A 124,318-nucleotide genomic window follows, 5' to 3' on the forward strand; every position below is an offset into this window, starting at 1 on the left:
CGTTCGCCGGCCGTTTATTATTAATTTTCTAATCACAATAAGAGTGAACGGGGGACGGCCCGAGTTCAATTTGACATGTAAAGGATTTGTTAAAGATTGTTGATTGAGGAAAATAGACAACAAAGATCGCGATTTATGTCCTGTGTATATGGCTTGTTTTATCATGATCTGTCTCTACGAAAAGATGTATCCATTAGCTTGGTATGATAAATGTCTGTCACAACATTGGAATTTGTGCTTTCATAGTCTTATTAATTGAATCTTGAGATGGAGAACACAAAAATAACAATGAAGTCCAAAATCGGTGCGTTAGGCATATTGACTTTTATTTTATTTGGTTTTTGGTTTCTTTAATTCGAGCCTCTATAACTCAAATGTCTCCTTAACTCGAACAAGTTTTCTCTTTCCTTCAATTTAACAATGCCTTAGAAACCTTACTCTATAACTCGAAATTTCCTAAACTCGAACAAAGTTTTGTTCTTGGTGCGTGTTCAAGTTATGGAAACTCAACTTTACAATAAAATTTTTTGCCACCGCATCAGTTATATCACACCACTTGGACACAAAATTAATCCAAAATACATGTCATATGGACGTTATCCTGACGTCACTTTGACCTTTAATGTAAGCTGGAATCAAATAATAGCATTAGCTTGCTAGCTTTTCAATGTTTTAGGTAAAGACATGAAGGTGTAGTATTTTTTATGGTTTTGTTTAATCTAAACTAGAAATAGGATATGTTCTTATCCTGACTAGGGCGTAAACAAATACGATTAGTTTTGTGTCTTAGAATAAACCCCTGTCTCATTGCAGGAACCAAAAGCCAATGAAAATTTCCTGCTTATAATTGCTAGGGCATTTTGAATCATAATTATTAACAGCCCTGAAATCTACTGGTTAGTGGCTCGATGGCCTGAATATTAAGAACAAGTTACGAACATTTTCAGGCTGTGCAGACTCTAAACATCCAATCTCTTAGAAAGATGAGCAAAATTACTCATAAAATGCTGAAAATAAGAACACAATTAGAACATTTTTAGGCTCAATGGTTCAAAAGTTAAGGACTTCCAAAGGCTTTAAAAATTTTGGATAGTGAAAAAAACATCTACGCTTGTATCACGGGATTTACGTTTGGTTACGTTTTGAGATATTCTCCTCCCATAATCAGGCAAGGTAGAGGATGTTTTCTCCACTCTTTGTACTAAGACTTATACTGATTTTGAAATTCCAAAACTTCAGATTTGGATAAAAACTTGTATCGAGAAAGTTAGATGGTGGTTTTAGTACCATTAGAAAGGTATTTTCGTACTCTTTCAAAAAGCTCTATTTATGCCTTTTTTGATTATGTGGTCAGGAGCTGTGACTAAAAGTCTTTGACCTATGTTGGGTATTTTGGCCGCCTTTCGAGTTTTAATAGTCACTTTTTTCTCACAAGATATTTTTTTTTCAAAAAATTTTAAAAGACAACAATTTTGGCCAGTTTGGAGTCATTCGAAAAAAGTTTAAATTTTTTATTTGATCTTTGATTGGATGACATAAAAGCTTGTAGCTTGAGAGTTAGACAATGCAATATAGTTTTAGTACCATTAGAAAGATAAAAAAGTATTTTCATATTTTTTTAAAAAAGCATTTTTGTTCAATGCCCCTTGAGATGAAGTGATCAGGAGCTATGACCAACATCTTTGGTTTTTTGAGCTACTTTGGACGCATCTACGCGTATCTGGCGTTCGAAGGGTCGATTCATTTATCAAAATAAAGTGCTTCCCTTCTTGATTTACTTTGATGGTTTGACCAGTAATTGTTTTGACAAGAACAATTTTGTAAGAAAATTGCAATTTTTGATTTCAAATCCTGAAAACAAGAATTTCAAAAATAAAGAATATGCTCTATTATTATGCTCCCCAAATATTATTTTTTCAATTTTTGAAAATCAAACAGCATAGAAAGTAACAGCTAAGAAACGGTCAAAAACGACAATCTTTCCAAAACAAACTTCATAAGAACTAACAGTTAGAAGTAATTTTACAATACACCCCTGTCTCATAGCCCTATTTCTTTGTCATCAAGCTGACTCAAAGGCTCGACCCGAGGGGGGGGGGGGGTACTCCAGGTAAGTGACCTACCGGACGTGCGGCCCTTAAGGGTAGGTTTTTTGGACTTTGGAAAGTGCACTGTAAAGGTTGGTTTGCGAGCAAGTGGGAAAAAAGTGTAAAATTGGGTGTAAAATTTGTGAAATTTCAAAAAAATTTGCCCTGAAAAGGGCAAAAAAATTCGAAAAACTGCACTGTAAGGGTTGATTTTCAGCCAAATTTTTCCTGTACTGTAAGGGTCTGATTTTAGAGACCTGATTTTTGGCCGAACCTACGGTCGAGTGCCCCCCCCCCGGGGGTCGATCACTAAAGGACATAATTTAACGTTATCTCCAACAATTTGCTTACACATCATTCCTAAACAAAAGAAGGAACCAACTTTTCTCACTTCCACTAATGCACAAGCACAAAGTTAGGGAAACAATTATTTTGTTAATACATGTTTTCTTTTTATAAGAACAAACTATACAAGAACGTAAGGCTTCGTGGGCCAAAATGTTCAGAACAAGTTAAGAACATTTCAAGACTTTGTGGGCTCTAAAACACCCAATCTCTTAGAAAAATTGACATAAAAAATACTCAAAAAAAGGCAAAAATAAGAACATCTTAAGAACATTTTTAGGCTTAAGAAAATCGAAATTCGAGAACATCCCAAGTCTTTTGGATGTTCTTATGAAAAACATGTTTGCTTTGTCAGAATAATGCGCGGCTCCTTTCTGTATCAAAGAAATGAATATCTTTTTAACATTAGGGATGTTGGGCGATGACTCGACGGTTTTCGGAAGCTGGTGGCTGTGAGTTTAGCGAGCTGAAAGGAATGAAAAGTTTACTTTTCAAACTAAATATATTTTTGATACCTAAATTCATATAAAGTCATCATAGTTTTCTAAAACTAATTTACAGTCTTGCATCTTTAGAAAATGTTAAAGAATAAATGTCATCGCAATCATTAATTTTGCTCTCAACTCTATAGAAACTACAGGGTAATATTAATGGCCCATCAGTATTTTCCCATTAGAAGGTTGATATAAATCAAGGATTTTAAATGGATTTTGGAATGGTATTTTAAATCGATTTCTGATCTAGGTTTGAATGTTTTGCCTGAGACAACCTGGGAAGTTTTATAAAGTCTTTGAATATCGTACATTTAGAACACTCCTTGCAATTCCATTGTGATGTTTATCTTTTTTCTTTTGATTCTAAATAATGAAAACAATAGAACAATAATGGCAAATAGCGTCCAATGGGAATGCGATGTACGTGTTTGATTGACAGTTTTTAAGTCTGTGGTCGCACTTGATTTTTCTCATAGATGAAAACTAATTAGAGGAGGAACTGTAATGCGCATGTCATAATTATGTAAATGATTTCTTAGAATTCTTTTCATCACTTCGAAAGGGGACAAAGGGATTGAATAAGGATTATATAAAATAAGGACAATTTTTTCCGATAATGCTGACAGCTTTATAATGAAGTAAAATTAAATTTATAAGCTATTCAAAGCATGTCTTTAATCTTTTATTCAATCCAATATTACCTGAAATTGATTTCTATTTGTCCCATAAAAAAACGGATTGGAAGCCTTTTGCTGGATTCTCAAAAAATTAATAGCTGTCAATTTTTAAAAAAATGTCCGTCTTCTAAAAAGTTCTAGCAATTATGACTCATACTAAAGACACTCAGAGAAAAAGGTAGATTAAAGTGGCATGTCTATGTATGATCATTGCAGGGCATAAGTAAAAGTTAGAAATTTTATTGTTCATGTTGAATCTCTAACGATCTCTAACTAAGGGGTTTAAATTTCAACGAATAAGCATTATCTGTAAAATTAACCTCAGTTGTGTGATCTCATTGTTCAAACATTCATATTTTGCGTGGATGTAATCAGGAGTAAAGTTACTTATAGTTAATTATACTTAATGAAATTTTTTGGCTTGCTTGAAATTATACAAATCATATGGTGAAAAGGCATAAATGAATTTTGCGAGTTTTCGGAAGTGTATATATTAATATCAGCAAAGTTAGAGGAAGTCAAAAGGGAACTAAACTTCATAATAGGAGTGACGTTTCTTAAATTACTTCTGAGAAAATTTGACTGAAGAAAATTTCGTTAATCTAGTTTCGCTTACCAAGCATGGCCTAGATACAAATCAATTTCGAAGCATATACGAAGGAATGTTGAAGTAAGAATTGGTTTCCTTATAAAGAAAAAGAAGGCACTCCTTCGTTATGATTTTAGCGTACTAGGTGTCACTAATTTACGACTAAGCATTTTTAGAGAGTTATAAATTCTTTTGGGGGCGTAGGATCCTCACCATACATTGGCAGGGTTGATGATCGTGAAACATGAATGAAAATTTTTGTTACTTTATGTTTGAAACGCTTACATTGAGGATCACTTTATGAAGTGACTAGGAAACTCTGAGGGATATAAGAATATTTACAAACTTAAACTAGAAGGTACTAGGAACATTCATTAATGGATAATCTAAGAATCTGCAATTTCTTGATGTATGTATATTGTTTCTACTGCTACTGTATATATATTTTTTTCTTCCCGTAGAAATTACTGTAAAAGAAGAAGAAATAGAAGAAGAAGAAGAACAAAAGCCTCAAACAGACGCCATAATAACCTCTACATACCAAATGGCCATCTCTTACACCAACACATTCCCGTACGTACCTCCAACGTTAAAAAGACGTCGTGAATATGACGATCCTATATCGTATAGTGAAAGATACGTTGATAGGATCCACCAAAAGAGACGAGAGAGTGATTCATTGTTACGTGATGACGGGGAGTATTACGGAAAAGAGTTACGGCATAAATTCAAACTTGAGCCGGTCGATAATGAATTCTTTAGAACTGAGAACGAATCTTCGGTAAAGAGAATTGGAAAGTCAAGAATCCATTTCCCGGTAGTACCATATCCGAAACAAGACCATTGCAACTGTTCTGAATGTACTTATTCTTATCGACGAGATTATTATCATACCAAGACAGCACATCCTCCAACAACGACAACACCACATCAAAGACAATCAATAAATATGAATAGTTATGATGACATACCAACAATGAAAGATCAACGCAGAGAATCATTTGGGAATTTGTCTCCAAACGCAACAATACCATCATTGCCACTGAGATGTGACAGTATCAGGGCTCCCAACAATACCAATAAAGTGATTCAACATCTAGAAGAAAACGATGTACAAACACCACCATTTTCACCAGCCAGCACTAATATTAGTCTAGGATCACCATCAACTGGTAGTCCAGGGAAATATTCTCTAACTGGAGATGATAGAGAAGACTTAGATGGTGAAAGCACACTTTCTGAGGAAAGCAGTATACTTGGTTTGAGTCTTCAGGACCAAAAGCAAGGCAAAGGGAAATACATTTGTAAAATATGTGATCGAGATTTTACATGGTTTGGGAACTTTCAAAAACATGTCCTGCAGCATGGGAATATCAAAGAAAACGATTATTTCTTTCCTGTCGATAATCTAGCTGAGGAGCACATGATCTCTAAAGAATCGAATAATAATTTCAGGTGTAAACTCTGTAATAAGACTTTTACAAGAGTTTCTAGTCTAAAAACACATATAAGAATGCATAATGGATTGAGACCATTTAAATGTAAGGAATGTGAGCTAGCTTTTACCACAAACCGTGCTTTAAAGATGCATTCAAGAATACATTCTGGTGAACGACCATATAAATGTGGATTATGTGACAAGACATTCACCAGGAAAGATGAATTACAAGCACATACATACTTACATAAAGGTAAGAACCATTGTTTCTTCATTGACTAGCCTCTACACAGTTTTTCATAAGAATATACTATATAAGAATATTCATGATGAAATTGGCTAAAAGATTAAGAATATTTTAAAATGCCAACCTAAGGATGCCGATTTTTAGTGCATTTTACCTGTAGATTACCGATTACCACCCAGCAATGATAAAAGCTTTCACAAAAATGCCAAATTTTTGCCTAAGATATATTTAGGCTATGTTTGGATTCTAACATAAGAATAAATCAAGAATATTTTAGGATGATTTCCCGAACAAGTTAAGAATATCCATAATGAAATGAAAAAAATTCCATTCTTTTAAAAAGGGCGGATTCGAAATCTCTGGTGACCCTTATAAGGAATTTCAAGGATAAAGGAAACACTTCCGATCCTTGGAGTCTTACTCTTTTGAAGAACGGCTGTTTTAGCGAATATAGGGAAAGGTAACTTCGATTCAAAATAATCTTAACCCTTTGAGTGCCAGGGTCCTTTTTTTCTAAGTTTTTTTAAAAAAATCGCTAGTTCAAACTTTAAGGGCTTATATCTCTTGATCTAGAAAGAATTAGAAGCTCGTATGTAGCTCGTTGGATAGCTTAGAGTCTCCTCTTTCTTTTGGGCGCCTTCGGCGCCGCCCGATTGAGGAAGGGCTTGGTGGGCGGCGGCCAAGGGGGGGGGTACGTTAGGGGAATTAAAGCAGTCAGGTCCGCTGCGCGGACCTGACTGAACTGATGGAAAGGTGCCCAGTGGTAAAACTTCAAATCAATTCACTAGAAGACAGAATAAAGTAAAACAGGGCCAAATTTGGAGGTTCTTGGATCACTCGTTGACCAAAAATAGTCAAAAAACGGTCAGAATCTCAAAAAAGTGAATTTTTGTCAATTTTTTGCATTTTTTTGACTTTTTTGCTTAAAATCTCGCTGGAAAGACTCATTTTTGAAATTTTTTTTGCTTGACCATAAAGGACAATCTAATTCCTACGAGTTCGACCAAAAATAACGATTTCTAACTCAAACTGGGCATTACAGGAGGGCTTCGCCCTCCTATATAGCCCATGTCGTATATATACGACATCGGCACTTAAAGGGTTAAAGGTCCCTTAGTTTTTATTTAGATGATTACTTGTCTTTATACAGTTAGACAGTTACAATCATGGTTGAAATGGGGTTGAAATATATTGAGAATTCCGGTTATTTTAACGTTTTTCAAGATTTAAAGTTCCGGCGAGAAAGTTGATTTTGTAATTTAATAGATTATTTTAATTTGGAAGGGGTTGGCAGACTTCCAGGGTATATTCTGAGCCTTTTTGGACTATTTTTGAACTTTTGGATCCCCAGATCCTAAGGTCATAAGTGTTAAGTCTAGCGTTAAAACTCAGATTTAAACCTCTACCCTTCCAACCTACTTTAGAGCACTTACAAATCGATTGTGGTTTCAAAACTTCCCTGTGAATTTCCCTTTTTTCTCAAATATTATTACCTTGATTGTAGATAGACAGAAGTTAGATTTGATAATTATAAATCTTTTGTTTTAAAAATACAAGGGACATTATCCCCACACAAACGATGTATAATTACGCCTTCAGAAATAGAGTTTTGAATTAAACAGATTAAGGTACCATGAGGTGAAAGAGAAAAAAAAACCCTAAGCATTCGAAAGTGACGAAATCTGTTATCGGTTTTTGAAACCATTGACTAGAGAAACTTTTCACGATGTACACGTTTTTTTTTTATAAGAACGTCAAAAAATTTCGAAGCCTTCGGATGTTCTTAGTTTTTTGGATTTGAAGCCAAAAGATGTTCTTAAAATGTAAATCTTATTTTCAGCATTTTTTGAGCATTTTGATGTAATTTCTTAAGAAAATGCATGTTTTTAAGTCTCCAAAGCCTTAGAATGTTCTTATATTTTTGGGCCTCGAAGCCTTATGTTCTTATATAGTTTGTTCTTATAAAAAAAACGTGTAGTCATATTATGAATTTTTTTTTCTTTCGTCAAAATGATCCCCCTGTTCATGCCAATCAGCACTCCTAGTGTATAATTATTTTGTGGTCATTTGCCTTTATTACAGGAAGAAAATGATGTACTGTCCTCGTTAAATTTCTAGCAAGGTCTCTATCAAAAATTAAATTGAATTCATCAATACACGGGTTGTAAAAGAGTCTGCTAAATTACGTGGGTTACGTGCGTGTCGTGGGTTCGTGGGTTCGTGCCATCTTGGGTGTTCGTGGGTTAAAATGTCTCGTGGGTCCGTGGGTTCGTGGGTCCAAAAAAAATCACGTGGGTTGAAATTGCTCGTGGGTTCGTGGGTTCGTGGGTCCAAAGTTTCTCGTGGGTTCAAAAATTCCAATAATTTTCCAAAAATAAAAATAAAAAATATTCTCATGTCATTTGCTTTACAACTTACAGCTGATAACTTTATTAGTGTCAATAAATTCGAACCAGTCAGAAATAAATGTGATGTAACAAGCACATAAAAATTTCGAGTAAAATCGTGATTTGTCTTCAGACTTAAATTTTTCAACCTGTGTATTAATCAACTTGCACCACAGACACTTCCGTAAAGCCCAAAGAACTAGATATCAAAAAGCAAAGTTCAGCCAGAAGCAGACTTTCGTTTAATAAAATTGTAATCCATAAAATTCAATTTCTTCTATCTCAAGGTGAAAAACCATACAAATGTGAAGTTTGCTCGTCAGCTTTCGTTCGTCAAGGACATTTACAACGCCACATGCTTACACACGCGTCCGAAAAACCATACAAATGTAAATTATGTCCGAAATCTTTCACACAATACCGAAATTTACAAACACACATTTATAAACACACTGGTAGGTTATTTTCAACACCCCTTTGTTCCGCTTTTATAATCTTATCTTATATCAGACCACGTGTCAAAAGCACCCCTTTTTTTGGACTAAACTTACTTAAAAATTGAGAATACCAATTTTTAAAGCTCCTCGTAAGCATAAAATGGTGTATTTCAATTGGCTACTTTCCAATATTTTTGTAAGCAATTGACAAGCTACATAACTATTGAAAGTCACCGTCAACAAGAATCTCTCATAAACTACGCTCTACCATTTTGACACTCTCCCTTATTCGATGAAAATCCAGTTACCCCTAAAAATTGACTTGGAGAGCCAATGTATTTACACCAAGCAAAAAGAGGGTGAAAATTTTCAATAGTTTTTTCTTTAAAACTGCTATTCTCTGTGGCGATAGATGAAAAACTGAACCGGGCATTTAGATAAAACTATTGATCCCTTTCTATTGGTACCCACCCACAGAAGCTTACCTGTTAGTAGCAGTTGTCCTCTTTCCCGTTCCGAGTCGCGCTGATGATGAGCTTTTTGCATATCTAAAAATCACTGTGTAATCTTTATGTAACGGTTTTTAATTCCTTGCTCATTTATTTCAGGTGAGCGTCCTTACAAATGTCAATACTGTGGGAAAGGCTTCACGCAACACGGTACCGTGCAGGCTCACGAACGCACACACACTGGCATGAAACCTTACGCTTGCGATCACTGTGACAAAAGATTCATTACGTCATCACATCTAAGATGGCACGTCAAGAAACATCATGCTAATCCGACGGTATCCGATACAGGAGAGAATTCTCCTCTAAGTGTTTGCTAAGATTTTCATTATTTTTTATTCATTTTTTATATTTTAGGAGTCAGAACAATAATAGTAAACAATGCTTTAGTCCATTAAAGGGTCAGTAAAACGCTGGAAAATACATATGCGCAGAATTTACAGCCGTCAGGGCAGTTTACGGGAAAATGGTAAAAGTTAGCCCTTTATGTAGCTCGTAAAATGGGATCTCCCAAATTGATTTCGTCACTCTATTTATGATTTTTTTCATGCACTATCATCGTTAAAACTTAATGATTTTTATTAGTTATTAGTTATTTAGTTTGTAAATAGTACCTACTGTAAATATATTTCACAAAGGTTAAGAAAATTAACTTTATTTTCCATCTGGGCGGGAGGCACAAGGTAAATGACCTACCATACCAGACGTGCGACGTTAAGGGTATATTTTCAAAGCTTCCCAAAGTGCTCAAATTTGCTCTAAATTTGCAAAAGATTCTCAGCACTGTAAAGGTCCGATTTCAAAGAACTAATTTTCGGCCGCTCGTATAGTCGTTTTTTAATCGAGACACACCCCCCCCCCACCATCCGGGTTCCCATCACACTTCTGCTGTGATTTTTTAAATTGTAACCTTATAATAGGAAATGAAAAAGTGCCGAATACTGCTTAAAATTTCAGATTAAAACTAGCCATAACTTTCATTAAAGTGCCACCGCAGCAAAACGAACACATAGAGTTGAATTTGCTTTCAAAAGGAATAGTATTTTCCCTACAGTAATTTTTTGACTTCTCATCTGATCTGAGACAAAATTCAGTTTTCAAATGCTAACAAAAGTGTCAAGGGAGTGATTTACAGTTATAGTTTGAAAAGTAAAGCCCATTTTGTTTTGGCGTCTACTTACTTGCTATACACGCTTTTTTATAAGAACAATTTTATAAAAATGCAATGCTGAAATTTGGCCAAAACGTAAGAACAAATTAAGACGAACAGTCTTTACTGAGAAGTACATTTTCCATTTTAATTGATTTGACGAACATTTAACTCTAAAAAACTTAAAAATTCAGAGAAGCCCAGCTAGAGCCATAACTTATTAGTTTTCTATGTTCTCATACTGTATGTTACTTAGACGATCCTATCGTCTACACAAGATCACTAAAAAAGGGAATAGTTTAGGAGAGGCGTGATAAATTCGGGTGGAGTAAGCAGTGGCGGAGATGTTTACAGTGTGAGCTATTTGTCCAACTATCTTTAGACGAGAAGCTATGAATGCCATACTCGGTCACTTTAGGCTCCCTGCGGTGGCAATGATTTTCTTTTTGATATAACATTAAAAACCACGGGGCATTGAGAAGCAATTTTGCTTTTTATTTTGTCTTTTCAAAACTTGAAATGTAAAAAGTAAAACCTTGCCATAGTCATCTTTTGAGACCGATCTCCACTTTCGCACGAAAATTAGCGAAAACTTTTTGTCAATCGTTTTTGCCTGCAGAAAAGATTACGTCAATAAAAAAGTTTTGAGCGAAATAAAAAAAGTTTGAAAGAAGTTCAACTTTTTTAAACCGTTACGTCAATTTCGACCAATGGAATTGCATCATTTTTCAACTGACCGATGACCTTACAAAAACGTTTAAAAGTTTTCGCTCATGTCGCGCAAAAGTGCAGACCGAACTTTAAGTGTTCAATAATGTTCTGCTTGCAATTTTCCAACCAATGCTCCACATCTTACAAATCATAAACCGTTGAAAAGATAATTCAGAGCACTATAATTTTCGAGAAAGATTTATTCCAAAAATTTTAGAAAATGAAGATCAAAAATGAAGAAAAATGAACTTTTTTATTCTTTGGTGCTAAAAACTCCATTTTTTTGTACAGATATTACTGTCTGTTGAAGCCTCCTGATTTCTACCGTGAATAGCACAGGTCCAAAATCATATATTCTATTCAGCGCGCGATTAACGAAGACAAAAGTAACCATGACGACCATCCAAGATCTTGGATGAAGTTCAAAGTTGATATTTTTGTTCCCGTCGTTGAAAACACAACTTAAAAAAGTCATCAATGCTCTGTAAAAAGAGTCAGTGATAGAGAATCATAACATAAAGTCTGCCTATTATTTCGATTCAATTAAAGTGACATTTCCATAATTAATAATTATTTAGTAATTACTGTAATACATTTGGGGATCATGTAAAAGATTTCTTTCGAAATAAACTCATTTCAATTACACTTGGAGGTGGTTTCTGGGGAATTCGTAAATAGTAAACTGCATACTGATACAGTCTGCTAGACATTAATAAGGTAATATTTGCTCTTCATCTTTGATTCTTTCTACAGTGATTAGATTGACACATGCGCGATAAAATTTCTATTATTGGTCTTCAGAGGTTAATATATTCTTTGAAAACTTAACCTCTGATACTCCGGGTACCTGATTTCAGATATACAATTTTTTAAAGATAGGATTAATTTGGTCTTAAAAGGTTGCTCGTATGAGTGAACGAGTTAACGAGTCACTTTCTAAAGGCTGTAACCTTCGACGCAAGAACATAAAGAGAAAAATAACTATATAACTGAAATTGGAAGGCTTCAAAATACCTTTGTATCAAAAATTTCCAACTCAGGGGCAGGGGATGTGAGATTCTCACATACCCTGTTTGGACTGGTCTTTGTTTTTACTGATAAAAATGCTAAAAAATCAAATGATTGTGTAATCTGTGATGGATACTGGTAATCTGGCAGGCTTGAGCAAAAATTGTAACAATTAGCCTCAACGTCGATCAATTTTCCGTGAGAAGAAACCTGTTTAAATCTTTAGGAAACCAAATTTTAATTAATAAAGATACGGATTGCTAAACTTCCTCATTCCCCGCAGCGAAACTTTCAGATTGCTAGCGTCCTGTTTTATTTTATCTATTCTTTACAGTTTGGAGTGTCCCTCAACTTCCCACTAAAAACTAGTCTCATCTTTACTTTGGCATTGCTTGGCTTACTTGAAAGATTCATTAATTCTAAGACCATATTCGATGTTCTTGTGATTTTTAGCTTAAATGTTTGTCATTCTTCCGAAGAAACGGAATGGAGAGGCAATCAATAAAATATTCTATTTCTAAATTCAAGATTGTAGTGTTTTTAAATCTCTTTCTAGAAATATTTTTAATGGAATTAACTGCGCTAGCTGTCTTGTGTTGTTTCTTCTGCATAGATCGTTTTAAGAAGTTAGATACAGCTTGGATACAGACAAATGTATGAATATTGAATATACACAATATACTATGTACAAAAATAAAAAATTTATTCGGCAAGCGGTCCGTGTACTTATGCCGCAAACTGTACCATGTAAAAGTGGTCTCGTTTTCTGTTACACGACCGCCCAAACTAAGGTCTTTTCATCGATGTCAGATATTGGCTAATGTTTACAAAGATTTATTGGGTTCTCCTCTTTTATCCTCTATTGGTAAACTACTTCTGTTTTACCAAAGACTTATAACCAAAGGTTATTTTGGCTATAAGTCTTTGGTTTTACACGCAAACCCGGAGGAGGGGTACTTAGGCTTACAGCCCTAGTACCCCCTGGGATTGTAACAAAAATCCTTTAAACATGTATACACGAAAACTTGCGATGAAAGTCGTTATTCTCAAACTGATTCATAATTTCTGAAATTAGATTCTGTCACGAGTATTTCACAACTCTGTCGGTTACCTGAAGATGAGCACGATCTATCCGTTTTGGTAACACGCGGCGTTTTCCCAGGAGAGGAGGGTATCATTGCTGTTGAAACAGTCCTTCTTTGTCTTTGTTTTTCATGTAAAAGCTTGATAATAACTAGCACCAGTATACATAATAAACAAGCCGTAGTCAACGCTAACGGAATGATCAAAATTAAAGGTTCGTTTTCAGGGTCTGTAGGCTCGTCTTCATTTTTCTGTTCTGAAGTATTAATAGTGAGTCTGGATAATGTTTGTGGATTGAAGTTTATTTTACAGTTTATAGGTGATATTGACCGAATTATGATGATCCTTCTGAATTCTTTAGACGTCTTTTGAGCCAAACAAGTCGCTTTGGCTAAGGAGATTCGATCCACTAAAGCTAAAGAAACGGAGAAAGAGAAAACGATGATTATTAGAAATCAGTAACGATTGAAAGACGAATTGAATCTTTAATCAGGGCCCACACCATGAAGTTGAAAGTGGGGGGATATGTGCAACCAAAAATTTTAACTTTGCAAAAAAGTGGGGGAGGGGTCCTGTAAATACGCAAATGAGTCAAAAAATATTTCATAGTGAGTATATGGGTATAAGATATCATAAAAAAGAAACACAGGGTTGAAAACTCGGCATTCTTACGATGAACATCCATGGGCAGGGTCTTCTAATTTCCAAAAAGAATAGATATTCACATGAACAATTGGGTTTAAATCGGGAATTATGAATCATTTTTTTATTTGATTGTAGTGATGAACTTACAGGGTGGTCTTGCACAGCCGATATTTCCAATCAATTCTATACCTAAAAAAAGTTACCACAAAAAAAGTAATGAAGGTTAGACAAACTGGCGACTCTATGAAAACTTACTTCGATTTTATTTTCAATATTATAAAAGAGTAAGTTTGAGATCTAGGCATTTGAATTTTGATCTGCTTTTCCCAGTGGTTCCTTCGAATCCTCCTAATTTTAGTAGTTAAAGTGAAAAGATTTGTTAACAGTTTTTTTGCAAGTCTCACGTGGACCAAGACGTAAAAAGAACAGTCAAAACTCAATAACTCTTCAACTTATATTGTTTGTTTAGAAATCGTATATAAGCCCGGGGGTACTAGGGTTGCGAGCTGACAGGGGGTGCCGCCAGACTTTCGACCTTTGGACCCTTACCGGGACTAAAAAGGAGAATTCAAAGGGGAAATTTGGGGAATTTTACGACCCTTAGTGGGACAAATTTGACCAATTTTGACCAAATTTTGATCTTTCAGGGGGTAAAAAGTTTAAATTTTCCTATTTTACCGACCCTTAGTGGGACTGAAATTTGAGTTTCTGATTTTTCTAACCCTTAGCGGGACTTTGGTAATCCAAAAAAGGTACCCTTAAGGGCGGCACATACCGTACCCTCCATTTGCCTAAGTGGGGGTACTTATCCCCCCCGGATATAAGCCTATGAACGAAAAAGTTAAAAGAACTTTTAAGTGAACTTACGATTTGTGATTAATCCAAGAACATCATTTTCGCATGGACCTTATAAAAGTTTAAATGCTACAAATTTTAAACTCGACAGTAAAGAGAAGAACTTCCACACCGTATAAGTAACATAACCGATTCAAGACCGTACTTAACTATTCTACTACAAATTTTAATACAATTAATATTTGGATAAAAATTGGGCCCTTAATATCGAGCCTTTAAAGTAAGGATCAATCCACCCTTCCATCTTGATAAAAATCAAGAAATTGGCTTCACTTTTTATTGCTAAGGAAAGGTTGACGATTCTTCTCTAGCCCTTCGAGCTACATTTTAAATGTCGTGAAAGTATAACTTTTAGATGAAATTATAATTTTCCATTAAGAACCCGGGGTATATTCCAAATGTGACAACGAATATCAATTCTATTCAGCGAGCAATCAACGCAGAGAAAATAAAGTAACCATTACGACAATCCAAGGTCTTGGATTAAGAAGAATTCGTCAATAGTAAACATGTATACTGACACAGTCTGCTAGACATTAATATGGTAATATTTGCTCTTCAACTTTGATTCTTTCTATAGTGATTAGATTGACACATGCACGATGGAATTTCTACACTTGGTCGTCAGAGGTTGATACTTTCTTGGAAAACTCAGCCTCTGATACTCAGGTTAATTTTTGCTCCACTGTAAGAGTGCGATTCTAAGGGTCGATATTTTCGCCGCACATACCGTCAGTAAGTAAACACACTCCCCCCCCCGGAATAAGTATGACATACCTGGAACTTTGAGTGTTAGAGAATAAGAAGTCACTATTGGATATGTTCGTAATGTCACTGTATACTTTTTGTTTTCTTCCACTGGAATGTAATGCTGGAAATACTTTCGCTATACAAAGAATAAAAAGGTTGATAAAATTATTCTCCTTGAAGATTTCGATTGCTTATTTTTAAACACCCTTTTCACAAACCCGGTAGGATTTTTCACCCAGTGGGGATAAAAATAACGGACTTAAACTCAATGGGAATTAATATTTCCATATTTTTTATGACTAGGGATTTCATTTCTTTTGTTTTTAAATCAGAAAATTTAGTGGGGGTGGGAAAAATAGTAAATATTTAACAGTGAGGATTGGTTTATTTGATCATATTCAGTGGGAACGAAAATTGGTGGATAATTTTGCACCTGGAACGATAATTTGGCTAATTTTTCCAGTAGGAAGGGGTCCTAGTCGGTCTGTGAGAAGGAGTATATGAAATAATTATTAATTAAGACTAAGCAACTGAGATATCACTGAGTCAAAATAGATAGCGTTGTTGTCCTCGTCTAAAAGAAAAAATAGCCAACGAGATGTCTTAAGTACAAACATTAATGAGGAAATAGGAAATAATATATCTTAAGCCGACCAAATCTCATTTATTGAGTAATGGGTCTGTGAGAAGGGAGTGCTTTTTAGAGACAATGAGGGAAAATGATTATAACAGAAGGAAATTTCTCCAGATTTACAATCTCAATCTCTGTGTATCATAAGTTTTTTTTATCCTTAGTGATAGCTCTCACTTGGCCAACACCAGGATATATTCCCTAACAATCCCGGGATGCTACTTTAAGGTATAAACTAACTTTTTAAACTTATAAACTTTGAAAATATTTGATGAATTAAGTTTTTTAAAGGGACTCTTAGAAATGAGGACGGGAAATTCACTAATAATATATATCATATTTGAAAAAAATATTTTCATTTGTGAGCTGCTGGGAAAATCATTGGTATTCTTTTAATCAACAATCAGTATGAATTATAAACAGGAAAAAATTATCAAATATTTTCAAAGAAGAAATATTTATTAACTCACTATGGAGCTTAATTTCGAAAATAAGTTTTTTTAGCAATATATTGAGATACTTTCAACCAAAATCCACTTTCTTTAGGGTTTTTTTTGGGACAAGTATCAGTAATAGAAATGGTACTAAGAGATATCGTAAAATACATCTTCATTTTCATAATAACTTGTGTTCCGTTTGTGCAAGCAGCTCTTTATCATTTGATATCAACCAATGGAAAACCCACGGGGCTTCCTTCGAGGACGATTCAAACGAAATTTCAACAGCAATGTATCAGTATTTGCGCAACATGGAATATATGTCGTTCTTATAGCGTGATTTTCAACGGAGATACTGTCGAATGTGATTTTTATGATCGAATATGTCTCAAAGAAAGCCTAATTGAAGTCATAGGATCAAGTTATTATGTGAGTGATGAGGAACAAAACTTTCCAGAAAGCTGTCAAGATTGGTATAACCGGGGTGCAAGGGTGTCAGGCGTTTATACAATCAATTGGATGGGGCGTGAACAGAAAGAAGTGAGATGTAATCAGGAAATCGAGGGCGGTGGTTGGCTTGTTTTTGTGCGTCGAACAAATAAATTCATTGAAGATTTCGATCGAGAATGGGAGTGGTATAAAAATGGCTTTGGAGATTTGAAAAATGAATTTTGGTTTGGAAATGATTTTCTTTATGAGATAACTTCGTGTAAAAAGCATTTGGTTCTTGTTTGGGCAAAGAAAAAGAAGAACAATGGAATGAGTGTTATTGACGATAAGAACAACATCAGCAACAACAGCAACAGCAACAGCAACAACAACAACAACAACAACAACAACAACAACAACAACAACAACAACAACAACAACAACAACAACAACAACAACAACAACAAAAATGAAGGAATCTCAATGCATGGCTCTTTTTCAGTGGCAAATGAAGCTAACCTTTACCGTTTAACATACAACCGCACTTTGTTAAAAGGTATAAAATCATTCGAATACTTTGATCAAGGCCAAGATAAGAACATCAACGGGTCTTATTTTTCGACAAAAAATAACTCCAGAAGTGATTCTAATTGCGCGAAGAAATTTGATGGAGGGTTTTGGTATTCTAACTGCGGGAATTTGAGATTATTTCAGAGAGACAAAATTCGATGGAGAACCTTTGCTGATAACACCAACGATATCGAAGAAATAGAAATTATGCTTAAACAACAAAATTGATATCCAGTCCTTCTCTAATGTGCTTTACAAAAAGCGAGTCCTAAAGATTTTTTTCAAATAGATATGTTGTTCTTTATATAGACTACACTATACTATAGTCTAAAACAAATCACTATCTAAAAAATAAGAGCCCAAAGCCGAAGAAAATGCACACAGGCACGGAAAATTGTTCAGGATGTATAGGATGACCTTTTAAAGTTCATTTTGTAAATAGCTTGAGTCCTAATCTTTTTCAATTTAAACTGCATGTTTTTTTAAAAGAGCATCCAAAACCTTTGAAGTCTTTGGAAGTTCTTAACTTTTTGAGTCTAAAGAGTAAAAATATTCTTATATAATATTTAATAATATAATATTTTGGCCGTCGAAGCCTTATGTTCTTACATAGTTTGTTCTTATAAAAGACGTGTTGTATGTTTGCATATTTGTGAGTTGATTTTGACTGAAGAATCTAATGTCATTTCTTTTAATCATTCTAATCATTTCGACCTTTATAAGTTATAGTACACTCCAGGAAACCTGAAAAGCGTACCCTTGAGGGTCGCACCTACGGAAGGTCTCTTACCTTGAGTGCCCAAACCCCCACCGGGTGGTACAGCTAGTTACCTAAGCTTTATAATAAACAAAGAAGTCAAGTAAAGCGTTTTTGATAAAGTTTGTGAAATAAATTGCTTTCTAAGGAGTGAACATTCAACAGGTTTGGTTTATTAAACGACGTTGTTGTAAATCTAATTGTTTAGTTAAATAATCTCAGCTGTTTAAACAAAGAACAACATACCTTGTCTTCTTCATTAAAATTGATGAAAACATTTTGAATTAGTCTTTTTTCATTCGAAATCTCAAGCTCGTATCCCCAACATCCTAAAGCAAAAGGCATGACTCATCAAAATTCAAGAATTCATTAGATTTCTATAGCCCTTAAACTCAATCTTTCAGTTAAAAACTTAAAGCCTAAAAAGCCTAATTACTTCTTCAGTGCTCTCTTTTTTGATAATTTCTGATTCAAAATTCTTAGATTCCTTGTCCGTCAAAAATTATTGAACAAAGTTTCAATGGGCTTTTTCAGAAAAAAATGCATATCCCCTGTTGAGGAAGTCCATCCCTATGTGGCTGGAAATTTCAGGTTTAAACTCCTCTCTGAATTTTGGTAGAATTTAAAAAGCTACCCCCATAGAATTCCAGCTATTTTTGACAGATTTTTGCATCTTCCTATGGAATTCCGCCATATGATCAAACCTGACCCCCTTGGAACGGATATTTGTCCTCCTCAACAGGTGGTAAACGGTTTTTTTCTGGAAAAGCTCAATGGCAAAAGCATTCAGAGAAAGGTTTTTAAGGGGTTCTAAAGTTTTACTCTTAAGAAAGATATACAAAAAGGGGATAGGATAGTATAGATAAAACTATTCGTCTTACCTTTATATTTGAAATCATCTAGCTTGTCCAAGGAAACGAGAAAGAAATATTGCTCTTGTCCACTATCACGTCGAAGATACATTAGATCGAAAGTTGCTTCTGCGCATTGTACATGACGTGAGCATGTTTGCTTCAAGAATTGCTTGGTTTCTTGGTCAGGTGACTTAGCTGTCAAAGTAATCGAAAAGTTAGATTGTCTGGAGTAAAATTCAAAAAATATTCTTATTACTACATTGGCACAAAAGGGGAACTCCCTCAAAAATATGAAAACTGCAAGTGATTATTAATCATCTCCTACTAATTTCACAGATTGGAAAGTACTCGAAGGACTCAAAGTTTGACTTGGCAGAGGAATAACAAAAACAAGCGAAACATTTTGTTTATTTGAACAAGGAGTAGTGACCGCATTTTTGCCGAGATTCTGTTTTTGCTTCTAAAAAATACTTGTTGATAGTCATCCTGACTACACAGATATCTGTAAAGCCCGAAGGGCTAGATTTGCGGCTTTTATCGAAAAGTGAAGCCTAGGTTTGGAAGGATTTCCTACCAAAGTCACGTGACTAAAATATGCAATTTCACCGGTTTGAGAGATGTGAAATAGCGTTTGCCGCCTTCGTTTTTTGATCTCGCGCTCCGAAAACAATTAAAATGCTAGATCCTATCCATCGGCACTAAATTTAAAAAGTCAAATTTTTGCTTAACTTTCTTTTGCTGGAGAAAGCTTAAAGTTACCTATCTAGCCCTTCGGGCTTAGATATCTGTGCCTGACTACCCTGAGTATCAGAGGTTAAGTTTTCAAAGAATATATTAACCTCTGAAGACCAATAATAGAAATTTTATCGCGCATGTGTCAATCTAATCACTGTAGAAAAAATCAAAGATGAACAGCAGATATTAACATATTAATGTCTAGCAGACTGTATCAGTATGCAGTTTACTATTTACGAATTCCCCAGAAACCTCCAAGTGTAGTTGAAATGAGTTTATTTCGAAAGAAATCTTTTACATGATCCCCAAATGTATAACAGTAATTACTAAACTTTTGATTAGGGAAATGTCACTTTAATTGAATCGAAATAATAGACAGACTTTATGTTATGAATCTCTATCACTGACTATTTTTACAAAGCATTGATGATTTTTTTAAGTTGAGTTTTTAACGACGGGAATAAAAATATCAACTTTGAACTTCATCCAAGATCTTGGATGGTCGTCATGGTTATTTTTGTTTTCGTTGATTGCGCGCTGAATAGAATCTCGATTCGTCGGCACAGCGTCAATATAAGATTTTGACATGTGCTATTCACGGTACATCCTGACGTCAATGGTGACGTTTTTTTTATAAGAACATCCAAAAATTTTGAAGTCTTCAGATGTTCTTAACTTTTTTAGTTTCAAGCCTAAAAATGTTCTTATCATGTTCTTATTTTCACCATTTTTTGAGCATTTTTGTCCATTTTCCTAAAGAAATTGGGTATTGGGTCCACGAAGTCTTGATATGTTCTGAACATTTTGGCCATCGAAACCTTATGTTCTTATATAGTTTGTTCTTATAAAAAGAAAGTGTAAAGCCAAACCACAAGCAAGTACACGTAGATTTGTATTTCATTCTAAACAGAAATTTTGGTGTAGGTAGTCTAAATACAGATTTCCTTTAAATTTCTTGCTCACTTATCCGTGAGCCTTCTCAAAATTATTGGATGTTCTTATAAAAAACGTGTTTCTTATTGTTGACAGTCAGTACGAAAAATATGAATCACTTTTACGATCACAGCTTGGATATCAAAAAGAATCACAAGGTGTGATACACACAGTATGTGATCCTAATCTCATAACTGGTCATCCGCCATTTTGCGCATAGCACGCTCTATTCTAAAGGGATGGGTATGGCAAATGTGATGATCTGAACTGGTTATTCAGCAAAACCATTCAAAAAAACTGTGTTGCCTTTTGCTTGAAGACGAAAGCGAAAGCGACTGGGTTGGTTATGTTAATAATTGTTTTAATAACCGTGCTCAAAAGCTCATTCAAATAATCGGGATGAAAAAGGTCAAAGCGGTGCACCAACCTGGCAACCTTGTATTTAGAGTGAATGCGCGTCATGCGCAGAGTATCAGAATCTGCTTTGAGATTTATAGGAGCTCCTGATTCATCACTTTTACGTCATTTTCATATTGGAGAGCAAAAATTATCGTGAGATTACCTTTTTCGATAAATTTTTCCATAAATGATGCTTTGTCACAAAATTCTAAAATGTAGAATATGAAATGTGTTTAGTTTATATTATAAAGTTGCTTAATATTATATTCCTTTGAATATTTTAAGTAACGTATTTATGTGTGTTTTCCTGTGAGCCCACAAAGTCTTAAAATGTTCTTACTTGTTCTCAATATTTTGGCCTTTGAAGTTTTTTATGTTCCTAAATAGTTTGTTCTTATAAAAAAAGTGTGTAATTATCCTCAAGATTATTTGGCGAATGAGAAATATAGCGTCAATAGAGGGTCAAAAGAGCAATATACTTACTCAGCGGGCTGATTTGTCCGTAACATAGGATATTGAAATCCAAAAACATCAGCTTAAATGGGAATAAGTTATTATGAGGGCAGTTTAATATCTTAAACACAGGTTAACCTCTGACCGAGAGCAACCACCACCACCGAAGGGTAATTCACTTAAGATTTTATGTCCGAGATATTGATTTGTATATGCTTTACTTTTGATTCATTTTTAATAACAACCCCTTCTCATAGACCCGGTAGCCGTAGGGGATAAAAATAACGGACTGAAACTCGATGGGATCAATATTCCCATATTTTTTATTGACTGGGGATTTAATTTTTTTGTTGTCAGAAAAGTCAAAAATTAGTGAGGATGGGAAAAATGGCATAATATTTTGCAGTGAAGTTTGATTTATTTGATAATTTTCAGTGGGGGGAAAAATTGGAGTATAATTTTCCACTGGAGATGATATTTTAACCACTGGGCCTCGGCGTCTTATTTTCAATTTATTTGTGATTTATTTTTTTATCTATTTATTCGACCTCTTGTTTTTAAATAATTTTCTGATTTATGAAAAAAAGGTTTACGATATATCATTTTTGTGTTATACACTTCAACACCCTCTCTACCCCCGTTTTATGATCCCGTTGAAGGTCTCTGATCGCTTGTGAATGATTATATTAAAAAAAAAAATGAAATAAAGGACTAAAAGTATGAGCTTGGAATAAAAGCAAAAAGAAAAACTCAAAAAAACAAAACTCACCGACATACCAACCAACACAAAAGGTGACCTCATATTTATTTGAAATGTTTGTTTATACTGGTTCAAAAAATATTGCAGCTTTAGTTTAACCACCATAAACATATACCTCTTGTATGAATTCGTATCAAGTTTGGTCCATTGTAAATATACTCCGTATATAAATAATGTTTTTTTTTCAACCTCAAAACCACATGCTATATTTTAACAGTTTGATCAGGAACAAATAAATTATTTTTGTTGTCTATAATCATTTGAATGATTACGCACAACCCCGGGGGGGGGGGTACTAGGTTTGCGAGGTGACGGGTATGTCCGAGCCGAAAATCGAAAATCGACCCTTTGAGAGACAAAATTTTGGTGATTTTGGGACCCTTTGAGAGACTTTTTCCTAAATTTTGGTTCATTTTTTCCAAATTTTGGTTTGATTGTCACCAAATTTTGGTCAAAATTTTTGGAAATCGTGACCCTTTGAGAGAGAAATTTTTGATTTTCGTGATTTTGGGACCCTTTCAGAGACTTACTTTTGAATTTGTACCCCTTTGAGAGGCTTTTGAGGAATGAGAAAAGGTACCCTTATGGCTCGCACATACCCGGCACCCATTTTGCCTAGGTACCCCCCCGGGCGCACAACCTAATTTATGTCAATCATACTTTGGATAAAGACGGCCCCTTTATTTTCTTAAAAATAGTATATATAGTAAGCCCTTATTTTTGTCGCTTTTCATAAGAACTCAGTCCATTTAAGCCAGAAAACTTTTGGTGATTTGCTGAAATTATTTGAACTTCTAAGAAATCTCGTAATTGCAGTAATTTTTTTACTTCCCAATTTTGAATTAGAGCAGATTTAGTCAACTTGAGGGCAAATTTTATGATAAACCAATTTAACCATGTATATCGCCAGGAAGAATTTCAAATTCAAGCTTAAAATTGTAAAATTAGCACATTCAGGCTCAGCCCAAAATAAAACGTTCTAATAAAAAAAAGTGGACATGTTTTTCATATGAAACTTGGATTACACGTTTTTATCGGAGCGTTTAATTTAGGTTGAGCTGGATGGAAAAAATCTTAAAATCCAAACCAAACACCTAGCCTAGAAATATGAATTAGTTTGATTTAATCACTACAATCATTCACTAAATATTTGAGACAAAGGGGAGTTCCCGGTGTAATTTTGAACACCATAATTAATTTTTAAGCGCCTTAAACTACAGTTGGAAAGTAGAGCTTTAACTCTGAGTTTTAACATGAGACTTAAGACTTGGGACCTTAGGATCTCAGGATTTAAAAGCTCAAATTTGCTCGAATGAGGCTTGGAATATAGCCTAGAAGCCACCAAACCCCTCTAAAATCGAAATATTCAATAGAAGAAAGTGGAAGTGCTAAAGTAGCAATTCTCGACCGAACTTTGAATTCTGAAAAATGTTAAAATACACTAAAATCTCAATATATTTCGAGGGTGATTGTAGCATAAATCTAATCATGATCGGATGGCAAACTTAAAAATTCATAAAGATAAAAATCTTTAAAGCGCCAAAAAAGCTATATTGACATAAGCACACGGTCTAGCCACAGATTTAGCATTTAGCCCAAAGGGCTAGATGTCGTGCTTTAAGCCATTGCGCCGGCAAAAAGAAATTGAATATCGGAAAAAATATTGTTGCCATTGTTTTCGAAAACCCGCCAAGCTTCTAATTGGTCAAGCGCTGAAATTCTATTGTAATATCAAGCGACTTAGTAGGATTTCCTACCTAACCGCGGCACACTTACAGCTGAAGTACGACATCTAGCCCTTCGGGCTTTATAAATCAATGGTCCTAGCCTTGTGGATAAGAGCTTAGTTTACACGTTTAGAAGATCCTTTCTTTGCCATCATGAACATATAAACGACTGGACATCTATCTTTTATTGTCTCTTTGAAGCGAGCTTCGTTGCCGCCTGTATTTCAAAATTGGTATGAAAAATCCGACAATATTCCGTCATAATTTTATTTCTTTGAATTATTTAGGTAAAAGGATTGATAAAGGTTGAACATTACTCCTAATGTACAAAATAATTATTTTCGAATTTTTTCACAAGTTTGTAATATATTTTATCAACATTTTCAACTCTAAAATGCAGAATTTCAACTGCGTGTATACTTTTGAATCCCTTTTGTCACTCCAATAATTTTTTTTACGACTTGAAAAAAATAGCTTGCCAAAGTTTAGAGCCTCTGTCATAAGAATATCGAAATTAGAATGCGACACTCTCTAAAATTATTAGACACTTTTAAGTCAAAATTTAGAAATATTAGTCGGAGTTTTGACAAGCTGACGATGATTTTGCCTCTGTTATCTTTGTTATGATATAGATAAAAGACTTGAGAAGAGTAGAACAACAGAGACTTTTGTCGAAGTTTTGACGTTGTTAGCAAGGTACTCCCAAGTGGTATATCATCAAAATCTATTGTTTCATTTTATGCTTTTAACGAGGCGGCAACGAAGCTAGCAGCCTTTTCTACAAAAAGACAAAGGAGATGGATGTCCAGTCGTTTATATGTTCATGTTGCCATTGAACCGAGAAAACAACTTAATTTCCTCACGCACACCATATTCTGTTCTACTATTTTGACAAATCGAATAAAACTATGAAAGAAAAAAATATTAAACAAAACTAGAAAGCCTTTCCAATACAAATACACAGAGAAGAAAGAAGAGCCATGATTATCAATAGTAAAGCAATGTTTTGGCACATGTGTGGACATGTTTGTTTTTCTATCTCAATGGAACATTAAAGTTTCTAACAACGTGCACGTAGTTCTTGCGCGCACGATATAATCGTGGTTTTTCATATAACCTGGGTCAAGTAATATTTGAGATTTGAAACGAAAAGGGGCCCGTACAAAAAACGAAAAAACCCGATTTTTTCCCTTAAAAAGTTAAATTTAGAGAAACGTCCTGGTAAACTTAGTAGTGTAGTGGTGTAGTGGTTATCATGCTCGACTTCTGTCCAGGAGGCTCGAGTTCGATACCCACCGTGGCACTACGATTCACTTGGCAAGTGAATGTTCCTTCGCCCGGGTCAACCCATGCCATGTGAGGGGAATTGGGTACCATAACTCTGATACAAGAGTATGGGTAGATATTTCAGACATTGTGGTGTGCCGTGACACACGTGAGGTTCTACACTTGCGAGGACATCCGTTCTCCCGTGTAGTTCGAGTGTCGTGGTATACACCATGGCTCGGCAGCTCGCATCTGCAGGGTTGCAATGTCTGCTTGCGCTGTGATTCCTACTCCACCGTGGGTAGGACCCATTCCGATACATCGGAGGGCATATCTATCTATCTATCTATCCTGGTAAACTTTTGAAAACGTTTTCAAAAGCTGGTCAGTACCCACACGTCATGCCTAGCACCCCCCCCCCGGAACTTAGTGCGACAGGAGTCAAAATTACAATGCAAGTTTTCCCAGAACTGCAAACATTACAAGGCCCCTTTTTACACATCAGTAATGCGCGGTAGACATGTGAGACCTATATTGTATATAACTCTGACCCATGTTAACATTTTATGACGACCACCAACTGTGAAAGCATGAAAGCTTTAAGGGTTATTTATTTGAACTTTCAGTATTTGAAATCTCACTTAAAACAAATATTTGAGGAGTTGTCCAAGTGACCCAGAACAAGAAAGAAAGTAAAGACATGATGAAAATAATTTAAGTTTTATAGCCATTTTCTCCCTCTTTGCAGTTTACAATGGTCACTAATCAGTGATTCAATAGGAGCCTCGTAGGGGGTTGTTTGAAAGTTACTTTAGGCGTACAAACTTTCGCGAGCAGAAACTTTCGCGAGGACGAAAAATCGCGAAATTCACGACATTTTTCGCGAAAAAATGGCTTAGAGTGACAAATACTTCTTGGATTGGCTTGAAACATTTGCCCTTTGACTTATTAGTCTTTTAGCAGGCTAAAAAGTGCCATAAAAGTTACATTTTATTCAAAGTTTGAAGTTTTACAGATTTTCTATTTTGTCAAGAATTTTTCGTGAATTGCCCTTCCTAGAATTTTTAAAGACATTTACTTTCGCGAAAAGGGCCAAAATTCGCGAAAATCGCTAAAGTTTCTGCTCGCGAAAGTTTGTACGCCTAAAGTAATACCCCCCCCCCGGGTTAAGATTTTGTGGATTGGCTTTTGATCGCAAAGACAGCTATGTTTGAGTGGAACATTTTTTTTCAAATCTAACAACTGACAAGCGACGTTGAACAACACTCACAACTTGATATGTCCTCATAATGACACTTAACTAGCAATGGAGTTTGACTCTCAGAGGAGAAGTTTAAATCTCATTTGGGAATTGCAATTAAAGTCTGTCCCAAAAGTATGTGGACACTTTAACTTTTCTTCGTATCTTTCGTGGATAAATCGTTTTGTTTGAAAAAGTTTCCCTTTGAAATGGGCAAAAACATGACCAACTGCACAATCTTTTGAGACAGACCAAGACAGACGTTTTAATGAGGAAAGCATAATGGATGATATAGTGATAGTGCCATTATTGCGGATAGTAATGTACAGTAATATCAATTTCATTGTTCTAGGAAAGTGTGAAATATTTTGGTGAAGAATATAGACGTGAAAATTGAATTGAAAAATGTCCCACTTTATTTCAATCGACAACGAGCTAAAAAACACTCGATAGAAAAAGCAACAAACATTAATTTACCAAAAACTATCTAAAAAGTGAAAGAAGATGGATCGATACAAGAAGCGGAAAAATTATCCATCATGTACCGAAAAAATACTCGTTTTTGCAAAACTGAATTCGATGCATAATTGCTATTAAATTATAAAAAAAAGAAAAAACAAAATTTTTAAAGAGTTCCTAAGAGAGCGTCAATGTCATCGGATAGTTTTCCTCGTTTACCCATAGCATTTGATTCGTTCTCTAAATATTGTGGACGACCCATTTTACCGGCGACGACTTTTTCAGCTAACGTGATCAATTGATCCAAAATGACTTTACGTTCCGTTTCTTTCTTCTTTAAATCGTTCAGCTAAAAGAGTGAGGGGAAAATACATCAATTAAGGTTTCCACAAGACGGGAATTGAAGTGGATTAAATTCGAATGCAGGGTAATACGAGCTCAGCTTAACAAAAGTAGTAGAAAACCTTATCGAATATATATCAGCTACTGTAGCTTTGACAGACACCAGGACAGGACTGTAAATAGAGTTATAAGTCAAAACTAAAGCTTTTCCTCCTCTCTAAAAAAATCCCAACATCGAGACTGAAATTCTTACCTTTTCTCCCGCCTCGGCATCTTCCTTAACAAGTCCAGCGCAGATGTCGGCGATGGTTTGTGTCAAGTTGGTGTAGTCTTGTCGTAGTTTTTTGGTGGCGTTGGCAAAGGCACCAGTATCACGTCCTTGTTTGAATTTGTCTAAAGCAGTATCGAATGAAGCGTAGATGGCCGATCGTCGGTCACAGGCACCCAAAAGATCATCGATGAGACTGGCTACTTTCATGCGAGATTCTTTAGCAGCATCCTGAAAAGTAAAGATCGTAAATTTTAACACCAAAAATACTGGTAAGGTCATTGATTTCAAAGTTCCGAAGGGGCTAGATCAGGGCTTCGGTATATACTCATAAGATACATTTTTCAAAAATTATGTCTCAGTTAGTTTTGGAAAATGGGCGAGCTTTTCAACTACACAAGTGCGTCTTTAGTCATTGAGCTGAAATTTTCTTGGTGCCTGTCCATATATGGTAAGGAAAGAGCAAAGATAGCTTACCTTGGTGATGGAGAAATCGAGTCTGACGAGAATGATGACAGAAACGAAAAGAATGTAGTATGCGACAACACATAATAACGGTTCGTGAAGAAGTTGCATCTTTGAGAAATTGTAACGTAACTGCAACAGAAAAAACTCAATTTGAAAAAAGAAAATCCAACAATTTCGAATCAATTAAAACAGGCAAAATGAATTTTTAAGATATTTCTAGTAAAAATACAGCAGCAAAACAACAAAATAAATGTTTACGAGGTAGCAACGCACTTAAAATCTATAGCTAAACAAGTCATTTAAGTTTACCTCAAAATCTTGGATATGGTTTTCAACCAAGTTCTTCTTTTTAATAACAACAACAGGTCGACCAGACGTATCCAAGTATGTTTTGTGATTCTCTTGTTCTCCTTCAACAACTTCGTATGGGGCAACAAATTTGATGTTTCGGGCACCTTCGGGAAGAACAATTTTCAGAACCAAATCGTCGACAACAAAATCGTCAAAAACGTGATCAACAACTCTCATCTTCAAAGCGAAGTTTTCACCCTTGTTGAATAAATATTGGTAAGCTGGAAGGTTGTATCCCAAGTAGTATCTTGTTTGCCATCCACCGAACAATGGGAAACGTGGTCGAAGTTCAACTTCAACAGAATCATCTTGGCTGAGGAGGTTGCTTGTTGAGATGTTACCGATTTCATCTCTGTAATAGACATCACTGGCTGAAGCTGGGAGAACAGTTTTGAATGATTTAACAGCAGCGTGTGTTGGTTGACGTTGATAATCATAACGGGAGAAATGGTTCTAAAAGGAACAAGTGATACTTTTATGGACCTACCTGGTTATGCATTTAACACATATATAATTGGCCCAGCGTTAGCGAGTGGGCCTTTAATGAGAGTCTCACTATTTTTTTGTCCGTGTTTCCTTCTGTCTGTCCGTTTTGGTAGAAACGGCGCTTAATACCAGTACCACACTTTTTGCCGTCTGGACAGGGAAAAGCTTGCTAAAGTCGGGTACTGGCTAAAAAAGATATATTTTCTGATTTCGCGCTCCTTAAACAACAAATGTTTTCAAAACAAAACAAGATGGCGGTCGAAGCGAGGAAATTGATTCGTGTTGATTCATACTTTCTTGAACATTTTCTTTGCTTTAGAGACTTTCAAACCAAAGAAACCTTTTAGTGATTTTTCTTTGTAAACCTTTTTCAACACTCTGTCATATCTTATAGTTTTTGCTCAAGTTTTCATAAAGCTTTAGGTCTGACAATTCTACCTTAAATCACTGTCATTTTAAGTTTCTTGTTTTCAAAAAGACTTTATTTTTAGGAAATAATGGCTTCTAATATAGAAATAAATAAACTGAAATGTGTAAATTTAAATAAGACACAATGTTGCTTCTGGATCTGTCGCTGTTAAACAACGGTCAGTACAGTGACAGTGGGACGTGGCATGATTTTCAAACTCGACAATGTACTCGACACAGAATTATTTCAAGTAAACTGATTCTGGAATTTGTTAATGGACGCTAAAATGAAGTTAATGTGTAAATTGGAACAAGATTGGAACTTTTTCCATGATGCTACGTGTGAAAATGGTTGTTTCTAGATCTGTCTCGTTTAACGAATTGGTGGTTTGATTTTTCAAACTCTCAACACAGAATTATTTCAAATACCGATTATTAATGAATTATGGCAATGGAGACTAAAATGTAGCTCATGTGTAAGTTTGAACAAGATTGGAACTTTTTCCATGATGCTACGTGTGAAAATGGTTGTTTCTAGATCTGTCTCGTTTAACGAATTGGTGGTTTGATTTGTCAAACTCTCAACACAGAATTATTTCAAATACCGATTATTAATGGATTATGGCAATGGAGACTAAAATGCAGCTCATGTGTAAATTTGAACAAGATTGGAACTTTGTCCATGATGCTACGTTTCCCTGTTCCCGGGAGGGGGAGGGGTACTAAGGTTGGTGAATGAGGGGTATGTGCGGACGGGACCTCCGAAAGCCGACCCTTAGAGAGACCAAATTTTAGTGAAAAGGTGACCCTTAGAGAGATTTTTCGAAAAGTTTTCTCTGATTTTCAAAAATTTCCTACCCTTAGTGAGACTTTTTTGTAATTTTTTCTCTCAAAATCAATTTTTTTTTCTAAAAATCGTGATTTTTCCCACCCTTAGAGAGACTAGTTTGAAATTTCCTGATTTTTGTAACCCTTAGAGAGACTTTGAAAGGTGAAAAACCAGACCCTTACCGTCCGCACATACCCAGCACCTATTTTTGCCTAAGTACCCCCCCCGGGCCCTGTTTTAAGAAATGAAGAAAGGGAGAATTATCCTTGTTGACTTATTTTTCATTGTGTTTTGTTCGACGCAGTAAAATTTTAAATCCTTTGGCCATCCCTTTCCTGGAAATTTGAAATCTTGTTAAACATTTTTGGGAATTTTAGAAGAATTCAAAATTCGCGAAAATCGCGCGCGCAGAAAGTTCACTTTTGGGCCTTCTGCCCAACGGGCTTCTTGTTGATATTTACAAAAGCGTGACCAAGCATTCAGAACACAAATAGTGAAGATCTATTAAAATTAGTCGTTTGTTTCCTATAAAAAAACACGTTTAGAAACCAAAATTTCATGCTCTTGAAATATTCTTTCATTTTCAAGACTTCGAGAGCAAAAAAACATTCATAAAAAAAATTAAGTAATTTTAAGAACATGATGTTAGGGTAGGGTGTAAAAGTCGGTATCTTCAGATCTTCCGCTGGTTTTTTTTGTCCCATTAATAGAAGACATTTAAAAATTTTTTTTTTTAATTATGCATTGACGAATTCCAGCCCAAAAAATGCCCGGGGGGGGGGGGGGGACTTTTTACCAAAAAATCAGCTTTTTCGGTTTATTCTTCATATCTCTTCCACAACTTGCTCAAATTCCAAATGTAGTGTTTTTTATGAAAATTTAACCTATTGTGATGCCTTCGCGCATTTACGTCATAAGTCCAAAAATGGCCGAACCCCCCAGGGGGACTGATTCGCACTACATGGAAAAATTGGACTAATGGCTTTCTGGCTTTTCAGGTCTGTAAATTTGTTCAAAATATGCAAATTTATTTTTCATGCTTGACTAATTTAGACTAGAGTCTACTTACTGACTTTGCTTTTGCGATTTTATGACGCTGGTCAGTGAAGAGACTAGGAGCGTTTGGCGGGTCGCCATTTTGAAAAAAAAAATTAAAAATCAAAATAACAATAAAACTACTTGGAGTTGAAGAATATAATCAAAAATGAGAAACAAACACGATTAACAGTTGCAACCCTTATTCTCAAATAAAAATATTGCTTCATTGTTTTACCTTCCAAAAACAACTAAAATCTGGCGGACTGTTTTACAGTCCGCCTAGGCAAAAGCATATTACCATATACTACCGGGCCACTTATCAGCGCCAAAAAGTCCATAAAAAAGCTCTAAGTGGACCCCGGGCTATACTAAATTTTATGAAGAAACAACAAAATAATCATATTGGATTGAAAATTGTACCCATTGGAGCCCTAAACGAGCTGTTTTAAGCCGATTTTGGGTAGCAAAATGCTTTTGAAGGCCAATTTTGCAAGTTCATAAACTTTAAACTAATTGATTCACACGTCTGAAATTTTCAGAGATGGAAGTCTTCAGTAAAGTCTTTAAGCAAAATGAATTTCAAGATTTTTGCTTTTTCAAAAAATCATAATGGCGTCTTCAAAAATCGCTTTTTAGCAACAACAAAATCAGATTTATCAAAATATAGCATTTGTTTGAGTAATTTGACTAAAACATTGATGTATGCTTATTAATAGTGATTCTTATAGATAAACATGCGTTTTTTGAGCCAACAAAATTTTTTTGCAAAAATTCGCTTAAGCCATCTTTTACCTACGATGGTACCCTACTTTCATGCAAAAAAACCAGAAAAAACTAACGACCTAATTTTTCACAAAGTCCAAAAAACCCGTTTTTTAGCTGTTTTTTGGCCCAAATTTGCCCAAATTTATATAGTTATGCATCTTTGTGCAAAACATTAGAAAAAACTAACGAGCCAATTATGAGGAAAGCTAATAACGAACGAACGGACAAAGGCTAATTTATAGGACCTCCACCGGGGTAGGTCCAAAAAAATAATTCGAAAGCCAATGAGATTGAAACTGAAAAAAAATTAGATTGGAATTCTTATGTAAAGTGCTTCAACATTACGTCATCAATTCTAATCTTAAAAACAATTTCATTACTTAGTCATAAGGGGTTCAGCTAAAGTTCAGTTAAAATTTCCCAAATTCTATAATTATGTACCTTTAATTTAGCTCCTTCGTGGGTCATATGGTAAGTTTCCTCAACAGCAATATTTCCCCAGTGCGAAACCTCAATCCACCTCTTCATTTCATTGACAATAACAAAAGGAGAGTTGTTTTCAAAATGAATCTTCATTTCGTGTTTCTTGAAAGCTTTAGCTTCTTTGTATGGACCATAAGTTATGACGTTATCACTGGAGCTTGATGGTTTCAATCTTGAGTAACTTTCGATAGTAGACGATGCAAGTTTTACAGTAGTTTTCTGTTCCTTGACAAGGTACGGGGAGAAGACATAGGTGTTTCCTTTGTATACCACTTGTTGTTTCTCAGATTGAGTTATTTTTGCTGGGAATGGCTCTAGACTGTGTGAAAAGACCATTTCAACGAGCAAAGTGACTGAAGCATCTTTGGCTAATGATGATCCCAGTTTGAAGGTGAAGAGGTATCTATAACATAAAAGAGTTATTATTATTAAAATCCTCACAAAATTTAATTTTAGTACCATAATTTGTTCCATTACCATTAGGCAATTTTGAAAATATCACAATACATCTATCTGCAGACGTGTTTTTTTCCATCCCAGGACTCATCAGTAACTGGGTAACCGAGCAAAGACTATTGACCTTCCGTTCCTAGATTTTGAGAAATTTATTTTTATTGTACAGATTCTTTTGAAGGTCTTCCACTGTCACGCTTAACCTAATTAGATAATGACAGTGTAAATGTTTGACTGTCCCATATGAAAAAGTTGTCTTTAATGCGATTCAATTTGAGTTTGATCTTGATTTTCGAAAGTTTATGCTCGCAAAAAAAGATTTTTTCATCAAATGAAAACCAGACCCGATCAATCGAACTTGTTGAACCAATCGAACAATCAAACTAACCGTACACTCACAATTTTTGAAGCAATACACAAGAAAAAATCTTTAAATCCCAAACTAGTGAAAATTGAAAAACAGGTTGGGAATTTCAACCCATTTCTTTTAGGATTAGGGAATGTTAACTTGGGATTCTTTGGAGCATTGGGTATTTGTTTTTACCATTCTGGAAATAATTTCCCAAATCTGTTTGGCATATTCGGGATCAATTAAATCCTCTATGGCAAAACCTAAATCATAAACTTAAAATTTTTGAAATAGGTAAAAGTTGTGACCAAGGTAGGGAAACAAAATAACACCAACCGCTAAAATCTTACTATACTAAATGAGTTTATGAAAAATGTCTGTAACGCTAGCCCAGTAACATATGTTAAGGTTTCTAAAATTTGAACGCTGCGGCTGGAAAACCTATCCACCTTCGATACAAAAAGGTGTAGAAAACTCAGATTAGAGAAGACTCTACTCTGCTATTTGTAAACGAAAAAAGTTCTGACGTCAATTTCATGAAAAAGTACTGTGACGTCACAAAGTTTCAAATAAAAAGGTGTGACATTTTTGTTGCACGATTTCGAATTATTTTATATCAACACACGCAACAAAATCCAACATTGTTGTTTGATGATTAAACTTCGTCTAACATTATTTAAAAAGGTTTCAATGTTGGTTGCATTGCATATGCGCCGGTCTTAAGCTGTCCTCATGTGAAGCCAACAAACAGGAAAACCTTCAGTGCTCAACCGCAAAGCGCGAGCCTCTCCTTCACAACTAAGGCTTTTTCTTTCCTAGAAGCAACCCTCTCACCACCTCAGACACCTTTGTCTGCAACGACGGGTACCCTCCATAATTTTGACAGGGTCACTATGGCATTTCATTGAACACAAACTTCCGTTATCTTAAAAAGACATATAATCGAGGCTTACAGACACAAAATGTTGACTAATGTAAAAAGTTTAGAAGTATAATTTTTTTTATTGTATTCTGCATTTTAAGCCAAAATGATGTCAGGAATTAACCCACATTATCGTATTTTAAAGGCTTTTGATGTGCAAGCAAAACCGTTAACCGGCATTTGCGACGACGGGAACAGTCTAGTTCTTTCTAAATGAAAAAAGAAACCTATCCGAAAATACAAATTCACAAGTTTGGTAATCTAATTCATAAAGAAACTAGGAAAAATTAGAAATCACATCGTGAAAAATAGATTACATCGGAAATGTCAGTTCTCAGTTCTAAAGTTGCGAATTCCCATGTATATTTGCCCTAATTTGTCAGGTCCAAGCTGGTCGGAGACCTTCAAGGCTGGTTAAGCTATACACATTGGTACACTGATTTTCTCCCATGTTTCCTGTTTACTTGATTGGATTTGTTTCAGAGTCGCAGCGTGCGCAAGTGGAGACCGGCCACAAGTCCAATCTTGTTTACGTTTTCTATCAGGCCCTATCTACATTATGGCAACAAAAGAATTTGAATGTGTAAACGCTCGAATCGAAGCTTTCAAGTTTTATAAAAACAAATCTGCTTCATTGTTTTCTGTTTTTTTTGGTAACCTTGTTGGACATACGCTTGGAAAAAAGCTGCATATAAGTGAAAGCACCTTTTTATATATTTGGTGTAATATTAAATTTGATAAAAGATTTTCCATTTCAGTTTGTTTACAATGCTAAGTCTCTTATTTTTCTTTTTCAAAAAAGAAAAACAGCTACAGCTTGCCAGACAACCAGAAATCAAGTCATAAGAAGGAAAATAACTTGAGTGTTTTGACGTACTAATGTCAGCTAATTTCTCTAATTTCACTGTATTCGAATGACTTTCATTGTTTGTTTCATTGTTTCAGTGTTTGTACTACAAGGATTCAAATTTTTTAATATTCAAATCTTTATAAAACTTTAGCAAAATACTTCAAAATCTTTGTATATGGTGGCAATTAAACTTATCTGACCAAGAAGAAATAGACGATATCGGCTTTCCGAATTCTCCCCGAATGATTACCCATGATGCATTGCATTGAAAGTCAATATCGTCCGTGAATTCATCATGGGTAATCAGTCGGGAGAATTCGGAAGTCGATATCGTCTATTAGAACAGCGCACTATAAAGGGTGGTTTCTTAACTTATCTGATCGAAAAAACAGCTAGTAGTGTACTGTAAGGGTGGTATTAAAAATTCGGCTGTAGAGAAACGTCAGCACAGTGTACTAAAAGGGTGGCGTCAAAGCCCCGGTCGTGGAAGAAGGTCAGTACTGGTCAGTACAGTGTACTAAAAGGGTGGTATCAAAAATCCGGTCGTGGAGAAACGTCATCCATCACAGAGTACTAAAAGGGTTGTGTCAAAGCCTGGTACAGTGTGCTAAAAGGGTGGTATCAAAAATCCGGTCATGGAGAAAAGTCAGTACAGTGTACTAAAAGGGTGGTGTCAAAGCCCCAGCCGTGGAAGAAAGTTAGTAGTGTACTAAAAAGGGTGGTGGTCCAGGGGGGGTCAGGATCCAGATACCAAACCCAGGGCCGGGGGTGGTGTCAATTTTTTTTTCAAATTTCAAAAAGTCAAGTTGATACCAAAATGAGGGGGTGGGTCCCCTTTTTTTAATTTTTGCTGAATTTGAAATTGGTATCTGACTTAAAAAATGTTGTATAATGTAAGTATAAAAACTTATTTGAATCGTTTACACTATACCCTGATTCCATATAAAGGCATTCTTAATTCTATTATTGAAATTAAATTTTTATCTAACTTTTGCTGCTCTCAATCCTTTCAATCAACCAAAATTCATTCAAAACTAGAGTTGAACAAACTGAATCAAGTCTTAGCAGATATTAGAACTTTTTTAGTCGTGATAAAAATTTTCTGTACATACAGGTCCATAACGTTCATCATAATATAGGCTATGTTACAATGCTAATACAATGACTTTTTTATCTAGTCTAGTTTATCAACTAGTTTTATGAATTTGATACATTTTGCTAATTTAGTCCAAGAAACTTAATTTACGCTGTGTTAGAATGAGAAAAACTTGTTTTCATTTTCAGTAGTCTAAAGTGTGGTACATAATATAAGTGATTAATAAGAGGAATGTTCTTTGAATAAAAACATCCACAGATTTTGTTTAGTGTCCTTTGTATGCAGTATCCTCTATGCATTGCATTTTTACTGATTGCCAATTTAGGGGGGGTGTTTCCCCCTTTTTCAGAAAAATCGGGATTTTCAAGTTTGTATTGATGCCAATTTAGGGGGGGGGGTGGGTCCCCCTTTTTCAGAAAATCAGGATTTTCATGTTTGTATCGATACCAATTTAGGGGGGTGGGTCCCCCCTTTTTTAGAAAATTAAGGTTTTCAAGTTGGTATCAATACCAATTTAGGGGCTGGTGGTGTCTACTACTTTCAAATCTCGAAAAGTCAGGTTTTGGGCCCTGGGTTGGTATCCTGGACCCTGACAGGGATTTTTCCAAGCACCAAGCAATGCCTCTGTTTGTACTGTCAAATTGAGTTTTTAACAAAGGCGTAAACCGCGATATCAGAGGCTGGGGGCGCCTTGAGCCCCCCTGTGGGTCCAGGGCTAGCCCTGGTGGGGGGTTCAGAAAGCTGAGCATATTTTTGTCTTCAGGCAATTACTTTTTTATTTTCTGGTTTACGGACATTTGGAGATGATCTTTTGGACCGGAGGATGGAAAAAAAATTAAAATAAAATTGCTCTTTTCAAACTTTGATGTTGGAAAAAATTAAAAAAATATGTTTTGAGAAAACTTACATACATTAAAGAACGTTTTTAGTAGGGAAATTGTGTTTAAGTTATTAAAGGCCTGGACACTGACCCTTTTACTTGCCCTTCCTGCTTTTACAAAATGTAATTATCTATAAAGTTTTCTTTTTATGGCTGTTCAGTACAAGGTCGGAAGAGCATAAATAAATAAAATATTTGTAAAATCCAATTTTATTTTTATTTTATTTTTGCAAAAAAAACGTCGGCGATTCCGTAAACCAGAAAATAAAAAAGTAATTGCCTAACTAGCACTTTAAAACGGTTAAAATTGATGCCACCATCTAACAGGGGCATTTGGGAGCTTGGGAAAAACACTGCCTGAAAAAATCAAGTTACCCTATGGGCCAGTACACTGACTTGGTACCCCTGCCCTTAAGGTGTTTGAGTGTTTTTGTTGGAATTTTTTTCATTCAGAATGTGGCGTTTATTTCCAGTTTTTTTGGTGACTTAAAATAAAAACTTTTACTTACGCATCCTTAACTTTGGATGAGCTGACTTCCAGCTTAGTTTCTTCATCTTTCTTGTTCTAAAGAGAATAAACAGAGAATAATTTATGGTTAAATTCTAACATCATTTTTACTAACGCATATTTGACTCAAGAAAGAAAACAAGATGTTGTGGTAAACAGAATATTTTGATGTTTCAATCACATCATTATCAACTGAATGTTATAAAATATTCACAAAGCTACCTATCTTATAATGTTGAGAAATTCTGATGTCATTACAAAGTCATTAAAGTCATAAAGAAATACTATCAACTGTGAATTGAAAGATTTTATTGAATTTTTACGAAAAGATCAGAAAGATGCTTATATTCGGACTTTGCTGCATATTATATTTGACTCATCCTAGACTTTCTTGTAAATTTTAACAAAACCTGTCTGAGAGCAAATTGACCGAGTCAAACAGTCAGTTTTAACCATAAAAAATAGTCTTAAAATACCCTCAAAAGGTGTCAACCTGTGTCAACTGGGGAAACATCCCCTAAACGGAAGCTGTCTATATCTATTTATTTCGTTCTAATTTTGTCACACCATGACCAAACGGGCAAACTAGTGCCCCCCTCTTTAAGAGGAGAAAATTCAAATTAACAAAGTTTGAGGTGCCAACTTGAAGCTCATGAATCTAAAAAATGTTCGTCTGTGGCGCAATATTTTTATAAAAAGTGTGCAAAATATTTTATCTTAAACTTAGAACTGAACGCAATTTACATTGGAAAACCCTTTTTTACTGGATCAATTTTTTGAAAGTGTCTAGGGTCAAAAATCCTGGGGGCTAACAAAAAATTCATAAATCTTTGGGGGGACTTTAAAACTCAGGGGGGGGGGGGGCTAATTTTTGCCTGGGACCTAAACCCAGACTGACGCTATGACGGAATTAGACAAGGTATGTCGACATTACACGAAGCTACAGCAATCACTTCCAAATAAAAAATGTCTTGAAAATTACTGGGTGAGTTCTCTTTTCCTCTTTTTATAATGAGGAGAAATCTAATAGTTGTTTTGGAGAACGCAACAGCCTATTGAATAACTAATTACTCAAAAACAGTTCGTCTTTTGTTTGTCTTTTTTGCCCATATCTTTCAGAAAAATGTTTTCACCTTTAGCCCTCCTATAGCAGACTTTCAATACCTTTTGTCTATAGGAAAAACCAAAAGCATTGACCTAAATTATTAGCCGGAAATCCCATGAAAAACCAGCAGTATAGACCTTTTGCTAGTTAGGATGTTATGTTGAATAATTGAAAACTCAGCCTCATGACATGTAATTATTATAAGTGAGGACAGTATTTAATTTTTTCTTATCATTGTTTTGTTGCTAAAGTTAACATGACATCCAAACAAGTAAAATGTCTAGGAACCCTTCTTTTTAATTCAACTGTGTTTTGCAAGGACCCTCTCGGCGCTCTGGAAACTTCCTGAGTTTTCCAGAGCAGCCAGGAGGAGCTAAAAAAGCACTATTTCTCTCCGGAAAGTTCCGGACCTCTTTCGGAGCAAGTGATTTTTAAGGGGAGCCTTCCAAACTCAGACTTTCCACGGATAAGTCAAATGGACATTTAGGGGATAGGGGTATAATTTGTTGATGTTCTTTCATGGCAAAGAAATTTTCACCAGAAAACTCAATTTTAGAGAACTTCATTTCATTCCTGTGTTCTAGAGCACGAAAAAATTGGCACTTTTTGCTCCAAACGTTTCAGAGGCGCCAGGAGGGTCCTATTTTGCACATTATTTTCAATAGTGATGTCATGTGACTTCAAATGTCTTTTTATATGTTGGAGAAAGCAAAAATTAAATCATGCCATCTCATTTGGTGAAAAAATATATACCGTGAGTGGTCCTAAATCCGACAGCCCTGCCTAAATCCGATGGGGTCTTTCAAAGATACAAACTAGAATAAAAACAAACCTTTCGCTGTGACGCAATGAAGATAAAGTGTCAACTAAACTGAGAGATTTGATACACTGAACCAATTGAACCAAAACATTAATTGCTTCTTATACAAAACATAATTTTTTATTACAAAATTGTTAACGTTTTAAACACGAGCAATGGATTCAGAATAATATAGGTAATTATTTTTACAACTCACACTTTTTATTACATTAATTAATTGACATCTTGACATTTTAGTCATCTTGTTAGATGTTTTGTTTCGAGAGTTCTTGCAATATAGTTTATTGTTCAACTCGGAGAGGGAATGTTTCTAAACATAGAATTTTTTTTCATAGCAGTTATTTGGGGGGTCGGATTTAGGCAGGGCTGTCGGATTTAGGACCACTCACGGTACTGTAATTTCCACATCCCTTGTCTAATACTGACACCCTTCTTTAAACTTGGGAATAATAGAAAGGTCAGAATCACTATAATTAGCGGTGGGAATTACAAAAGCCAAGGTGAAAGTTTCTTCCTATTTCTGGAAAGTCAGTTCCAGACTTTTACCAAATTTCCCAGACATTTCTGACAGACCTAGCAAGCCTACACACATTACTTTCCCTCAGTCAGACAGCTAATTAGTTATTCCAAAGACCATTGCGTTCCCCCAAATGACTATTTATTGAGACTGTCTGGATGTCTGGATGTCTGGCTAGAAGTAACATTTGCATTAATTAAAAAGTGCTTACCACAGCTTCAATAAAGGCCAAATATTTATATTGTTCTTCTTCCACAGCTACACTAACTTCATTTACAGAGCTACCTCCATTAAATACAGAAAGTTGGGTCGAGACTTTGACAAGTTGCGAACCTAAGTCAATCGACCGCTCAGCTTTGGTAACTATTAACTCTGAACTGACATAATATTGTAACAAAATTAATCCAAATATTAGGAGTTTCATCCTTTATATGTAGAGCTTGAGTGTATGCAATGAATTAGTCGGTAGATCTTGATGATTTTAAGGGATATTTGGAGCCAGGTTTAGAATGATCTTGTCTACGCAAACATTTCCACCATAATCGAAAGTGACTTCCATCAGCGACGTGTACCGCTCTGTCTCGTTTATCCCAAATAGAACATCTTTTTGTCTCGATTGAACAGTCGTAGTAACATCTGTGGTCGTACGCTACACCCATTAACTTCCTTCTTTTTTTTCTGCGAGAGTGCGACCAAGTAACAACAAAACATCAAGTCAAGATGGCGGCGGGGAAGCCAAGAAAGATCATGTTTTTTCTTTTTTTGGTACATATTTTTGGGTTTTTCAAATGAAATGCCAGAGGCTTTTATAAACTTCCACAAGCATAAGCTGTAGATTTTGAGTATATATTGACTCAGATTCAGCATTCTTTAAAAGTTCATCATAGACAGACGATCTCAATCGAACCCAGACCCCCGCGCTCGATAGGATCGATCATCGGAACGGCTCGATGACGGATCGATATGTGATCGATGGATTACTTATCGATCCGGATAGGAGATCGATAGAGGATCGATACTCAAGATTTTTTTAAGCTTATGATTAGTTATCGATCTATCATCGATCTATCATCGATCTTTTATCGATCTTATCGACCCTATCGACTCTTTCTAAAAATCGAGCTCTAATATTAATCGATCTTTCTCGCTATCGATTACCTATCGACACCTATCGATTACCTATCGACACATATCGAAACCTATCGATTACCTATCGACACCTCTATCGATCCAATCAAAATATCGACCGTTTTTTTATATTGATTAATCGATCCATATCGATTTAATGGCGTCAAACCGGATTTACTTATCGGTACTTATCTGGCACCCGATGTAGAAATTTTCTTTCGACACGCTAAGAAAGCTCTGGGAAAAGGTGGGGGAAACTTTCAACATTAGAGCCTGAAAAATTAAATAAGCTTATTCGAGGAGTTACGGGCTCGATGTATGATCGATACATGATCGATACATGATAGATGCATAATCGATTTATAATCGATTTATAATCGATTAACGATCGATGACGAATCGATAGACGATCGATGACGAATCGATTAACGATCGATGACGAATCGATTAACGATCGATGACGAATCGATTAACGATCAATGACGAATCGATAGACGATCGATGACGAATCGATAGACGATCGATGACGAATCGATTGACGATCGATGACGAATCGATTGACGATCGATGACGAATCGATATACTCGATTGAAATACTAGCTCGATAATGGATCAACAAAGGATCGATACTCAAGACTTTTTAATGGCTGAATCTTCCATCGATCTCCTATCCGGATCGATAAGTAATCCATCGATCACATATCGATCCGTCATCGAGCCGTTCCGATGATCGATCCTATCGAGCGCGGGGGTCTGGATCGAACGGAATCGACGATCCAACCAGTCAAACCAAATCGAAGAACGCAGTCGACCGATTGAAATTCAATTGTCGAACGCAATCGAATCTCAATCGAATATTACCCCAATTTTCAGATTCAATTGATATTCGATTGCGTTCGATTGATGTTCGATTGCGTTTGATTGATGTTCGATCGTCGATTCATTGACCCCCGGCCGGATTGTTCATCGCACAATTTCTACGGGAGAAATCAAAAGTAATTTCATTCGGCTTGTGATGTTTGAGAGCTTGGATGTTGGGGGAAGCTGCAAGAATAACCAAGAATAAAGCCAGACGATCTCAATCAAACGGAAACTGGTTCAATCGTCGATTCCGTTCGATTGAGATCGTCTGGTCATAGTTAAGATTGATGGAATTCTGCTTTGCTTTGTTTTTGAGCCAGACGCCCGCGCTCGATAGGATCGATATCATCGGAACGGCTCGATGATGGATCGATATGTGATCGATGGATTACTTAACGATCCGAATAGGAGATCGAGCCATTAAAAAGTCTTGAATATCGATCCTTCGTTTATAGCTATAGGATGAACCATATTCATGTCGCTTTCCGCCTTGCACTCCATCGCAGAGGCTAATCAATTTTAATGACTTTTTTGACTAATGACCAAGTTAAAAAATTTCAATTTTTTTATATTTGAGTATTAAAAAGGCATGCATTCAAATAATAAAGGTTTAAAATTTTTCTCTGGGCTAGTTAGTAAAATATCTCAAATAGGCTCTGTGATGGAGTGCAAGGCTGAAAGCCACATGAATATGGTTCATCCTATAAAAGGAAGTTCATTCTATGGTTGCCTATCTTGAAGTGAAGGTGGTTGAACAAAAAGTTTTTTGGCATATTGATGGAACTGACCTGTAAAACTTGCATCAGTAGTGGAATCGGCATAGCCCTCAAATGATTGACCTGGCTGGTCAAAGTTAAATCAAAACAAAATTAGTAGGGTAGAGCCGGTAGATTTGAAATTTTGCTGCTTTGATTGGAAAAGTTGAAGGCAGCAGATCCCAAACCTCAAATCTACGCCGGAGATATCCAGCGCACAAGCCGCAATTTCCAGACTGAGATAGAATAACAACATACCTGATCAACACATACAACCAAACCTTCTGTCTTGTATTTACTCTTTCCTTCCCAACAACTTTCGGTTTTGGTTATGTAGGTTTTAAAATCCACAAGTAATGAACCTCTTATAGCTTTATCCGGCTAGTGTAAAACACAGGTCACGGGTCACAGGTCAGTGTTGACAGGTCAGCTTCAATTACTGTAAAACACAAAGAAAATCAGTGAGGCTGGAACTTCGATTTTTGAGGATTACGATTTTACCAGCTTTTTAGCAATTTTTGCCTCGCTAACCCAAATCTCGCAACCTCTTTACCTTAAAAGGAAGATCGAAATTAGAGTTTTTCAGCATTCCGAAAAAAACACAAAGCAAAAATTTTTCCATCTTCACAGGATCGATTCTCAACAACAAAATACATCTTTTGGTCTTTGGATTTGTTTCTGACGTTTTTCCTTCAAAGAATATCGATCACTTTCCTTTTTCCCTCGAGCGCGCGAGAAAAAAAGGATTAGCTCGCTTTCTCGCGCGGGCGAAAAAAGATGAGGCGGCAATCTTGCACTGAGGGTGTTACAGTGCTGCAAATAGGGAAATTTCAGTTGGCCGGTAATATTTCAAGTGTAACGAGCTAGATTGGCTAAACACCTATTTTGATTTAAAAACTGCTCCTTTTTTAATTAGAAGCGCTATTAAGAAGCCTCTAATCTAAAATTTTAACCGGACAAAATGAAAAACTGAGCTTCAGAATGACCGGTAGAAACTACAAAATGACCGGTATTTACCGGTCACCGGCCGTTATTTGCAGCACTGGTGTTACTTAGTTTCCGCCCTATTTTGCGCCCACAATAGAATGGTCCAAATACGGGGGTATTCCAAATGATAAACAATGTCGTTCTGTAAGTGTTTATTTTCTAAGAGATACAAATAGTATATTGAATAATATTAACTTATTTATTTAAGTATTTATGAGCCCAAAAATTTTAATATCTGGTTAAATAAAAAACAAATGATAATGATATCAGTTCTGTTTTTCCTTAAAACCCCCGAGAAAAGTTTTTTGGCCGACTTAGCTATTTTACAAATTTCGGAAAAGAACTCCCATAGGAATTCCGATACATAACCCGATTGGTTCATTTCGGAACGGCTTCAAGAAAGTCATAATGGCAGATAATTTTAAAAGTTTCTGAGGAAATGTGTGGAATTTATCGATGTTGATGGCTTGTTGATTCTTTAAAGAAAAAAGATAACAGGTATAGCTTTTTCTAATCCTGGAATATCGAGGTTCCAGCTACACTGAAAATGTTTGAAAAGCAGTTGTTAATGTCAAAAATATAATTCCAAAGGTATTTTATTGATCTAGAACTATTTTAAAGCTAAAAATCTACCTAAGTGCTTACCACATGATTTCGCGTTTTACGCTGTGTATAACACGGCCCTGTAATACTTGTATTATATATTACATCTATATCACACATGTAAACAAAATATCTTTTCAATGTTATACGCATGTTATGTATGTTATATACAAAGAATAAAGAAATATTCGAATATCGATCTCACCTTTGCTTTAAACAGCCCCCTATCAGGAAAATAGCTATTTCACAATCACTATGTCATATCTCATTTTATCTCCTGCATCACCTTGGTTATGATAACAAGAATTGATGAAAATAGTGTCAATGAGATTATATTTTATAAATGTTTCAACATTTTTATCCCCTGCTTTGTATTTTTGATAAAATGACGTCACTATTTTCATCTCTCTAAAACAGCTCTCTTGGAGTATTTCTTGTTTTCAAAACCTGTCAATCTATATCCACTTGCAGTGTCAGCATCCTATTATGCATGAAGAATATTTTATTGTTAATTGGTGTAAAAAACCTCATACTTTTGAGATAATATCATTATTTACATAATTTAAGTGTCATTTGTTGTCAATATTTGGGGTTGATGATTTGTCATTTAAGTCTCCTAAATAACATATTTTGATATTACATTTACATTACATATAATATTTTCAGGAGCTTATGTTATGAGTTGTATGTTACAAGTGTGTTACAGTTTTCCGGTCTGTAATTTATATGACCTGTGACCCGTTACCTGTGACCTGTGACCTGCGTTTTACACTAACCGTAGCTTTATCTGAATAAATCTGGTTGAAAACCTTCTGTCAGGTTTCATTTCGTACGTTTTTTATCCACGTGGTGAACCGGTTTCCCCGATTTCCCGATAATTAAAAATTGGAACTTTCCCATGGCCGCAATTCACAAGTGTTTCAACCGGTATTCCAACGAAGCCATATTTTGGTTTGTACAGAAATTTTGCCCGCTCAAATCAAAACAACAAAATGGTCAATCTCACTAAAGCAAAACATTGCCGCCACGGAATTTCCCTGGATAAAAATTCTGGTCACATGACCATCCGTGATTTTAGACCAATGAAAACGCTTCATTTCCCCGGATTAAAGTTGTGTCTACACTAACACGCGGGAAATAGCGAGAAAAAGAGAGAAAAAAACGGGGGTCAAATTAAATTTTTCTCCCTTATCTTGCTGCAAACATAAAAGACTTTAAGAGGCCATATATTTAAGAAAGGGTGTTATATCATAAATAAGTTATGTAAGTAAGTGATATTTTAAGTAACAAGTTCATTAACAATTTTATTTTGAAATTTGTTTTTAAAAACAAAATCCCCATGCTAGATGATAATTTCATTTTCTTAACTTATGGACCCATTTGGAAGTATTTGTAATACAGATCATTTGGCAGTGTAGTTGCAGCCTACACAAGAATTGGAATCTAAAGTCTGGAGTCGTAACGCCTTGTCAGTGACCCCGCAGAGAAATTTTTAGTTGGCAGACAGTGACTTTAGGTTGGTTTGGAAATCGTTTTATTTTAAAATGCAATCTTCACTTTAAAGATGAATACTTTTATTTCTTTGGATTCATGAAAGGTTCAAGGTTTGTTTACTTTTTATTTCAAATTATTTCATTGATTTATTGAGCTGCAATAGCTGATTGAAAAACGAAGATTTTTGATAGTTATCAGCGTGGGCTTGACCGCCATTTTGAATTTTGATTTTTTTTCTCCTGTACTCGGCAATTTAGAGGTTGTTCGTAATACGCGATTTGGCTTACGCGTAACACTTGTGGATTGGGCGTACCGCCCGGAAAATTTACCGTATTCTAACGCTAATATAATCTAGATAGGAAACAAATATTAAATTTGATTCGTTTTTTGTTCGTATTTCTAAATTTCACGATAAAAAGAACTATTTACAAATTATTTTCTTTACAGGCGTTGAATCAACATTGACATATTTAATGATGTCATTATCAATTATCAATGCCGTGCATATTTTGTCAGTGCCGTGCATATTTTGTCAACATCCTTTTTATTGGATAAATACCACTAAAATATACAAGAGAAGTAAACATAAATATATTGCCCGCAAGCACGGCTTAGCTAAGTGCACCTCTCTTATTCATTATCTAAGAATTGGAACGGGCAAAGATTACCGTGCGGGCTGATAGCGAACAAAGGTTATTTGAAGATATTTTCAGTTATAATCCAAGGTAGAACAAACTAAACATAGAAAGGGGGTATTTTTTAATGCTCTATACGATGATCGGTATTTTTTTTGAATTCTATGTTTAGATTTTCTACCCAGCCCTGTTGCTATGTACGTGCGCCCTGTTGCTAATACCTTTACTTGAAATAGAAAGTGAAACCAAAATAATTTAGCGCACACTGCCGTTCGTGTAATGTCGATAAAGTGAAAGGAGGTCCTGACTGCATTTGATGGCTATGCATGTTTGCCTCCATTGATGCAAATTACTCAACTTCACGGTATGATGGCTATTCAAGTTTTCCCTCCACTGATGCAAGTTACCCGACTTCACGGTACATGGATTTATGCTAGTTAGAGGCTTTGGAACTACTTCCTCACTCGCTTATAAGGTCGTGTTTTTACATTTTTTGCTTAAAAACACGTTAAAATCGCTTAAATAGAGCTCTTCGATTGTTTTTACTCACTCCTAGCTTCCCCGACAGCCACCAGATTAATATACTATTAATTTACTTACTTAATTACTTAATAGCCCCCTCCTTAATAGGTTAATGACTCTTTGACTCTTTTTGTTCTCTGAAGGTGAAATAAAATAAATACATAACAAAATCATTTTGGATCCATAATGTTGATAAAACAAAATGAGTTCAAGAAAAACTGAAAACTATGAACATCAACCTGAAGATGGTGGACAAAAGCAAAATTCAGGGGAAGATTATGATATTGGAGGGATCATCTTCCCTATAGCACCAAAACCAAGTTATGAAAATGCAGAGCAAAGTGGAATCAACTCAACACCAGCATTCCAATGTATTGATGATGTAAGTCAGTCAATTTTTCTTTATTTTGACATCTAACACTATAATAACGAATTTAAAATTTGGTGCCTGAAAATAAAAGGCATGCAAAAAATGCTGCCTGAAAATTAAAAGTTGCACAAATTAGTAATCATGATAAGTGTGTAGAAATATCATCTTAGAGCTCTTTTTTAAAGGGACATAAAAGTAGTAAAATGTAAACATTGAGCAAACCACGTGTCATTAAAGAGAACAATTAAAATCACGTGTCCAAAACAAATTTGTAAGACAATTGAAACAATCAAAATCAGGCGTTTCTGTTTTGATTTTGTATCCCGCTGCATACGGTTGGTTTACAAATTTCGTCAGTACTTCTGAGTACTTTTAGAGCGCCCCAAGGCAAAAACACTCAACTTTGGATTGAGATCCATAAAATATCAATCACTTTTAATTTGGAACCAACTATTATTACATACAAAGACTGATCTTAGACCATTATCTGAATATACGATCAAAAAGAAGGTTAGAGACTTCCTTCACATCTAATCCTCTCGCATACCTTGAAAATGAAAGTTCATCTCTACAAAACCTTGAAATTCACATACAATGACAATTAATATTTTTCAGGTTTTTCAATAGTTGATGTCATATTTTTTTGTATGCATTGTTATTATTTTTTCCTTTTTTTATTGTTTATTTATGGTTAGGTATGTAAACATTGTTTTTATTCTGATTGTTAAAGTTTAAATAGTTTTAATAACCCTTAAGATACCTCCCATAATGATATTCGACATGACCAGCTCACGCGACCAGGTGTTCATTCCATTTGATTAGACGGTACGTCTATTGGATGGACTCCTGGCCTGCATTCCTCCCCTAATTTATACAAACTTAAAATATGTAAATTTTTAATGATATGCAGGCGAATAAATTACTTTGAATTGAATTTGAATTGAATTGAATGGAATTGAACTTCTATGTCCCTTAAGGAAGAGTTATATAGCTAGGATTTTTAAATAAACCTCTAGGATGTAAGATCTAGTATGCTAATAAAACTTCTGTTTCCATGCCTTTTTTGCCCACTCAAATTATGATCACCTTGTTCTTCTCTTTGTATGTGATTTTATTGATTAACTCACTTTACATTTTATGGTTTTTCATTTTTGTTTAACTTAAGCTCTTAACGGAGGGAAAGATTACCGGAGCAAAAGCAGCATGGTACAAATCGAAATACCAAGATTTATTACAACAACTTAAACTTACCAGAGAAACTGAATCAAAGTATTTACATGAAGGAAAAGAGTTGATGCAGCTGGTACAAAAACAACAATCTGATATTGAACAAGGAGAGCTTTTTCCAGCTGGTGTTGATAATGAAACTAATAGATTACGCGCAGATTTACTGAAATCTAGCAATGAGCTGGCTGCTTGCAATGAAAGAATATACCAACTAGATTTTAATATGAACGGCCTCAAGGAGGAGAAACGACTTTTGGCAAGTGAATTCGAACGATTACCTAAGAAAGAAGAAATTGATAAGAAAATAAAAGATTACACTCAGGAAATTGAGGAACTGAGGCTTGATATTGCACAAAGACTTCATGAATGTAAAAGTTTGAAAGATGAACAAGGGACAAGGAATGGACAAGCAGAATTAATTCATGGTGATTTGGAGAAGTTAGAAAGCGATGAACAAAAACTAAAAGTATTTTTTGTCTTTTTTCCTGTTTCTAATTATCAATAGTTTCTTTTACTGCTCAGCTTCTTTTGGTCATTATTGTTTTATGGTTGTCATGTCTTTTTACTAAATTTCCTATTCATTTAAGCATAAACACCTTTCAAAAATGATACTTGCTAGTATCCTAAGGTTCACAAGACTAAAGGTTAAATCTCAAAATGAGTACCTTACAAAATTTAAAAGTTTTACTGTGGTGGTCATCTTTGAGATTGAGATTGCACATTTTCATATAGAGGAATAGTCAATGTTTTCATATGACAAAATGGCCAATCTCAAAGGCAGAACAGAATTTCAAGATTTCCAATTTTCCAAGACACATATTTTGAGATTGAACCTTTAGTCGTGTGGACGACGCTATGTGGATTTCCAAGCTTTTGCGAGACACGTAAATAATAATTGAAATCAATTTAAAGACTATATCAATGATCTTAATTTTGGAGATTTTGCTTAAAAAGAATAACATGTATAATGTGATCCAACTATCATAAACCTTTTGCTTATCCTTGTATTTAAATAAAATAAAGGTTGTATTTGATTTTAATTTTTCTCAGGACAAATTAGTGAAAATCTATGGTGAGCCAGCACACATCTCCAAACAATGTGAGCTTGTTAATCGTCAAATAAGGTACGTTTTATAAATAGGCCTCTTCTTCTATCTGGAAAGTTTTAAGCATAATTTAACATACCTTTTATATTAGATTTTTAAAACGTGGTTCGACATTTTGGATTTAAAGTCTATCCGTCTCAATATAATCTGTAGCGGAAAATTTTTTTTTTGAAAATTTGAATTTTAATAAAATTCGAATTAGAAAGTGATTTTGTACTCGTTTAAAAAATAATCAGGAGCAAAATATATCATCGAATAGAATAAATTCAAATATATAAGTAAATGATAATTAGTTGTAGCACAGTGTTGGGTTTTATATTCGAGCATGAGTCTGGTAATGTCACCCAAATAGGTGAAAAAATTTGGAAAAAATAAAGTTTTGAATTTCACTTTTATTTCTGGATAATTTTTTATTAATGACTTCAATTTTCAGAAAACATAAGTATCAGGGCTTAATCAAACTGGCTTGGTCCATAAATTTAACCTAGAGTAGTTATAATCAGACAAATTAGGCAAAAAACTCTTTGTAGTTTACACTTTATTTGAGATAAAATATGCATTATCTAATACTTGTCTTAGATTTCAGTTCATGGCTAATATATTAAGCTGCATTGAAAAGCAAGTTTTACCCTCCAGTATGGCATATTTTTCAAATTCTGACACTTTTTTCAAAATAAAATCTAAAATACTAAAAAATATTCCCATAAAGTTTGACTTCATGAAAAGAAAACTGGCTATGGTCAGGTAATTTCATTCTAGATTTGAAGGACTCATCACAAGGCTTCCAAAAATCCAAAAGTTTGCTATATTTCAGTTAGCCAATAAAAATTAGAAAATGAAACCTTGTTGGTTGCGGACATAACTTTTTGTTGAATTTGATTTAAAATCAGCAATAAACATTAAATTGAGTTATTATTTGGCTTTTAATACTTTGCTGTACTTGAACCAAAACTTAATTATTGAAATTTGTTGTCTTGAAAGGTCTTTGTAACTATGATTTCCTGAAAATTGAAGATTTATTTGTAAAAGAGAATCCAATCATATATAATTTTTTGTTTAAATCTAATCTTAAAAGTTAAGATTTGAGCTTGACATCAACTGTTGTACATTTTCATAATCATTAAATATGATTTTTCCTTGAGAGTCGCTAAACTTTTTCAATAGAAAGGGTTAAATGTATAATAATGCTGTGTTGCGGACATAACTTTTTCTTCTTAGGGTAGAACCATAGAACATTATACATCATTAATTAAAGATTTTGGAGTGTCTTTTTCTATTGCCAAAATTTGAGGAATATTATAGAGACTAAATCAATATAAAACCAAAAGATTTGGTTTGGTTTGATTTCAGTTATTACATGTTTTTCTTTGAAAAGAACAAAAGAAGACTTATCAATAATATTAGAACTTTCTCATATTTCTAATAGAAGAACGACCCTCTAGAGGACACAAAAAATAAAAAAAAAACAAGGAAATGCATGGTTTTTACAAATGTAACTCTTTTGTATTGTCAAAGTGTTAGCATAACTGCTTAAGGGGGTCAAAAATCTGATAAAATACTTTAAATAGTTATGTCCGCAACATACAATTTGCTACAGAATATGACTCTGTTTTGAACTATTGGAGCAATTCTAACCAGTCTGTAAGTGAATGTGTAGTAGATTATGTTGTGTGAACACTACACAATGAATTTAATATGCAAATTAATGCATGATTTATCCTTTATTCAAGCTCGCAGGCTCAGAACCATCATTTTCAAAGAAACAAAAAGGTTATTTTTCTGTTAAAATTTTAATTTTGGACCTCAACTTGGCATCAGAGTATTTGTTTTCTATTTCTAATAGCCTAAGCACTACTTCCATATAATAAAACATCATGCCAGCTTGCAAATACACTTTATCAGCAACATTTTAGATGAAATAGTTATGTCCGCAACATGAAATACATATGATATGAGGTAAAAAAACTGAAATCTTGCCAATGGAAAATTATCAGACTTTTTTCTGGTTTTAACCAACTTATAATGACCTCAAATGCAATAATTTGTCAAAGAAACCTAAAAATGGTGTTTGGGGGCTGAGAAAACTTCATGATTTGTTGCGGACATAACTTTTTGTTGCGGACATAACTAATTTTTGGAGAAACTATTTTGTTTCACCGTCTCCCAACAAATAGCCTTTGGGACTTCAAATTTGTAAAAAATGACCCCAAATATGACCCTTGATATAGAAAAATGATTCAGCTGAGTAAGAATAACTGCTTTGAAAATTTAAAGGATAAAACAATGTGCGGACATAACTCAAAATTGTGAACGGAAATCATACCCTGTTCACTTCAAAATGGAATATTTTTCAATGAAGGACAACTGGTATTTTAGTGTTACTTGGTTTGGTTCTCTAATGGATGGGAAGGGTTAAAAATCAAATAACTATAGATATTAACACTTTCACTTCTCTAGCAAATCAATTGTGTGCGGACATAACTTTGTGAACGGAAAAAGTTATGTCCGCAACTTTTTGCATTTATTCTGGGAAAAACTTCATTTTGAAAAATCTTTTTGTAGATTTTGTTTTTCATATCCCTTGGCTGTAATAAAAAGAAAAATTAAGTATGATCAGACATGATTGGCCTAGATTATTAAATAATGAACTTAGACAATTTGCTTAAAACCTCATTTTCCGTTCACATTTTGATGTAAAAAGCTGTCCTGAAAAAATTGTGTACTTTGTAAAGTGAAAAAAATGACTGTTTAAGCTTGCCAGTATCAAGACTGATAAAAAACATCAGCTGGTATCATTATTGCATGCACCTAGATTTTTCACTGGGGCCTTAAAGTTGAAAAGTTGACAAAACCGAAAATGGGTGACATTAGCAGACTCATGCTCATTCTTTATTTTCCGATCTTTTTAATTGTTTTTTCTATTTTATAATATTCTACTGCTGATTATGTCTTCAATACACGTTTTTTTATAAGAATACCCAAAAATTTTAAAGCCTTCAGATGTTCTTAGCTTTTTAAGTTTAAAGGCTAATCTTATCTTAACTTGTTCTTAGCATTTTGGTCATCGAAGCCTTATATTCTTATATAAAATTACATCGAATTACATTAGTTACAGTCTTTCCTGTCTTCGCTGCAGATTATTTTGAGACAGACTTTAGACAGTAAACAACTAAAGGAAAAAGACTCTTAACCATAAAATTCAAAGCTTTTGAACCTTTTAGTTTTCATCCATCTCCTATACGTAGGGTTAGATTTCTTTGATTCGTTTCAGTTCTCTTCAATTTTTATTTTAGAGATCTTTTGGAAAAGAATAAATTAAATGAAGCAAATGTTACCGAAGTTGATGCCGAGGTAAATATAACGTTCGGACCCCCCATTCTTAAGGGGGGATGACACCTTCCGAAAAAATGAAGAAGGGGGGTCAGAAATTTTCATGAAAAATGGGGAAGGAAGGTTTAAGAAGGGGGTTTACATATTTATACTGTAGAGTATTATGGAATTTGGTCTTCATGAAAAGAAGTTTTCTGTTAGAGTAGTCTGAATTAAAAAGAAGAGTTGTTTCTCTTTCTCTCTCTAAAGATATTTCACATATATTTGTTAGCTATCTTTGTCCAAAATCCTTGGGGGATAGGCATTTTTAAAGGTTGGGGAGGGAGATGCCAAGAAGGGGAGGTCAGACCTCTTTCCGCACTATGTAATAAAGTTCATATTTTCCCTAGAAAGCCTCTACTATTGGTAGTTTTGTTGAGGTTTCGCGATTTTTAATCTGGAAAACCTCTCATATTAAAAACTAAAAAAGAAAAGAAAAAATTTAAAAATAAAAAATTGACCTGGTAAAAATTGACCTTTTGTTTTTCTCTTTCAGTTCATGAAATTCTGTGCTAAGAAGGATGTGCTTTTGATTGAAAAAGAGCAACTCGCCAAAGCTCTTGAGAATCAACGAATTCTTTACGAAGAAAAGGTATGGTAAATAAATAATGATTCCATTTTTAAATTTTACCCAGGGAAAAGAAATCATGAATCATGATTCGGAGGATGATACACCTACAATCATGGTCAAAATACATTGAGAATTTAGCTTATTTCCTCGTTTTTCGAAATTTGGAGTTCGAGCGAGAAAGTCGCTTTTGGGCTAATTGATAAATTTATTCGAGTATTTCAATTCGGGAGGGGTTTATAGACTTCCAGGTTATATTCTGGGAATTTCCCTTTTTTCTCAAATATTACGACCATGATTGTACCAACGCTTTGGCTAAAAAAGTCATGAAAAATGAGTTTGGTTCTATTTTACCAGTACCAAATGACGGCAAATGTTTGAAGTTTTTTCATTAATATGTACGCATTGCCGACGATTGATATCATATAAAACTCAAACTCAAATTCCTTCTGTGGTGCTTAAGAGTTAGTAGGTTTAAGGAAATTTTTTGATGACATACAATAATGTGTATAATATTTGATAAAAATAGGAATTTTCTGTAAAATTTTAATACAACAAATGATTTTCAAGCGCTCTGATTTACTTCTGGAACCTAAAGTTTTAACATGAGACTTAGGTTAGGACCTTAGGACCTGAGGTAGGATTCAAAGGGTCAAAATTGTTCCAATAAAAGCTGGGAATATAGCCTAGAAATCACCAATTTTGATGTCTTAAAATTTACAGTCGAAATGAATCATGGGTAATAACGTCTTTCTTTTGGTTCTAAAATTTTGGATGTTTTTGCGTCTAGCCGATGGTAAACCGTTATGGAGGCGCAATCAGTCCTAATTACCCACGACTCATTTCGACTGTGAAATGGCCTATTAAAGTGGAAGTGCTTATTGCAATTCTCGCCCGAAATTAAAATTCTGAAAAACGGTAAAATGTTCAAAATGATCAATAAATTTTGAATGTCGTATAAATGACACGATTTGAAGAAAATTGTCTGGTCTTTCATTTTTAGGAGAAAGAAGTTGATTTACTGATGAAAGAATGTGACTTGGCCAAGGAAAGACAAGCAGAATTGTTAGGGGATAGGTATGTATTCAACTATCTGTCAGTGTCTAGAAATGCACTTTTTCAGATCAAAAATTTAACTCATGATATTAAGGAGCCGGCCGTTAATTCCGGTCTTCGGCCGTTAATTCAGGTCTTCGGCCGTTAATTCAGGTCTTTAACCGTTAATTCAGGTCTTTAACCGTTAATTCAGGTCTTCAACCGTTAATTCAGTTCTTCGACCGCTAATTCAGGTCTTCGGCCGCTAAATCAGGTCTGTATCCGCTGACGGAAAAAAAATTGTATATCCTGCATTCTATTGAAATTTGGTCTTTAAAATTATGATCTGCATTCAACTACAGTAATTGTATTATTTTCTACAGGACAAGTCTTGATTTGAAGATTAAACATGTCAAAGTAGATAAGAAAACTGAACACGATGCTCACGCAAGAAAGCTCCGTGAAAAAGATCGTGACTTAAAGTAAGATTAAAGTTCTAATACACCTTTTCGTTCTAACACACCTTTTCGTTCTAATACACCTTGGCGTAGCCGCCAATTGCCGCGCGGGCATTTTTTGTCCACTTTATCTCACTAAAACCGTCCCAGTCCTTTTTTTGCACCTATAGACAATAGAAAAAGGTGTCGAAGAAGGATTGAATCGAGTTTAGGGGGATAATTAGATAATAAAGTGGCACGCGCCTGGCTGCGCGACTATGATCGAAAAGGTATATTTTCTTCATTTTCTTTGTACTCTGTTCCAGAGTGTATCTCAGGTTTATCCTTTCGTTGGACGGCAATGAATTCTGAAATTAGCCGTAGATATCGGGTCCGTGTACAGGCTACTTTCTTTGTTGAAATGGCAAAAGTGAGTATGATGGGAAAAAACTATCAGGGAATAAAATATGCTCGGTAATTTTCTAATGAGATAGACCGCAGGGGCGTATGTAGGATTTTTAGGATACCCTGCAATAAAGATTCAGCTATATATAGTGATTCAGCTATATATAGTGTCTAAGGAGGGCCCACCATGGTTGGGCCCGACGGGCCAGAAAATTTTTGAATTTCGACCCTCTAGATTGGCTAAAACAGCCACCTTTTTATGCCCAATGTACCATGAACCAGAGATAAAGAATTAAAATTCATTTCATTTAAACACAAAATGAAGCTGGTAAAACTAAGATAGTTTTTTGGGTTAAATTGTTTTAAGAACCAAAAAAAGAGTGGCCTCTAAAATATGGAATAAATGAAGGAAAGAGAAAGGAGGTGTAAAAAAAATAAATAACTATCATGAATTTTTTAAAGAACTTTTTGAACTTTATATACAGAAAAAAGTGAAAAATGATAGCAAAATAATACAATAGCACACAAAAGATTATAAATTATACAAAAATCTTTATCTGATCGTGATGATAGCAATAATAATAATATTACCAAACTGTCTAACATTTTTTATTATGATTTTGATTCTTATTGTGTCAAATTTATTTATCTTATTGCTGCCAAAAGGTGACTTAAATAATTTCAAGCAGATTAATAATAAAAGCCTTTTGCCATTTCAAATGAAAATTTAGAGAAAAAGAGCAAAACTATTTTATTCAGACTGGTCAAGAAAAGAGTATTTCATTAGAAAATTGATTAATGTGATGCATTAAAGTATCCAAAACTAGAATTTGTACTGAAGCTGAAATCTCTATAGTTGGTTCATCTTGAAATTGTAGTCTAGCCCCATTCTTGTGTCTCGTTTGGAACTGTTTGCCAAATCAAGCAGGGAATCCTGTACCAGGGGTAAAAAGCCCCCAATCCGAATTGAAAACAAACCATGTCATCAGAAACTCATTTATTCATTATGTATATAATGCAGCATGTTTTATGTTTGGTATCAAAATTCAGTTGTTGTGTTATAAATTTTATACATTATGCATCCAAATTCATTTGCATTGGCAATTACATATCAAAATCAAATCAAGATGTACTTTCCATTACATGACAAATATTGATATCCAGTTTACAGGGAAAATTTTGAATCCAAAAACTTTCAAGAAACTAAATGTTAGGTACACATCATCATTTTGATTGAATTATTCCATTCTGTTGTTTCCTTTAAGTTAAATATGGTTTCACTCATCTTATTAGCACTAGCAGACTTTGTCAGTGTTTACAAAGATTTTGTACCAACCACGTGAAGGTGCAAAATAATCCATTGATCTAGGGGCTACTGGAGAGTATGATGGCAACGGCAACTAACCTGAAAGTATATAATGAAGAGGGAATTAGGATCTTTGCAAGCTACACCTACATATTTAACAAACACAAAACAACAAAATTTAAGTCAAACGACAACTGGATAACCAATGAAATTAATCTTATATAATAACCGGCTGACTGTGGGTAACCGCCAACCGCAATGCTTCATGACTGAGCCAATCTACTAAACTTATTGGATGGGTTTTTTTGGTTCTGAGAATAATACTTACAATTCAGGAAAAGTTCTGCACACGTGCAAGGCATCGAAGTGTATCCATCAAAGAATTGTTGCCCACAAGATGGAGAGAAATGGAACTGTACAGGCAATTTCCATTTGGAAGAGAACTAAAACAAAATAGAGAAATCATTTTTAAGATTGTCGTGCAGTTTTTATGACCAGTACTTGACTGGCAGGTGCTGGCCTGCAAACTAAACATAGTCAAATACAATATGTTTGTGTACCTCAAAATAGTGTGCGAAAGACCCACACAGATCTTTTTCTCTCCCCAGAAAAATTTTTTAACCGGCCAAAACATATTAAAAACATTAGGGTGTCAAGGTCAGAATCACAAAATTTTCAATGTTATTTTTTTTCTCTTATTTCAAAATAAAACCACAATAGGTTGGTTGTCCCTTTGCCTCTTAAATTGCCACATATTCATCTCCTGTCGTCAACTTTTTCTTAGCCAGAGTGATTGGCCAAACAAACAGTAAGTACGTACCCTGATTGATCAAATATCTTATAAATATTTCATGATTGGCCACTCACTCACCACTCACTCACCACACACAACAAGTGGTTTTGTTGATTACCAAAAATTATGACAAGTCATAGGCCATAGGCAGATAAGTAGAGAAAGAGGGGGAAGGGAAGCAGTTTTTCCTGCACTTATGCTTATCAGATTATAATTGATAATTGATTATGATTGATTTACATACATGCAGGCATGAAAAATAATAGAAAAAAATACCACATACCTTACAGACTTGACTTTCCTTGTTGCAATTGATTTCAGAAGATAACCATAAGAAGAAAAACAAACATTGAGATGACCTTGATGGCAGCCCTCAGATGACGAATTTGGAGAAGATCGAAAATGTGCAGGCTTCAAATTCTTCAGAATTTGCGACAAAATAGATAAAATCAGGACTGTCTATTCTGGTTTTTCTTCTCCAAGCATCTAAAGCCATTTGACGAGTCTTGACTTTTAACGTTTTGACACTAACAGCCATCAAATCCCGGGCAAACCCTGCATTTTGACCTCATCCAGGTCTTTCTGCAAAATTTTGCAGGGTGCAGGCCTGCAAAACGCTTTTGTACACAAAATCTAAAATACAGACTCGAATTCACGCTTCCTGTAACGCGACTTGATAAACAGTTTTCTTATATTTACCGCGGACTTTAAGTCAGTAAAATAAATCTAATGACACTAACGAATGATCCGGAAAAACAACTCCGGGTAGGCTAAAAACAAGCTGCGACAAAAAAGACTCCGGAGCATACCCTGCGAGTGCATGTTTTGCAGGGGTGTCGCACCGCCCCTGGACCGTCATTCGAATTCACAAGGTAAAGACAGTGCTTTTTAAGGAAAATTGTACCTTATTCTGCTTAAAAAAACTCAGAGAAACTGAGCGTAATGAATTTAGGTTTATGCGGAACGGTATGTAGTTTAAAATATTCAGAAATTGTAGAATAATTTATAAAAAGTATCAATTAAGAGATTTTTTAAGAGAGGTTTTTTATAAGAAAGAAGGCGCACTTCTATGCTGACAGAGTAGAATTTAAAAATAATTTCCCATGATTCACGACAGTGTTCAACGCAACGCTGCAAGTGGGGGGAGGGGGTTTCTATTTCTTTTGTTTAAAAATGCTTCATAAGTAAAGGGAAGGTGATGCATTAAATGCGCCGTTGACAAAACCAAAAGCTCCAATCTCAGAATTATTGCCTGATAAAACTAAAAATATTTTTGTTTGTCTGGGCATAAATTTTTGAGATTGACCCTGTTTCATGTAGACGGGACACTCCTCACTATGTAAGAAGAGCCAATCAAATTTAAGGCTACTAATTTTGTGATTGGACCTTTTGATTTGCCAACGGCGTGATGTCCTTCAACTTCTCAAATTTCTTTTCCCATAGGATTTTAAAGAAAGCTGACGTTCACTTAAAAGTCATGAAAGATGGCTTAGCACACACAAAGAATATTTACGACAAGATTAAAATCGAAGTTGACCTACAACCGCGTGACGATGGCACACTGATGGAGAAACGAAGAGAATTGCAGAGAGAAGTGGATATCGCTAAGAGAGCTTTCACTCAGCAGGTATCCGCTTAGTTTTAATCAGAATAACCTTTGCTCTAATTCCCGCCTTTTCACAATTTTGACGACAATTGGGCTTTTCCAGAAATGGTCCGTGTCTGCTGAGGATATCGAATATCTAGGGGGTTAACGATTTTTGTTCAAAAGTGGATATCCAGGGGGTTAAATATCTACAAGGGAGTGGATATCCAGGGGGTAAAGTGTCTTTTCAAGTAAAAAATACGATATCCAGGGTAAACATCTTTATGAGAGATATCCAGGGGGTCTTTACTGATAAAGCAGGATATCCAGGAGGGGGCTCGATACTTCGAAAAATCAATATTCATATGTACTACTGTGCTACGAAACAGTAGCCCGATTGACATGATTCAATTTTTTATAATCTCTCAAATGGTATGTTTTTTGCTTTTTCAGAACTCTTTGACCCTTCATGAAAAACAAGTAGTTGAAAAAGGTTGTCAAGAAGAAGACAGGCTACTGTGCGAACAAGGTCAATTACGAATCGATGTTATTGACTTGTCCAGGCTAAGTCAAATCAAGACAGACGAACGAGAACAGAAAGCAAGAGATTTCTTGAAAGCTGAGTTGAGATACCATAAAGCAATTGAAGATCTCAAAACCAAAGAGTTATCTATACAAGATAATGCCAAAAAATTGACAGAAGTTCAACGGAGGTATTGATCAGATTTCAATGGTGCTCCCCAAAACACACCTTAGGCCTTGGGGTTCTTCTTCAGTCACAATGTATGCTTAGCATTATGCTTATTTTTTACCGAATTTGAGCCTAAGTATGCTTTGATAACGTTGATAACATTGATAATAAACCATTTGCTAAAGATCCAATCGATGATTGGTCCTTTAGGGAGAGGTTGTTATGCAGTACAGTCTCTTTAACTCAAACCTCTTTAACTCGAACATCTCCTTATTATTATTATTATTATTATTATAATGTAACAAAGTTCTAGGCGCACGAGGGCCTCTGGAACTGATCGTGATTATACGTATTTTACAATTGTCTTGTGTTGAATCTTTTCGGGTGTTTACTCCATGCAGTGTTGAGTCTTTCTTTGAAGACTTTGACTGTCTTTGCCTCAGCGACATCTTTTGGCAATTTATTCCAGGTTGGTATAGTTCGATAAAAGAAGGAATTCGTTTGTACACCACGGAGTCCATCGCTTCCAAAGTTTGGAATCATCTCAAAGTTGTGCCTTCTGTTTGGTCGCGTTCGACGGGCTATCTGTTTTGGGATGGTATCTTTTTCGTAATAGTTGATGTGCTTGTAAAGTTGGACCATGTCACAAAAAGTGTCTTCTAAACTCGAGCGTAGGAAGATCTAATTCACGCAATCGTTCTTCATAAGACATATCACGACATTTTTGAACAAGTTTTGTTGCCCGTCTTTGTACTCCTTCAATCAGATTTACGTGTTTACGTAGAAACGGAGACCATACTGACTGAGCGTACTCCAGATGCGGGCGAACAAACGCACAATACAATGTTTTAAATGTACTTGTACTCATATTTACAAATCCTCGATTGATTATGCCAAGTATCGCGTTTGCTCTTTTGACTTGCTTTGCAATGTGTTCTTCAAATGTAAGTTCTGAGTCAATGAGGATTCCAAGATCTTTTTCTTCAAAGACGTGTTCCAATTGGCGTCCATCTAGGGAATATGGATGAGCATGTTTGATGTTTCCAAACTTTCCTAGCGTCAGAACGTGACACTTTTCAGGATGGAATAGTAATAGCCAGTCTTTCGACCATTCTACAAGTGTGTCTATATCATTCTGAAGGGAAACAGAGTCTTCGATGCAATTGACTTCTTTGAAGATTTTGGTATCATCAGCAAACAATAGGATCAATGAGATGACCTTTTCAGGAAGATCATTGATGTATAGCACGAACAGCATTGGTCCCAGTACACTACCCTGTGGAATACCACTCACTACAGGGTCTGTAGTCGAGAAGGACTGGTTCACTTTTACTGATTGAGTTCGACCTGTTAGAAATGACGTTATCCATTTTAAGATTGAACCGTTGATGCCATATGCTGATAGTTTCTTGCATAGTCGACGGTGGGGTACAGTGTCGAAAGCCTTCGCAAAATCGAAGTAGACACTATCAACAACGTTTCCTTTAGAGATGCTCTCATAACATTTATCCAGATAGTACAAAAGCTGTGTCACGGTTGAACGGTTGTTAATGAAGCCATATTGTTTGTTCGATAAAAGATTATGATCAGAAAGGTGCTTCATGATGTGTTTCCTCAGTATTGATTCCATTAATTTGCACACTACTGATGTCAAACTAACAGGTCGATAATTGACTGCCAAATTCTGAGGTCCCTTGTTTTTGTAAATAGGTGTGACATGTGCCACCTTCCAATCTTGTGGTAATGAGCCTTCAACTAAAGATTTGTTCATGATTACAGCCAAGGGTAGAGACAGATAGTCAGATAATTCCGCTAGTATCCTAGGGTGTATTTCGTCTGGACCGAATGACTTATTATGATTGAGCTCTTTCAATTGATTCTGTACCATCTCCTCAGAGATATGAATATCTCTGATGGATGAATCAGTTCTCTTTTCAAATGCAGGAAGCTCACCTACTGCTTCTTTTGTGAATACACTGCAGAACTGTCGTTGAAGTATATTAACTTTTTCGTGATCTTCATGCTTTAACGAGGTTTTGACATTTGGTGATTCAAGTAGCGATGAAACTGTACTAGAAGATTTCATCTTGTTACGCACATGTGACCAGAAGATCTTCGGTTTGGTCTTTGCGTTATCACAAATTCTTTGTTCGTAGTTCCTGTGAGCTTGTCTCATCAATTTGCTCACTCTGTTTCTTACAGGGGTGTATTTTGCTCGATTGTATTCTTTTTCTTCGGGCGATGATTTCATCCATTTCCGATGGAGGCGTCTCTTCTCTGCTATTTCTTTCCGAAGTTGAACTCCAATAGGTATTTTACCTTTCTTCTTCCAGTTTTGACCACCGATGATCTTTATGGGTACAAAACGGTTTCGTATATCCAAAATCTTCTTTCGGAAAAGCTGCCAAAGCTCCTCGGTTGACTTAGAATTAGCCATCTCCGGGAATTGCTTGTACCAATCATCAGAGTTGAGATCTTGTTTCATTGCTTCAAAGTCTGCGTCCTCGTACTTGTATCTTTCTGATTTAGGTTTCAATACAGCATCACATTTGATAGTGAAGGTCAAGCAACTATGATCGCTTAAACACAAAGGACTGAGATACTCTAGACATAGAGCTTGGTTAGCTTCACCTGTTAGAATGAGATCGACTAAAGATGGGTCGTCAGTCCCACGGCATCTGGTTGGTTCTTCTACACTTTGGTGGAGAAAGGAGTCGCGAAGGTCATCAAGAAATTTTTCTTCTTTACTTTCCTCGAGATGTGGCGTCGTCCAATTTTTCCAATTGATTGTTGGGAAGTTAAAGTCCCCGACAAAGCATTTATGAGAGTATTTGTTGTTTGATGCGATATCTTTGATTAGATGATTCAACTTGTTGTTATTTTCAGCTGACGTGTCATTGTTCGTAGGGGAGCGATAGATACAGGAGAAGACCAGGAGATCGTTTCCGGATAGACGAATTTCGATTGTGGATACTTCATTGAAATTGACTTGGTTCATTGATTGGTTGACATCGGTGACCAAATGTTTGATCGATGAATGAGCAAGAATAATTATCCAGCGACCGATGCCAGTGGTCATGTTCGTATGACTGACACATTTATAATGTTTAAGCTCGTGTTCGTGTAGCTCTCGCAGTCCACCGTGCTTTGGTTTCACCTCACATATCGCAATGATGTGGGGATGATGTTTCTCTACATCAAGCACCAGTTGTCGCTTCTTCTCAGGTGTTAGCGTGTCGGCGTTGCAATAAAAGATCCTGATTTCGTTTATCTTTATTTCAAAATCATCTACTTGATTTACGTTATGGTTTTCTTGAATTATTGTTCTCCGATTGTTTTCGTTTGAGTAAGATTCTTGGCGAATACTACATTCTTCGTGTCTGTCTTCTTTGTTTGGGATCTGATTTTGACCTTGATGATGTCGAATCCGTTTTTTGAGTCCCCTCGAACTCTCCATTTATAGATATCAGAGTTATCATTCTCATTTCTAGTTTTAGCTTTGAACGATAGTTCCCTTACGTTCTTTCTTTCATCTGGTGTTAGATCTTCAGTTATGCTTGTTGTCTTGTATTTTTGGATGCCCTTGAGAGAAGGAAGGTTTCCGAGAAGTGAAAATTTTTCCTTTTCGCTAGATAGACAGATTAATAAAGGGCGCTTCTTTTCCTGGGATGGTTTTCCGAGGCGACTGACACGTTTGATAGTAGCGCGTGTGTGAGTGTCTTTAACAAGACCTTCGGCCCATGAACTGTCATCTTCTTGTTCTTGTTCTGCTAAGCCATGGATGACGACGTTGCGAGATCTTTTGATTTTGTCATTTTCTTCTGCTTCTTCTTCACGCCATGCATCCCTAATAGCTTCTCTGATAGTTGTTTGCTTGGCAGATACCTCAGAGGTCTTTGTAGCGTCAGCGTAAGACTTTTCCGACAATGACTTCATTTCTGTTTTGATAAGTTCTTGCATGTTGTGCTTGAATTTCTCCATGTTGGTTTCAATCTTTTGTTCAACATATTCCAAAGTGTGGAGTGCTGGATTGTTGTCCAGTTTCTTTTTGAGGTCAGCGAGTTCTTTTTCTCTGGCATCGGCCGCAATTTTGTCTGCTTTGAACTTCTTCAGAAGCTCTGCTTCTTTCTCAGCTTTGACCTTGATAATGTTTTCACAATTTGCTACGTCCCTCTGCAGAGATTTCACCTTTTGGTTTGGGGAAGTATATGCACCAATATTCTTGGTCATAGTCACGCAGTTCACGCAAATGAACTTTATTCCTTTCGTCTTTCCAACAATCAGCTGGATGTAGTATGGAGGAAGTTCAGAACACGAATAGTGAACACTTCTCTCGCACTCGGTGCATTCGAGTCGATCTTTTTTCCTGTCGGTGATACATCGTGATGGTGTACAAGTCTCCAGATCTTGTGAGCTTGCACTCAATTCTTCCAATGATGATGGTGATTGCAATGGTGAAGGTGTGACTGTTCGACTGCTCCGAAGAATTCTCTTCATTATGATGGATATGAATGAGATTTCCGTTTAATTAGTCAAAAATGTTGTTTTTTTAAGGATTTTTGAGATTTTCTTGAAAAAATGTTGAGCTGTGAAAAATGCGTGTGCTCTAGTTGACGTCAAATAATTCGAACAAGTTTTCTCGTCCTTTTAAAAAGTTAACAATGCCTTATAAACCTTCCTTCATATTCATAACTCGAGAAATTTAATAATAATAATAATAATAATAATAACGATATATTTCACAGTATCTCCAAAGTTTTACAATTGGCTCTTCACCTGGAAATTGAGTATGATAAATATATATGTAGCGTATAAAAAATATGACGTTCATTAAAAATACTGAGACCGGTTGTAACTAGAGACTAGAAGGCTAAAAGTTGGTAAAGCCAAGTACGATCAAATACCGTTGTAGAGTAATATGAGCTTTGCAAAAGTAGACTGAGTGAACGTAGTGCTAGTGGTTTGTGCAAGACCGGTGTAAAACCAAAGTTTGAATTTAGATTAAGCTATAAGATATAACAAAATTGATACAACTTTTGATAACAACTAATAGAACTAATTCCTCCATGGACAGTAAAATAAAGTACGACCAGACCAGGACGCTAGTAAGGCTGTTAGATCTAGGAAATTAGTAGAGTAAATACGATTGACGAGGGATGTAAGAGTGACACATGAGTATGACTTGGAATTGCAGGATGTCCAGGAGTAGTAAATATATAAAATATCATTAGAATAAATCAAAACTAATTAAAATCAAATAATTAAACAAATAGGGGATAGTTGCTCTAAAGAATAATGACCGGAGTGTAACTACTGCTACTGGCTACGGAATAGGGATAAGTTGATCAATACGATGGAAAATGACTAAGAGATACAAGGCGTTAAAGGATTCGGAGTTAGATGTGGCAACGTCCCAGCTAAAAACGATAAGCAATATAAAAAAAATACTAAATAATGAAATATTTATTAAAAGTGCGAAAGTATGTTGTTATTTCGTAAAGAATAGCAGAGTTGGTTATCACAAGGTAAAGACTCTCGCAAGTCTATTATTAAGTTATCAAAAGGATAGTTATTGTTAAATTGGAATCAAGTCATGAGCAGAGTAAAATCCCAAGGAAATAGCTGGACTTTGAGATTCAAGACATGAAATACTTTAAATTCATACTCTCGGGTGCCTAATAAACGTACATGTACGTTTATTTTTTTCGTGTCAAATTTCCCGCCTGTACGCACCTTATTAGGAACTGTACGGTTATTTATTCTGAAGAATTTTCCCGCCTGTACGTTTATTCCCTCCTGTACGTTTATTTATTTTCACCCAATATCGCCCAATTTATACTGGAAAAATTTGTTATTTTTTGTCCAAGGAAGATATGTTGAAAGGCAGTTAATTACATTCGAACGTATTGTGGGAGATTTCAAGTGTTACACGAGTAAATTCGAACGTTTTGCTTATTTAGTACTTGTCATTGATCTATAAGAGATATACCTATACTTAAGTCAGTCGTTTTGACCTGGATGTTCTACTTTTGAAAAATTGGTAGATTATTCCCTGTACGTTTATTTTAGCCTGTACGTTTATTTATTTTAGCTCTGATTTCTCGCATGTACGTTTATTTCAGCCTGTACGTTTATTAATTCCAATTTTATTCTCTCCCCTGTACGTTTATTTTGGTCTGTACGTTTATTAGGCACCCGAGAGTACAAGGCTCCTAGCGAGGCCTTGATCCAAAAAATGCCTTTTAGTTTCACTACAAAATATGTTATAATTTAATTCATCCCGACATTTTTGGGGAAGTCCATTGAATATACGCGAAGAGTCGTATTCAAAACTACCCATAATGATATTCGGACAAGCCAACATTGTGCCAGCGTGAATAGGGTTTCTCAAACCTTCTCGAGGTGTCATTTTTTCCGTCGGAAGGAAAGTTGGCCAGTTATTAGAGTTAATGGATTTCCATGCAAGTTTAGCCATGCTAAATTCTGCTCTCTCGCGTATTGGTAGCCATTTCAGCGAGATCACGTCTGATACGTTTGAGTAGCGTCTCTCACGAAACTGGCGGTTGCGTTTTGTATGTGTTCCCTGTGCGTGTTTGAGTTATGGAGACTTCACTATAGTATGCGGATTGTCTTGTTTGCAAAAGGAAAACTATCCATTCTCCCTTCATAGGCTAGAAGATTTTGCTAAACTCTATGACATCATCAAGAACGAGCGGAACAAGTGCGTCAATCTGATCCAAACTAGCACACAACGCGCAGCTGAGATGCAAGAGAAAATCAAAATCCTTCAAAATGAAATCGAAATTTTGAGAACTGCAGCTGCGGCTAAAGACAGGTAAGAGAGAACAATTTTTAAATGCATGTTGTTCTTTTTCTCATTACAAGGAATAATTTTTTCCGAAACTCAAGAACCTTTTTTCAGACTAACTTGGATTTATTAATTGTTACTTTGTTCCGAGGAAGGAAAATCGAGAAAAAAACCGAAATTTTGTGAATTTTGGGACCCTTACCGGGACTTTTTTCCTAAAATTTAGTCTCGGAGTTTTTGGTTGTTTTGTAACACTTTGGGGGACTAAAATTAGATATTGTAATTTATACGAGAGACTTTAAAGGTTCAAAAAAGGCACCTTTAAAGGCGGCACATACCCGTATCCTTTATTTGCTTAAGTATTCCTTTCCCCGGGTACAAACTCTTCATAATTCGAACGATCACACATTACCCTTGTTGCTCGAGTTATGTAGACTTTGCATACTTTAAGATGAAGTTCTATGGCTTTTTGATTTCGGGTTTTCACGAATATGGTTAAAAAGAAACAGTGTTTTGGTAGTGCCGTAGGAAGCATTTTCATATTGGGGGGCTGAAAATTAGTGACACCGCGAGGGCCAAGCATGGTTTGGCCCGAGGGGGAAAATTTTGAAAATTTGAGCTCTAGATTGCTTAAAAATACACTCAAAACATGCACATAAAAGACAATTATGACAAATTAAAAAAGAAAAACTTAGCATTTTGCAAAATAACCATTTTTGAAAAAATTATTGGGGGGGCATACCCCCCCCCCCTTGCCCCCCAGTTGCTACGGCACTGTTTGGTGCTTCTTGCATATAGATCCGCCCGCTCTTGTGAAACACATATCGGGCTTTTCAAGGAACAGTCCGTTCCCCTCCCCCGCTGTTGAGGATATCGGATATCCAGGGGGTTAACGATTTTTGTTCAAAAGTGGATATCCAAGGGGTTAAATGTCTACGGAGCGGATAAAGTGTCTTTTCAGGTTAAAAATATGGGGTAAGCATCTTTATAAGAGAGGATATCCAGGGGGTTGAGTATAATTTTAAAAGTGAATTTCCAGGGGGTTCGATAATTCGAAAAATCAATATCCTCAACAGTGGGAGTGAAATTTTTTTCTGGAAAAGCCCATTGCGTCAGTGGTACTTAACTTATAGTGATTATTGATTTTACTCTCCTTTGATTAGACAATACCAAAAAGCTAAACTGAAGCACTCCAACGCGGTGGTGATACGTGACAGCCTTCGCAATGAAGTTAGTAAACAACAAATCTCCGCGGAGGAACTCAGAGAACAAATGGAACAACAGGTAATACACTTTTAATTCCCGTAAATTAATTTTCTCAGAATTGGCCTTGAAACAGATGCGACCTACTGTATTTTCGAGGAAGGTAATCTGGCGCATTTTTGCCTCAATCCTTCAAGAAATATATTGAGATTTTAGTGTATTTTAACGTTTTTCAGAATTTAAAGTTCGGGCGAGAATTACTATTTTAGCACTTCCACTTTCTTCCATTGAATGTTTCGATTTTAGAGGGGTTTGGTGGCTTCTAGGCTATATTCCAAGCCTCATTCGAGCAAATTTGAGCTTTTAAATCCTGAGATCCTAAGGTCCCAAGTCTTAAGTCTCATGTTAAAACTCAGAGTTAAAACTCTACTTTCCAACTGTAGTTTAAGGCGCCTAAAAATCAATTGTGGTGTTCAAAATTACACCGGGAACTCCCCTTTGTCTCAAATATTTCTTGAAGGATTGCTGCAAAAGGAAAAAATGGGGTTTCGGCTTCTATTTTTCTAAACCGATCATTGATGCTCTCTGTCGAATAGCAAGTTGAGTCTTCTTGGCAAGGCTTAAAATAACATAGGTTTCTGCTCATCCTCTTGCGAAAAGAGTTAGGGATCTATAAAGGTCTGCGATTCAGACTAGAAATGACGGTCGGATATCGGACAGTGTCCGACCCAAATTGCTCTGCAGCTGACCCAAAAACCATAACTTTCAACCTAAACCAACCCTGATCAGACATTTTTCCAAACCCACTTAAATTTGTTATCAAACAAATAATTTAGCAAATACGATTATTCTTGACTGACCATGATTTATTCTTTCAGCGTTTGGCCATTTCAAAATTGAATGATATGATCAACAAAGCGGAAGAAAATATGGTGGAATTGAGAAGACAATATGAACTTTCGGTTCAAGAACGAAACAAGAGAGGTATGCTTTATCAAAAGTCTTTTGGGTTTTAAAGGGACATAAATGTAGTAAAATGTAAACAGTAAAATGTAAACCACGTGCCATTAAAGAGAACAATTAAAATAACGTGTCCAAGGCTTGTAAAACAATTGAAACAATCAAAATCAGCCGTATTTGTTTTTATTTTGACATGTGGCATGTGACATTTGTTTTGATTTTGTATCCCGCTGCATACGGTTTGTTTAAAAATTTTGTCAGTACTTTTATGTCCCTTTAACTGGATTCTTAGTAGTCTACACAATAGACAGCTCCAGGCTTTTAGGCCTTACTCATGGTCTATAGGAACTGCTATATGCGGCCACTAGTAACACCACTGGGAATTACTTATTAATAGTTTTAAACATAATAGACTTTCACAAAAGATGTTTATCAATAGAGATTTTAAATTAAAGAATGTTTAAAACACAGCTGATTGTCTTAGGCTTCGAAACTCTTCGAAATATTGTTTCATCAAAACCTCAGTGCGCATGCGATTTACCCGGAAAATTTCAATATTCAAAACAGGAGTAGTGCTCATATCCCGAAGAGTAGGAGTTTTACGCTCGAAACGAAGGAAGATATGACGTAGCCTAGATTCTTAGGCACAGAAACAATATGATAATTTTTTTTCTGATCTCAACGAGAAGTGGTTAATAAAGATTAATAGGTCCTTATGATAACCCATAATTCATTGTGAGATTTTTAAAAAATTGGATGTTTTAGAGTCCATGAAGCCGTGAATTTTTATATAGTTTGTTTCAATAAAAAACGTGTACGTCATCGTAATCTTTTAATCGTTATCGTTTTTTCTTTAGGTATCCAACTGATTGAAAGAAACGAAGAAGTCTGTGTGTTGTATGAGAAAATAAACGTTCAAGGATCTGTGATACGCAACGGTGATATGGAAATGCAAAGTCGTGAAGAGGAGATGAGATTTCTCAAAATGGAAGCATCTGATTTAAGAAGACAGATCGATCTCTTGAAAGGTTTGTTAGGGCCGGTTTCCACTTGCGCGCGCTGCGATCTCACTTTTTGGCTTCAATTTTTTTTGCTTGGGAAAAAGATTACGTCATAGAAATGTAGCGCGCGCTCGAAAAAAAAAGTTGAACACATTTCTACCTTTTTTCAACCGTTACGTCAGATCACGCCAATGGAATTGCTTCATTTTTATTTTGACCAATAGCGATAGCTTTGCTCGAAAAAGTGCGATCGCAGCGCGCGCAAGTGGAGACCGGCCTTTACAAATGTCAGTACCAGTTCTAAAAAGGGATACTCTTGTTTGGCAAATATAGTCTAAATCAAGCTTGTAAGAGCAAAATAATCTGTAATTAAAGAGAATGCCAAAAAAGATGTCCAAATAAGGTCCGGAAAATTAACAAACGTATGCCGCACCTTTTAGAGTAATCAGATGGTTTATGGCCCTGATCAGAAAATCTGATTTGTTTTTGTTGCTATAACAATTTTCTGGCATCAAAGCAGTATAATTTGCAAAGAAAGAACTGTGTAAAAAGCCTTTTAATTTTTAATCATCGAATTAGACAAAACCGACAAATTCGAGGCTTGTTCTTTGAACAGACCTTAAAAAAGAATAAATTTCCCATTGGAAAACTTGGGCTACTTTCAATTTTATTAGATGGTGGCCGCCCGGTACCCCAATACCTTGTCTGATACACCACTACTGAACCTTCTACACTAGGTATCATACTTCTAAATTCGCTTATTTCCTTTTGTTCGTTCAGGATCTTTGCCGAACAAACAAGCATTAGATCGAGAGTTGACGACGCTTCAAATTCAACTGGCGCAATGTCATGATTACATTGTGGATCTGGAGCACTCATTAGAAGATTCTGGCAATGTGGATAGAATGCGTTTCCTGGATGGGAAGGATCCAACCAGGGATGAGTTAGCTACCAAAGTGGAAACGGTATGGGATATTGCTTTAGTTTTGTAATATAATGTTCTTCTAATGTGTTTCATGTCTTAGCAGAGAGGCGTTTCAGGATTTACCCACTTACCTTTCCCCCTAACGGTCTTTTCCTTACGGGCTGAACATCAAATACCGGCTAGAAACAGAACAGACGGCCTTGCACAGCCATTAATTTTTGACTGATAGGATAAACAGATATTTTTTCCAGCCCTAAGATTTTTACCATTTTGGCTGGGATGCAATAAAAGACTTGGAGAGTACTATTTTCAATTTGGACTCTTTCATTATAACTAAATGCCCTGTTTTAAGACTTTTTTGTTCTGAAAATTAATCTGAAATTTTAGGCTGGTTTAGATCATCAATAAACCATATAATCAAATTGGTCTCACCTTACAGTATTATTATATTCTGGAATTTTCTGTTATTAAGTATTGATTTTATTTAATAAACTAAAACGTAAATCATAACCACAAAGAAGAACATGCGAGCGATTCGAGCAAATTTTAAGTTATAAGGATCGATGATGCGCAATTTGTAGTTGTAAAGTTCGTGCATTTAATTTGGCCGCCGAAAGGCTTCCCTTATTTTCAATAAGGTCTTATCTCAAAAGAGCACTGCTGTGGGACCGCACTGGAAGTAGTTCGAATCAATTCGAGCTGTTGTTGTTGGGGCCTGAAAATGCTGATTCCTGCTGAAGTACTAGCCAGCTTCTAACTAACCTCATAACAGATCATCTATTCTGCGAACACAACGCTCTGCCCTTAGGGGATATGCCGAATGTGACGATTTAACTTGGTTGCTCAGCAAAGACATTCAAACCGCCTTGTTTTTGCCTAAAAATGAAAGTGAAACCCCCAGGGTTTACAAAAAAGACAGGGCTAGATCCAGAGGCTACAGGGGAACGTTGTTTTTCTAGACTTTGTTTAGAGGAGGTGAAATTGAAAAAGAAAGAAAAAGAAAACATATATTAGATATTAAACTCATGTATCAGTATTTAGTTTAAGATAAAAACCGTCTTGAAACAAAATGAAAAGGTATGAATTATTCGACTCTGCGATAGTCACAACCAACTCTTTCGATGTATGAAAATGATGTAATTGTTTTAAAATACTGTACAGCATTTCCATTTTTAAGACGGAACTCTTGTGTTGCTTTTGGGTACTTCTTCATAAGTTTTTTTATTTGTTTTTTTCGTTTTCGACCGCACATCTAATCATGTAATGAGGGTAGAACTCTGATGAATCGTTCTTCAAAAAGCTCACAAGAACCTCATTAGTGTTACTGCCGAATTCTTTGGTAAGTGTTTTTTCCATTTCGTCCACATCTTGCTTTATCATTTTAATAGTCTTCGACATCTACAAAAAAAAAAATAACTAATCAGAGACTCGAGTAGCCACGAGTTTAAGTTTATGGGGATCAAGGAATTAGAATAGGTGGGATTATAATCTCTTGTTGCTCCCAAGAGAGATTCGTTGTCTTCCCAGTGCCGTAGGAAGCATTTTCATATTTAGGGGAGGGGCTGAAATTTAGTGACACTGCGAGGGCCAACCTTTTCGGTCGTAGTCGCGCGGCCAGGTGCGTGCCATTTTATTATTTAATTTACCACCCTAAACTCGATCCAATCATTTTTTATACTTTTTCTATTGTCAATTGGCACGTAAATAAAACTGGGACGGTTTTAGGGTGGTAAAAAATGCCCACGCGTCAATTAGCGGCTACGGTTGAAAAGGTTTATATCAACGGGAAAAAATGAGGCTTTTTCTTATTTGAATTATACCACATGACACGATATGACCAATGAAAATGCTAGAAAGTGCAACATTTTTTTACAACTTAGTAAATTTAGATTTAATTCCATTAATTTAATTCCGTATTCTGCGCGAAAATAAAAGGCGCGCGAAATAGGCCTATTTTTACGCACTTGGCCGCGCGAAAATAAAAGGTGTGCGAATTAGTGATAGTTCTGAACGTGTAGAAATCTCATTTTAGGGCTCTTCTGATAAAATGGGACCTAGATCCATGATAAATATGCCTCTGGGGTGTAAAATCTAGCTTGAATACACACTGAAAGTGAGTAAAACCCACTTTAAATCGTCAAAAATACTCTATCCCAGAAATTGCAAGATGCGCGAAAATTAAAGGATGCGCGAATAATCGATTTACGAGCTGCGCGAAAATTAAAGGCGAGAAAATTAGAGGCGCGAAAATAAAAGGCGCGCGAAAATTAACGGAATTAAGGTACTAGCATTGTAGCATGGAGGTAAGAAGAAAAACAGAAGTTGAATTTGTCAGTAATTGATCGTTAAAGTCTTTTGATTTCTTTTATTTTATTAATGTATCAAAAGAAATTCTAAGCTCGCCCGATAATCTCACGAAAAAAGTTTGTCGTCATCCGTTAAATTTTGTTTTGAAAATATAATTTCTTAATAATCTTTCGAAAAGAAATTTTTTAGTAACTTTTGAAATATCTATCCAGTTGACTTAAAATTTAGTAAGTGTGCATCAAATATGAATTGGTACATTTGATGAAAATCCGTCATCTGATGACGTCATCCCCCTCTTACCCCCTCTAATTTTTTTTTACTTTAATTTTTTCTGCTAAAATTTTGTGAAGCAACTCCACCTGCTGACATGTATTTTTGGGCAGAGGATCAATTTTTTGATACATTATTTTTGTCAAGTTTACATTCTGGTCTGTAAAATACTAACTAAACAGGTGGCCGAACCAAAATTTGCAAATCATCTTCAATTATCCATATCTACCAGTAGTCAAAATTTCAAGGTCATAGTACTTGTCAATCTTGAGATTTTAAAGTTTTAAAGGGGGGCTCGAGCCCCCCCCCAAAGATACTTCCCTTAATAAAAAAGTAGGAAGATGCTCGAAAGGTTAAGCCAGAAAATGGAAAGTTCTTTAACTTTTTAACTTTTACTTTTTTAATTAAAGGGCGAGCTTCGTTATAATAATATATATCCTCGTTTTTCTTTATACCATGGTGGTTGTAGTAAACTCGTAAATGATAAACTAACATAAAATAGTTCGTGATGACATAACGAGGAGTGCTTTATTACATATTCAGTTTTACACTCTTGACCCTCCCTGGCAAATAAACTTTTTTCAGGCCATACAGTAACTAAAAAAAACTAAAAAATAAGAACAACCATACTTTAAATTTCGCGGAGGTAAAAATTTAAAAAATTTTCACTGAAAATTAAATTAATGAAATAACGAATTGGTGGTTAAAAGTTTTTTGATCAGCCATATTTAAAGCATGAAACTGCGCAAACAGTGAATTCTATTACCTTTTAATGTTTATGTAAACCAATTTTCAAAAACACAAACTATCAGACACCAATAACACGTTAAGAAGTAGTACGCTACTTAAAAAAACAGTTTTGTCAGAAAGAGGGCAGATATATTATTTATTGTGACGTTACTCTCTTAAAAAAAATGAGAAATAAGACACCTAAACGGACTCAAAATTACTTTGTTTTTCTTACTATGTTTATTTTGTTGTGTAATGTAAGTAAAAGAAAAAAGAGGGATGATCTGATCTAAGCCCCCCCCCCCCCCAGTGGTTTGCGTGAATGCGTGAATGGGCATTTTCTGTTGCGCGAATGCGTGAAAATTGAAAAAAAATGCGTGGATTGAAAAAACTTGCGTGAATGCGTAAATCTGGCTATTTTGTGCGTGAATACGTGAATTTTCCTTTTTTCCCACCAATTATGTGAAGTTTTTCCGATTTTCCAATGTTTCCCCGATTTTTCCCGAAAAACTTACCGATTTTCGGATATTGCCTGAAACTTGAGGAAAATTTGCGTGAATGCGTGAATTTTGAAAAAAGATTGCGTGATTGCGTGAATTGAGGGTCCGCTGGGGGGGCCTCATCTAACTAAAGTCTGTCTAGATATAATTGGCAGTGGAAACAAGAATGCCTGTAACTTTTGATAGTCAAATATAATTATGGAAATTGTTTTTGCTTGTTTTAGAAAATATATTTGAATATATTTTTGGTTGAAAAATTCGCGATTTTTAGCGGTTAAATTTGCGATTGCAAAAATTGAGCTTTTTTTCTACTTATGCTATAACTTTCATTTTTACACCAGTGGTAGTTCAACCTTAGATTAAGAAGTTTGTTAAATTTCAAGACCAACAGAAAAGTCCTTCGGAGGATATGGGACCCGAAATACCCCTTGGTAGCACTTTTCTGTGAAATATCAAATCTCCAACTTATTACTAAAAAACGGGGGTAGTGATATGATTGATATAACAGTTTTTCGATCATAACACATTTTACGATCTTTTTAATGACCTCATAGCCAAACTGTGTTTAGTGTTTTTGGAATTAGCAAAGTTCTTTAATGACTTAAAAATAACAAAGGCAATATAAGTTTATGCTTATCTTTTCAATAAAAACAATTATACTGTGATTTCACTTCGTTTCGAAATAATCAATGATACCAATAATACCAATGCACATTTTCCAACTTTTAATTGCACTGCTCAAAAAAGATAACATAACCCCCGTTTTTAGTTTGTATGCTTATTTCCAATAAATATTTGTTTTTTTGTTAAGGCAGGCTGACTTCAACAAACTAGAAAGATTCTGCAGTTGTAATATAATTGTGTTTTGATAACTTTTCGATTCTTAAAATTCCGAAAATTTTGGTCCAGATAACAGTTTCGGATTTTTCCTACACTAAAGTTTCAATCAGGGTTGGATATTAACAACTGAGACAGGTGTCAGATTATTTATCAACAAAATGTTTTTTTCTCTAAAAGTCATATCAAGGTTTCAAAAAAACTCATATTACATTCTTGAAAGTCATATTACATTCCTGAAAGTCATATTACATTATAATTTGAAATCACTGAAAAATAATTCAGATTTTTAATGTAGTTTATCTTCTTTCACCAACTCTTGGAAGATTGATGATCTCATGTTCATTGTCTATGATCCTACAAAGACGAACATGCGGCCGGCCAGGTAAATTCTCCACCATTTCAAAAAAGCCATCCAAGTCAAATGTTCTTCTGACCTTCCAAAATTCATAGTATTGATCACCATGACCACCGCCTCGTTCTCTTCTTAAAGCACGAGTGTGTTCTCTCCCTCTGTCACCTACATCCATCAGATCAGTAGGAAAGTTTGTTGCTCGGCGTGGATCATAAGAATCTTGATCAATCATAAAGCCATTGATTCTTCTTGCTACTAGCTGACTGCTTCTTTCCAAAACATCAATATGGACATAATAATCATTACCACCATCATCATTCCCAGCTTCATCACCTGGAGCAGCATCATCTTGGTTCGGTTCACCACCATCATCGTTCCCAGCTTCATCACCTGGAGCAGCCTCATCTTGGTTCGGTTCACCACCATCATCGTTCCCAGCTTCATCACCTGGAGCAGCCTCTTCTTGGTTCCCTAAATCTTCTTCATCTTCTTGTTCTTGGTTGTTTCTCAATGAGAGCTGTTCTACTTCATGAGCTAAGTCGGATGACATGACTGATTACTAAAGGATTTTTGTTTTAATGAATTTTTTCCTTTATCGCTGCGACCGAATAACTGAAACAACAGCTACTTTGATCGATGTTATTTTAACAACTGACGCATCAAACATCTCGTGTTCCCAAGTTATTAATTGTAGTATGAGTGATCATGATATTGTTGCTTGCTGTCGAAAATTGAACCATTTTAAATATGAACCAGAAACTATTAAGTGCAGAGATTTTTCAAAATACAATGTTGACACAATCAATAATGAACTGTTAAATGTTGATTGGAATGTCGTTTACAGCACTACATGTCCTGTCAATGCACTCACCCACCTTTTATCGATTCTCAAAGAAACACTTAGCAACCATGCACCTATCATCACTAAACGCATCAAAGGTAAACCATCACCTTGGATGACAGAGGACCTCAAAAAACAAATGAATACTCGCGACCAGCTAAACCGACGTGCTAAAAAGTCTCGAAACAATTATGATTGGCAAAGTTATCGTCGAAAAAAGAACTTTGTTAAAAATGAAATCATACGAGCCAAAAGAAATCACTTTAAAAACGAACTGAAGGAGAATGCTAATAACCCAGACCGCTTTTGGAAAATCGTTAAGAAAATTTTTCCTGTCAATAACAAATCGAACGTTATTACGAAAAGTTTTAATCTCTCTGATGGTAAAACAACGACTGACGAAGACACGATATCTGACGGATTCTGCAAGTTTTATTCTTCAATCGCGAAAAACTTAAAGGAAAAGTCTTTTCTTTTGAAAAACTTTCTGTGGAGCTATGCAACACCCAATAATAGATACTCCACATTACCAAATTTCAAACTTTCAAGAGTTTCTGATATTCAAGTACTCAAATACCTTAAAAACTTGAAACGGAAATGTGCTACTGGGTTAGATGATTTACCTGCATCTTACCTCAAAGATATTGCTTATGTCATCGCAAAACCGTTAACCCACACCATCAACAACTCTATATCAACTGGTATTGTACCAAATGAGCTAAAATCGGCTCGGATTACACCGATTTTCAAATCAGGGAATAATGGTCAGTTCGAAAATTACCGCCCCATCAGTATACTTCCAGTTATTTCCAAGATCTACGAAAAATGCATTCACGTCCAGTTGATGAATTATCTAGAATCCAATCATCTCCTTGCTCCGAATCAATACGGATATCGAAGTAAAAGATCAACTGAACTTGCAACTGCTTACTTCTGTGATAGCATTCGACGTGAGATGGACAATGGAAAGTTGACTGGTGCAATCTTTGTCGATCTCAGCAAGGCCTTCGATACCATAGGTCATTCGACAATCATCGATAAATTGTCGAGCTTCGGAATTAACGGATTAGCAAAGGACTGGATCTCAAGTTACCTCTTCGGACGACATCAACGTGTGCGCTACAATGGATCATTATCACCTCCATCTCAGATCTTCTGTGGCGTACCTCAAGGATCCATCCTGGGACCTCTGCTGTTTCTGTTAATCTTCAACGACTCAACAAAATCGATAACCACCTGTAAAATGATGATGTATGCAGACGACACTGTAATTTTCTATTCAGATAAGAATATCGCCCGAATCCACGAGAACCTGCAAAGTGACTTTAATAGTTTTGTCACTTGGTTAGAACACAATGAACTTATCATCAACACAAAAATTGGTAAAACTGAAACGATGCTTTTCGGTACCGGGAAAAGGATCAGCATGACAGAAGATACTTCTCTTTCAATAAAACATAAAGAGAATATTATCAATCAAACGAACAGTTACAAATACCTTGGTCTCTCACTATCAAACACACTCTGTATGTCACAACACATCACCTCGTCAATCAAGGTAGCATCATCAAGACTAAACCTTTTGAAGAAAATGAGAGCATTCATGCATACAGAAACTGCCATAGTCATCTATCGATCCATGATCCTACCATTCTTGACCAATTGCAACTTTGCAACATATGGTGCCACACCCAACTATTTGAAAGAAAGGACTGTTTCACTTGAGAATCGTGCTGCAAGAATAATTGGGGAGAAAGTAAACAGCACTGATAAGATCAAAATTAAGCGAATGTGTTGTTTTGTTCATCAATGTGTATTTGGTAATGTTTGTGAGCCCTTTCAAAAATACTTTGAACTGAAGAAAAAGCAAACTGCTAGAAATTTATCTACAGTGAATGTTCCAAGATTCAAATTAGAATCTGCTCGATATTCTTTCTATGTTCAAGGGGCCTTGGCTTTTAACAAATTACCAAAGAACTTTCAAATTGAGAAAGACGAATCAAAATTTAGATCATTTTTGAAAAATATTAATAATTTTGTGCACCTGACACCTACTTTTAGATTTTTGCTACAAACATACGTTTTTAGTTTCTAGCTTTACTACTTAGTCTCTTCTCTCAGCCTCTTTCCACCTTCTAGTCTCTTGTGGCGTTTTAGCATTAGATTTTACCACCACTTCTCCGAGTCTTGTATTTTAGAGAATGTCCCATAAAATTTCATTCAAACAATAGTTCTTAATCTATTGTTTCCCGTGAACTTTATGAGGCACGCTGTAGAATTCTTAATTATTCTAAATCTTTTAAAATGATTTTAAAATGAATGTTTTTAAGAAATTTTTTTATGGTATTTTTAATATTTATTTTATATTTATATATAGTTATATTTCATATTTACAGGACCCGATGGAAAACAGTATATTTATATAACTGAGGTGTATATCCTGTATAAATATTCGTAATAATAATAATAATAATAACCGTTTAGTGTGTGAAGTTAAAAAATACTCTTTAAAAGTACTGTAAGTATTTATAATTTGATGCCAAACCTCAAAAATAACAAATTTCTATCTAAAGAAATAAAAAAAAGATGTTCTCTCCTAATACAATACACAGCTACACGCTTCTTTCTTTATAAGAATGGTATAAATCCATTTCATCATGGATATTCTTAACTTTTTTGGGAAAATCATCCTAGAATATTCTAATCTTACAGCATTCTGATGTTAGGTTCCTAAATCAGACTAGATTTAACTTTTAGTACATACGTGTCAAGCATAAAATGGCATTTTTTGTGAAAGAAGTGAGCCTTGGGGGGTAATTGGCAATTTATAATTGAAAATGCTCTAAAAATGGCATTCTTAGCTTGAGTAACAAAATTCCATGATGGTGATATTCTTAGCATTATTCTTATTATTTTGGCCATTTTCATCATTCTTATTAAAAAAAAGCGTGTACTCTTTCTTGCCAAGAAGAAGGGGGAGAAGTTTATGTCTAATGTTTACTCTTCTTCGTATCACATATTTTTCAGAAGAACGAAGAACTAGTTACTGAGTTTCTTTCAGTGAGTCTTTTTATGCATGAGTAACTTCAACTTTGCAAAAAGACGGTTCGTGAAAATGCAGGGTTGGGATTTAAGGATTTGGATTCGGATTTCGGATTCGAAATAAGCTTTGTCAAAAAAATCGAAAAAAGATATTGACTTCAAACCAAAAGATCTTGAAAGATTACATAACATAGAGCAAGTCTTGACAAAAACTGTTATCAAAATGGGCGTGGCCTTGACGCTAATTTGGGAAATTCCCCTTTTTGGACCTACTCCCGTGGAGGTCCTATAAATTACCCTCTGTTCGTTCGTCCGTCCGTTCGTTACCAACTTTTCTCGAGATTGGCTTATTAGTTTTTTCTGATTTTTTGCACAAAGATGTGTAATTATAAACCCTCGAATGTGACAGAGCCCGATTTTCAACAAAAAAATTTGGGGCAAATTTGGGCCAAAAAACGGCTAAAAAACGGGTTTTTTGGACGAAGAATTGGATCATTAATTTTTTCGGATTTTTTGCATGAAAGTTGGAAAAGATGGCTCAAGCAGGAGCCAAATTACTCAATTTTTTGATGAGATGAGTCTTAAATATGAAAGAATATTTTAAGAGCATGAAATTTTGGTTTCTAAACGTTTTTTTATAAGAAACAAACGACTAATTTTAATAGATCGTCACTATTTGTGTTCTGAATGATTCTTTAACGGTCATGCTCACGTAGATATCAATTATTTACGTGTTAGATGCATAACCCGGTCCATAAAAGTATCACTTTTTAGGATTCAAATTTCCGGCTTATTACACACTTTGACTGCTGGTTCACAGTCCCCTTGTTGTACGACCTCAAACCAAAAACAAGAAGCCCGTTAGGCGTGAAGGCCCAGCAAAAGCGTAATTTACGCGATTTCCAAAAATTCCAAAAAATGTTTAACAAGATTTCAGGAAAGGGATGTCCAAAGGATTTAAAATTTTACTGCGTCGAGCAAAATAAAATGAAAAATAAGTCGACAAGGATAATTCTCCCTTTCTTCATTTCTTAGAACAGGGAAGTGAAAAAATAAACGAAACATAATGTACAGTAGTCAATCAAAAATAAATTGCATGTTGAAAGCTCGAAACTTTCTACCCGAAGGTAAACAATCAAATTCAAAATATCATTAAATTCAACTTCCATAAGAAACAACATCATTGCATGAAAAAAGTTCTAATCTTGTTCAAATTTACACATGAGCTGCATTTTAGTCTACATTTACCATGTCCATATTCCATTTAAAATTAGTATTTTATAATAATTCTGTGTCGAGTTTGAAAAATCAAGCCGCCAATTCGTAAAACACAACAGATCCAGAAACAACCATATTCACATGTAGCATCATGGAAAAAGTTCCAATCTTGTTCAAATTTACACATGAGCTGCAGTTTAGTCTCCATTGCCATATTCCATTTAATCGGTATTTGAAATAATTCTGTGTCGGGTTTGAAAAATCAAGCCACCAATTCGTTGAACGAGACAGATTTAGAAATATATAACCATTTTCACACGTAGCATCATGAAAAAAGTTCCAATCTTGTTCAAATTTACACATGAGCTGCAGTTTTAGTCTCCATTGCCATATTCCATTTAATCGGTATTTGAAATAATTCTGTGTCGAGTTTGAAAAATCAAGCCACCAATTCGTTGAACGAGACAGATCTAGAAATATATAACCATTTTCACACGTAGCATCATGAAAAAAGTTCCAATCTTGTTCAAATTTACACATGAGCTGCAGTTTAGTCTCCATTGCCATATTCCATTTAATCGGTATTTGAAATAATTCTGTGTCGAGTTTGAAAAAATCAAGCCACCAATTCGTTGAACGAGACAGATCTAGAAATATATAACCATTTTCACACGTAGCATCATGGAAAAAGTTCCTATCTTGTTCAAATTTACACATGAGCTGCAGTTTAGTCTCCATTGCCATATTCCATTTAATTGGTAATTGAAATAATTCTGTGTCGAGTTTGAAAAATCAAGCCACCAATTCGTTGAACGAGACAGATCTAGAAATATATTAGCCTGGGAATCCAAGCGTTAAACTTTTTTCACAGTCTAGTTTATGATATTTTTGCTGCTGGTTTAACGCTTGGTGCAGGTAACTCGCCTGCAGGGACATTTTTCCCTGCAATGCAGGTTCGGCCTGATTGGCCTGCTTTCGGCGTATTACTTAGCAGTAATTTCGCGCGCATTTTGATAATTTCGATGCACGCGCATAATTTATGGAAAAAGCTGACTTTGCAGAAAAAAGGAAAACAAATGAAAATGAAAACATAGATTCATTTAGAAACAAAATGGCTGTTGACTGGAAGTCTAAATACATGTGGCTGATGTTTTGATGTGGTTTTTAGTAGTTTTGAAAGTCTTTAGAGCTTGTGAAAGAGTTTTTATGGTAAGTTAATTATGTGTGTTTGCCTGGGTTTCCAAAGTTCAGAAAGTCTGTCAAGAAGGGTTCACACACAGACTGTTTATAACATTCTGTGTCAGACTAATCTACCTGCACCAAGCTCTATAATTTTAGAACTTTGTGAGGTGAGGTATTTTTTGTTTTTTCTAAAATTATGAGCTTGGATTCCCAGGCTAGAAATATATAACCATTTTCACACGTAGCATCATGGAAAAAGTTCCAATCTTGTTCAAATTTACACATGAGCTGCATCTTAGTCTCCATTGCAATATTCCATTTAATCGGTATTTGAAATAATTCCGTGTCGAGTTTGAAAAATCAAGCCACCAATTCGTTAAACGAGACAGACTTAGAAATATATAACCATTTTCACACGTAGCATCATGGAAAAAGTTCCAATCTTGTTCAAATTTACACATGAGCTGCATTTTAGTCTCCATTGCCATATTCCATTTAATATCGGTATTTGAAATAATTCCGTGTTGTTGAGTTTGAAAAATCAAGCCACCAATTCGTTAAACGAGACAGATCTAGAAATAACCATTTTCACACGTAGTATGATTGAAAAAGTTCCAATCTTGCTATAATTTACACATGAACTCCATTTTAGTGTTCATCAGCAAATTCCAGAATCAAGTCTTTTTGAAAACAAGAAACTAAAAGTGAAAGTCAGAAATTGATTTAAGGTATAGAATTTTCACTCAGAAAGCTTTATGAAAACTATAACATATGACAGAATGTTGAAAAAGTTTACAAAAAAAAATCACTACAAAGTTTCTTTTGTTTGAAAGTCTCTTGACCACTAAAGCAAAGAAAATGTTCAAGAAAATAAGAATCAACACATGAAATCAATCTCCTCGCTTCAACCGCCATCTTGTATCTGTTTTGTTTTGAAAACGTTTGTTGTTTAAGGAGCGCGAAATCAGAAAATATATCTTTTTTAGCCAGTACCCGACTTTCGCAAGCTTTTCCCTCTCCAGACGGCAAAAAGTGTGTTACTGGTATAAAGCGCCGTTTCTACCAAAACGGACACACAGAAGGAAACACGGAAAAAAAATAGTGACACTCTCTTTAAAGGCCCACTCGCTAGCGCTGGGCCAACAAATGCAAGCTTACATGAATTTATTTGAATTTTTATATATCAGAAGTTTTTTCCCCGCTAATATTACGATAAAACAAGAGCCGCAAAGATGCGGATAAATATTTCCTTTACAAATGTTAAAATAATAATTGATGTCCTCAAAAGATTTCAAAATGCTTTAAATCTCAGATAACATCAAGCAACACAAGTCCCTAAGAATTTCAAAATTCCATTTATGTTATTGCCAGTATTTACAGGATTATTCATAAGATGACTGTAGGTTCAAAGCTACGGATCACGGAATATATCCAAGCTGAACCCGACTGAGAACAACAATGCAGTAATCAAATTGGCTGGAACTTTAATTTTCGTTAGGTGGACTTTAAATGGATTTTAGTATTATACTAGCGGTCACCCGGCGTCGCACCGCCAAAGTAAGAGTGTTGTTGAATACATCAAAAGACCTGATCATATAATTATTATTTTAAGCGCTGATTTCCAGAAATATTATATAGCCAAAAAGGGCTAATATTTAAAATGAAAGAATGACAAAAAGGAGAATATTTCACAGTAAGAAAACCAAAGAAAATTTTTATATATTTTCAAAATGAGATGAAAATATTTGCATTATACTTTCATATATAAATATTGTAAAAAATGTAAAATTTAAAGTAACTTTTGGAGTTTTGTGAAATAATGTATGTGCTAAAAAGTAAAAATCTTTCAAACAGGGAAAAAATTTCATATTATCCGACAGAATAATCTCATTTTTATATACAGTACAGGGAAACATTTCATAATCTGAAAGAATGTCGATAGGAAAAAATTCCCCTAACACAGAAGCCATTTTATGATTTTCCAAAAGCATGCTGCAAGAGCAAAAAATGTCACATACTTGGAAACAATCAAAACTTCCAAAAAAATGTCAGAAAATAAATAAATTGTCATGCAAGGAAATCACTTGAGTTTTCTTCATTTTTTAAATGCATGTGGAAGAAAATGTCAAGTTCACGACAAAAGTTTCCACGTTTTAAATGTACATACCGTCAACTGCTTTAACTTGGGACGATTGGTCGAAACATGGGACTGTTTTGATATCTGGTCTGTATTTTTCACTAACTTGTTAAATCTCTTTGACAACAAATTTGTTTTGATAACTCCACAAAGTTTATCAATCATACTTCCTTTCATAACATGTCACGATAACTTTCACTGATAGCGAAGATTGGAGAATTAGAGAATGCCCGCTGCCTAACCGCCTATCGCCCGATGGGATTAACAAATAACGCGTGTGTAACTTGCCCGCATGAGTGACGTCAAATGCTTCATCGTTTTGCCATTTTTTAATACGCCGTTCATTAACTCAAATCAAATGACTTTGGAGGTTCGGTGAAATGGTGGCCAAATTGTTGTCCCATGTTTTGTCAGATAGTCCCAAGTTGGAGCAGTTGACGGTAAAAAAATCTCCAAATTCACGACAAAAGTTTCCACGTTTAAACACAAGTTGCAAAAGATTTCTAAATTCAAAACTAAAGTTTTCCACGTTTTAAAATGCACGCGGGGAAGAAAATCTCCAAGTTCAAGAAAAATTTTAATTGTACATGTGAGGTGATTTCAAATTATTTATATCCATATCATGCGTAAAACCTTTTAAGAAGTAACAAACCTTCATATGGGGCCGTGGTTCCAGATCGGTTAGTTAAATTGAAATTTATACAACGAGTTTTCACTAACTGTCAATAGCAGTTACAGCTTAATATGTGTAATAAAAACCAAGCGAAATCAATCATACCATCAATTTTCAGTGGTCAAAGCAGTTTTTTTCTGTGAGACGGAAAATTTCCTAACAGAGATATTTTGTTATATAGTGACACCCGCAGGCCCCACCATGGTTGGGGCCGAGGGCCAGAAATTTTTCAGATCTTTTACCCCCTAGATTGGCTAAAATGGCACTAAAATTCGTTAATTAAAACAACTCAGAATGTTCTTAAAATGCCTATTATACAGCGAAAATAGGCTGAAACATGAACGTTATACTATGTATATACAAGGTATATATAAATTTTTAAAACTTTGATAGAAATGTTAAGATGAAAACGAGGCTGCAACGTCATCCTATACAATTTCATACAGCGAAAATATGTCTTAAATCGCTGTAAAATGAATAGAAAACAAAATATAAAAGTAGATATGAACGTCATATTGCGTATATACAAAACTTGAAGATGCTCAATTTGATAGAAATGTTAAGATAAAAACGAGGCTGCAACGTCATCCTATATAATTTCAAACTGTCAACTTGCGATAGACTTTTCGGTTTAGCATTTAAGTAAACAAAAAAACTATGAAACTAATCAGCCCTGTCGTAGACATTTTAAATGGAGTGAACAAAACAAAATACGATCCTCGTTGCGGATAAAGAACAAGCAATTGGATTTAAGAGCACTTGAAATAGCTAGAGACTAAAGTTTGTTTTTGCTGCTTTTGAGGGGAAGATTTGTTTCCAGGGTTAATCTTTTGTTTTTGTTGGCAAACTTCTAGCTCGGTTTCTTTCGGATTTGAAACAGATTCTGCTGTTACAGTGGAGCTTTTCTTTCGTTTTCGCTGGCAAACTTCTGACTCGGTTTCTTTCGAATTTGAAACAGATTCTGCTGTGTTACAGTGGAACTTTTCTTTCGTTTTCGCTGGAAAACTTCTGACTCGGTTTCTTTCGGATTTGCAACAGATTCTGCTGTTACAGTGGAACTTTTCTTTGTTTTCGATCTCATGGATTTCTTAACCTTTTCACAAATTTCTTCCCGAATGGTTTCAACAACTTTGTGCACGCTTTGCTTCTTCCTTTCAACTGGAATTTTCTAATATGAAACAATAACTCATTCAAAATAAGCAAAACAGTACAGAGAAAAATTGAAAGTTTTGATCACGTCATTCTTAACAATTATTAATTGTAGTCATCTCCTTATTCAACATATTCATCGATTCAGTAAAATGTCAGTCGGTAATCAGTTAGTCATACTGTCATGCTGTACTGTAGATAAAGTCACTGTCAGTTGCCGCTTGTTGAAATTTAATTTTACCTTTGCCCCTAAAGCTTTATTGGAATCACTCTTCTCTTTACGTTTTTTGGCGATTCGAGTTTTATATCTTGCGTTTGCAGTGCGAACAAAATAAACGGCGTTTGAGTTGATGGGATCATACAAGGGGTCTTTGCGATGGTAAATTTCAGAGGAAGATTTCGACTGTAAGCTGTATTTTACGGTCATGATACCATCGTAAGTTTCCACATTCATGCGGTTTGATTTGCGGTCGATGATGTCATTCATTTTGCTGAAAGATGACTCCACTTGAGGGCCGGTAAAAATTGACAGACAAGCTTTCACTACTTTCGATAAAACACAGGGTATTTCTTGGTTAAAAAAACCTTGTTCCACCAATGATCAAGACGAATATCTTTTCCTGCTTCGTCGGTAGTTGATGGAAGACCATCGTCCAATTGAATGCGGGAAACTTCATTTAGATACAATTCTCGATCTTCTTCGCTGCCAAGGATTGTGGGAAAGAAGTCGGAAAGGGTTTTAAGGTGAATGTAAGACTTTCCAGATACGATGTGGTTAGGATCAAGCCCAGCCAAGCATTGTAAAACACGATTAGATAATGGAAAGTTCTTCTGTATGTACATTGCTGTTTCAACGTAGGCTTCCTTAACACATGCTTTGAATTCGTTGAGAGTCTCAATCTTTTTTTCTTCTTTTAATTTCTTACCGAGCGTTCTCGTCATTGTGCCTGTATAGATGTGCTTGCTTTTTCGTAAATTTCCCTTCACGTCAACTTTCTGAAGCTTTGACCCGGTGAGACCTTTAAAAAGAATTCGATTCATTTTCTTTAGGGAATGTCATGAAATCAAATCCTAAACACAATTCTTTAATTTCTAACCCTTAAAAGTAGCTTTAAACAGACTGATTTGCCAAAATATCTTACTGGTGAAATCAAATCATTTAGATATCCGGGTCAAAAGAAGTTAGAGATATGCATTTTAAGGATATCAACCATTTTGGAAAAGAATAGATATACCTTTGATAGTGCTGTGCTCCATGAAACATGCAAAGAATTCGCGAGTGACAGAGGAAATACTGCTATGAAGTCTATGCACTTGTGGTGACTTCTGTTGAAAGATCAGGACAAAAGATTTGAACAAAGGAAGCACTGCTTGATAGAATTCAGCCACAAGCTTAGTCATGTCACATCTATGTATCAATTTTCCAAAGATGCGTTGTTTTCGTTCCTTGCCTTTTTTAGTTAGACCTTTCTTTCGCATTGTGCTTTGAATTTCAATGATATTTTGTTTGCCTTCCTTGCTGGCATCAACTGTGAGTAGTTCTTTCTCATCTTTGTAAAGAAGGCGATCTTCTTTGGTCATCCAACTGAAATACAACAACCAGAGTGCACTAAACATAGGATAATTTTGGGTTGTTGAATTATATGATGATAACCACCGATGTGCAACTGGTTCGCTAGGCTTGTGGTATTCAGAACCAATGATAAGACAAATATGTTGGAGAGCCTGCTTAATATCCGCACTGAACTTGACGTCATTGTGAATATCACGCCATAAACTTTCAATGTGTTGTTTGAAGGGTTTGCAAAACACTTTAACAGCATTGTGAACTTTGTGGCATAAATCTCCGTCAATATCAAGCAAATGCAGGGCCTTATCACGGAGCCTAAAAAGATGAAACATGAAGCATAGTCTAAAACAAATACTGTATTGAATAGAGTTGAATGATTAGCCATATAAGATAAATTACTCGAAAATGACGTGATTAACTTTTTCTTCAAACAACCGAGAGGAAAATTATCAATAAGACAAGACGAAACCATACACCTTCATAAGACATGCACCTTCATAAGACATACCTTTTCTCGATTCCACTTTTTACACCACGCATGTAAGCTGCTGAATCACTGAGGTCGGAAATCAGATTATCAAATGGAATTTGGTCTTTGGCAAATACATCACAGATTCCTTCGAACAACTCTAAAGCATTGGTTTTGATACATTCGAAAGAGCAATAATGTTCTACAACACATTCACCAATCGATTCATCAAAATACGAGACAAGAATTGTAAAGACTTTCATACCACTTGATGCGGTGCATTCATCAATGTTAATGGAAAAAGGTGATTTTCGTAGATTACTGATTATTTGTCTTCTTTTATGAACACCAAGACCATCCACAATCTTGTAAGTTGCTGAAGTCGCACTGATATTTACTGCATTCAGAGCTTTTGAATCTACACTCAAGTCTTTGCATAATTGTGTTAAGTGAGGAGCAACCGAGAGTGGTAAATTGTGTTCACAAATAAACGATACTATATACGCTTCTATATTACATTTCCGGTCGAGAAGACTTACAAGGGGTTTCTTCACAACAACCTTTCCAGAGTCGCAAAGTTCTTTGTCATGAACATTATCGGCTGCTCCGTAAGGCAATTGGCATGTGGGTTGTTGATCAGTGTTCGTTACAGGCTCGTAATATGATACTGGAAGGGATGTATTACTAACTCTAACTTCTCTCTCCTTCTTATGTTTTTCCTTAGTCTGTGCGTGTTTTCGAAGGTTATTTTTACCCGCAGAACCGTATGATATTGGCGTTTTGCAATATGTACAATATGCATAGCCTGGTTTATTTATCTTGACGATGTAATCTGACAAAAAGTCTTTGTGCGGTCCCAAGTCTCTCTCCTCTAACCAGCACCAACGCCATTTGTTTTTTACTGTACCTTCCAAGTCGCATTGCTCTCCTTTACGCTCTAAAACTTTGTATGTCACGTTCTCTAACACTATGTACTTTTCTGAATCCATTCTTCAAACTTCCGTTAGTAGATATTTAATATAATTTATATTCATCACTTTTTCGTAATTTAACTCTAAAAAATAAATAGAAATGACTGTTATAATATTTCGTGGATCAAAATAACTTTTGCTTACCAACTTACCATAAATCAAACATAAAAAGCCAAGGTTGTGTGAATCAGGAAATTTCAAAACAAAAGATACATATTTATTTAAACGATATTTCGATCTTTACAGATCTTTATCAAATTACCAACTTACCATAAATACTAGAAAACAAATGTATATCAGCCATAAACAGTTTTAATACGAGATTTCTTTCTGAAGGAATTATCAGGGAGTAAAATCACTATTTCTTGCTAAATAACTATTTCTAACTGAGACGGAAAACTTTGACAAAATTTCTGTGAGACGGAAATCCGTCTGAGACGGAAGAACTTTGATCACTGAAATAAGATTTCACTAATTAAGAAATACCTTATCATATTGACAAACAACAACATTATCCGTGTCAAACAAATCAGCTTGTTCTTCATCATCAGTGACGTCATCTTCAGAATTTAACGGTTCCTCTTCCTTAACATGATAATAAACAAAACACATGTGTGGAAATTTTGAATTANAAAAAAGCTAGTGGAAAACACCCGTAAAAAACATTACGTCATGAATATCATGAATAATGATATGCTACGACCACACAATATTTTAAAGAAAGCCTTACCTCTCCCTCTGAGGATGTGGTAGCAGTATTTGATGTGGAAGGTTCCACATGGACCATCTCCCAATTTGAATGTTCTTCTTTGTCTTGTTGTTCTACACCACAAATACCTTCCGCCTGGAGAATAACAAAGATTTCGGGTGAAATGCTAGTCTAGACCTTCAAATCATGCTAAAGCTGACACGAAATCAGATGACTAGTTAGGTTTTCCTCTATCCCTGTACATTACACTTTACAGCAACTTTTGTAGGTATGCAACGAATTGCTAAATGCCTTTAAAAACATTTCTCATACGCAACAAAGTGTTGTGGTGTTTGTGGTTTGGAGTAACTTTTCATAGCCAAATTCTTCATTGAGCTCCGAAGATTGGTAGAAAAACATGGATAATAAACCCGGGATAGGAAGTACTAGGCAAAATTTGTATCGGGTCTGTGAGTGCCATAGGGGTACCTTTTTTACAACCTCGAAAGTTTCTCACAGGGGTACAAAAACCATAAAACATTAATTCAGTCTCTTACAGGGTCCAAAAATTACAACATATCAAAAAATGACTCTCCATAAATTCCCGTAATTTAGACAAACATTTGAAAAATTGCCTGAAATTTGAGATAATAAAAGGGTTTCATAGGGTCGTAAAAAAGGCAAAAAGGAGCAATATTTTCGAAATTTAGTCTCCCATGACGTCGATTTTCGAATTTGACTCGAACATACCCGTCACCACGCAAATCTAGTAAACCCCAGGATATTAAATACCCCACAAGCATGAGTGTGACAAATAAATACTTAACAAGCAACCCCTTACATGATATTTGAGGTATGCAAAATTGACAGCATCGTGAGTGGTGAGGAAGATATTATCCATTTTGCACAATGAGGTGAAACCACCATGCTCAAGTGTTTGAAGCAGATTTCCTATAGTCAAGAAATGATTCAGAAAAAGTTTATGACCTATTCGATGGCGTATAACATTATACAGAATAAGTGATATTCCAAATGAAATTTGCAGTCCGTAGTTTTTTAACATTGCTCTAGAGAGAAAAAGTACCTTGTTGGAAAGATAATTTTGTGAGTACATTAATATGAATATTTTTAAAGCCTGTGATATAACTGTTTGCCAGGAAAACAAATACTTGGGAATAAATACTTGGGAATAAATACATGGGAATAAATACCTGGGAATAAATATGGAATAAAACGCTGGAATTACCTGGACAATGCGATAACAGAACATCCACATTATGTTTTCTATATTCGTTGCAAACCTGAATAAATAAAAATTTTAAGAATGGTTTAAAAAATAATTTTTCAAAACACCAACATGTTAACTTAGAATTTTGAAAACTGCTGGTGTTTTGGTTTTGAGCCCCGAATCTTATGCCAAAATAATAACTAACTGTCATGACAGAACTACAATATTTATGGTCATTATCTACCTAAGTAAATCGCATTAGTGAATACCTTATTGGTATATATTTTCGCGTGTTACAAATTTTTGCGAATCGCGAATTTTTTTCGAAAAAACGTGTTTCACGTGTATTAAATTTCACGATTGCCGACTTCTGGAAAATTTTCGTGTGTATTAAATTTCGCGATTCACTAAACTAGGTATTTTAAGAAAGTGGGAATATAAAGCAAGAAAAAGATACGAAGAAAAAATTTTTCGCGCGTATTTAATTTCGCAATTTTGTAATTTTGAAAAATTTAAACAGTATTAAATTTCGCGAAAATTGATAAAAAAACTCGCGAAATTAAGTACCCGCGAAAATTTGTAACACGCGAAAATATATACCAATAAGGTAGATTCCATTGGATCTTTTAACTTTGGAAATATGGAATTTCTATCCCCATTGGGATCTCAATAGGAGTTTTTATCCCCACTGAAGAAAAAAATTCCACCGGGCCTTTAAAACAGGGGTGTACAAAGATAATAAACCTATTAAAAAGCATATTAAAAGTGTTCTGTCGTTCAATACGGGTAATATTAACCTTAACCAACGCACATAATATAATTTAACAAAAAAAAAAAAGTGAACATTGTATAAATACATACTGCTATGAGACATCCGACACCCATCGAATCTGCATATGAAATCTGTGAACAATCTAAGATGATAGTATGTATTGGACAAAAAGGTGGCTTGCTTTGCGGTATGGTCACTTTAGTAATACTGATCTTTGATTCCGTTCTTTTTTCGTTTGGTAAGTGGCCATTTGCATTGTCTTCCATAAGTGAAATATCACCACTCGTCTTTGTATATGAAGAAAGAAGAAGGATTTTTCTGATTGGGTAAGATGTTGGTCAAATGAAAATGTTTCGTATAAATGAATAACTTACAAGATTTTTTTTGAGGGATAAAAAGAAATGTCTGTACGATAGTGTAAGATTCAATTATTAAGTTTATTAAGTTTAAGCTTTAAGTAAGTAATATTTCAAAAAACTATGCGGTACGTTTTTCAACTTACATTATCTGCATCCAAGGGATTCTTAGGTGGTACATAACCGTTGATCTGTGAACGTTTAAAAAAAGGAGAAAATAATTGAAAAAAATTGTAGTCCTGTATGTTCATTGGTTATTTGATCAGTAGAAAGCAACCGTTTAATATTTCTCATGTTAGGGTTTAGGGTTAAACCCACAGCCAGGCCTTACAAGGGACTTCCTTTCATATCATATATCATATAAGGATCAAGGGTAAGTTTAAATTGGAAAGCAAATATCCACCATCTTTATTGGATTTTTTAATATGCTCCAGAAGAAGTCATTCTGAAAACATTAACGTCAACCCGCACATCACCAAATTGGAATTTGAAAAAAGTAATGGTGCGCTATCATGCACTTTAACGCGCGCTTCACTTTGCGCGCCTTCAATCGCACTTTTTCGAAAAAGCTTCCACGATGGTCAAAGAATGAAGCAACTCCATTGGCGCGATCTGCCGTCCACGGTTTAAAAAAGTTGAAATGTGTTCAACTTTTCTTTCGAGCGCGCGCTACATTTTTATGATGTAATCTTTTTTCCAAGCAAAAAGGATTGAAGCCAAAAAGTGCGATTGAAGGGGAGACCAGCCTTAACTTCGGGTAGAGAGATAGTAAAAAGAGAGCTTCCAGGGCGTCTTCTTCTTAAGTCTATTACTACTGATACAATTCCGAATGTAGAGCATGCAATGAAACCTCTTTGCTTTTATAAACATTTTCTAATACCTGATTTTGATCTTTAGGATTCGGTGTATGTAACTGGTAGCATTTTGGAACTGCCCATTTAATGCAATGTAATGGAGAAACAGTGGCTTTGTATAATGTCTTCTGGAAGAATTCTGTGTTGGCGTAAAACAATGGAGCGTGGAAGCGGAAGATTTTGATACCTGGCATCTCGTTGGCCTAAAATATCAATTAAGTTTAAACTAAAACTGTAAAAATTAGTAACATTTCTCAAAAACGCCCTAACATCTTAAAAAGACTGTTCTCAGCCTCATTTCAACCTTCGTACCGTGTTCAGCCTTATTTTTCGTCAAATTTCATGAATTCTATACCAACAGAGAAAATAGAATTTACTGGCACTAAAGTCATTCCATTGAAATTTCGACCTTAGAAAACTCGTACTTGATATTCTTATCAACTCTAAGTAACTGGTAGTTGTCTTCGTTTTCGGGTTCGGTAAAAGAGAATATTTAAATGGAATTCAAATAAGACGAAGGATTTTTCGATAAATCTTACAGGTTCAATGCCAATAGTTGTGTAAATTTCTGTGTCTTTTATATTCCCCATCAATGAACTACTTGGCCTAAAATGATAAATATAAAACAATGTAGAAAGCAGTTTCCTATGTGTTTATGGACCTTCGTTGTAAAACATGCATCAAAATACATCATAACTAGTTGTTCCAGACTAGTATGGATTTTCTCCAGCAAAAATGTGATAAGAAAATCGCTCGGTGGGATATATCATAAGTCCATACCTAGATGCCCTTACAACGGTGGCTAAGAGATTGAGAACAAATCCAATACCGAGACCATAATCAACACCACAACATATCACGGCAATGAAACTGCTTATCCAGATGGCCTGTATAATATTGAGAAAGAAGAAACAGTTAAAACGCACACACATACATGCACGCACGCACGTAAACAAGAGAATAGCTAATTCGGGGAGTATAGTGACTATAGTATATAGTATAGTAACTATGTTGGATTTAACGTTTTGTTATAACAATTTTGAGAGCATTTCTAAAGTGCAAAAAAGAACAAATACGTTATAAGGTAATTGTTATTTAAGCAATTTAAGATCTATTATAAAGACATGTGAAAGCGAAATGTACTCACAGCATCGATTTTGGAGACTTTGAACAAGACTTTCACAACACCAAATTGACGTAGTAATCCCTTCAACGCAACCATGATGATAGAAGCTAGAATTGCCTAGCAAAAATAACATTGGAATTAACTTAAGGAAAGAAATTTTCGCGGAAGTTAATTTCGCGGTTCACAGCTCAAAAATTGGGAAGTTTCACGGTTTAATTTGATTTCACGGTTGAGAGAATTTTTTGTTTACAAAATGGCCTCTTTTGCCCTAAAAAGACCAATTTTAGATGTGATCTTTTTAAATCCTGAGAATATTCGTGTTTCGCGGAATTTAATTTAATTTCATCAAATTCCGCGAAAATTTCTTCCCTTGAATAAAAGATTATCATGACCTGCTGACTAATAAAGTACTCATGAAAAAGGTGTGGTCAGTACCTGGGGATTCAACATGTGGAATACAACCATACTTACATTAGGTAAAAATCGAAATATTGGCGCCAAAACCGTTAATGTTAACAGAATCAATGCTACAGCATAGACGTTGGCAACCTAGAAATATACATTGAAAGCCAAATGATGCTATCCGTCACCTGTTGGGGTTTTTTAAGCGATGTCGATTTTATGTTTGCAAAAAAGACAACTTTTGAAAAAAAAATTCAAAAACTTCTGCTTAAAACACTTGTGACCTGGGTGTTTTATAAAACCATAACACTTGTTTGGGTTAAGGAGCCATTCGAGTTATAGAGGTTCGAGACTTCATGCTGTGTTTACCTGTGTGCTACCCAATTGTTCTTGAAGCAAGGATCTTGACAATGAACCAGCAGATACGAAACATGAAAAGAAGCTGCTTACGATATTACTAAAGCCATACGCATACAACTCCTGTAGATCAAAACAGTTTGATTAAAAAAACATAGCTCAATGGTCAGAATTGGTGGTTGTCACGATACAGCTATCAACCACTAACATTTATATACCCTGGACGAAGTTTCTCAATCACAGCTAAGCAAAATCTTTGATCGGAGTTTTTTTTTGAAAGTTGTATTGTAAATGCATTGAAGCACTAGATCTACTTTCTCTGGAATTATTTTGATGATGTAGCGCCGTTAAACGTTAATTTTTAACGCTGAAATGGCTTATTTGCGGTTATCACTTTCAAAAAATACCCTAATCAAAGATGGCGGAGATAGCTCTGTCCAGGGATATACAAAGGTCAGTACTATCATCAACCCTTACCGGCGGGGTCGGCTTAAGAGGGGTCTGATAATGAATTTACAGGAAATGATTCAAAATTCTTTGTTTTATGAGAATGTCAATGCAACGACTTCAGACATTTTGACGTCATTCCTTCCTGGTAAATTCGAACCTAGTCTCCTCACGTCTTAAAGGTTGATAGGTGTATTAAGGCCGGTCTCCACTTTCGCGCGAAATGAGCGACAGTTTTCTGCATAACCTTTTTTGCCTGAAGAAAAGATTACATCATAAAAAAGTTTCGCGGGAACAAAAAAAAAGTTGAAGGAAGTTCTACTTTTTTCATCCGTTACGTCAATTTCTACCAATGGAATTGCTGCATTTTTCAACCGCCCAATGACCTTACAAAAACGTCAAAAAGTTTTCGCTCATGTCGCGCGAAATTGGAGACCGGCCTTTATACAATTAATACTTCCCAATGATGTTTAAAGTTATTAAAGGATCTCAGTTTTAATAAAGGTAAATGGGCTAATGAAGTTGAAAAGGAGATCCCACTTAAATAGAAAGCTTTATTGTAACAAACAAACGAACGAGTAACTTTTAAGTAATCCTTAAAGGAAGCAAGTTGGACTGGCTTCTTTTTGCGTCTATTTGATACTATTCAAGAATTCAGAAAAACACTGTTACTTGTGCATTATTACTTTAGTAGGACATATTTTAAATAGAAATACTTAAAACGAGCAAATGAGGATTTGTTACCACGTACCTGATTGACATCAATGATATCACCATTTTTCTTGGCGAACGCTTTAGATATGGATACACTGATAGCGTAACTAACCAAAGCTATGGTTAGCGAGTCCACCAACATTTCTTTGATCAGATCCGAGTTGAATGAAGGATATGTAATTGGTGGCATTCTAAAGGGTTACAAATGTATAATATAATAAGTGCAATGGTTCGATAGGGTAAAAAGGATGGGCCTAAGCCCCCGGGGAGGGGTACTTAGGTAAAAATGGGTGCTGGGTATGTTCGGACGGTAAGGGTCAGTTTTTTTACCCTTCAAAGTCTTTCTAAGGGTCCCGTAAGAGGTCCCGTCTGCACATACCCCTTATCCGCCAACCGTAGTACCCCCCCCCGGGGCTTATGTATAATAAAACCATGGCCTTTAGAGTGAATACGTACCATACACGTAGTATCAGAATCTGTTTGGAGATTAAGTACCTTGCTGTTTAATTTGAAAAGTAAGTAAAGTTATGAGTAGTATGAGAGAATTGAGAGAATGAGAGAATTCCATGCATTTATTTTAAACTGAATAAAAATGTTTTGAAAATCCTTCTACAAAACAATTTCTAGAACTTCATTCACCCGGAGGGGGGGGGTACTTAGGCAAATAGAGGGTACGGTATGTAATTTTGGATTTCCAAAGTCCCGCTAAGGGTCGGGAAAATTAGAAAATCAAATTTCAGTCCTACTAAGGGTCGGAAAAATGGGAAAATTTCAACTTTTTACCCCCGGGAAGATCGAAATTTGGTCAAAATTGGTCAAATTTGTCCCGCTAAGGGTCGTAAAATTCCCTAAATGTTCCTTTGTTTTCTCCTTTCACAAGGGTCAAAAGTCGGGCGGCACCCCCCTCTATCAAGCCTAGTAAACCCCACACTTATTTCGAGGTAGTAAGTTGCCGATAGCATAATCACTTACCCTTTAGGAACATTTTTCAATATGATGACATCATATCTATGATGAAAATCAAAACCATATGATAAACCAAGTCCCAGTGATATCTAAAAGCAATCAAAACGTTAAATCTGTGACATAAACAAAGTTGTTAGATTTAGAATTTCCAGTCTTAAACTTGGCTATGGGTTGTTAATTGTACATAATAAGAAGTCTGTTACTAAAGTTTATTCATCTTGGCAACCGGAGTACTGATAACTGAAAAATGACACTGTAAAGTAGCGATAGAAATGGTCGGGTGAGTGGCACCTTCCCCTACCTTTCGGTAGATAGCCATCGAAAGATGAGCCCTCGGGTCGCGTTAGACCACAGTCGCAGACTTCCTTATTTTAATCATGAACCCTGTGATTGATACGTGAGGATCTCCCGACGTGAATTCACATATCCGAGCATAATATACTTACAACAATAAGTTCAGCTGGTATAGGGATTTTGATCTTCTCTTTATACTTTTGAGCGAAATGTTTCACCACAAGTAGAATAATAAATGCAACCAACCCAATCAAAAAAGAAACGTAATTCGCTTGTTTGATATTGTAAAATATATAGCCGTAAATCTGAAAATGAAAAAAGTTTAAAAATAAATCGTTTTCTAACTGAGAAGGCAGAAGCTTTGTAATGAGCCGAGTGATTTAAGCCGTTAGCTCGCTAGAATCCAGGAGTCCATTCTGTCAATAGATAAACAAGTCAGCTGGTTTTGGACAATGATCGAAATTTAGCTTACTGAGCTATTCACGTAAAATATCGACTATAACAACACTACAGGGCCAATAAATAATTCGGCCGGGGAATATGAAAATATCAGTTCTAAACTTGCTAGATGATGCATTTAAAGTCTAATATTAATAGTACATCAGAGCCCCCGTCCCGCCAATTTCAGTTGAAGCGTGGCTGAAACATAAAATTCTTTATTGTCAACACAGTCCATGATATTCATTACGTAATGCTTTCTACGGAAACAACCCAGTTTTGGCCATTAGCAGCAAATTTCAAACAATTTTTCTCTACCTTAGATTTGTCTTTACTGGCAAAAACCAGGGTATCTTCGCAAAAAACAACAACATTGCGTCATAAATCAGGCCCGTAGCATCCGGGGGGGGGGGGGGGGGGGGCAAAAAAAAGTTGGTAGCTTTGAAAAATCTTGTATTACTGGCTTCATTTTGAACATTAATCCGTTTTCCAAAATCTAGCGAAATTGCGAAATTTTTTCTTGTTGTAAATTTACGAAAACAAATTGCCGAATAATTTTAAATAATCACAAAGTGATGTTCGGGTTACAGCCAAAAAGTTTGAACAACCAAAGTTCACCGGGATTTACTAATCAAAATGTAATCATAATTAACGCTAGCCAAGATTGGAAGTAATCGAATTTGAAAAACCAAGTCCTGCTGTCAGATATCAGAAAGAAATATATAAACTCACCTTAAATAAACTGAAGAAACCACTTGTGTCTGCTCTTGGTATGTTCATTCCCACTAAATGTTTGACTTGACTGGTGGCAATGTGAAATGCTGCACCAGTAGTGAAGCCACTGATCAATGCATCTGACAAAAAGATGGTGATGAAGCCAAAACGAAGAAGACCAAATATCACCTATGGAATGAATTGAAACCTAAGGTCAAAAGATGCGGATTTTTGCCTGATAGCTAATTGGTTTGGACAGCTTATGTCCTGAAGCTTGTGAAGCTAAAACGAACAAGCTAGATGCTGAATGGACCTACCTGATGATGAAAATTAGATAGCAATGACGAGAAATAAAAACAAAATCAATCAGAAAATATAGCGGTTAGCGAAAATGCATTCAATTTCATCATTGATTGTTGATGGGGGAAGAGGGAAAACTCCCTACTCCCCGTAGGGAAAAAAGAAATAGAAAGTTCCGGTTGCAAAATTGCAAAAGTTTTATTGACAATCATGCTTCATGACATGGCATTGTTATCAATAATTTTTTTTAAGTGAAAAAACAAAGAAATATAAGGAAAAAGCCCAATTCAAATCTGCAAAAACGGCGATTTCCGGCATACTTCCGGCATTTTCGGCCAGAAAAATATGATTCTCAAAAATCCGAATCGGCCACACTTAGGGCATTGCTGATACACATCTTTGTGCAAAAATCGGGAAAAACGAATAATGAAATCTCGAAAAAATGGCAACAAACCGGTTTTGACGGCATATTTCCGGCATTTTTGTCCGAAATTTTTTTTCTTCAAAAAATCAGGCTCCGTCACATTTTAGGTATTGCCATTTTGCATCAGTGTGCAAAATTTCATAAAAAAAGATAAAGTACAGCTCGAGAAATTCAAGAAAATTCGAGTCTTTCCGGGGAAATTAGGTTGTTCCAGCGATTTTTAAATAGTTCCGGCTTCAAAAATCAATTTTATTGAAAGTTGAAACATGCTTGATGGTGGGCATTGCTATTAATAATGTTTTTGAATTAAAAAACAACCAATTATAAGGAAAAAGTCCAATGAAAATCCAGAAAAACGGCGATTTCCGGCATATCTTTTTTATTTTTATTTTTATTTTTTATTTATTTTTATTTTATTTTTATTTATTTTCATTTTCGGCCGGAAAATTTTTTTCTTCGAAAATTAGGCTCCGTCACTTTTTAGGAATCATCATTTTGCATCTTTGTGCCAAAAATCAGAAAAAACTAATGAGCCGATCCCGAGAAAAGTTGGTAACAGACGAACGAACGAATGGACGGACGAACATGGGTTAATTCAAAGGACATCTACCAGGGTACCCGGAGGTAGGTCCAAAAGACCAAAAATACACGCTTTTTTATAAGAATAGTGTTTTTTTTTTGGCTGAGGGTGAGCATTATTCTCATTTTTCTATTGTTCTAAACAATAGGCATATTGTTCTAACTCCGAAATCTCACCTTGATATTCTTATAGAAGTTATTCTTATAAAAAAAGGCGTGCATCAATTATTGAAGAAGCTGGAAGAAGTGTAAGCTAAGGTCAAAGCTTAGGAGGACCTTCGCAAACATGTTTGTTATAAAAATACTTTTTTTTGCAAAAAAAAGAACTCGTGAGGGTGAGTCGAGAAGAAAAAACCGGGAACGGATTTGACAAAAATACTGAATTCATTTGCTATTTTTGAGATTTTGAGATCAACTTCCTCGTATATTTTTTAATTGAAACATTTGGACATCTTTCACTCGCTTTCAATATAAGAAAAGGTGATATTCAATGTAGTATAGTAGCAGGAAGTTGCTGACCTTTACTTCCTTTACTTCCTCACGCACATCTTGTAGTACTCATTCGCCCTCACGCCCCAATAACCAAACTATAACCGCTTCAATAAAGCACACATTTCCGTCCTAGATACACGTTGTTTTTTATAAGAACAAACTATATAAGAACATAACGCTTCGAAGACCAAAATAATAAGAACAAGTTACGAACGATCTGAGGCTCCCAGACTCATCCAATTTTATAGGAAATTGCACAAGAATAACCGCAAAATGGTGAAAATAAGAACATCTTAAGAACATCTATAGGCTTAAAACTTAAAAAGTTAAAAATATTCTGAAGGCTTCAGAAATTTTGGATGTTCTTAAAGAGAAAGGTGTACATTTGGAAGTTGTTTTTAGAACATACCTTTCCTTCATCTAAAAACACTTTTGGTAGTTTTAAAAGTAATATAGTATCAATTTAAACTGCTTTTAACGCCTTATTGAAGTAGTTAAGGTTTAAGTAACTAGGGGTGGGTGACATCCGACTAAAAGTCTTCATCTCGTAAAATAGAGGGAGAAAGGGGGACTTCCTTTAAAGTTGTTAAGGGAGTGAGGGAGGAAGGAAGAGGGGGTTCCTTTTAAAACGGTTAAGGGAGTATGTATCATTTGACCTACTACGCCTATGTAATTGAACAATAACGTACGCAATCTTCCTAGGTTTAACTGATATAAAAAGACGGCTTGCCACGGAGAAAAATCATTCTCAACACTTAAGAACCACACTAAAAGAGCAAATTCTTCTATATTAATTAAATCGATGAAAATGTTGAAAGCTTTATTGTTTATCTCATTCGTTATTTATGCTGTCCAAGGTAAGTACAATAAACCAGCTGCGCTGGAAGCTCTGGCTCAAGAGAATAAAAGATGTGAAAGATGAGTTTGTTGAGTAAGCTGTGTTAGAACGTTGCCCACAAACTAGAATCAGAACAGATCAGAAAAGCAAAGTAATAATTCTATTGCAGAACGAGTATGAGAAATAATCTTAACGAATATAAATCCGGGGGGGGGGTACTAGGGTTGGTGAATGAGGGGTATGTGCGGACGGGACCTCCGAAAACCGACCCTTAGAGAGACCAAATTTTAGTGAAAAAGTGACCCTTAGAGAGACTTTTTCGAAAAATTTTCTCTGATTTTTAAAAATTTCCTACCCTTAGTGAGACTTTTTTGTATTTTTTTCTCTCAAAATCAAATTTTTTTTCTAAAAATCGTGATTTTTCCCACCCTTAGAGAGACTACTTTGAAATTTCCTGATTTTTGTAACCCTTAGAGAGACTTTTTTTAAAAGGTGAAAAACCCGAACCTTACCGTCCGCACATACCCAGCACCTATTTTTGCCTAAGTACCCCCCCCGGATATAAATAAACCAGCTGAAAATTTAGCTCTTCTAAGTGATTACACGTGTACTTTCTTGCCTAAAGAACCCCAACCCACCCCCCCCCCGCCCACTCATCCTCGACTAAAAAGTTCAAAATTGGAGCTAAAGGAGTTAAACATTTAGGAGTCGATATTTCCAAGTTCTTATAAATTTATGTTTTTCTAAACTTGCCAATAGTGAAGCCATGATGCGCCGTTGATTAGATTGTCCGGATAAAATTTTGGGGAGAAATATAGCCTAAATTAGAGGCCACGGCTTTTAGCTAAGCATTATTTTTTCTGCTGGGATAATACTTGGGGGAAAGTAGGATAAACCAAATAAAATGGTACAATAGTGTGTATGTAATAAATAGTGGTATATTTGGAAAAAACCTGTTTCGGGTTTGAAAAATCTTCAAAAGGAACGGTCGCCCCAGCCAATGAAATTAAGACAAAGTTCAAAAAATATCATTTTCAGTTATAACACTGTGAAAATTTCTCCGATCTTGTTAAAATTTACACAGGAATTGTGTTTTAGTATCCTTTACTGAATTCTGATATGTTTGTAAAAAATCTGTGTCGGGTTTGAAAAATCAAAAGGAACGGTCGCCAGCCGACGACAAAGTCCAAAAACGATCATTTTCAGCCATAACACTTGAAGATTTCCCGATCTTGTTCAAAATTTACACATGAATTGTGGTTTTAGTCCTTTACGGAATTCTGATTGTTTGTAAAAAATCTGTGTCAGGTTTGAAAAATCAAAAGGAACGGTCGCCAGCCGACGACAAAGTCCAAAAATGATCATTTTCAGCCATAACACTGTGAAAATTTCTCCGATCTTGTTCAAATTTACACAGGAATTGTGTTTTAGTATCCTTTACTGAATTCTTATAGTGATATGTTTGTAAAAAATCTGTGTCGGGTTTGAAAAATCAAAAGGAACGGTCGCCAGCCGCGATGAAATTACGACAAAGTCCAAAATTTCTCCAATCTTGTTCGAATTTACACAGGAATTGTGTTATAGTATCCTTAATGAATTCTCATAGTGATATGTTTGTAAAAAATCTGTGTCGGATTTGAAAAATCAAAAGGAACGGTCGCCAGCCGACGACAAAGTCCAAAAACGATCATTTTCAGCCATAACACTGTGAAGATTTCTCCAATCTTGTTCAAATTTACACAGGAATTGTGTTTTAGTATCCTTTATTGAATTCTCATAGTGATATGTTTGTAAATAATCTGTGTCAGGTTTGAAAAATCAAAAGGAACGGTCGCCAGGCAGTCAACAATGTCAATGATGAGAATACAAAACAGGATCATTATCAGCCATACACATAACACCATAAACATTACTCAGATCGTTTTCAAATTTGCACTGTAATGTTGTGATTTTAGTATTCTCTTTTGAATTCCAATGGCTATGTGTTTGAAAGTTTCATTTCCAAGTTACAGAGTTTTATGGTTTTGTGCGTCGTGCGTCTAGAAGAGAAGTTAGCCATATGCAAGATTTAAGCACTCGATCAGCTGACGATTCATGGCCAAAATTTCTCCAAAGTCTTTCCACATTGTTAGAGAACCAGTATGCATTAAACTTCTCATAAATCATGTCCAAAATATCATGAATAATGATGAAAATGATCAATTTTTCACTGAGATTTGCTCATTCGCTACACAGTCAGCTAGCCCACTATATTATCGGAATCCAGATAATCCGTTTTTATTAAATCGGAATAGATTATCGGATTAGATAAACAAGCAAAAAATGTCTTGACCGTCGTCGGACGAGAGAGAATTTAAGGCTCCTAGGCCGGAGCAATTATACCATAAAGTGTTTTTACCACTGAGTAAAGAAAAGATTGATAAGGTACGCATTTAATGTTTTTCACTGACTGTCAGAAGATTTAAATCAACCATCAACAGTTTTGACTGTCAAATACAAAATATTGACAATTGAAAATGTAAAGTATACATTAAGAGTAATATTCTTTTAATTGACAGTCCATAAAAACTGTTGATCGTCAGTCGAAGTTACCGACAGTCAGTAAAAAAAAAGTACCTAATCGATCATACAAGAAGTTTTAATGATAGCTGAGAGTCGAACCTTAATCCTTTCACAAAGTTACCTAATGCTTTGTCAGTCCTAATTCAATGAAAAATGTTACCATTTGATTTTGTCCGTCTTTTAGCCACCAATTCTCATGAAGATGAACAAGAAGATCCACATAAATGGGGTATGATCAAAACCAAACATCACGGACGAAATCATCCATACCGTCAGCAAATCAAAAAATACCGACAAAACCATCACGATGAACAAAATGTCGAGGACCAAGACGCTTTTGTCGGGCGAATGGCCAATTCAAAAGTTCTCAGAGCGTTTGGCCTAGCCTCAAGTTTGGCCAAAAAATTCGGAGATGAAAAAGAAGACCCACATAAATGGAGTATGATCAAAACCAAACATCACGGACAAAGTCATCGACATCGACACCAAATCAAGAAATACCGACAAAACCATCACGACGAAGAAAATAACGAAGATCAAGACGCTTTTGTCGGAAGATTAGGAAGCAGTAAACTATTCAGACTTTTAAACGTTGTGCCCAAAGTTGCAAGTAAATTTGGAGACGAGCAAAAAGGTAGGATTTCATTAAAACATTTACATCATAAATAATCAAATGTTATAACCGATGCAGCGTCAGAATTTGGCACGAGAACAAAATAGCAAAATTAAGCTATTCCCTTCCAATAGATCTTTGAATGTAAAAAATTGTACATAAAAACCATCCCCACTGTCTTTTTTAAGCTTGGAACAAATGAATTCCTATTTTCATTGGGAATTCGATAGAAATATTACTTCACCCCTCCGTGGTATAAAGTTTCACCGGGACTGTGGGACAGGGGTGTGTTCAATGTTTTTCACTGACTTTCAGAAAATTTAATCCACCATCAACAGTTTTGACTGTCGAATACAAATTATTGACAATTGAAAATTGAAAGTGTAAGATTTTTTGTCAAAAATCTTTTATTTGACAGTCCATAAAAACTGTTGATCGTCAGTCAAAGTTACCGACAGTCAGTAAAAAACAAGTACCTAATCGATCATACAAGAAGCTTTAATGATAGCTGAGAGTCGAACCTTAATCCTTTCACAAAGTTACCTAATGCTTTGTCAGTCCTAATTCTATGAAAAATGTTACCATTTGATTTTGTCCGTCTTTTAGCCACCAATTCTCATGAAGATGAACAAGAAGATCCACATAAATGGGGTATGATCAAAACCAAACATCACGGACGAAATCATCCATACCGTCAGCAAATCAAAAAATACCGACAAAACCATCACGATGAACAAAATGTCGAGGACCAAGACGCTTTTGTCGGGCGAATGGCTAATTCAAAAGTTCTCAGAGCGTTTGGCCTAGCCTCAAGTTTGGCCAAAAAATTCGGAGATGAACAAGAAGATCCACATAAATGGGGTTTGATCAAAACCAAACATCACGGACGAAATCATCCATACCGTCAGCAAATCAAAAAATACCGACAAAACCATCACGATGAACAAAATGTCGAGGACCAAGACGCTTTTGTCGGGCGAATGGCTAATTCAAAAGTTCTCAGAGCGTTTGGCCTAGCCTCAAGTTTGGCCAAAAAATTCGGAGATGAAAAAGAAGACCCACATAAATGGAGTATGATCAAAACCAAACATCACGGACAAAGTCATCGACATCGAAACCAAATCAAGAAATACCGACAAAGCCATCATGATGAAGAAAATGGCGAGGACCAAGACGCTTTTGTCGGAAGATTAGGAAGCAGTAAACTATTCAGACTTTTAAACGCTGTGCCCAAAGTTGCAAGTAAATTTGGAGACGAGCAAAAAGGTAGAACTTCATTTAGTTATTTAGATAATAAATAATCAAATGTTAACGAAATGCCAAAATTAAGCCATTACAATAGATCTTTGAGTTTGACACCACTTTTTCGAAAAAGAACTAAGTGAAAACCCAACGTCACAGAAAAGAAGCCTGAGTGTAGTTTTGTCAATATAATTGCGAAATTCTCAAAATTCGGTGTAAACGAGTTTTTTTACTCAGAGTTAGCTTATCCTGGCTAATCTATAACATACCTGAAAATGAAAAATTAAAGCGGAACTTCAGACAGACAGACAAATGCCTTTCACAGCACCGCCTTTTTTCTCGGCAATTCGAAGGCTTAAACGCCCCAACTATAATTATCTCAATAATGTATGCCTGCATAGTTTCCTCCCGCCCCCCTTTTTGCTGGGGGATTCTTTTTCAAAAAATTTTCCAAAAGGGGGGTGATATCCAGGGGGGTTTAAAAAGGTGCAACAAAATATTTCTGGGAACAGAAAGTCTTCTATCAATTTTTTAGTTTTTTTTTACATATGCATGTTTCTCTTCTTCAAATCACATATTAAAAACAATCCACTTCGCTATTTGCAGTATTAACGTTTATGTTGGACGAATTAACAATTTACAAACACTCAGAGCTTCTAAGTCCGTCTAAGATTATTTTAAAATATTTAATCAATCGAAAGATATAGGAGATTACAATTAAATAATTTGCATTTAAATTTTCTTATTTCAGAAAAGTGAGGAAATGTTACCTGGAAAGAAGTATCAAAATCAAAGCCACAAAACACCAAGATGATGTAATCTGGAAATTTTTGTTAAATCTATTCGCCATAGTAAAAGCTTTTCGGCTACGCCATCGTCAGTACAAAACTGGAATTTTTTAATTTTTTTGTTTTTTTGATTAATTTTATTGAAAGATAATTCTCATCTTGAATAATCTGCTTTTTATTCTATCTTAAGAATAAAATTGTACTCGAATCGGATTAGTTTTTGCATGAATCTAATTTCGCGAATCATCATCACCTCGTGCGATGTTGCAATAAATTTCTCGAAAAACGCGAAAATTTATTCCGCAAAAATTAATTGGAAAATCGGCCTCCTTAAATCTGCCTTATATCTTTTTCTTAGCCATTTTTGACATATGAGGCTCAAAAGATTCTTATGCTTTATCTAAATTAAATTAGGTCCTGTTAGGTCTCGTGTTCTTAAAGAATTAATAATTCAGCGTGTAATCCGATAGCTGTTAATATTACCTGGAAGATGCCGACCATGAATGATAGAGTAACAGCATATTCAACTTTTTGTGTTATAAGATACTGTTGTTGGTCGAAAAGCGTTGCGTTCGGCCTGTCCAAAGTCACAGGGTAGTTCTGAAAATGTCCCTGCACCGATTCGCCAACCATTAGTGAGATAATCGCAAAGGTTCCTGTAAAATAGAGAGATTCGTTATACTTTGGCGATTCGTCGACCTTTTATTGATTGAAATCCCAGATTTCAGCTGTTTTTTGTTGCGAGACGCTTGCGAGAAAAATGACACACCATTAACAACACTATTCAACCTAAAATTACTTTTAAAAGTTTTTACGAAAAGAAATTGTTACGGCAAATGGTAGATCGTTAGAGATTTCAATTTTTCGGCATAAAAGACTTTCGTGCGTGTTTGTCAAAGATTCGCGGAAAGCGAAAGTTTCTCTTTATATCATAACTATTTTGACCTTCATTATACCAAACAATATGACTGACTATCACTTCTTCAAATGACAATCGAAACCTTGACCCCATAGGCGTAGCGAGATACCCTGCAAAATTTATGAGGGAGTGCAGAAGTATATGACATATTTATTATCTTTTGATAAAACAAAGACAATAATTACAGTGTCGTAAAAACCGCTCTCATCCATAAATTTTGCAGGGTATCTCGCTACGCCTGTGTTAACCCCGAGAAGTAAGAGCCGAACTTAATATTTTTCTGGATGTTTTGAACATACCTATGTTAAGAAATCTTGATGTCCCCATGAAGAAATAAACAATCACAGGAACGAGTGATGTATAAAGACCATAAATTGCCGGTAATGTTGTTAACATCCCATACGCCATTCCTAGAAATGAAAATAGTCAGTTATTGTGCAGGTGGGACAATCCATAAGCGTCCTAAGCGTACCACTTACAACATATCCGAACTAGAACCTTAAAAGGAATATCGACTAAACTGTATTACGAGGCTAAAGAGTTTTTCACGCATAACAAGGCTCAAAGAAAATGAAAAATAGATAAAAAACATGTACCAAATCAAATCATGAAGAACGGTGAAGAAAATAGTGCTCAATAACAAGTAGAGCTAAATCATTTCATATATTTCTTTTCAAAAATTAAAAACAAATATTACACTGTGTTTCACATAAAACATGTATAAATATTAAATCGATTGCCATGTTTGACAATCTTCATCAAAATCAAATTTCAAGGGAAAAAGACTGATGACTTTCTTTTTCGATTATGGTAAACTAAATGGTCTTAAAGCTACAAAAAGTAGGTAAAAGAAACATCTCTTAAATACCTCTGTATGCAACACATCTTCACACTTATTTCTACTTATGCGCATGCGTAATTTATCGTTCTTTTAAACCACACGCAGTTAATTCCCGTGATAAACAAAAAGGAATGAAAGGGGTGGTACAGTCACTTTCGGTCGGGGTTGTGGACGGCAAAATATGTCGTTTCGTTCTTTGATAGTCGTTTCGTTCTTTGATAGTTAGGGTTAGGATTAAATTAATGTTAAATTGTCTGAAAACGTTACATAGTTAGGGTTTAGGGTTTGAAATATGTCGTTCTTTGATAGTTAGGGTTAAGGCTTGTCGTTCTTTTTGTCGCTTTTTAATAGTTATTTGTCATTCTTTTTTAGATTGTTTGGATAGTATTTATACCGTAACTACTAATATGGTAGATTTGTGGATTTTTACATATCATATGGTAGATTTACAATATCTACACATATAGTAGATTTACGAATTCGAATATCTACACATATTGTAGATTTACGATTTTTACATATCTACACATATGGTAGAAATAAGTGCGAGATTGGTCTGCTGTATGTTAAAAGTTAAACGACTGTTAAAAGAAAATATACCTTGTGGAATTTGAAAAACACCTAGTGTGAACCCAGCAACCAAATCTTTAGTGATATAATCTTTCTTATATTTCGGTAGCCAAGATACAAATGGAAAAAAAGACAACATTCGTTTCCCTACATCAGTACATGAGCATTTTGAAGCTTTTTCTTTCCATTTAGACACTGTTCGAGTGAGAAGTGGCTCTTTTGTACTGTCTTTTTCGGCGGCAAGTGCCCCGACATCTTCTTCAGTGTATATCGGTCTGTTGATTGTCACTCGTCGCCGAGGTGTAAAGTTCTCGATCGAATCTGGTACTTTTCCGGCACTCATAATGTGTTTTTAATACCATCAAGTATTAGTTAGTCATCTGGAATATTGAGAAAAACGCTATAAAAATGTCAGAAGCAATATAATATTAGTACAGTTAAATCGTCATTATTTCGAACTTGAAAATGCATCAATCTAAGTTATGGACAAAATGGTAGAACAGGGTTAAATACATCAGCGTTCAAACCATGAGTTGATGGTTCGAATCACCACTCCGTAAAATATCGATATCTATCTATCTATCTAAAACCATAGCTTGAATAGTGTTTCTGATTCGGCTTCATTTTAACAATATAATAATTATTGTTCCCCGTTTTTGCTTTTGTCTTACTGTGTACACCCAAAGTCATTTATCAACCAACACTTAAGTTAAGTTTTTACTGTTTTTTAACATGTTGTCTTAAAGGCTTGACTTCAATAATTGACTATTTTGAGCTTTCTTCTAAATCAAAACATACTTACAATCGTGTAAAACCAAAAAAAAATATACAGTCCAAGAAGGTTAGCAAATTTCGAATCAGAATCAAACTTAATAAGAAACAATTCGATTGCAACAAGGTGTGTTGTGATTAAAACACGTTGTGAGAAAAATGTAGAGATTAAATGATATCTGAAATATTGCAGCTTTTGCTCGTGAGTGATAAGGAAAATTCAAAACTGAGAAAATTCTTAAAAAGACAATGAATAATTTGAAAACAGCTAATCAATATTTAAATGTATTTTTATCATCTTATTATCTAGCTTAAAAAAAAACCTAATCTAAGATGCAATGTATGTAATGCAGGTTAATATTGAAAGGCTAAATGAACTTTACAAATTCATCCATTTTAACAAAATAAAGGTTTTTATTCAAATACCAAAGTCATCAATAGAACTAACATAACCTCGCGACCTCAATTTGCGAGATGTTTATTTCTGTTCAACTTTGGTTTATTCCCTGTACCGATTCGAATTACTTGTGGCTTTTATCAGAACATGTCATTAGATCAGGATAAATTTTAAAAAACAGTTATCAAATGGAGGCTGATTTAATACTTGACAGAAATGCAATCATGCATAAACTCAATGTGACTGATAAGAACGAAAAAAGTGAAGAATATTTTTGTTAATTATGTAACAGTGGAAATTATATATAGTGAAAGATTATAATCTGAGAGTTGAAATCCACAGAGAATGCAACTAGAAAGCTTCATTTATTAAAGTTTAGGTCAATCGTTGGTGCACAACGGCTAACAACAATGGAATAGGGATTACATATTGATCACAAAGGATCTCCTCAGGATCCACAGTGAAATCAAAATGAATACACAATTTATCATAATGCTAAAGCACATTATTTCAAAGTAGTAAAGATTTAAAAAACAATCTTAAAAACGATTTTTATTTAAAAAAAGTTCAAAGGATTGACTTCTCAACTTGTATGTCTATGACAAACTAACACTCTGTTTCTTTAATGGTGAGGATGGCAGCATGTTTATATTTCATTACACAATCTCTCACATTTCAAGAAAAATTCTGCGGCTGAAACAAAGAAAATTCCTTGTTTGTTGTTATATAAAACCCAAACTTCAAGCAGAAGTTCTATCTTCTTACATGTATCAATTTACTTTAAAAACGGTTGTAGTAAAACCACAAGAGTCACAAGGTTATGGAATTAAAAAATCTAAACATAGACCTAAAAGCTCATTTTTCAATAAAATATTTTGTCTATTTGTGTATCCTGAGCACATCTGTGAAGAACAAAGATGAGTTATATAACTATAAGTAGTCACCCGCTCTTTTATTTTTTACAGTCCTCTTTTGTATTTATATTTTAGTTGCTCGGAAAGACTCAGCAAAGACGGTCATAAAGACCTATACTATCTCAAATTATTAGTCTGAACATTTTGGTCCACCGTATCTCCGATGATAGAGGCTTTAAACAAAACAAAAGAGATGATGAAACTACAAGCATTTTTAAGATTTCATTTTTGTTACATTATTTAATTTCAATATCTAGAAAGATTATACCATAAGGTCACATTGGGAATTATCCATGACAATCTGCTGTACAAACCATGAAATCTTTTTCTTTCCTGGATAATTCCCTAAGATAATCTGTATGATATTATCATAAGCAACAAAGAGTTGAATCCAAAATACACCATTCTTATCAAGTTCTTAATAATTTCATTCAGTTAAATATTAAATGCATTTTTTATAAATACAATAGTACCATACCTTTTTACCCTAATTTTCAAAAGAGAGTATGTAAAGGTTTAATAGAATTTATTTGTAGGGGAAGCATCTTGGGTGGTGAATATGGATAAAGGTTTAATAATGGTTTCGGCCGCCTGTTCAGTTTGTTAACAGACCAGGATGTAAAATTTGCTTGTCAAAATCTAAACGTATTGAACCATTTCCTCATTCCATTTGACTTTAACTTGTTTCCTAGGTCTGGTTTGTTAAAAAGAACAGACTAGCAACAGAAATAATAACAGGTTGAACATAGTGGCTCTGAGGGATCAAAGAAAGTGACCTGTGACTTTACCTGTCATTTTCTCAACAAAGTGACACTTTTTGATAAAAAATATTGAAAGGGCACTTTTAAGTGTGATACCTGTAAGCTTTATTACACCAGGCAAAATTCCAAGCACTTTGGTTACTGGATGATTTTCAATCATCATAGAGCTGCATAGAGAAAATACATTTTGATTTTGCTCACTATCATCATCTTTTTGACATTTTTTGACACAAAATAAATATTCTCCAAATATTGACTTTTAAAACTCAATTCAAAATTGAGTATTTTGGCCGTATAACGACCACAAAAATGTGCTTGGAATTTTCACTGTACACCAACACAAATTTTTTAATTGTACCAAAAGGGGCTCCTTTGATATAAATGGATACAAATTATTAGGAGGCAAACGCTGGGAAGGGCAGTTTTGGAGATACGATTCTCATCAATCATTCTATTGTCCTTATGTTGACAAAATAACTTATTTTTGCAAAACAATGATCTGACGATCAAATATAAAGCTTCTTTGATCTATACCAGCAAAGGTTTTGTCACTATTAATTTGATGCTGATAATACAAAAAGATACACCCTAATTAAGCTTCAATAGCTTTCAAATGGCTGTTTTACACTTTTTGTACGTGGTTTTATAACTATTGTAGGCAAAACAGGGATGAGCTTCACTATTCACTTTCAATAAAATTGAGTTTTAATACATTGTCTGTGTCCTTTGTTTTAGACCCCCAACAGACCTCTTGTTACAGGATTATTGATAATGCAAAGAATTAAAATGAAACAAAAATAGTTTCTTATCATAAACAAAGTTATAAAGAATCATAAACTTATCATAAACAAAGCTATAATAGAATAATCACTTGGGGAATTTGAATTAGTTTTCATCAATGATGAATGAATACCTTAAGTAGTGGAAAGATTTCTCGTAAATACCTTTATATACTTCAAATGGAATTAGAGAATGAAAAGCCATTCAGGGACTTAAAATTTTTCAATCAGGACAGGATCTTAGCAAATAACAAACCACTATTTATGAGAGATTTTTCAGGAAATTTTAAGGTAATTTCAAAGGGTAAGGTAATTGAAAACAGGAACTTATCGAACAGTAAAATGTCTTTTGGAGAGCATCAACTCAGTGTATAAATAAAAAAGAACGGTAAAAAATCTTACTATTTTTACAAGTTTTGAGGTTGATGCGCCTTAACAAATAATAAATACTTTAAGTTCAAAACAATCATTGGCATACCACAACTTATGAGAGGGCAACTCATCTATATCTTGTGTGGAAGAAATCAGTTTTTAAATTACAGTGGTCAAAGCACTTTTTCTCTGTGAGACGGAAAATTTCTTGATAAGATATTTTGGTATACAGTGACACTCGCAGGCCCCACCATGGTTGAGGCCAAGGGCCAGAAAATTTTCCGATTTTTTACCCCCTAGAGATTGGCTAGAAAGGCACTAAAATTTGTTAATTAAAACAATTCAGAATGTTCTTAAAATGCCTATCGTACAGTTTTAATACAAGATTTCTTTTTGATGGAATTATTCTAGAGAATAAAATCACTATTTCTTGCTAAATAACCATTTCTAACTGAGACGGAAAACTTTGACAAAAATTTCTGTGAGACGGAATCAGTTTTATTTATGTCAAAATGATCAGTTGAACTACACTACTACTATTTCAAACAGAAAAGACTTGGGAATCTTTGCCTTTTTTGTTCAGCCAGTGTTTAGTGATTTTCATGTAACACGCCTGTTTTACTGGAAAATTGTCCCATCCCATTTCTATTTTCAAGGTTTAAATAATTTGTAAAAACTTTACTCTAATTGCAGATAATTGACCTATTTGAACTTTTTTCTTACCATTAGATCTTGCTGATAATTTCCTGAATGTTAAACACTCATTTTACTATAAATTGAAAGATATTTGAAAAAATTATGATTTCAAACGAGACAAGTGATTTCGAACGGGACATTTTTTTCTAGCACCCCTAAAATCAAATATAATGTGCTTTGAATCTTAACTTTTATCAATTAAAATATGGTCTACCTTATTAATAGCCGTAGTAAGCCGTAGTAATATGTCTGTATTCTGTTTTCTGTGTGTCACTTTCGTTTTCGCAAGCAATGGTTTTGTTCTCGGTCAGTTTGTTTTGATTGATAGATCGGATAGAGCCTGGTTTAGACTTTATTAGACCATCTGCATTTAGTAATTTTAATTTCTGCCCGTCCCTTTGTTTTTCTCTTTTCTTTTGTTTGAAATGTTTTCGAATGTATTTAACGATCGTATTTATTAATGACATTCGAATTCTTTTCAAAACAAAACAAGTTTCTTTTATAGAAAAGAACGAAGATCTTCGAAAACAACTCAAACAATTCTGGTGTAATTGGCATAAATTTTACTCCCAAAGAAGGTTGAAATATCAGTTGGCGTAAAGAAATAGTTTCAACTGGCGCATTAATCAGTTGGGTGTTTAAGATAAAAACGGCAATTATTGCTCTTCTCGGCAATTATTGAAAAATTCAATCCTGGTTCAAAAGAAGTTTCGCTTGGCGTGAGATTTTTTATTTGGAAAAATCTTCAGTGTAAGTTTTCATGGAATCCATACTGGGGTCTGGAGGACCCTGCCGACACACCGGACTGTCCGGTGTATTTGTTCGGTCGCAAAAAGTATCCTTTCGCTACACCGGACACAATAAGTCCGGTGTCAGTCCGGTGTTACATACAGGGAATTTTGGACGCCGGACATTTATGAACAAAAAATTAAGAAACACCAGACACACCGGACTGGTCATGTCCGGTGGGAAAAAATATCCTTCTCCGACACCGGACATACGACTTCCTTAAGTCCGGTGTAGAAATTGTCCGGCTGGTAAAAAAATTCTCATTTTACACCGGACTTTCGCGTGTCCGGTCTTCGTTAAGTCCAGTGCGTCGGCAGGGTCCTGGCCTGGGTCTGGGGGTGGTCTGGGGCGGCGTAAAATAGTCCCCCACTGCAATGCCCTAAAAAGAGTTCCCATTTTTTCTTGCCACTTAGGGTTTCAAATTTAGTATTCTAAATTTCGCTTGCCTTTTCATGTTCCCGCTTAGAAAATTAGAATATATACCTATACTTTCGCTTCGTTCATTTTTTATACCTTTCTCGCCAGCTTCCTCCACCACAGCACTTGAATTTTTATTTCAAAATCAAAACAAACCTTTTTAAATGTCATATTATGTACAGGAGAATATAGGTTACACCGCCTTGGGGTGACCTTTTAATTTTGACCCGTAAAGACCTGTACATAATTTTATTAGAAAAAGCATGATGAAGAAAGATGGCGTCCCGAAGCGATGATGCCTTATGATATGATATGTAGGTATGACAGTATGATTTCTTTTCTGATAAGTTTCCGAAATATGTCTATGTACACAAGTCAACCCTTTTGAGTTTTGGTTCTATGTACATTCAGAGGTATCAAAATGGTGGAGATAAAGTTAAACCTTGGTCATTATCAAATGGCAAAATCTGTCAAGTTTTTAGGGGCGACGTCCATATTCAAAGTCGCCACGCGTAACGGGAAAAGACCGTTAGTGGGTAGGTATATCGGAATGTTGAGAGTTAGCTGTGGCATTGATGACCAAAATGAAACTCCACTAAATATTCCAAGGAAAAAATCAAAAATCGCTTATCGTAGTGCTCACTTCTTCGCTTTTTCCTTTAGCATGCTATCCAAAATCCTTTCCCTGAGCAATTTAGGGATGGTTTCAGAGTATAAAATTCTTGCTTTGGGAGTTTTAAAAACAAAGGCCGTTTAAAAATTGTGATGGAATTTGGCCGTTGTAAACCTCTGAAAATGGCGACCTTTGTAGCGGGCCGTTTGTTTATGATTTTATAGCGGGAATGAAAGCTTCGGTAAAATTTTGGTCAAATCATGAAGACCGTTAAGGTGGTGGGTAGGTATGTTTGAAAACTAACGGTCTTTTCCCGTTACGTGTGGCAAGATTGAATATGGACGTCGCCCCTTAGGCTGAAACATTTTTTAAATTTCTGTTTTTTATGTTTTTAGAGCCTTTATTGACATAGGTATCCAGACTCCAAATTTGAAAAATATTATATCAGTTTTAGCGCACGCCGGTTTAGCTGTTGCTGAACGCATTTAAAGTCCTTTGCCTTTGGATGTTGGGAAGGTGGCTTAAACACGATGAAATCAAAATTAAAGAGAAGAATAGACCTTTTTTCAAAGAGGCCCCCCTGTTGAATAATTATGTAGTCCAGCAGAAAAACAATGATAAAATCATGCATAATTATTACAATATGCATGATTGATACAGTATGGCTCTATCATTTTGTTTTTATAGCTGGACTACATAATTATTCAACAGGACGTCCTCTTTGAAAAAAGGTCTATTCTCTTCAAAGTTTGACTCTATCCCTCCCGGCAGTGTAGACCTAACTCTTCATACAAAAATTACGGGAAACGCATATTTGGACTTTGTACCCTATGCTGCACTCAAGCACTTGAGTCAAAATCCCGCAAAAGCGGAACAAAAATCAGTTTTTTGAAGTTTGCAAAAAAACGCCACATAGAAGATCTTTCAAATTCAGTATGTGAATAGAACAGTAAAGAATACAACTTTTCTATTTTTCCTTTTTTTTGCAAAAGTTCTAGGAATGAAAATAAAGGGATAATGATAATTGAATACTATCCATTGATGATCCGCGGCACTATCGTAAAGCTAGAATCGCTCCGCGTACTCTTCGCTTGAGAAAACGATTGACAGATTGAAGTTTTTCATCCCCGCGGTGCGTGCCCCGCGGGAGCTTGGGCGCTCTGCGAGAGTTCTCGGCTCAATCCTCGGGCCGCGCTAAAAATGGTAGACTGAGCTGTGACAGATCATTTTGATGGAAGTTGTTGGAATGTTTACAAGGCTCTTGACAGAATATTGTTTGTTTTATTGTTAATGATGACAGTGCCGTTATAAATTTTGTTAGATCTGACAAATTGATGTTTGTAAGTGCACTTTATAGTTTTGATTCCCATTGAAGAATCATATTCTGGTTTTCATGTTATTAGATGCTGTTTTAGAGCTTTAGAGCTACACTGCCCGGGTGACGTATCTTTTAACCATATTTCGAAAAAGATTTTTGTGGCAAAAATGATCAGAAAGCAGAAAAAGGGCGTCATTCCCAAATTACACCATACCGGCGACCAGCGACGTCCAAAACGGCTCTGCAATTAGATTATTTTTCTCGCTTCGCTCGCGTTATATTTGCCGTAGTTCTTGATGTTTAGGAAAACTTTGATGTCAAGATAAGCGGAGTGAAATAATAGACATGACACAAGATTCGTCGAAAAAAGACAGCCGGGGGGGGTACTTAGGCAAGAGAAGGGTATGGGTATGTGCCGGCCTTAAGGGTGCCTTTTTTGAAACATGGCAGTTTGAAAAATCGGAAAATCAACTTCAGTCCCACTAAGAATCAGAAAAATAGGAAAATTTCAACTTTTTGCCCCAAGAAAGATAGAAATTCAAAATTCAAAATTCAATCAAAATTCACACAATTTCCAATGTTTCTTCTCCTCTTTATTCTGCTAAGGGTCCGAGGGGCAGGGCCGAAAGTCAGCCCGCAACCATAGTCCCCCCGGTAGGCAGCTAGGACACGCAGACAAAAAAGCGTGATAGCGCAATTTTATGTGGCTTTTTATAAAATAACTTCGTCATAACTTCAATAATTTTTCAAATTCAACAATGACTTAGATTTACAGCAAAACAATTATCGACATACATGTTTAAAGGTCCCTTTTTACGAAGAAAGAATTCTAGTTTTTACCGCCTTTTGAATGTATTTTTAATGTTGCTGTTGTTCTAACAAACTTGTCTTGTGATTCTTGTGCTTTATTTTATAATTGTTCTTTTCTTTAACAGAGATTCTGTTTAAAAGATTTCTTTTGTTTTGAAAAGAATTCGAATGTCTCAAATCAAATAAGGTCGTTAAAATTACATTCGAAAACATAAAACAAAAAAAAAGAAATAAAAAAAAGAAAAAGTCTATCAATCAAAACAAAGTCTTTATAAAACGGCGCGAATCTGATTTAACACATTTGTGGAGCAAGAAGCAAAAGTCATCTTTTGAAAGAACAAAACATTGCTTGCGAAAACGATAGTGACACACAAAAAACAAACAAAATGACACACAGACTACGGCTATTAATATATAGATAATAATGCTTCTTTTTTGAAAATTGGTTTTTGACCATTTTGAGTTTTTTTTTTTTTGCTGCTAGCGCTGTCTGCTGCTGGTGCTGGCAGTCTAAGCTTAAACTCTTATATCAGGTGTTTATCGTTCTACATCTGCAATTTGAGCTTTACTAATCTCATTTGACGTCAATCGATACTTCGATTATCAGCCGGATTGAGAGAGAATGACATGTGAGTGAAGGTAGATCCTAGGTATATGTACCGCAAAACCCACACTAAATTTCTGACCTAAATAATTATTTTTTGGGCTGTCTTTATCAAGAAAATTGTTTGATGGTGCGAGGAGTCCCATGAAAGGAGTTCTTCCTGATATTTTTCAATGTTATATGTTAGATTGTTTTTATATCATTGCTTTTTAAAATTTTCACTTTTTTTGAATACGTACCTCAAAACCCACATTTATATTATTGATGATATCTTTAAGTCCACTGGGTCAATCAAGGTAAAAATTTGCACCTGTACATCTAGGTAAGTTTGTTGTAGAACTGTTCATATGATCATAAGTTAGTCCCAATAGAATTACCTATTACACCACATAACCCACAATAGATGTACCTCAAAACCCACAAGGGAGTTTTGCAAATTATTTCTCCCCTCGTTATATTTCTACCTGAAACTTTTTGACAATTGATTTTGTATTTCATATAGGTATTTTGTATGTAAAAATTAAGGCTTACATGTCTTCCTAATTGTGTTGAAAAGATTTGGAAACTGCATTGACTATTGTTAGCACTCATGAAAGTTACAAAACATCCGTACATAGTTATTTATTGCAAATGATAGAAACTTTTTTGCATCGTCTGGATAGTGAATCAAACTGATTTAGGCATTAATTGAAGCAAATGAAACTATTATTTACTATGAAAAGAAGACTTTGCAAAGCATTTGAGGTTGTTGAAATTACAGTGCAATTACAGTTAAATCTCCACCATGAATATCGAAAAGCTTAAGAACCCCTTTTTAATCCCATGCAAAACATAAATCGTGAGGCTTTTATGACTAGCTTGGGAGAGATATGGCCTAAATGTGCAGATAAAGATACATTAGTTTCATGTGCCAAGCGGGTTGGAATAACATCAAGTGGATTGAGCGTAAACTTCATGCAGCAAGATAAGTTTGACAGAGCAGTAGCATGTATACGAGAAGAAATGCCTCCATCAACATCTACATCGACTCCAGACTCATCACTCATCATGTCTCCTTCTGACAAGAGAAAAGGTTCTCATGATTATTGGAAGGCTAAATTTGACCAGGCTCAGTCCCTGATAAGGGAGATGGCAGAAAAAAGCATCCAGCTGGAGGAAATTCCTGGCCTTCTGACAATAAAAAAGGTTAAGCCAAATGAAGAAAAGAAAGCAACCACAACTACAAGGGTGACTCAGGTACACGACACAATGAGGGCTAAAGATGTAGCAACCAAGGTCAAAGAAATCAGGGATGAGAAACTGAAGAAGGAAACTGAAAAAGAAGAAGCAAAGAAGAAGAGAGAGAGGAGATCAGAGAAACATTCATCAAATGCAAAAACTTAATGTATCTGTTTACAACAAAAATGCTTGGCTTTGGGATTTAAAAGCAGTTCCCAGAGTATGTCTATGTTCTTCGTTCAGTTTGCAGCAAAGCAAGCTATAAAGTTAATGGAATCAAACCACTGATATTACCAACCAAACAACATTCAATCTCTAAACGATTGTTTGAGGAGGATTCGTCATCATATGAGGAAGGTGAGGAATTTGAATCTGAAGGAAGGGAAATGTCCGAAGATGAAACTGATGATGAAAGCGACATCCAAAAACTCAAGAATTGCTGGAAAGGCCTGGCACCGCCAACAAAAGAGACTGGTATGCTGCCATCTACACCACCAAGAAAACAAAAAGGTTGTATATTGGTCGTTTGTTGAAGAGATTCTTAAAAGATGAAGATAGCGCTGTTGACTCAATTCAGTTACACTGTCTAAAGCCTAAAGTTAGGAGTGGTACTGTTCTTGAAAATACCCCAGACCATCTTCCAGATATAAGCATTTTCCCAGTTCATGACATCATAGCTGGGCCATTAAAGGTCATTCCCATTCGAGGAAAAAAATGAACATTCCAGATTATAATTTAATTGAAAATATGTTTAACAAAGTATCAGGACTAAACCGTCTAGCTTTAGTAAATATGATGTAATATCCATACTTTTTTAAGCTTTTGAGTTATATATGCTAAACATTATTGTTGTATTTTTGCATAGTTTTTCTTGAAAATGTTTCACAAAATTGTATTCCAGAAGTATATTTGAGAAATAGATAAATATTTTTGTGTTCAACATCAAAAAATTCTAAAACTCGCAATTTTTCTCATATGTACCTCAAAACCCACAATTAAAAAGTGAGTTTTTTGAGAGCAATTAAAATAAACACATTGCTTACAACACTTAGACTTTTTTCCTATATTTGTGTTATGCCTAGACGTAATAGAAAACAAAAGATTGATAGGTTAGTCAATAGCAAGTGACTTATCTGACCATTTTTTGAAAAAAATCAAAAATTTTGAAGTTAGATTTCTAGCGTTAAATCTTGATAAAAAACTTTTACCCAATCAATAATGCTCAATTTTGTTTTAAATAATAAAGAAACTATTATACCAACATAATCTTAAAAAGTTATGATGATAAAAACATTTTAGATTTTTCTAGAACTCCTGAAATGAAATTGTTGGTTTTGAGGTACCTGTGGGTTTTGTGGTACATATACCTGTATATCAGGATTAGAAACTAGACTAGGCTGCTCTTACCTCTTTTATCTTTCCCTTTACTACAATACAATGCTGACAAGTTGATACAACACATTGACAATTAATCTCTGTGAGAGAAGTTCATATCAAAATCTGCAACAAAAACGAAAGTGGTCTCTTCTTCTGATTGCTTCCTGAGAAAGTAGATATTGACATATTACGTTAACAATATCTATTTATAATATACGGACAATTACGCCAACATGTTCGCGTAATATTGATATCTAGATATGATATATCTGGAAATACCCCAACTAGTTGGTGTAATTGTCCATATATAATATATTCAAGGCCCCCAAGGCCTTCTATAATGAACTTGAAAAGTAGAAAAGATGTCCGGGCATAAAGACCGGCGATTTGGGTTGTTTGGGGCAATATACCGGCTTTTCCCGGCTCAGGAAAGTCCGGAAATTTCGTTTTTAAGAGTACTATAACCATAGCTCCGTCTGGAGGCCCCCAAAAGTCCTGTAAGTCTTCCTTAATGTTGAAAACGGTCTGAGTGCAAAGCAGAAGGGTGCCTTCAACCATTCCAGCATGGCTGGGCTTTCTGAAGGCCCGGCAAAAGTCCGAAACGAATCCGGAAAACCGTTAATACCAACTTTCTAAATCTCTGATTTTAAGGGTACGCTTTAAGCTGGACAGCCTTTCTTAATGTTCTAATGGGCTAGGATGGACGCAGGGCATCAGTCCCCACCCATACGACCCCCGGTGGCCTAGACCTGACCCAGATAGGGCCTTCCAGCGAGCCAAAATGGTGATTTTTGGGCATGTGGAATATCCCATAGCGAGACCCACGGGACCCCACAGACATCCAAACCGGTCGCTATGCAAAGCATATGTGCCACCCTGGGACAGTTCGGGAGGCCCTGAAATCGGTCCACGGAGCGAGTTAGAACGATTTTTGTCGGCTTTAAAGGGAGACCCCCGGGACCCCCAAGACATCCAAACCGGTCGATATGCAAAGCATGTGTGCCACCCTGGGATCGTTCGGGAGGCCCCGAAATCGGTCCACGGAGTAAGTTAGAGCGATTTTTGCTGGCTTTTGACAATACTTTGAGGAACTTTGAAGGACCCACACCGGTGCAGGTGTGTACCCTCACATGCCCCCTGACCAGTGGGCACCGGTCGGACCCCTGGGACCCCCCAGGGGCCGTCCGCGGTGGTACCCAAAGGAGGTCATTTTTTTTCAATTTTGACGAACTTTCGCCAATTTTCAAGCCTTTTAAAGGCTTCGGAGGACTGATAGAGGGTGCTGGCTTTGAGGGAGAGCAAGGCAGAGGGTACCCAAAGGGGTCTGAGGGGCTGTGGGGGGGCTTTAGAGGCCTCAATTGGTCCCACCAGGGAACTTTTCCTGACTGCTTAGTCAGCCTTGAGCAAGGTATAAGTAGCCAGAAAAAGTGCTGCAGGAATTCTTCATGTACATACCAGGATGAAAGCACCTCTCGTCAGATCACGGAAGTTAAGCATCGTTGGGCCGGGATGATCAGATAGTACTTGGATGGGGGACCTCCTGGGAGCTCCCGGTGGCGTGGAGCGGAGGTGGAGATTTTTCTTCCAGTAATCGAAGTAATGCTAGTAATGCTATGCTATGCTTTTGGGTGGTGGTGCTTTACTTTTGTACCTTTAGTCAAGTCTCAAGAATGCTCTAAGGCTAAGGGCCCTTTAGAGCTCATTAACAAGCCTTCACACCCCTGAGAAAATTTCCCAGCGCTCGGCCAGCAGTTAGCCCAGTGGTCCAAAGTTCGCGCACTGTGGATACCCTGATCGAATCCTATCCGGTTCTGGTCAAAGTCCCAATTTTTGACCAGGTTTTGATATTTTATGTTTTTTGGGTGTAGATTCCGAAAAATAGGTCCGAAGTCCTTAAAAGTTCATTGGAAGGCTCTAGAGGGTGGGTCAGAACTCGTGCCAGACCAGCTTGGAACCCCCGGTGGGATGGAAAGCAGTGAGACGTTTCTTCAACTCGTTAACCAATTGGTGCTCACGTTCACCTTCAGCCAAGTCTCAAAAATACTTTGAGAAGTCCCTATTGAGCTTTCATGTTTTTTTTGGGTGTAGATTCCGAAAAAATAGGTCCTAAAAGGTTGATGGAGGGGCGCTACAGGACCGTAAAGGACCCGTACGGGACCGTAAATGACCCCCTCCCTTAGCGCCGGACTGGGTGGGTCTCACGACTTGAAACTTTCTGGAGACGTCAAGCATATCACAGGGGGAAAGCATGCCAAATTTCATCACTCCACCGTCACTGGTCGCCGGGCTACGGGCCGCGAAAGGTTTTTAGCCGGTCAAATTTACCGTGCTAAATCTTGTCCCCAGGCCCAGAAAAACAAAATTTTCAAAAAATGAAAAAACACCCCCTTATATTCACCCAAGGAACAAGTGTGCAGAATTTCAGCCAAATTTGACCATTTTTAACGTCTCCAGGCTGCCCTAAAGTTTTAGCCTCGTTTTGGCGCTAAAACTCGTCCCAAGGCCCAAAAAATCAAAATAGAATATCTGAATTCTAACATGCAGTTTACCTCTATGCGGGCAGTGTAGTATCTATGGAATGATTTGAACTGATTTGATCAAGTTTTTCTAAAAGCTAACAACATTCAGGGAGATGTACACTTCCTAAAACTGTTATTAACTGTAGTTGGCGTATCAGTTGTGGATATATTATATACGGACAAATGCGCAAACTAGTTGGCATATCAGTTTTGATGTATTATATACGGACAATTATGCAAACTAGTTGGCGAGTTTTGGATATATTATATACAGACAATTACGCAAACTAGTTGGCGTATCAGTTATGGATTTATTATGGGCAATTACGCGAACTACTTTAGGCGTAGAAACTTTCGCGAGCAGAAACTCTCGCGATTTTCGCGAATTTTGGCCCTTTTCGCAAAAGTAAATGTCTTTAAAAATTCTAGGAAGGGCCATTCATTTGTGTCTCTAAGCCATTTTTCATGTGAAAATTCTCAATTTTACGTCTTGATTCGCGAAAGTTTATGCTCGCGAAAAATATTTTTCCGTTAAATTCGCGAAAGTAAATGTTGTGAATTTCGCGATTTTTGTAGTTGGCATATCAGTTTTGAAATATTATATACGGACAATTACGCAAAGTAGTTGGCGTATCAGTTATTATTTAGGCTTTTTAGCGATTTTTGCCTCGCTAACCCAAATCTCGCAACCTCTTTACCTTAAAGGAAGATTTAAATTAGAGTTTTTCAGCGTTCCGAAAAAAATGCATAACAGGAATCTTCACAGGATCAATTTTCGACAACAAAATACATCTTTTGGTCAATGGTTTTTTTTCTGACGTTCTTTCTTCAAAGAATATCGATCACTTTCGTTTTACCTTTGAGCGTGTGAGAAAAAAATGTTTAGCTTGCGTTCTCACGCGGGCGAATATCTTATTTTGTAAGTGCTTATTTTCTGAGAGATACAAATAGTATATTGAATATTATTAACTTATTTATTTAAGTATTTCTGAGCGCAAATTTAAATATATTGCTAATAAAAAGCAAACGATGGCAGTTCTGTTTTTTTCATTAAACCCCCGGTAAAAGTTTTTTTGCCGACTTAGCTATTTTACAAATCTCCGAAAAGAACTCCCATAGGAATTCCGATACCTAACCCGATTAGTTAATTTCGAAACGGCTTCAAGAAAGTCATAATGGCAGATAATTTAAAAGTTTCTTATGAGAAAATGTGTGGAATTTGTTGATGTTGATGGCTTGTTGATTCTGTAAAGAGAAAATAAAACAGGTATAGCTATTTCTAACCACGGAATATCAAAATTCCAGCTTCACTGATCACCCACCAGGATGCATCCTCTCTTATTCCCCCCTTATTTTCTACATTCCTATCTTCTATCCTGATTTTCTGACTTTTTCAAGTGTTTCTAACTGTTTTC

General features: G+C 35.4%; 6 protein-coding genes across 7 annotated transcripts; 2 read left to right on the plus strand and 4 right to left on the minus strand.

Moving 5' to 3' along the window:
• Positions 1-242: 242 nt before the first annotated feature.
• Positions 243-9,851, plus strand: LOC136813289 (uncharacterized). Its single transcript, XM_067069804.1, has 4 exons — positions 243-304; positions 4,654-5,883; positions 8,552-8,719; positions 9,310-9,851. The coding sequence occupies exons 1-4, from the start codon at positions 268-270 to the stop codon at positions 9,528-9,530; spliced, it is 1,656 nt and encodes a 551-aa protein (XP_066925905.1). The 5' UTR covers positions 243-267; the 3' UTR covers positions 9,531-9,851.
• Positions 9,852-12,661: 2,810 nt separating this feature from the next.
• On the minus strand, positions 12,662-22,569 carry LOC136813230 (uncharacterized). Its single transcript, XM_067069744.1, has 9 exons — positions 22,380-22,569; positions 21,641-21,692; positions 21,321-21,365; positions 19,118-19,285; positions 18,483-18,565; positions 15,440-15,548; positions 14,675-14,713; positions 13,955-13,996; positions 12,662-13,577 (listed from the first exon to the last, which is right to left on the minus strand). Exons 1-9 carry the CDS (start codon positions 22,479-22,481, stop codon positions 13,126-13,128), a joined length of 1,092 nt encoding a protein of 363 aa, XP_066925845.1. The 5' UTR covers positions 22,482-22,569; the 3' UTR covers positions 12,662-13,125.
• A 4,427-nt stretch (positions 22,570-26,996) lies between these two features.
• On the minus strand, positions 26,997-40,608 carry LOC136813269 (dolichyl-diphosphooligosaccharide--protein glycosyltransferase subunit 1-like). The gene is made up of 7 exons (XM_067069780.1): positions 40,212-40,608; positions 37,560-37,615; positions 32,459-32,903; positions 28,450-28,944; positions 28,150-28,269; positions 27,658-27,903; positions 26,997-27,411 (listed from the first exon to the last, which is right to left on the minus strand). The coding sequence occupies exons 1-7, from the start codon at positions 40,422-40,424 to the stop codon at positions 27,229-27,231; spliced, it is 1,758 nt and encodes a 585-aa protein (XP_066925881.1). The 5' UTR covers positions 40,425-40,608; the 3' UTR covers positions 26,997-27,228.
• A 6,517-nt stretch (positions 40,609-47,125) lies between these two features.
• On the plus strand, positions 47,126-71,757 carry LOC136813287 (coiled-coil domain-containing protein 146-like). Its single transcript, XM_067069801.1, has 14 exons — positions 47,126-47,367; positions 48,521-49,048; positions 49,633-49,706; positions 52,982-53,039; positions 53,554-53,649; positions 54,629-54,702; positions 55,044-55,142; positions 59,045-59,228; positions 59,640-59,899; positions 66,548-66,712; positions 67,849-67,969; positions 68,767-68,872; positions 69,706-69,876; positions 70,630-71,757. The coding sequence occupies exons 1-14, from the start codon at positions 47,188-47,190 to the stop codon at positions 70,839-70,841; spliced, it is 2,328 nt and encodes a 775-aa protein (XP_066925902.1). The 5' UTR covers positions 47,126-47,187; the 3' UTR covers positions 70,842-71,757.
• A 14,800-nt stretch (positions 71,758-86,557) lies between these two features.
• LOC136813244 (uncharacterized) lies at positions 86,558-89,042 on the minus strand. Its single transcript, XM_067069757.1, has 3 exons — positions 88,093-89,042; positions 87,250-87,899; positions 86,558-87,033 (listed from the first exon to the last, which is right to left on the minus strand). The coding sequence occupies exons 1-3, from the start codon at positions 89,040-89,042 to the stop codon at positions 86,558-86,560; spliced, it is 2,076 nt and encodes a 691-aa protein (XP_066925858.1).
• Positions 89,043-89,672: 630 nt separating this feature from the next.
• Positions 89,673-108,944, minus strand: LOC136813286 (prestin-like). 2 transcript variants are annotated; one of them, XM_067069799.1, is made up of 18 exons: positions 108,579-108,944; positions 107,437-107,547; positions 106,702-106,874; positions 98,399-98,569; positions 97,381-97,533; positions 96,941-97,023; positions 96,006-96,159; positions 94,820-94,930; positions 94,520-94,597; positions 94,070-94,165; positions 93,703-93,809; positions 93,462-93,528; positions 92,949-93,125; positions 92,215-92,259; positions 91,802-91,999; positions 90,959-91,013; positions 90,554-90,663; positions 89,673-89,868 (listed from the first exon to the last, which is right to left on the minus strand). In XM_067069799.1, the coding sequence occupies exons 1-18, from the start codon at positions 108,889-108,891 to the stop codon at positions 89,704-89,706; spliced, it is 2,367 nt and encodes a 788-aa protein (XP_066925900.1). In that variant the 5' UTR covers positions 108,892-108,944; the 3' UTR covers positions 89,673-89,703. The 2 variants fall into 2 exon arrangements, with proteins under 2 accessions (XP_066925900.1, XP_066925901.1); XM_067069800.1 differs by lacking the exon at positions 92,215-92,259.
• Positions 108,945-124,318: the final 15,374 nt, after the last annotated feature.

Source organism: Clytia hemisphaerica, unplaced genomic scaffold (genome assembly GCF_902728285.1).
Source record: "Clytia hemisphaerica strain Z4C2 unplaced genomic scaffold, Clytia hemisphaerica genome assembly, whole genome shotgun sequence".
Taxonomy (NCBI): Eukaryota; Metazoa; Cnidaria; class Hydrozoa; order Leptothecata; family Clytiidae; genus Clytia; species Clytia hemisphaerica.

Bases quoted from the DNA above. Each gene is read 5' to 3' on its own strand.
- LOC136813289 (XM_067069804.1), top strand. From the start codon at position 268: ATGGAGAACACAAAAATAACAATGAAGTCCAAAATCG. The intron at 305-4,653 runs GTGCGTTAGGCA...TTCTTCCCGTAG, and splicing joins AACAATGAAGTCCAAAATCG to AAATTACTGTAAAAGAAGAA. The intron at 5,884-8,551 runs GTAAGAACCATT...TTCTATCTCAAG, and splicing joins ACATACATACTTACATAAAG to GTGAAAAACCATACAAATGT.
- LOC136813230 (XM_067069744.1), bottom strand. From the start codon at position 22,481: ATGTTTATGGTGGTTAAACTAAAGCTGCAATATTTTTTGAACCAGTAT. The intron at 15,549-18,482 runs GTATGTTGTTCT...TTCTTTGTATAG, and splicing joins ATTTTAATGAAGAAGACAAG to CGAAAGTATTTCCAGCATTA. The intron at 14,714-15,439 runs GTATGTCATACT...AACTTTTATAAG, and splicing joins TCTAACACTCAAAGTTCCAG to GTCCATGCGAAAATGATGTT.
- LOC136813269 (XM_067069780.1), bottom strand. From the start codon at position 40,424: ATGAAACTCCTAATATTTGGATTAATTTTGTTACAATATTATGTCAGT. The intron at 28,270-28,449 runs GTAAACTTAAAT...TTTCTGTTGCAG, and splicing joins ACCATATCCAAGATTTTGAG to TTACGTTACAATTTCTCAAA. The intron at 27,412-27,657 runs GTAAGAATTTCA...TCACTCTTTTAG, and splicing joins ATGCCGAGGCGGGAGAAAAG to CTGAACGATTTAAAGAAGAA.
- LOC136813287 (XM_067069801.1), top strand. From the start codon at position 47,188: ATGAGTTCAAGAAAAACTGAAAACTATGAACATCAACCTGAAGATGGT. The intron at 54,703-55,043 runs GTATGTATTCAA...TATTTTCTACAG, and splicing joins GCAGAATTGTTAGGGGATAG to GACAAGTCTTGATTTGAAGA. The intron at 67,970-68,766 runs GTAATACACTTT...TTATTCTTTCAG, and splicing joins GAGAACAAATGGAACAACAG to CGTTTGGCCATTTCAAAATT.
- LOC136813244 (XM_067069757.1), bottom strand. From the start codon at position 89,042: ATGGATTCAGAAAAGTACATAGTGTTAGAGAACGTGACATACAAAGTT. The intron at 87,900-88,092 runs GTATGTCTTATG...TCATCTTTTTAG, and splicing joins AAAAGTGGAATCGAGAAAAG to GCTCCGTGATAAGGCCCTGC. The intron at 87,034-87,249 runs GTATATCTATTC...TTCTTTTTAAAG, and splicing joins GGAGCACAGCACTATCAAAG to GTCTCACCGGGTCAAAGCTT.
- LOC136813286 (XM_067069799.1), bottom strand. From the start codon at position 108,891: ATGAGTGCCGGAAAAGTACCAGATTCGATCGAGAACTTTACACCTCGG. The intron at 94,931-96,005 runs GTACGTGGTAAC...TTTGATCTACAG, and splicing joins ATATCATTGATGTCAATCAG to GAGTTGTATGCGTATGGCTT. The intron at 94,166-94,519 runs GTAAGTATGGTT...TATTTTTGCTAG, and splicing joins TATTTCGATTTTTACCTAAT to GCAATTCTAGCTTCTATCAT.